General features: G+C 34.9%; 3 protein-coding genes, 3 long non-coding RNA genes and 1 pseudogene across 6 annotated transcripts; 1 reads left to right on the forward strand and 6 right to left on the reverse strand.

Annotated features, from left to right (window-relative positions):
• Positions 1-8,588: 8,588 nt before the first annotated feature.
• LOC115964036 (2-isopropylmalate synthase 1, chloroplastic-like) lies at positions 8,589-35,927 on the reverse strand. The gene is made up of 12 exons (XM_031083323.1): positions 35,187-35,927; positions 28,322-28,535; positions 28,160-28,240; positions 24,660-24,752; positions 24,490-24,576; positions 22,975-23,075; positions 22,352-22,385; positions 22,179-22,253; positions 10,561-10,644; positions 10,338-10,472; positions 9,477-9,622; positions 8,589-8,966 (listed from the first exon to the last, which is right to left on the reverse strand). The coding sequence occupies exons 1-12, from the start codon at positions 35,897-35,899 to the stop codon at positions 8,834-8,836; spliced, it is 1,896 nt and encodes a 631-aa protein (XP_030939183.1). The 5' UTR covers positions 35,900-35,927; the 3' UTR covers positions 8,589-8,833.
• Positions 35,928-42,842: 6,915 nt separating this feature from the next.
• LOC115964037 lies at positions 42,843-43,299 on the reverse strand. The gene is made up of 3 exons (XR_004085984.1): positions 43,211-43,299; positions 43,005-43,113; positions 42,843-42,885 (listed from the first exon to the last, which is right to left on the reverse strand). It is a non-coding gene; the product is annotated as an uncharacterized LOC115964037 (long non-coding RNA).
• A 14-nt stretch (positions 43,300-43,313) lies between these two features.
• On the reverse strand, positions 43,314-52,668 carry LOC115964831 (zinc finger BED domain-containing protein RICESLEEPER 1-like). The gene is made up of 3 exons (XM_031084072.1): positions 52,480-52,668; positions 45,549-45,620; positions 43,314-45,365 (listed from the first exon to the last, which is right to left on the reverse strand). The coding sequence occupies exons 1-3, from the start codon at positions 52,666-52,668 to the stop codon at positions 43,314-43,316; spliced, it is 2,313 nt and encodes a 770-aa protein (XP_030939932.1).
• A 2,065-nt stretch (positions 52,669-54,733) lies between these two features.
• On the reverse strand, positions 54,734-75,415 carry LOC115964035 (2-isopropylmalate synthase 2, chloroplastic-like). The gene is made up of 12 exons (XM_031083322.1): positions 74,561-75,415; positions 73,306-73,519; positions 73,147-73,227; positions 69,679-69,771; positions 69,509-69,595; positions 61,920-62,020; positions 61,313-61,346; positions 61,140-61,214; positions 56,711-56,794; positions 56,485-56,619; positions 55,684-55,829; positions 54,734-55,177 (listed from the first exon to the last, which is right to left on the reverse strand). Exons 1-12 carry the CDS (start codon positions 75,274-75,276, stop codon positions 55,045-55,047), a joined length of 1,899 nt encoding a protein of 632 aa, XP_030939182.1. The 5' UTR covers positions 75,277-75,415; the 3' UTR covers positions 54,734-55,044.
• A 20,801-nt stretch (positions 75,416-96,216) lies between these two features.
• Positions 96,217-97,244, forward strand: LOC115963034. Its single transcript, XR_004085672.1, has 3 exons — positions 96,217-96,452; positions 97,001-97,037; positions 97,130-97,244. It is a non-coding gene; the product is annotated as an uncharacterized LOC115963034 (long non-coding RNA).
• Positions 97,245-111,959: 14,715 nt separating this feature from the next.
• On the reverse strand, positions 111,960-136,661 carry LOC115962742 (annotated as a pseudogene).
• A 2,944-nt stretch (positions 136,662-139,605) lies between these two features.
• On the reverse strand, positions 139,606-140,578 carry LOC115962743. Its single transcript, XR_004085578.1, has 3 exons — positions 140,529-140,578; positions 139,801-139,913; positions 139,606-139,709 (listed from the first exon to the last, which is right to left on the reverse strand). It is a non-coding gene; the product is annotated as an uncharacterized LOC115962743 (long non-coding RNA).
• Positions 140,579-144,179: the final 3,601 nt, after the last annotated feature.

Here is a 144,179-nt window from a genome sequence, read left to right on the forward strand (position 1 = left end):
GAGGGAGTTCGAGGCAAAGACAAGAGAGATCAGAATATTAAGAATCCACGAGCAGAAACAAGATGTGGTTGTGAAGCACGTTTGGTTATTGTACTTAATCAAGATAGTAAAAAAATATGTGGTGACTGAATTTATTATTGAGCATAACCACTATCTCCACCTCCCATCAACTATGCACATGATGCCATCACAACGGAAAGTTGCCGCAACTCATGCTATTGAAATTGATTTGGCGCATGAATCGGGATTAAGATTAAAGCAATCTTATGAGCTTCTTAGTAAGCAAGTTGGTGGATATGATAATCTTGGTTTTACCAAGCAAGATCATAAAAACTATTTACGCACTAAGCGACAGAGAGACATGGAGCATGGGGAAGCTGCTAGCTTGGGAAGATATTTCAGTCGTCAACTTAAGGAAAATCCTTCATGTTATTTCGCTACTCAATTGGACTTTGAAGAGTTGATTACTAATATCTTTTGAGCTGATGCAAGAATGATCATTGACTATAGCCACTTCGGTGATGTAATAACGTTTTATACAACATATAGTACAAATAGAGATGCAAGGCCACTTGGAGTATTTTTGGGTCTCAATCACCATAGAGAAACTGTTGTATTTGGAGGTGCACTTTTATATGATGAAACGATTGAATCTTTTGTATGGTTATTTGAGACCTTCTTTAGAAGCAATGTCTGAAAAGAAGCCAATCACTATTTTCATAGATCAAGATGCAGCAATGGCAACTGCAATAAAAGTAGTCATGCCTAAGACATATCATGCATTGTGTAGTTGGCCTATGTGGCAGAATGCTGACAAACACTTGGGTCATTTACTGAAAAATGAGTCTCAATTAAACGACAATTTCTTAGCATGTTTCTATGAGTATGATGGTGAAGATGAGTTTCTTACAGTTTGGAATGAAATGCTGGATAAGTACGATGTTCGTGAAAATAAATGGCTAATTGATCTATTTAAATTGAAGGAAAAATGGGCCCAAGCATATGTTAAGAGAACTTTCACTACAGGAATGAAGACAACCTAGCTTAGTGAGAGTTTCAATGTTGACTTGAAGGATTGCTTGCGTACTGATCTCAATATAGTAGAGTTTTTCACTCATTTTGAAAGAGTTGTCAATCAAAAGCATGATAAGGAGTTAGAAGCAAAATACAACTCTAGACATAAATTTCCAAGATTGAAGCTTAAAAGCTCTCCTATGCTTAACCAAGTAGCAACAGTGTACCCACCTACGTTGTTTGATTTATTTTAGACAGAAGTTGAAGAGGTAATGGCACTTTCCATCCTAGAATGCAATGTGAGTCAAACACATAGTTATGTGGTTGGAATTTCAATCAATATGGAAAATATGAAGTCATGTGGAATCCATTAGATGAGACTCTATCTTATAGTTACAGAAAGTTTGAGTCATTTGGTATTTTATGTAGGCATGGTTTGAAAGTTCTTAATGTATTGGATATCAAGTTGATTCCTAATAGATATATCATGAAGAGGTGGAGAAGAGATGCAAAAGATGGAAGTGGAAAAAATTGCACAACACATAACATTAAGTCGAATACTCGACTGGAATATGTAGATCGATATCGAGATTTATGTCCAAAATATATTCAATTGGTGAATGAGGCATATGAAACTAAAGAAGTCCATAATATTCTAAGCTTAACAATTGCAGATTTGAAAAAAAAAAAAAAAAAAAAAAAAAAAACTTTGTGACCTTAGGAATTGCAAAGCTACTGTAGAAGAAGACATCATTAGGCCTCCCACCGATTTTGCAGACAAAGAAGATCAATTATGTGCTTTGATTACGATTGTACCAAAAGGGATAAAGAAAAGAGAGGTTTATTGTAATAAAAAGCGTAGGACGAAATCATGGATAGAAAAGATGAGGAAACCAAAGGAAAGCACATCAAAGAAGCAAACAAAGAAAAGAAAAGTGCAGGAGGTAATCTTCTAAATTATTCTTATTTTCACCATTCTATTTTATTTTTACACAATAATATAGTATACTATTATTGTTGCTAAACTAGTACAATTTTTACAGGAAATATATGCACATGACATCATGGCACAAAAGAAAACCGAGGATATCTCTTCTGGAAATATTATTAGTTTTACACAACTTTTAATGGTAAAGATATTAATAATAGTTTAGATGCATGATTTGATAATTTTAATGTTAAGCTTGTGATATGTGTAATGTGTAATTGGTTTTTTTGTAGTCGACTTTTACAAGTTCTGCATCACATCAGGGAGGCTCATCAGCAAGTGTTGCATTAGCATCACATTTAGAGAGTATATCAAGTGTTGTAGGCTCCAACGACAAAATTAATGGTGCAGGAGGTCTCTTGACTCAAGGAAGTGTTGCAAATGGAGGTCCCTTGACTCAAGAAAGTTTTACTAGTGGATGGAATGAGATGGTTCATAAAGTCAAGCCATTTTTCTAGTTTAGGATCATGTTTTATAATCTATGACACATGTTGAGATTAAGTGCTCTTGTTTTGTAATTTTCCTAGTTTAGAACTAAAGTTTTGATGGTCCAAAACTTAGTCACATTTGGTCACATTCAAATGTTCAAACTTAGTCACATTTGTGACTAAGTGTTCTAGTTTTGTAATTTTCTTACTTTAAAATTGAAGTTATGATGATCCATAAATTTCCTTTTGTTACCAACTGACAATGATCTGCATGTTCGATGTATCTCTGCATGGCGTTAATTTCTGCATAATTATTTGTTGCTACAGAAATTTTTATGTTTTTCTGCATAATTACTGTTTCTGCAGATTGTACATTCTGCATAATTACTGTTTCTGCATAATTACTGTTTGTGTTTTTGTTTCTGTTTCTGCATAATTACTGTTTTTTTTCTGCATAGTTGTTGTTTTTTGCACTGTTTGTGTTTCTGCATAGTTGTTTTCTGCATTGTTTGTGTTTCTACATGGTTGTTGTTTTCTGCACTGTTTGTGTTTCTGCATGTTTGTTGTATTCTGCACTATTTGTGTTTCTGCATAGTTGTTTTCTACATTGTTTGTGTTTTTGCATAGTTGTTTCTGCATTGTTTGTGTTTCTGCATAGTTGTTTTCTATGTACATTGCTCACAGTTAATCACTTTCTTTTAATCACTTTCTACATAGTTAATCACTTTATGCAGAAATTTTTATGTTTTTCTGCATAATTACTGTTTGTGTTTCTATTTATGTTTCTGCATAATTACTATTTTTGTTTCTGCATAGTTGTTGCTTTCTGCACTGTTTGTGTTTCAGCATAGTTGTTTTCTGCATTGTTTGTGTTTCTGCATGGTTGTTGTTTTATGCACTGTTTGTGTTTCTGCATGGTTGTTGTTTTATGCACTGTTTGTATTTCTACATTGTTTGTGTTTTTGCATAATTGTTTCTGCATTGTTTGTATTTTTGCATAGTTGTTTCTACATTGTTTGTGTTTTTGTATAGTTGTTTCTGCATAGTTGTTTTCTGTGTACATTGCTCACAGTTAATCACTTTCTTTTAATCACTTTCTGCATAGTTAATCACTTTTCTGCACAGTTAATCACTTTTTGCATAGTTGTTTTCTGTGTACATTGCTCACAGTTAATCACTTTCTTTTACATTGCTCACCTAATCTGTGTACTTGGGTTGCACCCCTATGAGTTACTTGGCATTAAAATCAAAATTCAATCCAATAGAGTAGACAATAAGAGAATTTAATTAAAAAAAATGAACAAATTTTATTAAAATGTACACTTTGATCACATAACAAGAATTCCATTGAAATAAAAACTTTGATTATAATAATGCATCATTAATCATACAATCTTATGATGAACAGACACTTTGAACTTTCCTTCTTCATCAAGTTTCCCTACCCCTCTTGTCTTGAAGTGTCCATTTTTTGGCTTACAATCAATTGTTACTCGAAGCCCTGCAGCATGATACACAAAATTATTGTTACTTGTTTTTCAATATTGTGTGTATATGGTATCATTAATCATATGCAAGAAAAAAGAACAATGCACCCATCACTTTGTCCATATTGTCCATAATTTTTACCCTAAACAGAATATGGGACCAAGATTAGCAAATAGTAGCATTTCAAGTCAAAGCATTCCAACATTGCACTTTTACAAGGCAAACTTGACATTGACGTTTAAAAGAACAATGCACCCATCACGAGTAGAATAAAAAAGAAACAATGCATCAACCATGAACAATTCAGTATTTATGACGGTTCCAAAAAAGAAAACCATACCTGTAAAGGAATGTTTAGTCTTAATGTTACTCTGCTCACAATCTACACATTCTCCCAGCCCAACTACCTCAACTGTCTTATGATCACCATAGCAGAAGCTTGCTGTAAAAAGCAAGGTGGCCCAGAAGCACAAAGGAAGAATCCGCATTGGGAAACCACTCCTTTGGCTCCCAATATGTTTGAGGGTAGAGTTCCTTGGTAAAAAATTAAGAGCATATAAGCATTTGAAAGCAACTCCAAATGAGGTCTAAAACACAGCAAATGCAACTCACTTGCAAGATTCAAAACTGTCTCTTAAGCAACTCAATCATAGCCCTTCCCTAGACAGTTAAGACAACGTTGTACCCTGTCATGAGAAACCATCGAAACAACACATAAGCATTGCATAATAGGGAAACTCAAAAAGTAAACTCTTCCTCAAAACACGGTTTATCAAATAAATTGAGCTTTCATGCTCAAATATCATGAAGAGTTTCAAAAGGCAGATTAGAACTTCTAATTGCTTCAAATTAGCATTCCAAAAAACAAACACAAAAATTCAGTAAATTCAACTCATGCATAATGTACTTCTTTCCATAACCCTTTGTTAGGATACTTCAAAAACGGTTAAGAATGCAACTAAAAACCAGTCAAAAAAACTACCCAAATCTGTTCAATGCATTTTTCCTACAGTTCAACTTATAAAAGAGCAGAAAGGAAATTGTTTTCTCAGCAACCAAACAAAGCACAAAAGAAAAATTGTAGACCAAGCACTTGAAATAGAGCTCCAACAAATAAATAAATAATAATATATAATCAAAGAGCAACTTGTTTCCTTCGCAAGTGGGGCAAAGGCAAGGATTGATAGCTACAAGGTCATACATAGGTGAACACTCTATGGTGGCATTTCCATTGCACAGTTTGCATTTATAAAACCCTTTTCCTCTGCAAACCCCACAAGGCAACGCCACCTTTATCTGCACAAAAACCCACCAAGAAAATCAAACTCAGAAGCAAAAAGACTAGCAAAAGAGAAAAAGAGAGAAAAAAAAAGTTTGGGAGCTAGAGATGGTTTGGCTTTTAAGTTTTATCCGTTTCGCTTCACTGGCAAAATGAATTGCTTTATAGTGGCGGTGGAAGCGAGGTTGAGAGTTATTAGTCCACCGGTGATGACAACGGCTACGGTGGCCAGCAGGCGAATTGGCTTTGGTATCATTTTTGTGTGTGAGAATTTTTTCAGAGGAAATTTTTCAAACAGTTGGAGTGCATGAAGGTGATTAGGCAGGAAACCCAATTTTTCAGTTGGGTTGGTGAGAGAAAAGAATAGCACGATGGCTAGTGGCACCGACTACGGTGAGGACCGTGGGATGGAGAGAGAAAATCCTTGGAGATGAGAGTTTGAACTTTGAAATTTTAGATGGGCTGGTGAGAGAGAGAGTTTGAACTTTGAAATTTGAGAGAGAAAAGGGGTCCGGCTATTAACCTTGGTTTAACCAGAGTTGAATTTGTTGAGTTAAGTGTGTGTTAACATTTTAAATGATATGACACGTTTTTGACCATTGATACTCTCCATTCCAAATCCTCACCGTGTACTGGAGCCTCTCTATTTCAAAGGGAAATGGAGAGGATCCGAATCCCTTTTTTCTGAACCTCTCAACTCTCTTCTCTCTGAAACTCTCCTCTCTCAACTCTCTACTTGCTCGATGCTTAAGCGTTTTGTGTGGATTTTCCTTTGATTTTTTTTTTTTTTTGGTGGATTTCTGTGCATATGGTGTTATCGTGGTGGTGGGGTGTTGCTGTGGTGGTGAGGTGGGTTGTTGCCATGGTTGTGGGGTGTTGCTGTGGTGGTGAGGTGGAGGGCGTGGGTTTGTGGATCAATGTGGTGGAAGTTTGGGTTTGTGGATCGACGTGGTGGAGGCCTAAGTTTATGGGTCGACGTGGTGGAAGGTGTGGGTGAATCGGTGGAGGGTGTGGGTCGGTGTGGTGGGGACTGAGGTTGTTGGGGTTTTTTTTTTTTGGTGGTTGCAGGGGGTGTGTGTGGTGGTGGGTGGGTGTTAGAGGTGGTGGTGGTATGTGTATCGATGGTGGGGACTGCTGGGTTGCTAGGTTTTTTTTTTGGTGGTTGCTGTAGGGTGTGTGTGGTGGTGGTGTGGTGTATTGGTGGGTGCCTGAGCACTGGTGGTTGCTGGAGAGAGGAATTTTATATTATTTTATTAAGTAGTTTATATTATTTTATTAAGTTGTATGTAAAATAAAAACTAGGATGTTGTGTGAGTTGTAAAATGGGTTGGTAAAATAGATAAAGTAAGTTTTTAGGGTGTAAAATAGAACTTTTTTGGCCACTTGGATGCTAATGCTCTAAAAATGTATAAGTTTACAAAATTACCCTTTAAATAAATTTATCAGTTTTTTTTTAACACTTGGATGCTAATGCTCTAAAAATGTATAAGTTTAAAAAATTACCCTTTAAATAAATTTATTAGTTTTTTTTAAAAGAGTTATTCTTAATGAGGCAACTAAAAAGGTGCCCCAATTAGATTGATTTTTTAAATATTTGTTAGTTTTCTTTTTAAATAGTTTTGAAAATAAGATAGGGGTATAATAGGAACATTAGTAAATTAATGACTTTTATTTTTAAAAACATGACGATATTTTGGGACGTCTCAAAATGGAATAGAGGACAAACAAATTAGGACAGATGGAGTACTAAGTAAGATGGTAGCCTTAGGTTACAACCAATTTTGTAGCAAAATTTTGTCCTTTAATAAAAATTACTCTCTCAATTTTTGTTTTTGTATATTGTGTTAAATTAAATAGATACTAGATACATTGATTTGTTAGCCAATTATCAATCACGCAAATGAAGATCCAATGGCAAAAGTTTTTGATAGAATGTCTTTATTTACTTCATCGGAAAATCCTAAGACAACAATTTCAGGAAATCTTAGCAAAACATGTCTATCCCTAAAAATAGCAATTATATTATTTAATGCTTGAAAAATAAGAACATTAAAAGCTAGTCTAGTTTTCATCTATTGCCTTATCTTGAATCCTCTTTCAATTCTCCTTCCTCAAAGACTTCAAGTAGTACTTTTGTTCCACCATTTGTGTCTCTTCTTTAGCCCACACTTTTTCGGTGATCCAAATCAGATATGAGTAGAAAGTGAAGTTTTCATCCATGGTCATACTAACAATTGATGGAGACACCCTCCAGTACAAATTGACTGAAACAATGGTCAGCATTAAAGAAAAAAGTCAACCTAAGTCCAGCTAGAGAAATGTGATCCCATCCAAGTGATTGACATGCAATTCTGAGCAATCTTCAACTTTTGTATTGCTTTGGTGCATAATTTTGATCCCATTCCATCTTCGCTACTCTTGGAAAAGAAAGTACGCCTATGTAAAATGGGCTAAAGTTAAATTTTATGACATAGTTCATACCTGATATCAATTTATGCAATTGAATTTGAAAAAATGAGGCATGAATGAAATTTCGTGTGTTTGTCACCTTGTAAATGTTTCATATAAACCAAGCCTATATATATTGAATTATAGCCAAGATTTTTTAATAACGTGATTAAAAAATCAGTTCTAGTCCGATGAAACCCTATTTAAGATCAGCTTGAAAAATCAATTTGTTAACTTAAGTATATGCAATACTGTCAGGCACTTGAAAACTGGGCTTGTGCCGTTCAGGAGAAACTGTTTCCCACTCGGCGCTTTCTTTTAAAAAGCCTTTCAAGCTTCAGGCCTATCATGACTTGTCCACATGAACTCTAACAATTCACCCATCATTCAAGCAAGATAAAGAGAATCCCGGTTCAAATATCCAACCAATATCCAGCAGTTTGCCAATCGTGCAAAACATCAATTGCTAATGTAAAAACATGATCGGTTTCTTCACCAATTTTATTCGCTTGTTTTCAAAATTCCCTAAACTAGGGATATCGGCCAGGATGTTTCAAACTATGCCCAAATTAGGGGCATTGGCTCAATGGTTCTCAAAGAATATGTCCATATTAGGGGCATTGTCCAAATGATAGTGTCTCCATTTACATGGATTAAAAAAAAAAAAAGTTTCACCTAACAAGCTAGGGGTATTCGCCCAAATGATCGTCTTTGATTTACATTGTTCCTAAAAATCACTTCCCTAACAAAGAAATTGCAATAAAAGAAAAAGATGTTATTGTTCCAGCCCACGGAAATGGGAAACGATTATTTTTATCGCCTCTACCATTTTGCTTCTTGATCAACCCAGATATCTCTGTATAATGTTTATCAACACCCCATCCCCGCCAAACATAGAAGAATAATTTCAGAAGGACTTCACAATCTTTGTAATCTACACGCATTTAGCTTTAAAACAACCAATCATCTCTATTCTCAAAATTAATCCTTCCACAGATACAAGCAAAATTTCTACAAATAACACATTTGTATTGAAGTACAACCAAAATCCAATGACAGGCTGCTTAGGCCTATCGCTGAAACTTGTTCATAACAATGAAACAGCCACAAGTTATAACAGAATACTTCATCCCACCTTTGATTGCTAGGCATCCGCATCATGCAAATATGATGACATCCCATAGCTCCTCAAACAGACACAGTGGTTGTTTTGGCTGGAGTCTTAACTGCGGGCTTTTCCTTGAAGCCTAACATCTTATTTAATGCCCCAATAAAGGCCTTGACACTACAAACAACGATATCCATTCCTGCACCAATTCCACTGGCACAAAAACAAGGCAGATTTTATGTTCAATGAATCTGGATTTTAAAGAATCAAATATGCCAAATAAAAAGAAAAACCTATATATATAGTTGGGTTCATGTTACATTTAATGTAATTTTAAGCAAATTATATCATTCAATATTTTTTTTGACATCTGTCGTTGGATTACGTTTTCTATTTATAATATCCATAATTGCAAAATTTCAAGATGGTCATAAATCAATAACTATCTCAACTATCAAACGTTTAAATTTTAAATGTTTGTATTTTCAAATTATGCATAAATATGAGTTTATGAATCGAATAGTAAACAACATTTGATTGAAACAAAATTTGGCATTGGTATTAAAAATATAAAGAACATGTAATCCAATGATGGGATTTTCAAAATATCAATTTAAAATTTTATTAGGTGATGTAATATTGCTTAAAGTTACACTAAGAGTAATATGTGTGTGTATACATACATACATATATATATATATATATATATATTATATGCCATACCTAAATGTGCGATATACTGTTTCTCCAGTATGGGCATGAGTAGATGCGTGGCTATTTTCCCCACGTATTAGAACACGGGTGGTAGCAATTGCATCAATGCCTTCTGTGACTGCAGTCATGGAGTACTCAAGAAGGGTTACAGGTTCCTGGGTACAAGGGATAAAGAAGAATCCTTAACAACACAACTCGTGCTAGATTATTGAGAACAACCTCAGCAAAGATAAATTTTACAATATGAAAATTGATCAAAATCATAAGATACTCAAGTTTGTCCTGTACAAACAGTTTTCTACGTAAGGAGAATTCCAATTTTAAGCTTTAGTGACTTGTATATCCCTTGACCATTTTTGGCTTATAAATTGCTAAAAACAAATCAGGATTCAAAATATATTCCTCAAATTGATCTCTCTTTTAGCTTACTTATCTTAACTAGCATCAATCCCATGTATACCACAAACTTGTCAAAGCAGGAACTTGGATCTAGATGAGAGTATAACGGTCGATTTTGATGAGCTTCTTTTAATTGGTTTATTCAATTTAAAAAAAATAATAATAATACAGCTGTACCTAGATAAAAGTGAGGCTTTGAAAAAATAGTACCTAGTCAAATAAACAAAATAAGCTGAAACAGACCCCAAGACAATCAACTATTTGAATACCATGAGTACCATAAATTTAGGTTCTTCAGGAGAAAGATCATCATTGGATTCTTAATTCTTAATCCTATTTTTCCCCCCTCCCCCATAATACTGGCTAGAGAGATGTAACCCCATGTAAGTGCTGTCTATAAGTCCTCACATAATTATAAATAATTAAAATAAACTTATAGATAATATAAATTTATTAACTTTCATCTCAAACCTTCACAATGAGATTTACAGCCCTGTAAGCTGAATCTACTGGCCCTGTTCCAACAGAACAAGCAACATGCTCTGTTCCATCAGCATCAATGAGTTTAACAGTTGCTGTAGAAAGACCCAGAGTTCCGCAAGTAACCTGTGTATAATGTTCATGTCAATTGGAGGGAATGCCATCAAGCCAAATTGGACAATGAACAGAAAATTTGAAAAGTAAATTTATTTACCTGCACATCATGAAGTTTCCAAACAACTTCTGGCTGAAAAACTTCATCAGATACCAATGCTCTTAGGTCAGCATCAGCAACTCTCTGGGACATTGGCAAAAAAATAAGAGTGCGGATAAATATGGAACCAGAAACAAGGATGCCAGGTACATGTAAACATGTCTAAACAGTTATCTACCAAGAACTCAAATCAAGTTTCAACAATAAAAAGACTTAGGCTTTGTTTATTTCAACAATGATATTTTTTAGAAAATGAGTCATTTTACAAAAAGCATTTTTTATAAAATTATCTCATTTTCCTATGTTTGGTAGCAAGAGTTGAAAAACAATCTCCTAACTTCCCTTATTTAGCTTGTGAGATAGAGTTTCTTCCAAAAAAATTTAGTAGAAAACGATCTCTAAAAATAAGTCATACTTTTTATATTGACCAATGATAGTTTTTCTTTAACTTTTTTTTTTTTTTTTTTTATGCTACTAGACACTAGAAAATACGGAAAACTACCTTTACATAAGGTTTTCCATTGAAATAAATGGAGCATTAATGTTTTTAAATTTATCAATTTCTAGAGAGAACAACCTGATAATTTGTCATCTAAAACCTGAGTCTATGACACACGCACACTAACAGGCACTCCAGACCTAAGCTAGTACACTAAAGAATTCATTACCTAAACATGATGCCAACTTCAAAAGGTTCAACGAAGGATCAATTTCTTCTTCTTTTTTCAAAGATAGGTAGATAGATGGGGAGGGCAGAGGTGGGGTTCAAATGACAAACATGACTCATGAGACACCACAGTCCATAGAGGATGCCATTACCACTATGCTATCAATTGAAACCCCCCAAAGAATCAGGTAATATGATCCAAATTCCAAGAGTCTATGTTATTTTTATTTATCAAAATATGTATGTATGCGTGTGTATAGCCTATAGCTAATTTACTTACTGTTAAGTCCAAGATCAATGTGAGGCACACTTGGTATTTAGCATAGTCTAATTTACTTACTGTTGAATCTTACGTTGGATCTTTTTACTTCAATATGCTGATGGTTTTGTTTAAATTTGACTCTTCCAAAATCTCTGGCCCAAAAGGAACTCCTTGAAAATTGAAGAATAAATGGATAGTTTTGGTTATTAATAAGTTATCTGGACATGGGTCTCGTGTCCTGGTTTGATGATTAGTTATCTTATTCCGCAGTTGGCACAGTTCCACAACAAATAAAATTATCCACAAGCCTATAGCTACACGCTGTAAATTAAAAGAGAGTAATTCAAAAAATTTTCCAAGCTGCCAAGGAATTGTGGCATGAAACCTCGCATTAGCTATTATACTTAAGCAAGTGGGTTTGAGGCCTATATCTTGTAATTCCTCTACGTTAAAGTTAATAAAGCCTTAGACAGAACTTCTAACCAATTTTTGAACTTAAAAACCAGTTTATCAATCTTTGCATTCAGTATGCCCTAAGCTTAATCTAACAACCAAAACCTTCAAAATTGTTGCAATCCAGAATTTCGCAACACACTGTACACTTCAGCAACTTTCTGCCTTGCAAATAAAACCATATCAGAATCTACTTCATTCACGAAGCCTTTTTTTTTTTAATAAGTAATAAGGATGTTATTGTTGGAAATAAAACAAAATACTGATGGGCCTTTTCTCACTTACTCTCACACACTACTTAGTGTATAGAAGAGACTTACACTCACAAATTAAATAAAGGGAGAGAGAGTGGAGAGGGAAGAGTTAGAACTCTTTAAAGCTTTGTATTTCTCTTCAACTCTTGCATAGAACTTGACGGATGAATGGGTTTATATAGTACACCATCCAACCTTTAACTCCTACTAAATTTATTTTTCTAACTCTTACATTCATAAATCCCACACATAACTTCAATACACTTCCCACTACATTAACTTATGAAACTCACACTTATTTACGAAAGATTAATTAAAAACAAGTTTAACTTCTAACATCCCCACTTAAACTTGTTTTCTTGATTACTCCAAGTAAGGCTCGCAGCTTGTTGAATGTGTCATACTTGAGTGGTTTAGTGAATATATCTGCAACTTGATCATGTGACTTCATGAACTCAAGATGAACTTCCTTTCTTGCAATACATTCTCGAATAAAATGACACCTTGTGTCGATGTGCTTGCTTTGGTCATGAAAGACTGGATTCTTTGCAAGAGTTAGTGTTGACTTATTGTCCACAAATATCTTTGTAACTTCTTCTTGAAACATCTATAACTCTTTCAATAAACTTCTAAGCCACATTGCATGACAAACACTAGAGGTAGCAACAACGTACTCAGCTTCACAAGTGGAAAGCATCACGATTGGCTGCTTTTTGGACATCCATGTAAATGCAGTATCACCCATATAGAATACAAAACCAGTAGTACTCTTTCTATCATCCAGGTCTCCGGCCCAATCACTATCACTATAGCCAACAGGTTTAAAATCTTTAGAGAGTGTATACAACAATCCATAATCCAATGTACCTTTTAAATAGCGAAGAATTCTCTTGGCAGTCTTTAAATGAGTCATCGTCGGTGATTCCATGTTAGATACCTCAGACTTCCGACCAAACTCTTGAAGAATGTTGGATTAACCTTCTCTTCATCGTCATACTTTGACAACTTCACTCCACATTCTACAGGGGTGCTAATTGGATTGGAATTTAACATCTCAAACTTCTCAAGAATATCCTTTGCATAACCTTCTTGGGAAATAAAAATCCCATCCTCCATTTGCTTCACTTCAATGCCCAGATAATAGGCCATAAGTCCAATATCTATCATTTCAAACTCCTTAATCATTGCTTTCTTGAAGCCTTCAAACAAACTTAGATTGTTGCTTGTAAAAATCAAATCATCTACATACAGACAAACAATTAAGATATCTCCATTTTTATGCATCTTACAATAAAGCGCATGTTCATGTGGGCATTTAGAAAACCCATTAACCTAGAAATATTTGTCAATTCAACTATTCCAAGCTCTTGGTGCCTGTTTCAGGCCATATAGAGCTTTGTTCAACTTCAAAACTTTATCTTCCTACCCCTCTATAGCATAACCTATAGGCTGCTCAACATAAAGTTCTTCCTCAAGGTAGCCATTCAAAAATGCGGATTTTACATCCATTTGGAAAATTCTCCTTTGATTCTAAGCTGCTAAAGAAATTAGCAATTGTATAGTTTCCAAACAAGCAACTAGGGAAAATACCTCATCATAATCAATACCTTGCTGTTGACGATAGCCTTTCACCACCAATCTTGCTTTGTATCTCTCTACCTCTTCTTTTGCATTCTTCTTCAACTTGTACACTCATTTTACACCAATTGTCTTCTTTCCAGTTGGAAGAGTTGCAAGCTCCCATGTATCATTCTTCTTTATTGCCTTGATCTCTTTGTCCACAACATTTCTCCATTTTTTGTCTCGCACCGCTTCTTCAAATCTTGTAGGTTCACAATCAGCAAACAGACAAAAAAGTGTTACATCATCTGTAATCTCTGTTGAATCATAAAGATCCTAAAGACTTCTCATTTTTCTTGATCTTTCACTAGAACTTCCTTCTAGTAAAGATGATTATGATGGACTTTCATGAATGGAAGATGATGCTACTGGTGATGGAGGTGGAGTGGTAGGCTCTTTGTGAACTTCATTCCCTTGATCTTCCTCTTCAAATAGAGGAAAGAAATCATACTTCTCTTCTTGGGTGCTTCAATCCCATGTGCCTTCTTCGTCGAATTCCACATCTCGACTAATAATGACTTTTCCAGTGCTCGGATTATAGAGCTTATAGCCCTTAGAGTTTAGATCATAGCCAATGAACACATACTTCTTGCTTTTATCATCTAGCTTGGATCTCTCTCGATCTGGTACATATGCATATGCAATGCTCCCAAACACATGAAGATGGGAAACTGTAGGCTTCTTCCTACTCCAAGCTTGTTGTGGGGTTTTTCCTTGTACACTTCTTGTGGGGCAACGATTGGACAAATAGATTGCACAATCTATAGCGTCAGCCCAAAATTCTTTAGGCATTTTCTTACTCTTCAACATGCTTCTGGCCATATTAAGAATTGAACGATTCTTTCTTTCTGCTACACCATTCTGTTGTGGTGACCTCGGAACTGTTAGAGGGCAACGAATCCCATTTGCTTCACAAAATTCTTTGAATTCATTTGATGTGAATTCGCCTCCTCTATCAGATCTTAAGGCCTTAATTTCATGGTCACTCTACTTTTCTACAAATGCCTTAAATTTCTTAAATGCACCAAATGCTTCAGATTTTTGCTTCAAAAAATAAGCCCAAGTTTTTCTACTAAAATCATCAATAAAGAGAAGAAAGTGGTTACTTTTACCAAATGATGATCGCTTTATAGGTCCACACACATCAGTATGAATAAGTTGTAATGGCTTGGTTGCTCTTGTACTAGCTTCTTTTGGAAAGCTCTTCCTTGATTGCTTACCAAGGAGACATCCTTCACAAAGCTGGTTAGGATGCTCAATTGAAGGCAATCCTCTCACCATCTTCATCTTTGTCAACAACTGTAGTCCTCCAAAGTTTAAATGCCCAAATCTTAGATGCCAAAGCCAAGAAGAATCTTTAAAACAAGCCTTAAGACATCTAATAACATCAGTTTGAATATTTAACAAGAACATTCTATTTCTTGTCATTGGCACATTAGCTATCACATTATTTCGATGATCCTTATTAAGCAACTACAATCTTTCAACTGGATATCATAGACTTTCTCAAGGAGTTGTCCCAAACTCAAAATATTAGTTTTCATGCTTGGCACATAATATTCATTAGAAATAAATTGATGATCTCCATTCTTTAAACGGATAAGAATTTTACCTATCCACTTCACTGAAACTTTGGATGAGTCACCAAAGGTAACACTCCCAACCACCGATTCATCAATCTCCATAAACATCCTTTTATTCCCACACATATGATTGCTAGCACCAGAGTCAAGATACCACGCAGCATTTTCTTCTTTGTCTTCTCCTTTGTATGCCAACAACAAAGTTGGCTCCACTTCTTCATTTTTATCTTCAACATAGTTAGCTTTCTCCTCAATAGTGTTAGCGGCATTTTTACATTCAGAAGCATAATGCCCATACTTTTGACAATTATAACATTTGATATTAGACTTATCATACCTTCTTCTATATGGTCTTGAGAAACTTCCTCTTCCATGATCTCGTGGATTGTGAACTTTGACCCCTCTCTTCATAATTGAGAGAGTTTTGACCATTCCTACCTCCAGATCCTCTCCCTCTACCACATCCATGTCCTCGGCCTCTTTGGCTACTTTCATGCCAGCCTTTCTCATTCAAGGTGAGCTTTGCTTGTAGGACTTGCTCCAAAGGCTCTTGCTTCTTCTTATTAAGCCTTTCTTCATGGGCTTGTAATGATCCCATGAGCTAGTCAATGGTGATTGACTCCAAGTCTTTTGATTCCTCAATTGCTACAACGATATGGTCAAACTTAGAAGTTAACAACCGTAGGATTTTTTCTACCACATGAACATCATCCAAGTTCTCGCCATATCTCTTCAATTGATTTACAATTGCTAACACCCTTGAAAAATAATCTGAAATAGATTCAGATTCTTTCATGTGCAAACCTTCAAACTCGCCTCTCAATGTTTGAAGGCGAACTTTCTTCACTTTATCAACTCCCGTTAGAGAGTTTTTAAGAATCTCCCATGCTTGCTTGGATGAAGTTGCATTTGCAACTTTCTCGAACATAGTTTCATCCAAACCTTGATAGATCAACGTAAGAGCTTGTTGATCTTTCTTTCGAGCTTTTTGCAAGGCTTCCTTTTGGTTTGGGGTCAAAGATTCTTCATCTTGTGACTCCACATAACCTTTCTCCACAACCTCCCATGCATCTTGGGATCCGAGCAATGCCTTCATTCGAATACTCCAATTTTCGAAGTTTTGTTTGGTAAGTCAAGGAAATTGGAACAACACCATCCCATTAGCAATAGCCATTATCACCACAAATCAATTGGCTCTAATACCACTTTGGAAATAAAACAAAATACTGATGGGCCTTTCCTCACTTACTCTCACACTACTTAGTGTATAGAAGAGACTCACACTCACAAATTAAATAAAGGGAGAGAGAGTGTGGAGAGGGAAGAGTTAGAACTCTTTAAAGCTTTGTATTTCTCTTCAACTCTTGCATAGAACTTGATGGATGAATGGGATATAGTACACCATCCAACCTTGTAACTCCCACTACATTTATTTTTCTAACTCTTACATTCATAAATCCCATACATAACTTCAATAAACTTCCCACTACATTAACTTATGAAACTCACTTATTTATGAAAGATTAATTAAAAACAAGTTTAACTTCTAACAGTTATATTCAAAAACACTACATAATGCAGAAAAACATAAGGCAGAGAAAAATTACAAAGAAAGAAGAGAAAAAAAAAAAAAAAAAGAAAGAAAGAAAAGCTACTAATTACAAAGGAGAGAGTTAAGGAACATAGGGAGAGAAGCACTAGTAGTGAGACCCCAAGCCCTAGACCAGTGTAAAAGTGAGCCACTAAAAGAAGCCAATAGCTGGTCGTCAAAACTTTCCATGTCCTCAAACATCCTCCAATTTCGGTCCCTCCATAGACGCCACATTAAGCACAACGGAGCTAAATTCCAAATACTAGACGAATGCTTTCCATGCCAATTCCACCAACCAAAGAGAGTATCCACAACCGATCTTGGCATGACCCATGAAATCCCAAAAGATCTAAAAACCAAACTCCATAACTAGTAAACCTTACCATAATGAAGTAGCAAATGATCCACTGTCTCCCCATTACAACAACACATAATGCACCAATCAACAAAATCCATCCCTCTACCCCTCAAATTGTCACCTGTAAGGATCTTATCCCATACAACAATCCATACAAAGAAAGAAACTCACCGAGGAGCCTTTACCTTCCAAACACCTTTCCAAGGAAAGATAATGAGCAAGAGGCTTCTTAACTTATTACAAAATGATTGGATGTCAAAATTCCCATTCTTTGTCAACTTCCATCGCATACGATCTCCATTCTCACTATGAAGTAAATTAGAACCCAAAGTACGGAGAAATTCATCCACACCACCCATTTCCCAATCATTTGGTTTCCGAATGAAACGAACACCCCAGCTTCTCCGTTCCTCTATCCCCAACCGTTCAAGAGAAGAAGCCACTGATGCCTCTTTGTTGGAAGCAATCCCATACACACCCGAAAAGCTTAATTGAAGTGGAGACTCCCCACACCATTGAGCTATCCAAAACTTCACTCTATCCCCCACCCCTACCTCAAACTGAATATTTTTGCTAAAAACCTCCCAACCCATTCAGATACTTTTCCACAAACCACACCCATGTACCCCTCTATCTAGCTTGGAGGTCCATCCCCCCCATTCTTCCCTAAATTTTAGAGTTATAACTCTTCTCCAAAGCCTCGTCTCCTCAACCCCAAACTATCATAACCATTTCCCTAGTAAGGCTTTATTAAGAGTAGTTAATTTCCTTACTCCTAACCCACCATTTTCCAGAGGTGTACACACCTTGTCCCATCCCACCAAATGTGCCTTGGACTCCCCCTACAAGAAATCCCTTTGCAACCTCTCAATTTTATTGGCCACATGCGTAGGGATAGTAAAAAGAGATAAAAAGTAAGTAGGAAGACTAGATAATATACTCTTCAGCAACGTCAATTTTCCACCTTTTAACAAATACATCTCCTTCCACCCAGTTAACCTTCACTTAATTTTCTTCAAGATAGGATTCCAAATAGTGGGGGACTTGTGGGACGTTCCCAATGGCATACCAAGATAAGTCATAGACAAAGATCTAATCCAGCAACCCAAAATCTCTACCAAGTCATGGACATTAGGAACCTCCCCAATGGGAACCATCTCGCTCTTCAAAGCATTAACCTTTAAACCTATCACAGCCTAGAAACAAAGAAGAAGCATCCGAACATGTAGAATCTGCTCCTCATTTGCATCGCAAAATAGAATCGTATCATCCACAAACAAAAGATGCAAGACACATACCCCTCCACCCTGTCTACCGTCAACCTTAAAACCTCAAAGTAAACCAACCCCTTCAACTCTTGTCATCATCTTAATGAAGACCTCCATCATAACCAAGAACAACATAGGAGATAGCGGGTCCCCTTGTCTCAACCCCCTCAAACTCCCAACAAAGTTAGCTGGAGACCCATTAAACAAGACAGAGAATTGGACTGTAGATATACATGTACGGATCCACCTACACCATCTCACCCAAAATCCCATTCTCTTCAACAAATCTAGAAAAGCCTCCCAATTCACATGATCATAGGCTTTCTTAGTGTCCAACTTACAAATAACCCCCGGAATCTTACTCTTCACCCTATTATCAACACACTCATTAACAATAAGAACTGAATCAAGTATCTGTCTACCACCCATAAAACTGTTCTGAGACTCGGATATCAGCTGATCCAAAAACTCTTTCAGGCGGTTTGCCAAAACCTTAGCCAAGATCTTGTATACACTCCCCACCAAACTAATAAGCCTAAAATCTCGAATATTGGAGGCATCGTTCTTCTTAGGGATTAAGGCTATGAAAGTTGCATTAAGAGATTTTTCAAACTTACTATGTTGATAAAACTCTTCAAATATAGCTAAGACATCTATTTCCACAACTCCCCAACAATGGTGATAGAAGGCCATTGTAAAACCATCAGGACCTAAACCTTTATCCCCTTCCAACTCTTTGACAACTAGAAGAATCTCCTCCTTTTCAAACCTCCATTCAAGACAATCCCTCTCTATTCCCTCTATCTAATCAAACTCCAAACCTTCCATAAAAGGCCTCCACTCCTCTGTCTCCTTGTACAAGTTTTTATAAAACTGTACAACTTGGTCCGCCATCTCTAATTCATCCTCATACATAACCCCATCCACCTCCAACATACTAATACGATTATACCTTCTCCGAGAATTAGCCACCTTATGGAAGAATTTGGTATTGTTGTCTCCTTTCTTAACGCATAGCATCCTCGATTTCTATCTCCACGAGACTTCTTCCAAAGAGAGAAAGTTCTATATTTGAGATCTCAACATAGCCCTCTCGCCCATCTCCACTTCAGAAAGGCCATACTCCCCTTCCTTAACATCCAATAATTTCAAGGCCTCCAACAATTCTTTCTTTTGACAACCTACATTTCCAAACTCACTGCGGTTCCACTAAATATCTTCTTTCAAAGCCTTCAGCTTCTTGGCAAGCACAAAACTAAGAGTACCTAAGAAGGAATATCGATTCCACCAAGAATGAACCCTATTTGTGAACCCACCCGTCTTTAACCACATGTTCTCAAACCTAAAAAGACTCTTCCCCCTCAATATCCCTCCTGCCTCCACTAATATAGGGAAGTGGTCTAAAATAGGATGAGGTAAAACCCGCTGGATCACAAATGAATAGTGATCCTCCCAATCATGAGAAACTAGAGCCCTATCTATCCTTGACATCGAAGGCTGATCCAAACCACTAGACCAAGTATAACTCCCTCATTTCAATGACAAATCTATCAAATTAAGCTCCTCAATGAACTCAAAAAAATTCTCCATAGCCGTAGTAAGGCACGATCCCCCCAACCATTCACTTGGGAAGCGAACGATATTGAAGTCTTCTGTGTAACACCATGGAACTTCCCAAAGTTGCTGAATTCCAATCAGCTCATCCCACATCTGCCCCCTCAAGTTATTATTATTCGGGCCATAAACCCCAAAGCATGCCTAAATAAAACCATCCCCCACACCCTGCCACCAAACTGACATGGAAAAGTGACCTACCATTACCTCCAACTTTTCTAAAGCCCTCCTATCCCACATCATCAAAACCCCACCAGCTGTTTGATCTGCATCCAAAACCACCCAATCTACATAAGGGCAACTCCACAAGCTACAAACCAACTGTCTATCCATGCCAGCAAGCTTAATTTCTTGAAGGCAGACTACATCACAATACCACTCACGTAGTAGATTTCTAACTACCAAACATTTCCGCGAATCATTCAATCCTCGAACATTCCATGACACCATTTTTAACTTCATAAAAACTGTAAACTCCTTGCTACAATCTTAGTATTGCAGTCAAAGAAAACTATCTACCATCATAATTAACCGAAGAAATCAAATTCCTCAACTCCCTCTTCCCTTTATCCTTGGAGACAACTTTTCAGTGGACTGCATCTCTCCTGTGCATCAAATTGGCAGCCTCAATCTCCCCCTCAAGCCTTTGTAAGAGCATAATACACATCTTCTCATGCCAACCCAAAGAAAGCCCCATCATCTTACTGAAACCAGAGATCCTATGTTTCACCCAATTAAAAATATTCAAAGTATTACCAAACCCCATCACCTCATTATTACTATTTAACTCATCCGACACAACCAACCCCAGAGGATTAATAGTCATCAAAGGGGAGAAGCAATCCCCATCACCCAAGCCCATGTTTGCACTAATTGCACAATCAACCCAACCACCTTCATCTCCATCCTGAATACCCAAATCCGCAGTCCCAACTCTCGATAGACTCAGAACATAATCGGATAACACAAGACCATTTGTTGCCCTATCACCCTCTGTTTCTCCCTTACCCAGTAGGATCGGAGGCTCATCGGCGTAAGACCCATCGAAAACAGGACCCTCAACCTCCACCAATGTCTTCGCCAAGCAACCCATGTTCTCAGTTTGAGGAACAGGCATCATCTTCGTCCTCGTAGAGTGGGTTAGAGCTGCATCGGCGCTATCCAGTGTCGCCGATGAGTCCTCGGCCTGAGACCCATCAGAAACAAGGCATTGGGTCACCGCCGATGACGTTGCGGGTCGACCTATCTTCTCGGTGTGACCAGCCGAGGTCTCACAAACAAATGAGCTCATCGCCTTCCTTGAGGAGTGGTTTCGCTCTGTATTGGCCTCAGCCATCGGCGCCAGTGACTCCTCAGCGTGAAGTCCACAACCACCTGTGATGTCGACCTCCCTCGTAGACTCAGCACGTCGACCCATTGCCTCATTCTAAGCAATAGAAGCTTCGTGAGATGCGTTGGGCTTCACAAAGCCTTGTAACCCATTTCAGCTTTACTTGGCCTCAACCCACAATTAAGAGTGGGTAGTATGGTCAATAAGAAGTGCAGTAAAATGACTAAAATCTAGTCCTTAAATGATAAATAGCAACAGTTTCATTTTCCTTTCATCACAAAACATGTATGCAAGTTTTTCTCACTATGCAGGAAACCAGAAATCAGACTATGTTCCTCTGTAAGAATCGGCCAATTAACCAATTAAAAGTTTGAGTATGTTGTACTTTTCTTATCCTTCTGCCAATGACCTCTAACTCAAATGGCACTTCACTCCCTCCTTCCAATGGGTGGACTGGGAATTACTATTATTTCTAAAATTGAATCAAATTCAGATTTCTTTTATTTTTGTCAGAGAAGTTATAAACAGAAATGCATAAAAGTCAGAGCTCAAACCATAACTCAAATATACTTTTAAAAATAAATAAATAAAGACCACCTTTCTCTTTCTCTTACTCACCTTTTTCTGATCAGCTACTGCTTTGAAACGCCAAAATATATTCTCAAGTTGTTCGTTGTCAAGCTCATAACCAAGCTGAAAAATGAGGAAGATTGAAGTGTAAATGCTTAACTGCAAAGAAAAGGAATATCATAAACCAAAAACAAGGCACAATGATGCAAACAGTAGAGTACCTCTTCAAGTCGCTTTCTCAAGGCATGGCGTCCACTGTGCCAGCAAAATGTATGAACCAAAAATTTATATTAAAATAGTGTCATTTCATATTAAAAATAAAAATTCTCAATAACTTTTGCTCACATACATGATACACCCATGGACATAACTAAAACAACCAACATAAATAAAAGTACTTTACTACATTATGAAAAAAAAAAAAAAAAAAAAAAAAAAAAAAAAAAAAAAAAAAAAACAGAAAATATTAAGAATTAATGTCTATTTCTGCTAATGGAGCAAGTAATTGATAGTTGAGGATCATTTATTTATTATTTAGACAGGGTCGATAAGCTAATCCAAAAGAACTACTAAATCAGAGGCAAATTTTTCAGATAAAAGATGAGCAGTTTGGAATATTTATTTAGTTCCCCCAATCTTCTTTATGCTATTATAGAACTTTTTTTTTGATAAGTTATGCTGTTACAAAACTTGAAAGGAAGAAATCCACCATAGTCTCAGAATGGTAACAAAATTTGGTGGGGATAACAAAATTATCTTTCTCTTAATGGGAACTAATGAAGTTGAAATACATGAACTATGGCTGATACAAATAAAAAATTTCCATAATGAAACACAGCAATACCTAAGTTTCCCAAGGACGATACCAGCTTCATTGGATCGCTCGTAACCAATATCTTCAGGAGCTATTATTTCATATGTGCCTTTGTGCTTAAGCACTCCATCCTACAAACAAATGGCTTTATTGTAATTAAAGTTTCAATTACAACAACCCCCCCCCCCCCCCCAAAAAAAGAAAAAAGAAAGAGGAAAAATAAATTACAAATGCAGACAAACAAATATAAAAGTTTTGAGATATTTGTTTATAATGCAAACCTGATACACACACACATTAGATTATAAAATATAAGTTCATAACCCTAGTCCATTCCTATTTTGTGCAGAACAAAACTATTAATTCTTTGATTCCAATAAAGAAATAGGGATCTTGAACGAAGGAAAAGATTCTAGATGCTAAAAAAGGCTGGTATAGCTTTTGTCAATGTTATACCCCGTAACTTTTTCTCTTTTTGTTGGATGTGCTTTTATCAAATCCACCGTTGGATTATATTGACTCCTTATATCTTTTGGCTTGCAAAATATCAAAATGATCATCATAGATCAATAACTATCTCATCTAAAATATATATATATTAGATTAAATTTTAATTTTATGTCATTAAAATCATACACAAAACATGAGTTTATGGATTGGCTAGTAAATTAGATCCAACAATAACAACAAAGCCTTAGTCCCAAAAATTTTGGGTTGCCTATGAATCCTCTACAAATTAGCTAGCATCAATAAGATGGTAAATAAGATCCAACTGACACAATATTTTGCATGCTTGTTAATCATAAACAGAACATTTAATCCAACAATTGAATTTTCAACACATAAATCCAATAAAAAGTTATTATAGCTTATTGTTAAATTTTTTAATAAATTACTCTTACTTATCAACAAAAAAAAAAAGGTTATTATAGGGTGGAGCATTGACAAAGAGTTACATCAAGATTAATCTAATATAACCCATTTATATATATATATATATATATAGACACACACACTTGACTGTAAGAGTTTGACCAGGCTAACCAATTTAATAACCTGTCTTGTAGGGCTGGCAATAAAAATTCAGAAGCCTCTAAAAAACCTGATATGAGTTTACTAACTTCACATACAGCCATAACCAGTATACAGTTGTAAAATTAATTTACCTACTTACTGGTTTCCATACAGGTTGAAGAGTTTCAAATCTCTTAATTATCCAACTAAATCCATCTGTATGACTACTAAACCCCCAAAAGCTAGTCCTTCTAAAACTATATCAACCTCTAACGCCCCTCTTAAAAATTAAGGAAAAAATAAATAAAAACACGGAGAGCCATAAAGAGGCCTCCTCATAAATTTTATTTCAGTTGTTCAATATAAAATGTAAAGTGCTTCAGATTTCTAGATCAATTTTGTTTTCCAATCATGAGCAAAACTTGATAGATAATAGATTGCTTTTCTAGCCACTTCCTACCAACTCTTCAAAATGAGCTATAACAGATAGGGTGCAGTACTGCAGTCACAGAGATAATAAGTGATAAGTACCTGATGGATACCACTTTCATGAGCAAAAGCATTACGACCAACAATAGCTTTGTGTGGCTGCACATGCAATCCAGTGTACTCCTCAACCTAAACAATTATGCCTTGAGTATCAAAAGTGCATTCAACCAACAATGAAAAAATAGGTGTAATTTGTACAGTGAAGAAATTACCATCTTGCTTGTGATATAAATGTGCCGTGTATTAATTCCAGTATAAAGACCTCCCAAGACATCCCCTTCATGGCATTTTAAGATCATTACAACCTGCATATTTCAAAAGTATGTTAGAGCACTTTAAACAACAAAAGGATAATCAATGGCAAAGAGAACAATGAAACAATATAGAAGAATATGAAGAAATTAGCTATGAAAAAATCTTTCATGAAGCCACAACCTTATAATTGAACCCTTTCTCAAATAAATAAAAAATAAAAAAATAAAAGGTGGGGGGGGATGGGGAGTTCCACTTCAGTTGTAGCTCATTGGCTTAAACAATTTATTTTAAAAGGATGAAAGATGCCAAAAACAAGACCTGGTTAGAAACCATAACAAGTCTGCATAATCTTATACAGCTTAGTTTAATTTGCTAATAAAGAATGCAAGATGGCATACAGGGAGACAGAAAACATATCAAGGTCCATTCTACACTAAGATCAGAAAAGTTATCAAATTTTGTGTTTGAACTGTTGGAATGTTGGGAGGTCAGTTTCAATGCCATAGAGGAGCCAAGGAGTGGCGAGCCTTGTGCATCATGTATGTGGTTTGAAAGAAAGAGACAGGTCTTTGATGGCGTCCTGCCTATGTCATCAATGAGTTCATTTTACGGACATTGTTTGATTGGATGTATGCTCTAGGCGGCACCCCCTCAATGTCTTTGGTTAATTTTATTGATTCTCTTTCCTTTTGAGTTCTATTCTTTGAATTGGGCTAGTCTATATCCTTTGTCTTCCCTTTTCCTTTTCTAATAAAATTTTTACTTAAAAAAAATTAAAATAAAAAATAAAAAAAAAAATTAAAAAAAAAAAAAAAAAGAGAAAAGACCTTCTATCATCATGAAGCCAAATCTTGTCTCCTTGATTATACTCTTCATGATAATCTTCATAAATTAGTGGAGAATCCCAATCTACGGCACAAACCCCTTCAAAAGTTTCATCCTTTAATTCAAGTGCACACATTAACTGATCCTCCCATATATGGTTCTCCCTCTTGCCTCCACTTTTAAAGCAACTATTATATGGAATGGCATGCTTGAGAAAATGGAGAGACGCCTGGCCAGTTGGAAAAGAATGTATGGCGGCTTCTCTTTAAAGGATAGCTTCCCAGAATTGTATAGCATTGCTTGTAACAAGGATGCTTCAGTGGCATAATTGTTGTCTCCCTCAAGAGATAATTATCACTAGAATGTCAGTTTTGTTTGTCCAGCACAAGATTGGGAGTTGGAATCAATTGCAACGTTCTTAGATTTGATATATTCTGGTTTGATGAGAAGTAATGCAGCGAATCAGCTCTATTTGAAACCTTCTTCCAAGCAGATTTTTTATGTTTGATCCTATTATAGGGTCCTACATTCTAATACCCAACTCTCTTTTCCTTGGAATACCATATGGAAGCCAAAAGTACCACCAAAGGTTAGTTTCTTCCTTTGGTCAGCTGCTCAGCTGCTTTGGGGGGGATTTTAACTGGGGTTGTGGATCTTTTAGCTAGCTGGCCTAGTAAGTTCAACAAGCATAGATCAGCAATTTGGGACATGATCCATCATTGTCTCGTGGGTTATCTGGCAGGAACGAAATGCTTGTACATTTGAAGGAAATGAGAGATCAATCTATAACTTGAAGCTACTTTTCCTCCAAACTTTATTTGGGTGGACAAATGCCTCAGGGCCTTTTACTTTTGTTTCTTAAGCTAATTTGCTTAATTGTTGTAATTTTCATGTTTTGTAGTTCTGTTTTTTGCCGATCCTTAGCACACTGCCTGTGTGCTTTTGTTCTTTGTGTTACTCTCTCTTTTCTTCAATTAAGTTTTATTTATTTATTTTAAATGTTATATGGTTCCAACATCATGAAAGGAGTTTTCATTTTCTATTAGCATACTCATCCTTGAGACTAACTTTCAGTCTGTGCAGTCGCCTTTTAAAATCTCTGTACTGGTTCCCACCGGTTCTCGTTGCTAAAGAACTTGTACAACTCACAACAAATTTTCAATCATACACCTTATCTCATCCATCTTCATCTGTTGGTCTTGATTTTTTCTAACCCCAAGACCTCTACCATGACCAACCATAGCTAAAAAGTTGCAACCTTAGACTCCAATCTAAATTATGTGGCTTAGATCTAGAATATTTCGCTTTGATACCATTTGATGATGGTAAGGAGAGCCTAGATCTAGTGCAGGAGAAGGCTTCAAGGAGAAATTCCAACAACAAACAAGATTAAGGCAAAGAAAAAGATAATAAGATTGAAATTGGAACAACCAAATATCAATTTCTAGGCTCAGAGAGCTCAACAAATATTCAAATCACAGATAAGAAGAGGTTGCCTACAATGACTCAAAAGAGGCTATTTATGATAGCCTTTAGTAACCCTAGTATCCTAACCCTTTATCTTACATATAACAAGTTAATCCTGACAATCCAACTTCATTAAAAGTCATACGACCTTTTAAAATACTAATGACATAATGATAAATAAAACATAAATTAGATAAATAAAAAACAATGAACTAATGGGCCTTCTTTTCTTTTTCGTTGATCTTAAAATCTCCTGCATCAAATTTCTAACTGACAACGGCATCCAAAATGCTTGTATACTTTAATTAGTGAGAATTTTTGGAAGAACAAGGGGGAGAGAGAGAGAGACATATAAACATGGACATACAGAAATTGGGATCAGAAACAAGATGCATTTGATTTTGAATTACTTTTTGAGGACATTGATCCAAGTGAATATGGATGCCCAGAAGCCTTGTAAGTCCCTAAAATATCTTCAGACATATGTGAGTAGCATATGTTCTATGGCACACCATAATAATATTGGAGGCATCTGAAGGATAGTAATTAAGGGTGCAATGGGAGACGCTAATGCTCATATGCAAGGCCTTTAATGAAAGTGACCTCATTTAATGACCAATTATAATTTGGTGTTAGGTTAGCGTACGACAGGAATCATGTTCTCATAAATTATTTGTAACAGCATTCACAAATAGGAAGCATAGAAACAAATTCAGGATATGGAAAGAGATTATACATATGTGGCAAGAGGACACACCAATAAATAAATACAAAGTTTCATATGCATGTCAATTTTTTGTTAAATTGTTTGATATTCTATAGTTCTATGGAATAATAATTTTATCATTCAAGTACCCCTAATTTAAAAGTTGGTCAAAGTTTAGATAATGAACTCTAACTCAAATGACACCCCCTTCCTTTGTAAGAGCAAGGTTGAGGGTGAGGTCATGGCTTCAACGCCCATCATTTGCAAGTGTAACTTACCAATAAAAACAAAGTATCTTGAACCCATTTTATATATTCAGTTAAATATGCACAATTCTAAAATATCATATATTTAGCTAGAAGTATTGGATAAGTTTATGTGTCTCCCTGTTACAAGTATCCATGCCACATAGAATTAGATATTCATTTTCTGCAGAACGTCACATGATTCAGTACTTACCTCCTCTAGTGAAGCATTCCCAGCTCTTTCACCAATGCCATTGATTGTCACTTCCAGCTGCCTCGCACCAGCACATGCCCCCTGAGCAGATGAAACAAAAAATGAGTGCAATTTTTTTTTTTTCCCGATGAATAAACAGAGCAAAAGAAAAGATGGACATACTGATACGGTGTTAGCAGTAGAAAGCCCAAGATCATTCTGGCAGTGAGTTGAAATAATAACATTTTCGATTCCAGGGTTATTGGCCTTTATATCAGAAATCAATTTCCCAAATTCAGTTGGCACAGTAATGCCCACAGTGTCAGGTATGTTTAGAGTTGTCGCACCAGCCTTTATAACTTCACCCAATATTTCATAAAGGAACTCCTTATCAGATCTGGTAGATTCAAAGAAACAAAAGATTGTTAGGTTTTCTAATCTAATGAAGAATAAAGGCCAAAATACATTCTTAGTTCCTAAAATTTAACCCATAAGCGATTTTAGCCTTTATGGAATGATGACGCATCTGTTATGTCACGTCATGTGAGGGACTAAAAGCAATCACTTTAAGTTTGTTAGAGACTAAATCACACATGGGCTAACCAATCTAAAATTCAAGTATCAACAGTGTATTTAGGCCAAAAAAAAAAAAAAACCAACTATAGAGAACAATCTTTTTTTTTTTTTTGATAGATAATAACAGTTTTATTGAGAAAAAAAAAGCACAATGAATTTACGATAGTAAACTCACTGCACTGAAAAGAATACAAACCAATCAAATAGAAAGGCTAACAGAATTAAGGAAATCAAACAAAGAGTGACAATGCGTAAACCCCCAAACCCGGGACCACTCAAACAAAGTCCTGAGTAGCAAAGACTTCACACAGTCTACAAATCTCTCAGTTTCCTCAAAAGTACGGGCATTGCGCTCCTTCCAAATTAACCACATAATACAAGCTGGAACCATATTCCACACTTTTGAAGTGTGACTCCCCAACCAATTCCACCATGCAGTAAGAAGAGAAACAACATTCTTCGGCATCACCCACTGAACCCCAAACAAACGAAGGACTTCACTCCACAAAGTATAAGCATACTTACAATGGATCAATAAATGATCCACAGTTTCCTCTTCACATCGACAAAGGCAGCACCAATTCACAAGAGGTAATGTCTTCTTAACGAGGTTGTCTATAGTAAGAAGCCCACCCCTAGCAGCTGTCCATAAGAAGAAAGCCACCCTTTTAGGTACCTTAACACACCAAATGCTCTTCCAAGGAAAAGACACCACTGGAGCTGCTAGCAATGAATTATAGAAAGAGCGCACATCAAAAACACCATTACGATTCAATTGCCATATCATGGTATCATCACCCCCCCTAGGTAACTTAGAAGAGATATATGTAAAGAAATCATAAAAGATCCCTGTCTCCCAGTCTTGAAATGCACGACAGAAACATAAATTCCAGCTTCTACCACCCCCATCCAAATCATAATCAACCATTTCTGAAATCATAGCTTCCTTGTTCACCGCAATAGCAAACAGTGCTGGATATAAATCTTTCAAGGCAGTAGGGCTACTCCAAGGGTCGTGCCAGAATCTGATACGAAAACCCTCTCCTGCCGCATACAACACATGACCAAAGAAACTCTCAGCCCCCTTCCTAATATTCTTCCACATACCACAACCATGAGTCCCTCTAACAACTCTAGTATACCATCCCCCACTGGCCTCCCCATATTTGGAAGCTATAACCTGCCTCCATAACCGTGTGACCTCATTTCCAAATCTCCAGAGCCACTTCCCAAGCAAAGCTTGGTTAAACAGCCCAATTTTCCGGATCCCCAAGCCACCAGACTCCACTGGCCACACAACTTTCTCCCAAGCAACAAGTGAGAATTTAAAGACCTCATTAGATCTCCCCCAAAGGAAATCCCTCTGAATTTTCTCCAATCTGTCCGCCACATGTTGTGGGATAGTGAACAAAGATAAATAATAAGTAGGGAGGCTTGATAAAGTACTCTTCAATAAAGTAAGTCTACCTCCTTTTGACAAATATAACTGCTTCCAACCTGCAAGCTTTTTTTCCATCCTTTCAATGATAGGGTTCCAAATTGAGGGATCCTTATAATGTGCCCCCAAAGGCATCCCCAAATAAGACATGGGTAAACAGCCTACCTTACAACATAAGATACGAGCTAAAGCATCCAAGTTCCCAACCTCACCAACCGGCACAATCTCACTCTTGCCAACATTTACTTTCAGTCCTGTGATAGCTTCAAAGAAAATTAGAACCATACGAATATGTAATAATTGTTCCTTTGATGCATCACAAAAGAGAATAGTATCATCAGCAAACAAAAGGTGGGAAATATGCAAACCTCCATGTGTATTGGGATTTGCTTGGAAACCACTGATAAAGCCTCCATCTTCTGTCCTTTTCAACAACCTGCTCAATACCTCCATTACCAATAAGAATAGGAGTGGAGATAAAGGATCCCCTTGGCGAAGACCACGAGAGCTGCCAAAGAAACCAACAGGAGACCCATTAATAAGGACAGAAAAACGAGCAGTAGAAATACACATCTTCATCCATCTCCCCCACTTCTCCCCAAAACACATCCTCTCCATAAGGTAAAATAGGGCACTCCAACTCACATGGTCATAAGCCTTCTCAATATCCAATTTAATAATCACACCCGGAATACCACTCTTCAATCTACTATCCAAGCATTCATTTGCAATAAGAACAGAGTCAAGTATCTGTCTTCCCCCAACAAAAGAATTTTGGGAGTTGGAAATAAGTTTATCCAACACACAACGCAGTCTATGTGCCAACACCTTTGAAAGTAGCTTGTACAAACTACCCACCAGGCTAATTGGGCGGAAATCTCTAATATTGACTGCATTAAGCTTCTTGGGTATCAAACACAGAAAGGTGGCATTGAGTGATTTTTCAAAGATACATTCTTTGTGGAAGTCTGCAAAAAAAGCCAAAATCTCCTTCTCAAGAACACACCAGCATTTTTGAAAGAAAGCCATAGTAAAGCCATCTGGACCGGGAGCCTTATCACCCTTAGACTCCTGTAGGGCTGCAAGGATCTCCTCCTTCTCAAACTCCCTTTCTAAAGCAATCCGATCGGTTTCATCCAAATTTGCAAACTCTAAACCATCAATAGTGGGCCTCCAAGATTCAGTCTCCTGATACAAGGCCTTATAAAAACCTACCACTTGATCCTGAATTGCAAACTCATCCTCATACAAAATGCCCTCAACCTCCACACCTCTCATAGTATTTGTACGTCTATGAGAATTAGCAAGTCTATGAAAAAATCTAGTATTATTATCCCCTTCTTTTAAGTACAAAGCCTTCGATTTCTGCCTCCAAGAAATCTCCTCCAAAGAAGCTAAATACTCAATATCAGCCTTTATCTCAACCCTTCTTGCATTATCTGCCGGTGACAAAGTTTGCATCCCTTCTCTCAAATCTAGTTCCAGAAGTTCAGACAGCAAGGATTTTTTCTTAAAAGCCACATCCCCAAAGACATGTTTATTCCAATGTTTCAAGTCTCCTTTAAGAGCTTTCAATTTGCAAGCTAGAACATAACTAGGAGGTCCCACAAAATGGTATCCATTCCACCAACCTCTCACAAGATCCACAAAACCCTCCACCTTAAGCCACATATTCTCAAATTTGAAAGAAGACTTACCCCTCGACATTCCACCTGCCTCCACAAGAAGAGGGCAGTGGTCCAAAATCACTCTAGGAAGAGGCCTTTGAATCACATCCAAGAAATGATCCTCCCAATCAGTGGATACCAGCACTCTATCAATTCTAGACATAGAAGGGTTCTCTGAATCACGGAACCAAGTGTACTCACCCCCCACCAAAGGTATATCAACCAATAAATTCCTTTCAATAAAGTCCGAGAATTTAAACATGGCTGGACTGAAAGAAGAACAACCAAGGCGCTCTGCTGGGTATCTGATGATATTAAAATCACCAAAAAGACACCAAGCAGTACTCCACCTCCCTCTCACACTATCAAGTTCAGTCCACAAAGCATCCCTAAGACCATTAGCATTCGGACCATACACCCCTGTACATATCCAAGCAAAGCCGTCTACCACAGCCTGTAACAAAACAGAAACAGAAAAGCATCCAACCATACAATCTATTTTTTTATACACCCTTGTATCCCAAGCTAGAAGAACCCCCCCTGCTGTATGAATAGCATCCAAAGCCTCCCAATCAACAAAAGGGCTACTCCAAAGACTTTTCACGACAGCAAGATTGACAGAATCCAACTTGGTTTCTTGGAAACACACTACATCACACTTCCACTCCTTGAGTAAATTCTTCACCGTATCCCTCTTATGAGGATTGTTTAATCCTCTCACATTCCAAGATAAGAGTTTCAAATTCATGGACAACTAACTGAGCCCACCCCGCAGAAATTCTCACTCTCTCTGGTTTGTCGACCAGATTGCCCCTCATAATTTATGGAAGAGATTAAGTTCCTCAATTCCCTCATTCCTTTTTTTGAAGAGGATGCATTACGACGCAAACTACCTACTGTGGCTTGTTTTTCCCACACTTTCTCAAGCTTCTGAAAAAAAGCAATGCACTGCTGCTCGAATGAGTCAATAGGAAAACCCACGAATTTACCAAAGCCTTTGATCTTCCTCTTCACCCACACTGAAGGTTCCAGATCCTCCCCCTCAAGAAAATCATCCAAAGCAGCCTCCTCTGATACTAATTCCATACCCCCTTGGGGATCCCACTTAGCCAGAGGCACACAATCCAATGCATTCCCAACATCCTCATCCTCACCTGACCTCATGGTGTTGACCCAGTCCAGTAGCAAGATTTCATCATTCTTAGAATCAAATCCCAGCTCAGAAAGGGGATAGACACAATTTTTACCCAGCATCTGATGGTGATGGAGCATATCGGAAAATCCAGAGTCCAGTAGAGACGGGGAAGCTGATGATTCAGCAATGACAGGTTGCCCATCGGAGTTAAGGACAGCCCCAGAGGTTGGAAAGTCCTCTCCTGAACCATCGGCGACTCTCGCACTAAAATCCATACAACCCACCTCAGCCCCGCTTGATATAGGGTCCACTGGAAGGCCACCAACAGCCCCAACCTTACCACCGCACCCATCGGACCTTGTAAGGGCATCGCCCATCTCGTCGGTACCCGGAGCCATCATCAAAGGCTTCTCGGCTGAGCCTTGGGGGTTCGATCCTTCACTTATCTGGGTAACCGTCGACGAAGCATGATTTACAAAACCATCCACACACCCATCGGTCCTTGGGAGACCCCCATCTAGCTCGCCGGTTCCTGGAGACAGCTTCAGACCCTTCTCGGCTGAAACAAGTGACCCCGATCCTTCTCCCACCTCCCATGTACTTCTTTCAGTCAAACGTAACATATTCATAATGAATTCATTGTGGGCTTTAGTGGGTTTAGCCCGCTGAGCTTGATCACAAGTCAGCCCGGGCTCTAACCAAACAGGGCCCATCTTAGCCCTTTCTGGTTTAACAAAATTACTCCAGTGGACTTTACGGTGAGAATTCCCATCTAAAACAACAGTAATTTTCAAGGAAAAATGGGCCTGGGTCCATTTGGCAGAAGGGCCACGTAAGGGTCTATTAATAGAATGTTTATTTAAAATTTGAAATCCCCCAAAACTCTCCTTCTGATTTAAGTTCTCAGGAATATTTGGAAACTGATTTGCCAGACATAAATTCCTTCCTGATTTCACGTCTCCATTAAGATTTTTCCAATCTTGATTCCTTGAATTACCGGTGGACTTTTCAGGCCCACCACCGCCAGCAGCCACCTCCTTCCCTAGTCTAGAAGCCGGTTTTCCCAAGAAGAACTCACGTAACTTCAATTCAAAGAACGCCCAACCGCCCTTATTCCTCCCTTCCGGGACACACAAACAGCCACGTCTTGCCCCATTATGATACTCAGAGATCTCCAAAAAAAGACCACTCTTGTTTGACCTACTAGAGAATTCCAAGATTTTGTACTGCTCGTGGAACCGCATGAAAAAGTGTTTCTTGCTCATTTTTTGGTTTGCTAGAAGTCTATAATCTTATTGAGATTAAAGCACAACAAATAGCAACACATCAATAACTCTATCATAGTTTGCAATAAAAAAATGACAAATGAGAAATCTGGAAACCTCTCATGTACAAAATGAAAACCATTCACAATGAACATTTTTTCTTAGCTACCCCATTCACAATTGTGTATCAATCACCTCTCCCAAACCATGCAAAAGTGGGAGCCTTACGCACTAGGTACAACCTTTCTTTTTATTCACAATAAACTAACATGTGGAGAAAGTGTAGAAAACAAAGTCGAGCTAAGCGATTGAACACTTAAACTGATAAGACTGTCCCGAGAAAAAACAAGTCATTTTTCAATTATTCTACTCTTTTTGCCCCAATACCAACCATTAATTAAAAATGGTTTCCCATTTCGGCATTTCCATTAAAATAAGTACAAAAGTTACCCATTTGCAAATTTTACAACAATGCAGAGCAAGTTACCCTTTAGTATCCGTTTGGATCCGCGTTTGCGGATCCATGTTTGCATTTCTTTCCTCTTTTTTCTTTTAGCAACATGTTTTGACTTTTCAGCACACCATTCACAGGTCTTATAAACTTCACTTTTTAACAGCTTTTTTATTAAAAATAGATCTTACGATACTATTCACACATTTAAAAATTATTTTATTACAATGTTTTCAATTTTAACAAAACTGAAAATATTGTAACAAAATAATATTTAAATATATAAATAATAACCGGAAAAGTGACTAGTAAAGTATGTGAACCCAAAAACAGTGCATAAATATACTGTTTACGGGAGAATGGTAAAAAGTTGCCGCTTTTTGAAAAAAACGATTAGCACGCAGTCTCGCAAATAAGTCGGATCACTTAGCTATAGTAGCGATTAGCATTTTAAAATCTCACTTTTTTTTCACAAACCCATTTCAGAAAACTGAAAAAGCAAGGTGAAAAGCAAACCTCCCAGCATCTTCGGGGCTAAACTCGACGTCATCACAGCCCAAGCTCCTTGCAAAACTCACCATACTCCTTGCAATCTCAATGACCTGTTCTTTGGTCTTCCTCAACTTGAATTCCATGTGAATAGCACTGGTGGCAATGAAGGTATGAATCCTGGGTCTTTTAGCGTACTTGACAGCTTCCCAGGCTCTCCGAATATCTTTCTCATTGCACCGAGAGAGGCCACAGATGACCGGAACGTATCCATCGGCATCGACAGCATTGCCAACCTCCTTGGCAATGGTCTTCACGGCCTCGAAATCGTCGTTGGAGGCGGCGGGGAAGCCGGACTCGATGATGTCGACGCCGAGCTTGGCGAGCTGCCTGGCAATGTCGAGTTTTTCCTTGGAGGTTAGAGAGGCACCGGGGGACTGCTCGCCGTCGCGGAGAGTGGTGTCGAAGATGCGGACGTAGTTGGGGTCAGAGATGCGGTTGGGGATGTAATTGGGGCGGCGGCGGGGGGAAGGTGTGGGTGTGGGAGTGGAGTCTGATGGGGATTGTTGGGGGTGGGAACAGGAGATGGCGGTTTTTTTTAAGGTGAAAGGGAATGAGTGTTTTGGGGAGAAATGAAGAGGAGAGTGGTGGTGGTGGTGGTGGGGAGTTATGGAGTTTAGTGGGGAAATGGAAGTTGTGGCTGTGGGGGAGAACTTGGGGGTTGAGAAAATGGCGGCCATGGGTTAGAGAGAGACACAGAGAGAGAGAGAGAGAGATTGTTAGTTGTTACTGTTAAGCCCTGAACGAGAGAGTGGGGTTTTAGGACATTGGGTTTGGGGGATGGGAGTGTATCAAATGAATATGAAAGTAAAATACCCTATCGGTTGCGTAGATAGTGACTAATACAATACACCTTTCACGTAGCTTCCCATTTTTTTTTTCCATTGCTCACACTTATCACAATCGATTGTTGTGAGTATTTGTTTTAAAATACTTAATATTCTCAACAAAAAAAAAAAAAATAATGGGCTAATTTTATATTAGAAAATGAGTGTGAATTATAAAAGTTTAAAGTTTGTGCTGTATATTTAAGAGTTAAGTTATTTTTGATATACACCACTATTAGTTTCTTTAAAATCTTCTTTCCTTTCTTTTTGTGTGTGTTAAAATACTTAATATTCTCAACAAAAAAAAAATGTTGTAAGGTTATAATCTTTTTTTTTTTATTCAATTACAAACATGCAAGTTATCTCAAAGTATGTGACAAAATATATGTTTTTGAGTAATTTTAGGATCCCAAATTTTTAACAATAGTGCATACTATGCTAGTTGTTTGTCACTATCAGGCAAAGAGTTATTTTAGTTTTAGAACCATAAATAAATCTACAACTTTCCTATGTGACATATTGTAATAAGTTGTCTCTCATTTTTATATTGACCGACTATTTTTTTTTACAATTTATAGAAAGAAAGGATTGTAGCAAAAGTTGTGAATATGTTTTTGTTATTAGATTTTTTTTTGTAACATAAATTCATCACTTACCAACTCAGAATTGTGGCAAAGTTGCATAAAAAAAAGGTCTAAATATTTTATATGTTTTTTTTATATATGAAAATTTTTCTATGTTAATAGAAGAACCTTATGGATGTGTCACTGACTAAAGCCTACATGTGCCAAGGAGACAGAGTTGTGGGCCTTGTGGCGGCATTGAATTAGTCTAGGGGTTGGTGAAAGTGTAATCTTCCATTTTTATTTTACTTGTGCGTACTGTTGGAGGATGAGACTTGAACCTGACTTTGCCCCCCTACAATGGAATCACTCTCGCACTAAGGTAATGATTGAATTCAACTTATTCTCCGTCTGCATTTAGTCATCTCACGTTTCCTTTCAACTTTTTCTTTTTCTTTTTTCTTTCTCTGCACACGTCTCATCTTTAGTGGACAAAATTATTGTTCATGTTGTTTAAAGAACCAACAACCACTTTATTCAAAAAAAATATTAAAAATAGATCACATTGTACTATTTATATATTTAAAAATTATTTTATTACAGTATTTTCAATTTTTAACAAAATAAGTTGTATCAAAATGAACCCTAAAGTGAGTGGCCATTTTTCATGTTTTATGTTTGTACTTTGTACAACGTTTTTATGTTTTATGTTTGTACTTTGTACAACGTTTTTATAATGACAATGACAATGTTCTTATCTTTTCATGTATTTATTTATATATGATGCTAAAATGTAGACGAGGCTTTTGCCATTTAACGAAGGCGCAGGGGCAAAGGGCCGAAGTCTCTAACCTGTTCTTTTTAATAAAAACTAGCAAGGGTTGCACGCGTTGCCCTTGAATGAAAAAATTTTAGATAGAATTTTTATTTATAGTAGTATCAAATCATGTATTTAAATTTAGAATAGTTATTTAATATATGACTCTCTATTTATTTAGTACTAGCATGTAATTCCAAAATATATGAATGCATTTAAAATTAAACAAAATTTTATTATAAAAATATAAATAATTAATCAAATTATTATTTTTTTTTAAAAACATATAACACATATTAATGCATACATATAAATACATTTAAAATTAAACACAATTTTTATCATAAAATATAGATAATTAGTCAAATTATTTTTTTAATTTTTTATTTTCTGGAGATAAGATGATAGAATTTTATTTTTTTGATAAACAGATGATAGAATTTTATTCAACTGAATAATGGACCGTATTACAAGTATAAATCAATCTGAACTAGCAAATTGACGTGGGGGAAGCACTAGCTACATGCAACAGTGCTCCCAAGAAAGCCAATTCCCATGCAAAATATCATGTGGGCCTATGCTGTCCCTACGTCACTTTAAAGGATTTAAAAACTCTTAAAGAATTTAATCACTGACTTCCCACTAAATGTTTGCTGACATTTACCTTTGGTACTCATCCAGGAATGCAATTGCTCCATCAAATATAATCTGGGGATGAACCTGAACGTGCTCAAAGTAAAATCTGTTTCTACCGTTCCATATTGCCCAAGCCGTTGTTGCTCACCTTTCCAGCTCTAGCTGGTCCAGTTTTCTCCTCATTTATTCAAATAGTAGGAAGAAGTCTATGGCTTCATTTCTGCGCTTTTGGGTTCTTCCGTTGGACAAACTCCACACATTCCTTGTTGGGGGTGGGAACAGGAGATGGCGGTTTTTTTTAAGGTGAAAGGGAATGAGTGTTTTGGGGAGAAATGAAGAGGAGAGTGGTGGTGGTGGTGGTGTTGGTGTGGAGTTATGGGGTTTAGTGGGGAAATGGAAGTTGTGGGTGTGGGGGAGAACTTGAGGGTTGAGAAAACAGCGGCCATGGGTTAGAGAGAGAGAGAGAGAGAGAGAGAGAGAGAGAGAGGGAAGAGATGTTAATTGTTAAGCCCTGAAGGAGAGAGTGGGGGTTTAGGACATTGGGTTTGGAGGATGGGCGTGTATCAAACGAATATAAAAGACCCTATTCTGTTGCGTAGATGGTGAGTAATGCAATACACCTTTCACGTAGCTTCACCATTTTTTCTCCGTTGCTCACACTTACCACAATCGAGTGTTGTGAGGTTATGATCCTTTTTTTTTTTTTATCCAATTGCAAATATGCAAGTTATCTCAAAGTATATGTGACAAAATGTATGTTTTTGAGTAATTTTAGGATCCCAAATTTTTCACAGTAGAAAATACTATACTAGTTGTTTGTCACTAGTAAGCAAAGAGTTATTTTAGTTTTAAAATCACAAGTAAATCTACAACTTTCTTACATGACATATTGTGATTAGTTATTTCTTATTTTTATATTGACCAATCATTTTTTTTTCTACTATTTATAATTAATTGCAAGGAAAAATTGTAGTAAAAGTTGTGAATTTTTTTTTGTTATTAAAATTTTTTTTTGTTGTTGTATAAATTTATCACTTTTTTTTCTCCACAACTTGCCAACTCAGAGGTGTGGCAAAGTTGCATAAAAAAAGGGTCTAAATTTTTTTTTTATATGAAATTTTTTCTACGTTACCTTATGGATATGTCACTGACTCAAGCCTTGGAATGCCAAGAAGACAGAGTTGTGGACCTTGTGGCGGCTTTGAATTAGTCTAGGGGTTGGTGGTGAAAGTGCAATCTTCAACTTTTTTTTTTTTTTTCTTTTCTTTTTTTTTTTTTTCTTCTTTTTTTTCTTGTGCAACTGTTGGAGGATAAGACTTGAACCTGCCGTTACCCTTTTACACCCTAAAAGCATTGTGCGCACGAATTAATAGCTCACGAAAAAGTTAAGATTAAAGTGAAAGACCGAAAGTTATACGAGGGGACCATATTTGGAAAATTTTGGACGTTTTCACTGTTTTATATTTGTACTTTGTATAACGTTTTTAGTATGACAATGACAAGGTTTCTATCTTTTCATGTATTTATTTATATATAATGCTAAATCGTAGATAAGGCTTTTGTCATTTAACGAAGGCGCAGGGGCCAAGGGCCAAAGTCTCTTTCTAACCTGTTTTTTTAATAAAAAAGAAGAAGCAGTAGCCAGAGTTTACATTTAGTTACAACTTAAAAAATCAACTTATTTTTTAATACTGCACACTCTTAGTATGGTAATCAGTTCATAGCACTCTTAGTATGGTAATCACTTCATAAGTATAAATATTTGTGGGGTATGGAGAGCAAAGATCGGAGTTCAAGTTTTCAGAAGGGAACTTCACACACATATACACTTAGATTAAGTTAGAATAGAAATTTTATCTTGTATCATAAAAAATTTAAAAAAAAAAAATTTATTTTTGTTACTATTTATGAGTCTCACTGCACTTTTTAATACTATTTATGGGTCTTACTATACTATTTCATCTAACTTTTACCTTTATATACAATAAATTCAGTAAAAAAATTTCAGTTTCAGCAAAATAATGGAATTCCAAACAGAACCTTGTCTTGATATTCCTTTAAAGCTCAAAACTATTCAAAATTTTATTTTAAAAAAATAAATAAATAAACTAAACAATTTTCTTCTACGTGTTGTTATTTGTTAATGCTTCTTTATATATATATATGCAATGTCTGTCTACTATTAATTGACATTTACATATGCGCTATGTAAGAGTTTTTTTTACGTGTAGTATCAATTATATATCTATTTATCTACTAGCATCATGAAACACACTTTGAGCGTGCAAGTAGACCTTTTTTTTTTTTTTTTTTGGTTTAGTGAAATAATATTTAAAAGTGAGATAGAGATAGTATCTTGATTTTTAGTATTTGTCTCTGCATGAGAGTTGATAAAAGTTTAAAATTATAAAACTTATAAATTTTTTTAAAAATAATAAATTACTCTTTTAACCAGTTTTTGTTTCAAAATTTAAAATTTAAAATTAGCTAACGAAAAGATATAGGTATTTTAAAGAGTTTAAGAATTTGTGTGAAAATATTTTAGTACGTAAAATGATGAAACTCAAATTAAGAATTCTTTTACTAATAGCATAGAATAGATAGATAATATATCATCACACATACATCTGCACTATGTAAGAGTCTTTTATGTGTAGTCGACATCTATCTATCAATTATCTATTTATCTATAATATATCATCACATATACATCTGCACTATGTAAAAGTGCGTAGTCCACATCTATCTATCAATTTATCTATAAATAATATATCATCATATGTGTGTGTATTATATCATACATCATATCATATCATCATATACTATATAATAAAAATTGGGCTTAGAAGTCGTGGTTACATCAAGTGATTTCACTAAAATGTATAAAGTTTTTTAGATTTTTTTTTTAAAAAATTAGATACAATTTTTTTTTGGTTCTTATCTTCTTCTCCTATAGTTTTTAAGTTGATAAAAAAAATTAATTTGATTACAATCCAAATTCGTCATCTAATTCTTTTATTATTAATTTATTTTTTACTATTTCTTTAACTTAAATTATATAACTACGTGATAAAATAACATTAATTTAACTACACGATAAAATAACAGCAATGTTATTTGTTCTTTTTTTTTTTTAGCATTAAAAAAATAGATATAATATTTTGTTCTTATCTTCTTCTCCTATAATTTATTAAATTTTACATATTATTGTATTTTTTTTTTTCTTATCAACTACTTTTAGTGTTTTGGCTACACCAAATTGCAAAACTTTTTAGATAAAAACAAAACTTAATTGTTCTTATCAACCATTCCTCTACAACTTTATAATTTCTTTAGATAGACACAGAACCTTAATTGTGGATATCAAGTTATCAACTTCTCTTTCTTTCTTATTTTTCTTCTTCAATTTATGAATTAACTACAATTTTTTAATACACAATTTTTATCAACAATTTTAAGTATTAATTTATCTGCTTTTAAAATCTTCAATAGATACACTTGACTAAGTTTTAAAAAATATGAAATTCTATTTCAACTAAAACCATGATTATTGTTTCCGTATATATTTGCTAAATATTTGCAGCATTAGTGTTAGCCAAATAAGCAAAAGAAATTGATACTAATGTAATTTCGAAAAGAGAAATGATATGTCTACAACATTTCTACAACAAATCCTAAGCGACAAGTTGTTACTAGTTGTTATTGTTGGTAGGCCTGTCCACGGGTCGGGTCAGTTCGGGTTTGGGCCTGAATCGAACTCGACCCGTTTGAATCGGGTGGACGAATTTTAGACCCGTATCCGACCGAACAGTCGGGTTGGATTCGGTGAATCAGGTCATCGGATGGGCGGGTCGGAGCTGTCGGTTAGGCAGGTTGGGCCATTAATATGGGCCCAGTTTTTGAACTTACATGAAATTTTTGTAGGTAAAAGTTTATCAGCCCTTTTAGCCCACTTTTAGCCCACTTTTAGCCCAAATTAAGAAGTTGGCAGTTTTAAAAATTATTTCGGTGTCATAATTTTTTAACTTTCCATATAAAACAGATTGGGCCTCTGTTTTCCCTAATTTTTTTTAAAAAAATGGGACTTTCAACTAAACTAAAATGAAGCAACTTTGCTTCCAAATATATTGGGCCATCAGAACAAAATCTTCCTGGAAAAATAACCTCACCAAAGGTCACAAAATAAGCCAATTTCTACCCCCTGTTAAGCATTAAATATCCTAAACAAAATACTCCACAACAACACAAAATAAACCTATTTTTACATCTGTTCAGCCTCCACACATGGACCACAAAAACTAAACAGCCACATTGACTACAAATTAAACAGCCACATTGACTACAAATTGACTAAACAGCCACATTGACACAAAATCCCATTTTCACCACCTGTGACTTGTTAAACAGCCACATTGACTACCCAAAAATCACCACAACAAATAACCTGGACAAAATAGCAAAACAATACACAAAACGTGTATTTCCATTCCAACAACCACACAACAAGTGATTAATTATAAGGCAGTAAAATCAATGTTTCCACAAGGCAGTAAGTCATAAGGCAGCAACCTTGCTGGCTATACAATGTTCCCAGTAATATAATTAATTACAAATTATAAAATATCATAGGTATTTCCAAAAAAAAAATAGCTTTTCCTAAACATTAAATGGCAAATTCTCAAGCTTATAACTAATAGAAAAGAAAACCTATATGATTCCTAGGATTTCTTTCCTATAAGCATTAAGACTAGTATTGTTAGAAGAGCAATTTACAAAAAAGCTTCCAAAAGGTTCTGCCTCCTTCACAAAATAAGTGATTCCGCCTACAAAAGACAAAAAAATATTTAACAAATAATACATTTACTACCAAATACAAGACCAAATATAAAGGGCAGCAAGCCAGCAAGCTAATAACAGTAAGAGGCCAAAGGCAGTAACATACCAACTCAGTTATCAATCTTCAACACTAATTATGGGTCGTTTGCCTAAGCTAGAACCCAATTTGGAGCTGGTACTTACTGATGCACTTGATGATGACTGTTGATTTAAAACTAGAAAAGAAAAGGAAATGCATACAACATATTAAATTTTGTTTGAACATGAGACATAGACTATAGGTTCTAGAATTTAAACATATTAGCATATTACCTAAATCATGAAATTCCTCCTCCAATGCCTCAACCTCATCCCTTGATTGGCGATGAGTAATTGGTATCGTGGCTTGAAGCCAATTTTGTGCACATACAAGGTTTTAAACCATGAGAGGAGAGAGAGAACTTCGAAATGGATCAACAATGCGGCCTCCGGTGCTGAATGCTGACTCAGATACAACAGTCGAAACTGGTACAGCCAGCACATCCTTAGCCACTTTGGACAACATTGGGTACCTATTAGAATTGTCCTTCCACCACCCCAACACCTCAAAATTCCCATCCCTTCTACCATCACAATTTTCAGCTAAATACTTGTCAACCTCATTACTACAACCTATAGATTGCTCAGCTTCTAAGAAAAGCTCATACCGAGAGTGAACCATCACATATGGATCACTTGCATCACCCACCACCATTGGTGTCCTCTCACCCCCACTTGGTTCTTCCACATTTGGGGAATTAACAGAACAGAAAAAATTATACAACTTCATCAAAAGAGCTTTCACCTTATCAACCATCACACTCCCCACTTCATTCCCATAAATTTCAGAAAAAGAGAACTTCAAAAACCTCAATTTTTTTCGTGGATCAAGAACAACAGCCACATACAAAAGAGGATTAATCTTATCACCTTCCCCCCAGTACTTCTCAAATTTAGTTTGCATGTTTGTGGCTGTATTTTTCAAGAGGGTGTTTTGGGATTTAACTAAATGAGAAATACTCTCCTGAATAACAAAGATTTCATCAAAAAAGGCATTTGAGGTCACATACAAAGAGCTAGAAAATTTCTTTGTTGCATTGTAAAAAAGCCTCAAAAAAGTCACAAATGTCCTACAATTTTGGAAATCACTCATACAAGGAGATCCCAAACCACCACTATCTTCCTTGCTCCTAAAATATGATGAATAACCATTATCTTCAAAGTCCATCCTAAGGAATACTTTCTCGAATTTTTCAGCTGTTTCTAACATAAGGTAAGTTGAGTTCCACCTAGTAGGTACATCTAAACAAAGAAGACTCTTGGACTCCATACCTAACCTCTCCATAAAATTCCTAAAGGTTTGATTTCTATTAGGCGAGGACTTCACATACCTCACAGCTTCACGCACCCTACCAACAGATGCATCAATTTCTTTCAAACCCTCCCCAACAATTAGATTTAGGATATGGGCACAACACCTCATGTGCATTAACTCATTTCCTAAAACTGTCCCATTCCAATCTTTTGTTACCCTTTGTAAAAATTTAACTGTGGTTAAATTGGAACTAGCATTATCCACTGTCAAAGTGAATATGCCATCAATACCCCACTCACGCAAAGACATCTCAATCTTCCTACCTATAGTCTCCCCCTTATGATCTTCAACTTGACAAAAATTTAAAATTCTTTTATGCAACTTCCAAGTATCATCAATAAAGTGACATGTGAGACACATATAATTCAAATTTTGTAGAGAAGTCCATGTGTCCGTAGTAAGACAGACCCTACAACCCTTCAAGGATTTCCTCAGCTTCTCTCTCTCACTATTATAAATTCCAATTACATCTCTAGCCACAGTTTGTCGAGATGGAATATCTTTTACACGAAGTTTAGGTTGTAACGTAGTTACATATTTCTTAAACCCATAACCCTCAACACACCTAAAAGGCAACTCATCAATTATTATCATTTCAGCTAGTGCCTTTCTAGAAGCCTCAACAGAAAAAGTTGTTGACACAAGTTTGAACCCTTCATCTCCATCATTTTTGGGTTCAAAAGCCAAGGTTTTCTGCCCTTTATCTTCTCTATTAGGGTTCTTAGGACAGATTGTCACATGAGCTAATAAATTACTAGTACCACAACTCTTACTATCAGCCAGATATGATTTTTTACAATAATTACATACAGCCATAGTGACACCATCATCTACCTTTACTTTTTCAAAATGATTCCAAGCTAAAGACTTTTTCCTACCACTACCAGTACCAGTCTTACTCACTACACTAGGTGGAACTAGGGGCAACTCACCATCAGTAGCTTCAGCTTGGGTTGCAGCAGCAGCCTCTTGGGTGGCAGTGGCAGTGGCACCATCTGCTTGGGTGGCAGCAGCACCATCCGCTTGGGTGGCAGCAGCACCATCCGCTTGTGTAGAAATGGAGGAATCCATGACCTAAAAAATCAAACATAGAAATTAGCTAACTAACAATTAATAATAATAATCAAACAAACCAAAAAGAAAAATCTTTGATACTTGAATCTAGATAACAGCATTCTACATAAAACTCTAACAAAAAAAAAAAAGAACAAAATCCCAACTTTTAACACAAAACACAAAGGGAAACAAAAATCATACCTTAAAGAAACTAGGGGGTGTTGGAGTTATGAATTTGAAGACTGAAAACCCCACTTGGACAACTTTCAATTCCTGAGTAAAATTAAAATAGGAACAGAATTAATCAAACAAATAAACAAAGAACAAAAAAACTTGGGAGTTTATTTGATTTTTAACAGTATAAATTTTACTAAATAATAAAAGCTGAAACATTGAACACATCCACAACAGCTTAAGTTACATGCATCAACTCTACGTCTCTAACAAAAAAAGAACAAAATCCCAACTTTGAACACAAAAAACAAAGGGAAACCTTAAAAAACCGTGGGTGTTAATTTCAAGTTTGAAGACATTGAAAACCCCACATGTACAACTTTCAATTCCTGAATAAAATTTAAATAGGAACAAAATTAATCAAACAACTTAAGTTACTGAACAAAGAACAAAAGTAAATGCTTAAGGTTTCAACTATTTCTAGTTAGGGTTTCAAACTTTCAAATTATAAAACTTAGGGTTTATTTGATTTTAACAGTAGATTTTCATAACATATATAATCAATGAGAGACTGAAAAAAAAGAGAGATGAAAAAAGGAGAACACATACCCTAGGTTCAACTCATATGATCGGCGGCAGGGAGAGGAGTGGCTGCTGGTGGTGGCGGCGGCGGCGGTGGCGGCTAGGTGTGAAGAACTTGCAGTGAGAAGCTAGGGTTTGGACCTTGGAGTAGAGAGAGGCAAAGTGAGAACTAAGAGTTTGAGAGTGTGGTCTGTTCATTGTTGAGAAGACCGAAGATGCAAGCTTTTAAAGGGTGAAGATTGATGACTGATGATGATGGAAGATTTGAGTCTTGAGATTTCGTATGAAATTGGTGAAGGGACTGTAGAGATTAGAGAGTGAGAGGCAGAGAGCATTCGTGTGACTGTATGAGACTAGAGGATTTGGTGAAGTGATTCCAGGTTTTGAGGATTTGAGATTGAGAATTTAAGATAGAGAAAGAGAGAGAGATGCAGAGAACGTTCTTTGAGAGTGAGAGACAGAGGTATGAGATTGCCATCAGAGAAAGAGTGTGATTGAGGTCTGAGGTCTGAAGCCGTGGATATGGGTGAGAGAGTGATTAGGTGAAGAATGAAGAGATTTAGGCCGTTGATCACTTGATCAGTAGATCTTGATTCGGTGAAGAGAGTGTTGGGATATGAGATTATATCAGGCCGTTCATCACTTCATCTTCAATTGTGACCGTTAGATTTTGATTGTAATTTAATTTCAACCGTTGATTTTGTTATTTTGAAATCAGACTCTCTGTGCTGTCACTGCTGTGCTAGGAGCTGTACAGTAGAGTAGATTAAGGCCTAATATAAATTATAACCGTTGATCAACAGCTCTTTCTTAATAAAAAAAAAAAAAAATTTGAATGGTTGGATTTAAAATTGGAAAGTTGTGCCCAGTCCAGCAGGTTACCCACTCCACTACCCGGAGTCCCAGACGACAAGACTTGGAGCTGACCGAAACTAAGTGGCAGCAGACTAACAGTAACAGTGATTTATTATTTTATGTTTTCAAATATTCGGTCGGGTCGGGTTATTCGGATTTTTTATTGTATAACCCGAAACCCGAACCGACTATTCGGTTCCTCTTAAAATAAAAACCGTATCCGACCCGTATATGCACTCGGATTCACCCGTGGGCCTTCGGGTCGGGCGGATGCGGTCGGGCGGGTCGGATTACACGGGTCACTGGACAGGCCTAATTGTTGGGGCAAAAAAGTAATCTTAATGTTAGTTTGAAATTTGAACCAATAACAACTAACCACCTGTGATTTGTTGTAAAAATGTTGTAGACGTAACATCTCTCTTTGGAAAAAGGAGACTACTACATTTGTTGAACAATTAATTCCACCAGTTTTATAATTTCACACAAATAAAATTTCTATTGTTTCACTTGAAAAAATCCTCCTTATATTCTTTCGGAAAATGCATTAGTTCTACCAGTTTTGCTGGCTTCTTTCACTTTTTATTTTTGAGAATATTTATCACATTAAATTTTTATCTGATATATGTTCTACGTCTTATTTTGATAAACAACTTATATGTTCTACCTCAATCTAATCACGTTATAATATTCATTTTAATTAAAATTATTGTTATATTATAGAGATTATCCTGAAGCTTTGAAGCCCAAGCTATGAAGTTTCATGATCTTGAAACTTACCCTTCAACTTGTTATCTTGAGTGCAAAGTCCACACAGATGCTATTATATCATTATATCTATTCCATTGAAGATTCAAGAGAGTGGATCACTTCAAGTTTGGATGCTACTCTTATATTTCTATATGTGGATCTCAAATTTATGCCACAAGTTTTCGGTTAATTTTTTTCACTTATTTAGTTCATCATTTGTTTTATTGAGATTTCTAAATATTTAATTTTTTAAAATTATTTATGAAAGGATTATACAAAACCAAACATGATATCGCATGTTTTTAATTTCCCCCCATTTTTATGGATTAAAAAATGTTGCTGAGACCCATTTGGCATGGCAACGATTTCTTAAAATAAAATGTTGGCAGGATTGTAGAGAGAGGAAGATAGAATTTAAGGTGAAGAATTATATAGATAACTTCTATATTAAAATTTTGTTAGAATGGCAAAAAAACAATTTAATTATTAGGACTCTAAATGATGTATTGATATTAATAGTATTTAAGGTCCATTTAGTTAAGTGTTTTGTGAGTTTAAAAGAGCATTTTTATTAAAACTCAAAACTTTCTTTTACAACCACAACTCCTCATAGCTTGTACAATAGCTTATATACACAAACCCTTAATATTTTATAGTAATTGTTGTAAAATGCAGGTGGAATGTTTTCACTAAGGCATGTGAAGATCTCATATTTAATCATCTCAAGCAACTTCATGTCACACATAAGGTTATCTCTTATTCCTTTTTTGCTTACATTATGGACCAAGAATGTTAAATAGTGCTCATAAGCCTCAAATCACATGTTTTATCTCCTAAAAATGCTCATTTATTTTTCAATTTTTTTGCTTCAAAATAAAGTATTTTGTTCTAGGAGTCATTGGTATAGTTCATTTTAAGTAATTATTCAATATTCCTAAAATACAATTATAATATTAGGTCATACTACTATATGCATAAAAATAGTTTAAACTCTCATTAATTATTAAAATAGTTACAATTAATAAATCAAACTCTTTTGCCAAGAATTTACTATAAATAAATATACATTTCCTAAATTATAAGAAATTTAAATTTCTACTTCATCTAAAATTAGATTAGCAAGAGTATCAAGTAATATAAAATAAATAAATAAAATATTTATTTTGATTGTTTTAATTATATGTCATTATTTTATGTTTTAATATTTAAAATTTATATGTTACATACCACGTTTATACAAAGTGTTAATACATAATTATTTTGATTGTTTTAATATATATATATATATATATATATATATATTATATGTCATGATAATAATATTAATAGTCTTCATCACGTGGCTTACTAATTATTAATATAATTTTGACTTTTTACATATATTTTTTTAATTAAGCTGTGCATCATACTAGTGTGTTTGTATATATATATAAAATAAAATTTGGACTTAGAAGTTGTGGTTACGTGACTACACTAAATTATAATAGTACTAATATTATATCCGTGCGATATACAGCTTAATCAAGAATCATGGGTAAACTAAAGAAAATAAGAAAATAGTTTTTAATTTAATTAAAATTAAATAATAAAATAGATAATTAAAATAAAGTAAAGGGAAGTAATCTTTTATTTTCAGGTATATAATGAATGCATGCGTATAAGATTAAGTTTTTTTTTTTTTTTTTTAAATCATATATAAGTCCAAAATTAACTATATAACTAATATAGAAAGAGATGGCTAAAAAAAATATAAAGGGAATTTGCAAAATAATATATTAAGCTTTAAAGCTCAAGTAATCACCACCGCATATTTAAATAAATAAAAAAATCTTGAATTCAATAATTAAAAATGATAAAAAAAAATATATTTGAAAGCTTATTTAAGTGGTAACCTCAATTTAATAGTTAAGAATTAAGAAAAATATAAATTATTAAACATTATGTATAAATTACTAAACATTAAAAAATAAAAATAGAGAAACTTACATGAGAATTGATTTTTTTTTTCTTTGAAAGCAAGGGAGGAGGCACCAAATTTCACCCTATCAAATATATGTGTATTATGAAATTAAAAAAAATAAAAATAAAAAGATCCTATCAAATATGTGTATAATGAAATAGAAAAACAAATGATAGAGTTAAATAACCTTGGGGAGGAAAAGAGAACTAAAGAGAACTTGTAGCTTTCAGTGTAGGCATCCTTAAAGTATTGTTTAGCTGCAAATATTTATATATATTTTTTCCGAAGGATTTTACTATTAAGAGATAGTGCAGTTTCAAGTTAAACTCTAATATAAAATCTCATCAAATTATTCCCTATGATCTAATCTCAAGTTGTAAATATACTTGAAGATAAATATGAAAATAAAAAATTGTTGATAACCTTATTTTTAGATAAAGGTAGGCATAACTGATATAGATTTTTGCATAAGCAAACATAATGAAATAGTGCAAACAATTAAAATCATTTTTTTTTTAAAGATAATGATTTAGTTTACAAAATTTATCTTTTAAAATTTCCATATGTTAGTAGGATTATAGGAATTTTCATTGAGTAAATAAATAAAGAAACAATTAAGAAAAGTAAAAAAAAAAAAAAAAAAAATGTCAAAAGTACTTGCAAAGAAAAATGATATGAAAAATACACGACTAAGTTTATTACCTTCATTTTTATTTCACAACAAATTTATTATGAAATAAATGTGCGCAATCGAAGTAGATGAGTTTGCAGTTTTTTTCACAACAAATTTATTATAAAATCAAACTTGCCTTCCATGAAGGAATTTGTTTATGGATACCCTCTTGTCAATATATATAGGGAAAGATCGACCACCCGTTCATAGGTTCAAGGATAAAAAATTGAGCGTAGGCTGAACTTAATCTTATTAATAGGGCTTGTTATGGAATTGATATAGGCTTGCGGAAAAAAAATTTAAAAAAAAAAAATCTTAAAAAAACCATTTAATGATGCAGCTTAGGCTCACTTATTTATAATGAAAGCATTACTTTCATATATTATGATCTTTAGATAAAATTTATTTTTGTTCCCCCCTCAAAACAAATTTTTCTTTTTTAACAAAGCTTGTTTGCTGAATTATGCTTGAGATTTGTGCTTGACAAATGAAACAAGCCAACCTCTGCATGGCTTGATTACCGCATCATATATTACTTGTAGAGATGTAAAAGATCAGCCTTTATGAGCTTGAGCTAAACTTTTTTTGATATAAGACAGAAATTTTACTCTAATTTAATTTAAGTATATATATATATATATATATATGTGTGTGTGTGTGTGTGTGTGTGAAGCTTACTCTTGGAGACTTGAACCCCGATCTTTGCCCTCCACACCTTACAAGAACTTTGTTCTTATAAAGTGATTATCACACCAAGAGTGCACAGTGATAGCTCAAGCTAAACTTCGAAAATCCTATTCATCTTGCGAAGCTAATTATAAACATTTAATACTGGGCTATGCTCTGCTTGAATACAGTCAGTTATATAACTTAGATTACCCACATAGATGTATACTCCTTTTGTTCTTTTTTTTTTCCCTTGATTTATGTGTTTTAGGAAATACACTGGTAAGACCGGACCTTGTGCAAAACCTGCTGTGCAAAATGCTTTCATGGCATATAAATCGACCTGGTCAGTTTTGGTATTTGCTATTATAGGCTCCAAGTAACCTACTCTTCAAAATAACTTACTCTCCTTACCTATTATCTCTATTATATTGCAGATCCAAAGCCTACCAGAAAGCAGGTCGGCAAACTTTTAGAGAAGATGAGGTCAAGATTATAGCTACTTATGTTAGATAATTTCTCGACATCTTGTCACTTTAGCTCATAATATATAGTTATTTAATTCCTATATAGGACTAAGGGTAAACGGAAAAATAAATCCAGTGAAGTCATTGAACAGAGTATTTCCACCGTTCATGTCAAATAATAATTGTCATAATGAGAAATGGGCTTGCAAAGAATTTCATGTTGTCCATCAAAGAGTGAGTGCACTCTTGAGGCGTACACTAGTATTCTTGTAAGAGTTGTTGTTAGGCTTTGGCCAATTAAAGATAGCCTTTGTAACAAACTCGTTAGCCAATCCGCAACTTGCTTACGTAACTATAAATGAATAAGGTGGCCCAAGTCTAATAAGCTTTTGTCAATGAAAAAATAGCCACGGTCTGAGAGGTATTGTTTCCAAGAGTATCTTTTGAAGAACTAGCCCAACCTTACTTTAAGCAACTTAGCCCTTCTAAATTGATCGCTATTCACCAAATATCACTCCGTTAGATTTTGTTATCAAAGCTTGAGATCCTTAGGAGATCAAGCCTTGCGTTCCACATATTCATTTATGTGCCTCACATTCTAATGGTCTCTGTCCATAAGATTTCTCTAGTGTCTCTGTCTTTGCCTCTCTACCTTATTGACACTCTCTCTCTCTTGATTTCTCGCAGTGTTTTATAAATCATGCGCAAAGCGATACATCTCATGTCTTTAGTAAATCATACATGAAACAGTGCTGATTGGGATTGTTTCTGGTGGTAGTATGATGGAAACAAGGCACAAACAGTTAATTGTGTTAAGCAGTGTTTTCGTGTAATAGAGCAATGGTTTTTTCTTTTTCTTTTTTTGGCTGACAGACACAATAGTATTTTTAGTCGGTGTCCTTGGGACTAACAAATTACTTTTTTTTTTTTTTTTTTTTTTTGGTAAACTGGAATTGCATTAAAAAAGAACTACACAGCAAAGGAAGGGGCAGGACACAGCCTATTTACATGCACACCAATGGCATCATCCTCCAAAATACTAAGTAAGTCCACAGGCGGACTATGAAAAACAATAAAATCACCCTCAATAGAGGTACCTACTTTAGCTAGGAAATCTGCACATCTATTAGCCTCTCTATAAACATGCCTACAACGAGTTTGGGGAATCCGGCTAATCATGTATTTGCAATCCTCCATAATAGAAGAGACAATAGATTTTGAGTCTGGGACTAACAAATTACGTTGGTTTGGAATTATACCAATACATCTCTTGGGAGATTTTTAACATGTTAGATATGCCACTTGTCATGATGGGAGAAAAATTAGGAAAAATTACTCTCTCAGTTTCTGCTTCTGTATATTGTATTAAATTAAATAGATACTGGATACATTGATTTGTTAACCAATTATCAATCACACAAATGAAGATCCAATGGGAAAAGTTTTTGATAGAATGTCATTTTTTACTTTCATCGGAAAATCCTAAGACAACAATTTCAGGAAATCTTAGCAAAACAATGTCTATCCCTAAAAATAGCAATTATATTATTTAATGCTTGAAAAATAAGAACATTAAAAGCTAGTCTAGTTTTTATTTATGGGTTGTGTTAATGGGCACCTTGTGTTAACGGGCACTATAAAATACCCGTTAACAGCAATTTTTTTGGCAACTTATGGCAATAATAACAGTTTTTTTAGCAGCTTTTGGCAATTTTTTTTTTTTTTTTTTTTATAAACTTTTTGGCAGTTTTTTTGACAACTTTTAAGGAAAATCTTAACAAGCACTACATCGGTGATTGTTAACGTTTCCCTTGTGATTGTTAACGTTTCCCTTCATCTACTGCCTTATCTTGAATCCTCTTTCAAGTCTCCTTCCTCAAAGACTTCAAGTAGTACTTTTGTTCCACAATTTGTGTCTCTTCTTTAGTCCACACTTTTTCAGTGATCCAAGTCAGATGAGTAAAAAGTAAGTTTTCATCCATTGCCGTACTAACAATTGATGGAGACACACCCTCCAGTACAAATTGTCTGAAACAATGGTCAGCATTATAGAAAAAAGTCAACCTAAGTCCGATTAGAGAAATATGATCCCATCCAAGTGATTGAATGATTGGGACGGCACAGCTCCACCGAGTACACCCCCAGCAAACTTACGTACTCTCTAATGTGCTTGCTCAAGTGTACTAGCCAATCCTTTTTAGATTAACATGCAATTCTGAGCAATCTTCAACTTTAGTATTGCTTTGGTGCATAATTTTGATCCCATTCGATCTTCACTACTCTTGGAAAAGAAATTACACCTATGTAAAAGGGGCTAAAATTAAATTTAAAACATAGTTCATACCTGATATCAATTTATGCAATTGAATTTGAAAAAATGAGGCATGAATGAAATCTTGTGTTTTGTCACTTCGTAAATGTTTCATATAAACCAAGCCTATATATATTGAATTATAGCCAAGATTTTTTAATGACATGATTAGTTGATCAACCAATAAAAATGAGTTCTAGTCCGATGAAATCTTATTTAAGATCAACTTGAAAAATCAATTTGTTAATTGAAGTATATGCAATACTGTTAGGCACTTTGAAACTGGGCTTAAGTGCCGTTCAGGAGAAATTGTTTCCCACTCGGCTCTTTCTTTTAAAAAGGCCTTCAAGCTTCAGGCCTATCATGACTTCACATGAGCTCTAACAATTCACCCATCATTTAAGCAAGATTAAAAGAATCCCGGTTCAAATATCCAACCAATTTCCAGCAGTTTGCCTATCGTGCAAACATCAATTGCTAATGAAAAAACATGATCGGTTTCTTCACCAATTTTAAACTAGGGGATTCGCTTGCTTTCCAAATTCCCTAAACTATGGATATTGGCCAGGATGTTTCAAACTATGCCCAAATTAGGGGCATTGGCTCAATGCTTGTCAAAGCAAATGTCCATATTAGGGGGCATTGTCCAAATGATAGTGTCTCCATTTACATTGATTATAAAAAATAAAAATAAAAATAAAATAAATCACCTAACAAGCTAGGGGTATTTGCCCAAATGATCGTCTTTGATTTACATTGCTCCGAAAAATCACTTCCCTAACAAAGAAATTGCAATAAAAGAAAAGGATGTAATTGTTCCTGCCCACAGAAATGGGAAACAATTATTTTTATCTCCTCTACCATTTTGCTTCTTGATCAACCCAGATATCTCTGTATAATGTTTATCAACACCCCATCCCTCCAAACATAAAAGAATAATTTCAGAATGACTTCACAATCTTTGTAATCTACACACATTTAGCTTTAAAACAACCAATCATCTCTATTCTCAAAATTAATCCTTCCACAGATTCAAGCAAAATTTCTACAAATAACACATTTGAATTGAAGTACAACCAAAATCCAATGACAGGCTGCTTAGGCCTATCGCTGAAACTTGTTCATAACAATGAAACAGCCATAAGTTAAAACAGAATACTTCATCCCACCTTTGTACAATCAACAAGAAATCACAGACCCATGATCCTGGCAATTTGATTGCTAGGCTTCATGCAAATATGATGACTTCCCCCCATAGCTCCTCAAACAGACACACTGGTTGTTTTGGCTGGAGTCTTAACTGGGGGCTCTTCCTTGAAGCCTAACATCTTATTTAATGCCCCAATATAGGCCTTGACACTAGAAACAACGATATCCATTCCAGCACCAATTCCACTGGCACAAAAACAAGGCAGAATTTATGTTCTATGAATCTGGACTTAAAGAATCAAATATGCCAACTAAAAAGAAAAACAATATGTATGGTTGGGTTCATGTTCCACGTAATTTTAAGCAATGTTATATTATTCAAATGCTTTTTTTTTTACATCTGCCGTTGGATTACGTTTTCTATTTATAACATCCATAATTGCAAAATTTCAAGATGATCATAAATCAATAACTATCTCAACTATGAAATGTTTAAATGTTTAAATTTTTTGTATTTTAAAATTATGCATAAATATGAGTTTATGGGTTGAATAGTTAACAACATTTTATTGAAACAAAATTTGGCATTGGTATTAAAAATATAAAGAACATGTAATCCAATGATGGGATTTTCAAAATATCAATCTAAAATTTTATTAGATGGTGCAACATTGCTTAAAGTTACACTAAGAGTAACTTGATCCACATGCGCGCGCGCGTGCGCACACACACATATATATAATATGCCATACCTAAATGTCCGATGTACTGTTTCTCCAGTATAGGCATGAGTAGATGTGTGACTGTTTTCCCCACGTATTAGAACACGGGTGGTAGCAATTGCATCAATGCCTTCTGTGACTGCAATCATCGAGTACTCAAGAAGGGTTACAGGTTCCTGAGTACAAGGGATAAAGTAGAATCCTTAAGAACACAACTCATGCTAGATTATTGAGAACAACCTCAGCAAAGATAAAATTTACAATATGAAAATTGATCAGCATCTAAGATACTAAAGTTTCTTCAATACAAACAGTTTTGTCACTTGTATATCCCTTGACCATTTTTGGTTTATAAATTGCTAACAAATCAAGATTCAAAATATATTCCTCAAAATTATTTCTCTTTTAGCTTACTTATCTTAACTAGCATCAATCCCATGTATACCACAAGCTTGTCAAAGCAGGAACTTGGATCTAGATGAGAGTATAAGGGTCGATTTTGATGAGCCTCTTTTAATTCGTTTATTCAATTTAAAAAAAAAAAAAAAATACAGCTGTATCTAGACAAAAGTGAGGCTTTGAAAAAATAGTACCAAGTCAAATAAACAAAATAAGCTGAAACAGACCCCAAGACAATCAACTATTTGAATACCATAAATTTAGGTTCTTCATTGGATTCTTAATTCTTAATCCTATTGTTTCCCCCTGCCCCCATACTACAGGCTAGAGAGATGTAACCCCATGTAAGTGCTGTCTATGAGTCCTCACATAATTATAAATAATTAAAATAAACTTATGGATAATATGAATTTATTAACTTTCATCTCAAACCTTCACAATGAGATCAACAGCCTTGTAAGCTGAATCTACTGGCCCTGTTCCAACAGAACAAGCAACATGCTCTGTTCCATCAGCATCAATGAGTTTAACGGTTGCTGTAGAAAGACCCAGAGTTCCGCAAGTAACCTGTGTATAATGTTCATGTCAATTGAAGGGAATGCCGTCAAGCCAAATTAGACAATGAACAGAAAATTTGAAAAGTAAATTCTGGATTTACCTGCAGATCATGAAGTTTCCAAACAACTTCTGGCTGAAAAACTTCATCAGATACCAATGCTCTTAGGTCAGCATCAGTAACTCTCTGAGACATTGGCAAAAAAAATAAGAGTACAGATAAATAAGGAACCAGAAACAAGGATGCCAGGTACATGTAAACATGTCTAAACAGTTATCTACAAAAAACTCAAATTATATTTCAAGTTTCAACAATAAAAAGACTTACCCTCTCTTTATTTCAGCAATGATATTTTCTAAAAAATTAGTCATTTTACAAAAACATTTTTTATAAAACTATCTCATTTCCCTATGTTTGGTAGTAAGAGTTGAAAAACAATCTCCTAACCTCCCTTATTTAGCTTGTGAGATAGAGTTGTTTTCCAAAAAAATTTAGTAAAAAACAATATCTAAAAATAAGTCATACTTTGTATATTGATCAATGATAGTTTTTCTTTGACTCATTTTTTTTTTTATGCTACCAAATACTAGAAAACACGGAAAACTATATTTTCACGAGGTTTTCCATCAAAACAAACAGAGCGTTAATGTTTTTAAATTTGTCCATTTCCAGAGAGAACGACCTGATAATTTTTCATCATCTAATACTTGATTCTATGACATACCCACACTAACAGGCACTCCAGACCTAAGCTAGTACACTAAAGAATTTTTTTTTGATAAGCAATAAGGATTTATTGATAATGAGAAGAGAGAGACACCCAAGTACACAGGAAGTATACAGGGGTGTACATATCAAATATAGAAATTACATAAATCAAGAAAATCCAAAAAAGAAGAAAAATGATGGTTTCTCCATACAAAGAACCAGTCCAATAAGGTTCTGAAAAAAAGAAGCTTGAGATCAAGCATAGAATGCTCATTGTCTTCAAAACACCTACTATTTCTTTCCTTCCAAATACACCACATCAAACAATGAGGAACAACCATCCATATATCTCCATTGCGATGGCGACCAAATCGACCGTGCTAGCAAGCAAAAAGCTCAACAACAAACATTGGCATAACCCAACAAACTCCAAATAAACCAAAAACCATATCCCACAACTCCAAAGCAACCGGTCAATGAAGGAATAGATGGTCAATGGTTTCACTGTTACACTTGCACATATAACACCAATCCAAAATGCAAACATTTCTGTTCCTTAAATTGTCAATAATTAGACATTTTCCCAAGGCAGCGATCCAAACAAAGAAAGCCACTCTAGAGAGAATCTTCTGCTTCCAAATGCTTTTCCAAGGGAAAAACTGATCACTGTGGCCAACTAGAAGATGGTAGTACACACTAACCGAAAACCCCTTACTCTTACAAGGAAGCCAACATCCCTTGTCCTCCCCAGTCCCCCTTATAGGAGTGCTATAAATGGTAATAATGAAGCTCCAAAAGGCTTCCAATTCCCGATTATGAACATCCCTACAAAAATGCATCTCCCAATAAAGGACTCCATTGGAGTACCTCAGATCAGCCACACTTGATTCTTTGTTTCGACAAATCCTATATAAATCAGGATAGCAGCCAGCAAGAGGAGATGATCCACACCATCTATCTAGCCAAAACCACACTTTTGATCCATCTCCAATTTCATACAGAAAAAACCGAGATAAAGAGGGCCACCCCCTTCTAATATTTTTCCACAAACTAACTCCATGAGGACCAGAGAAAGGGCTAGAACACCAACCACCCCAATCACAACCATACTTCACCTCTATCACTTGACGCCATTGAGCATCACTTTCTTCCCCAAATCTCCATAACCACTTCCCTAATAAAGCTACATTAAAGGTTCTCAGGTTCCTAATCCCCAAACCACTTGAGGAGAGAGGAGTACAAATCATAGACCAATTAACAAGATGAAATTTGGGCTCATCCCCTAGGCCTCCCCATAGAAAGTCCCTCTGAAGTCTTGCAATTCGATTGGCCACTGAAGCAGGAATAGGGAATAAACAAAGAAAAGAAGTAGGAAGGTTAGAGAGAGTTCTTTTAATTAAAGTAACTCTACCTCCCTTGGATAAATATAACTTTTTCCAACTTGCTAATTTTCTTTCCATCTTCTCAAGAATTGGATTCCAAATTGTCTTGTCCTTGTATTTTGCCCCCAAAGGAAGACCCAAATATTTCATAGGAAGAGACCCTTGCTTACAGCCTAAGACAACCACCAAAAGATCAAAGTTTTGAACTGCCCCTATAGCCACCAATTCAGACTTACCCAAATTTACCTTCAAACCGGACACAACCTCAAACCAAATGAGCACCATACGGAGAATCAGCAGTTGATCAATATTAGCATCACAAAAAATTAGAGTATCATCAGCGAAAAGGTAAAAGTGAAATCACCAAAGATCTTCCTGTAGAATCACCTACATGAAAACCTGACAAACGACCTTCATAGACAGTCTTATCCAACATTCTACCAATGGCTTCAATAACCAACACAAATAACAAAGGGGACAAAGGATCACCTTGCTGCAACCCCCCTGAACTCCCAAAAAACCCATGGGGAGAACCATTAATAAGGATAGAATAACGAACCGTTGATAAACAAAATGAAATCCATCGCCTCCACTTATTAGAAAAGCCACAACGCTCAAGCAAGTGGGAAAGAAATCCCCGGTTCACATGATCAAAGGCTTTCTCTATGTCCAATTTACATAACAACCCTGGTTGACCAGATTTCAATCTACTGTCAAGTCATTCATTAGCAATAAGGATGGAATCAAGAATCTGCCTATTTAGAACAAAGGCATTCTGAGGAGCTGAAATGATATCTCCTAAAACCATACAAAGTTGAATAGCAAAACTTTAGCAAGAATTTTACAAACCCCCCCAACAAGGCTGATAGGCCGAAAGTCCTTTACTTCCACTGTAGCGGCTTTTTTAGGGATGAGAGAAATGAAAGTTGCATTCAAGCTTTTTTCAAACTGACCAGTAACATGGAAATGGTGGAACATAGCCATGATATCTGATTTGAGAATCCCCCAGCAAGCTTGAAAGAAAGCCATCGGGAAACCATCTGGACCAGGAGATTTATCCTCATTAAACTCCTTGATGACTTCATAAATCTCAGCTTCCTCAAAAGAGTTCGTTACACTAAAGAATTCATTACCTAAACATGATGCCAACTTCAATTGGTTCAACAAAGGATCAATTTCTTCTTATTTTTTCAAAGATAGGTAGATACAGGGGGAGGGGGGAGGTGGGGTTCAAACCACAAACATGACTCATGAGAGACCACAGTCCATAGAGGATGCCATTACCACTACGCTATCAATTGAAACTCCAAAAGGTACTCCTTGAAAATTGAAGAATAAATGGATAGTTTTGGTTATTAATAAGTTATCTAGACATGGGTCTTGTGTCCTGGTTTGGTGATTAGTTATCTTATTCGGCATTTGGCACAGTTCCACTACAAATAAAATTATCCACAAGCCTATACCTACACACTGTAAGTTAAAAGAGAGTAATTCAAAGAATTTTCCAAGCTGCCAAGGAATTGTGGCATGAAACCTCACATTAGCCATGATACTTAAGCAAGTAGGTTTGAGGCCTATGAATCTTGTAATTCCTCTACAGTAAATTTAATAAAGCCTTAGACAGTACTTCTAACCAATTTTTGAACTTAAAACCTGTTTATCAATCCTTGCATTCCGTATGCCTTAAGCTTAATCTAACAACCAAAACCTTCAAAATTGTTGCAATCCAGAATTTTGCAACACACTATACACTTCAGCAACTTTCTGCCTTGCAAATAAAACAATATCAGAATCTACTTCATTCACAAAGCCTTGTCACCCATTTCCACATGTTTGACCCATTTCAGCTTTACTTAGCCTCAGCCCACAATTAAGAGCAGGTAGTATGGTCAATAAGAAGTGCACTAATGACTAAAATCTAGTCCTTAAATGATAAATAGCAACAGTTTCATTTCCCTTTCATCACAAAACATGTATGCAAGTTTGTCTTACTATGCAGGAAACCAGAAATCAGACTATGTTCCTCTGTTAGAATCAGCCAATTAACTGATTAAAAGTTTAAGTATGTTTTACTTTTCTTATTCTTCTGCTAATGAGCTCAAACTCAAACGGCACTTCACTCCCTCCTTCCAATGGATGGACTGGGAAGGTGAGGTCATGAATTCAATATTCATTGGGTGCATGTCTAACTCATCAATAGCATAAAATAAAAAGTTTTTTCTCCTTTTTCTTTTATTGCTTAATTGCATGCAGGAAACCGCACCATGCAGTGCTGATTTTTCTTATCAATTACTATTATTTCTAAAATTGACTCAAATTCAGATTTCTTCTATTTTCATCAGAGAAGTTATAAACTGAAATGCGTAAAAGTCAGAGCTCAAACCATAACCCAAATATACTTTTAAAAAATAAATAAATAAAGACCACCTTCTCTTACTCACCTTTTTCTGATCAGCTACTGCTTTGAAACGCCAAAATATATTCTCAAGTTGTTCATTGTCAAGCTCATAACCAAGCTGAAACAAGAGGAAGATTGAAGTGTAAATGCTTAACCGCAAAGAAAAAGAATATTATAAACCAAAAACCAAGCACAATGGTGCAAACAGCAGAGTACCTCTTCAAGTCGCTTTCTCAAGGCATGGCGTCCACTGTGCCAGCAAAATGTATTAACGAAAAAAATTTATATTAAAATAGTGTCATTTCATATTAAAAATAAAATTCTCAATAACATTTGCTCACATACATGATACACCCATGGACATAACTATAACAACCAACATAAATAAAAGTACTTTACTACATTATGAAAAAAAAAAAAAAAAAAAAAAAGCAGAAAATATTAAGAATTAATGTCTATTTCTGTTAATGGAGCAAGTGATTGATAGTTGAGGATCATTTATTTATTATTTAGACAGGTTCGATGATAAGCTAATCCAAAAGCAGATACTAGATCAGAGGCAAATTTGTCAGATAAAAGATGAGCAGTTTGGAATATTTGTTTAGTTCCCCCAATCTAATTTATGCTGTTATAAAACTTTTTTTTTGATAAGTTATGCTGCTACGAAACTTGAAAGGAAGAAATCCACCATAGTCTCAGAATGGTAACAAAATTTGGTGGGCATAACAAAATTATCTTTCTCTTAGTGGGAACTAATGAAGTTGAAATACATGAACTATGGCTGATACAAATAAAAAATTTCCATAATGAAACACGGCAATACCTAAGTTTCCCGAGGACAATACCAGCTTCATTGGATCGCTCGTAACCAATATCTTCAGGAGCTATTATTTCATATGTGCCTTTGTGCTTAAGCATTCCATCCTACAAACAAAAGGCAATATTGTAATTAAAGTTTCAATTACAACAACCCCCTCCCCCACCCCCCACCCCCCCAAAAAAAAAAAAGAGGAAAAATAAATTACGAATGACATTTGTTTATAATGCAAACCTGATACACACACACACATCAGATTATAATATATAAGTTCCTAACCCTAGTCCATTCCTATTTTGGGTAGAACAAAACTATTAATTCTTTGATACCAATAAAGTAATAAGGATCTTGAACTAAGGAAAAGATTCTAGATGCTAAAAAAGGCTGGTATAGCTTTTGTCCATGTTATACCCCGTAACTTTTTCTTTTTTTAATTATCAAAAAAAAAAATCTTTCGGCTTGCAAAATATCAAAATGATCATCATAGATCAAAAACTATCTCATCTAAAATATATATATTAGATTAAATTTTAATTTTTTGTCATTAAAATCATACACAAAACATGAGTTTATGGATTGGATAGTAAATTAGATCCAACAATAACAACAAAGCTGTTATGAGTAATAGGGGCAAAATAGTAATATCATGTACTTTATATATAAATAATATTTTATGTGTTAGGGTTGACTCATCAAACCCTAAAACACTTTCACAGTAAACAACATGGTATCAGAGCCACCAAGCCGCCGCTACCGTTAACCCTCCGACCACCACCCACTGATATTGTTGTCACCGGCAACCATATCCTTACTCCCTAGCTCCGACGACCCTAATAGAGACTCCGACGATCTTGACTTAGTGGCTAAAGGAGTTGTCCAGCGCTGGTGACCCTCTCTCCGGTCTCGCGACACCAGATTGACATCGCCTAATCACGAGAGAGGCAAGGTTTTACTCGCCCTCCTCCGGCAACCATCCTAGCTTACTCGCCGGTCCTCGCGCTGCCACTCCTACACCCTAGCGCTGCCGCCAGAGTTTTTCAATGAAAGGGTTTCAACCATGGTCTAATTTTCTTCTCTTCTTCAATACGTTCTCTATGTATCTGTTCAGGCAGCCTTAGGTTGATGTATATTGGTGGATTGGGCAATTTTTTTTTTTTTTTTTGTTTTTTTTGGGTGTTGGTATGGATTTGTGGCTGCCTTGTTTTTTGGAATAGTTTGGTGCTGATTCATTGATAGATGAGTTATTGCTGACGTGGTTGATTGGTTGAAGTACATTGGTTACTGGTTGGAGTTGGTTTTAATTCAATCCAGCTTATTTCTTTAGTGTTAGTTTGTTCTTCAGATTGCTATTATGAAGTCCAAAGACAATGCTCAGCCCCTTAATTATTTCTTATCTCCTGATATGTTATCAATTACCTCCATTCATCTAAATGGTAGTAATTATGGTAGTAATTATGCTCAGTGGGCACAGGCAGTTGAAGTCTTTCTTCTTGGTAGAAAGAAGTTTGATTACGTGATGAAGGAACCTCCTGTACCTACAGACCCTAAATTTGCTGATTGGGGAGCCAAAGATGCACAAATTAGGAGTTGTTTGTGGAATAGCATGGAGTCTAAGATCAGTTGTAGTTTGGTTTTCTTACCAACTGCTAAACTTGTTTGGGAATAAGCCAAGGAACTTTACTCTGATGTTAACAATTTGAAGCGGATTTATGATTTTCATCAAAATTATTTCTCCTTGAGTTTGAGTGATATGTCTTTAGAAGACTATTATAACAAGTTTAAGGGTGTATGTGAAGAACTCAATATTTATCAACCTATCTCCTTTGATGTTAAAATTATGAAGAAACAACGAGATTCTATGCATGTTGCTCGCTTCCTCTCTAGATTGCCTAAAAGTTTGAATCCAATAAAATCACAAATCTTAGCTAGTCCAGACCTCCCTTCATTGAGTGAAGTTTTTGGTAGACTTCGACATGCCACATTATCTGATTCAAGTATTGACCCTTTCTCTTCCTCCCATACTGATGCATTACCTTCTAGTGATAAATCTGCCTTTACCACTTCTATGGGGAGTAATAGAGGTGGTCATGGAGGTCGAGGTTGTGGGGGCCGAGGCCGTGGAGGTCGTGACCAAGGGGGTCGTGGGAGCGAACAAGGGGGTCGTGGTAAAGGACGTAGTCTTCGTAAGTGCACTTATTGTCATGGTGAGAATCATACAGTAGACTTTTGTTGGGAGTTTTATGGTAAACCCTCGACTAACCAAGCTAGTTTTCAAGTTCAAGAACCACCTTCACAGTCACTTCCACCGACATCCAGAGTAGTCTCTCTTCCTGAGGAAGAGTACAATCGCCTCTTGTCTCTGCATTCCAACTTTGTTGGGTCTGATTCTACTGCTACTTTGGCTCAACAAGGTACTTCCACTGCTTGTCTTGCCACTCAGGACCCTTGGGTCATTGACTCAGGTGCTACTGATCATATGACAGGTACCTCAGGTTTACTCTCTGACCTTGAGCAATCTAGTAGTCTTCCCAATGTTACATTGGCAAATGGCTCAGCCACTACAGTTTCTGGTTTGGGCACTACCAATCTTAGTCCTAATCTTTCTCTCTCTTCTATCTTATATATTCTTGATTTTCCTTTTAACCTTTTGTCAATTAGTAAGCTTACTAAAATTTTGAATTGTGCTGCCATTTTTTTATCCACTCATTGTATCTTTCAGGATCTCAAGACGAGGAAGATTATTGGTGGAGGGCATGAAGCCGATGGACTTTATTACTTGGATCGATGTGGTTCTTCCTGTTTAGTGGCTTCTCATTTGTCTATCTCGCCTCTTCAACATCATTGTCGGCTTGGTCATCCATCTCTCAAGAATTTGAAGTCATTAGTTCCATCATGTCGTCAAATTGAGTCTTTACAATGTGAAGCATGTCAGTTGGGTAAACACCATAGGATGCCTTTTGCCTCTAGGCGTGAGAGTCATGTTAGTAGTCCTTTTCATTTAGTTCATTCTAATATTTGGGGTCCAATAAACACTCCCTCATTGTTGGGATTTAGATATTTTGTCATTTTTGTTGATGATTATTCTAGAGTCACCTATCTTTATCTAATGAAAGAACGGTCTGAATTGTACTCAATTTTCAAATCATTTTATATGGAAATAAAGACTTAGTTTAATACTTCACTTCGTATTTTTCGGTCTGATAATGCTCATGAATATTTTCATACATCTTTGTCTCAATTTTTTGATGATCATGGTATAATTCACCAATCTTCATGCCCCCATACTCCACAATAAAATGGTGTTGCTGAATGCAAAATGCGTCATTTGTTAGAGGTCACTCATGCCTTAAAGTTTCATATGCATGTTCCCAAATCATATTGGAGTGATGCTATTCTCACTGCCTGTCACCTAATTAATCGTATGCCTTCCACTGTTCTAGGTAGTCAGATCCCTTATATTGTGCTCTCTCCTGATGCACCTTTGTTTCATCTACCTCCTAAGATCTTTGGTTGTGTGTGCTATGTTCATATCTTAGTACCAGGGAGTGACAAACTTGATCTTAGGGAAATGGCTTTGGAGGTATGGCCATGAAATCACTCATCTATGGCAGAGGGTCATAGCCATGAAATATGGGGAGGGGAAAGGGGGTTGGTGCTCTAGAGTTTGAAGAAGGGCGCATGGTTGTGGTTTATGGCGGAGTATTAGTGAAGGGTGGGAAAGTTTTGCTAAGCATTTGTCTTTTGTAGTGGGGGATGGTTCCCGTATTCTTTTTTGGCATGACAAATGGACTGGAGATGTCCCTTTTAAAATTCTTTATCCCCAGTTATTTTTGTGTTATGCTAATAAAGAATTAGTGGGTGATAACGACAGAGTGTGGAGTTTAAGCTTTTTTAGGGATTTCAATGATTGGGAGTTAGCAGCTTCTTATTCCCTACTTCATTTCATCCAAACCTGGATCCCTAGGGGTGATGGGGTTGACAGGCTTCGTTGGGGTCTTAATGGAAATGAGAAGTTTGACACTCGGTTTTTCTATCATAAGATTCGAAATGCAACTCCTTCCACTTTCCCTTGGAAGGACATTTGGAAAGTCAAGGTTCCTAAAAGGGTGGCATTTTTTATGTGGACAGCAACTCATGGTCAGATTCTTACCTTGGATAACCTTATGCTTCGTGGTCGCCTTTTGGTGAATCGTTGTTGTATATGCTGTTGTAATAAGGAATCTGTGGACCACCTGTTACTTTTTTGTCCGATAGCTCATTCTTTGTGGACTCATATGCTTCGGTTGTTTGGGATCGAGTGGGTCATGCCAGGTTCAGTAACGGACTTATTATTTTGTTGGTACCATTGGCTTGGGAAGCATAGCTCCGATATTTGGAATCTGGTTCCAGGCTGTTTAATGTGGAATATTTGGACTGAACGGAATCGGCGTTCTTTTGAGGATAAGGGGAAAACTGTGGTTCAGTTAGTAAATTTGTGTCAACGGACCCTCTTTGATTGGTCTCGGTGTTGGGGTTTTTCGGATTGTTTTACCCTTATGGAATTCCTTTCGTCTATTAGCTTTTCTTAGTTTTTCTTAGTGGCTGTTTGTGTCTTTTTGTTCACTACCGTGAACCCTTTGTATTTTCATGCTTTTCCCTTTTTAATAATATTTTCTTCTTACTTATAAAAAAAAAAAAAAAAAAAAAAGCAAATCCATTAAATGTGTTTTTATTGGGTATTCTCGTACTCAAAAAGGATACCGTTGTTACTCACCTACTCTTCGGCATCGTTTCATTAGTATTGATGTTACGTTTGATGAATCTTAGTCCAATTTCTCTCCTTTGGTTGCTAGTGATAGTTCTCCTCCTTGTCTTTCTCTCCTGCCACCTGTGTCTCCTATTGAATCTCCTCAAAAACCACCCCAGGTATATTGTCGCCGGCAGAAACCTCCAACAGAGACCTCTACCCCGCCTAGTGATCCGACTCCTGATCCTGCCTCTCTTCTAATTGCTTTGCGCAAAGGTAAGCATTCTTGTACCTCTCACCCTATCTCTCAATTTGTCTCTTATGGTCACTTGTCTCCATCTCTTTATGCCTTTACCACATCCTTGAATTCTACTGTTGTTCCTAAGTCTGTCCAGGAGGCTATGTCCATCTCGGGTTGGAAATCTGCTATGGAGGCAGAAATGTCTACCCTGTCTGAAAATGCTACTTAGTCTTTAGTTACTCGTCCTCCAGGGAAAACTATTGTTGGTTGTCGTTGGGAGTATACTGTGAAGTATTTGCCTAATGGTTCTATTGAGCATTTGAAGGCTCGCTTCACCTGTTGCTAAAATTTCTTCTGTCCGGATTTTGATCTCCTTGGCTGCTAATTTGGGTTGGCCATTATTTCAGTTAGATGTTAAAAATGCCTTCTTGAATGGCGATTTGAAGGAAGAGGTGTACATGGAGCAACTACCTGGGTTTGTTGCTCAAGGGGAGTCTAGAAAAGTGTGTAGGTTGCATAAGGCCATCTATGGTCTTAAACAATCTCCCAGAGCTTGGTTTAGTAAATTCAGTGAAGTAGTATTAAAGTTTGGATTGCGATGTTGCCATTCTGATCACTCTGTGTTTTCTCATACCTCTGATAGAGGAAAGATTTTGTTGATAGTATATGTTGATAATATTATAATAATTGGAGATGACAAGCAAGGTATTGATGATTTGAAAAGATACCTTCAAAACTCCTTTCAAAATAAGGATCTAGGTAAACTTCATTATTTCTTGGGTATTGAGGTAGCACAATCCAAAGAAGGCATCAGTTTATCACAGAGGAAATATGTGTTGGATATTTTGGAAGAAACTGGCTTGTTAGGATCTAAACCAGTGGAGACTCCTATGGATCCTAATGTCAAATTGTATGAAGATCAGGGGGAGCTGTTATCTAATCCTGAGAGACATCATCGTTCGGTTGGTAAACTAAATTATCTCACAATTACTCGCCCAGATATATCATTTGCAGTTAGTGTTTTGAGCCATTTTATGAAAGATTCTCACCTTCCACATTGGGAGGCAGTTATTCGAATTGTGAGGTATCTTAAAGCACATCCAGGCCGTGGTCTTTTGTATAAAGCTAAGGGTCACCTACGGGTAGAAGCCTACACTGATGCTGATTGGGCTGGATCACCATCAGATAGAAAATCCACTACTGGGTATTGCACTTTTCTGGGAGGAAATTTGATTACTTGGAGAAGTTAGAAACAAACTGTTGTTGCCAGGTCTAGTGCAGAGGTTGAGTATAGAGCCATGGCACACACATCATGTGAGCTTATGTGGATTAAGCATTTACTTGAGGAATTAAGATTTGTTGTGAAGCTGCCTATGACTGCATTGTGATAATCAAGCAGCAATTTACATTGCCTCCAATCCTGTGTTCCATGAGCGAACCAAGCATATTAAAGTAGATTGTCATATTACTTGGGAGAAAGTAGAAGATGGTGTAATTGCTACTCCATATGTTTCTACAAGAGTCCAAATTGCTGATATGTTTACTAAAACTTTATGTAAGACTCGTTTGGGTTTATTATGTAACAAGCTAGGATTTTATGATATATACTCTCCAGCTTGAGGGGAAGTGTTATGAGTAATAGGGGCAAAATAGTAATATCATGTACATTATATATAAATAATATTTTACGTGTTAGGGTTGACTCATCAAACCCTAAAACACTTTCACAGTAAACAACAAAAGCCTTAGTCCCAAAAATTTTGGGTTGGCTATGAATCCTCAGCAAATTAGCTAGCGTCAATTGGATGGTAAATAAGATCCAATTGACAAAATATTTTGCATGCTTGTTAATCATAAACAGATCATTTAATCCAACAATTGAATTTTCAACATATAAATCCAATAAAAAGTTATTATAGCTTATTGTTAAATTTTTTAATAAATTACTCTTACTTATCAACCAAAAAAAAAAGGTTATTATAGGGTGGAGCATTGACAAAGAGTTACATCAAGATTAATTTAATATTACCCATTTATATATATATATATAGACACACACACTTGACTGAGTAAGAGTTTGACCAGGCTTACCAATTTGATAACCTGTCTTGTAGGGTTGGCAATAAAAATTCATAAGCCTCTAAAAACCTAATATGAGTTCACTAACTTCACATACAGCCGTACCCAGTATGCAGTTGTAAAATTAATTTACCTACTTACTGGTTTCCATACAGGTAGCAGAGTTTCAAATCCCTTAATTATCCAACTAAATCCATCTGTATGATTACTAACCCCCCCAAAAGCTAGTCCTCCTATAACTATATCAACCTCTAACGCCCCTCCTTTTAAAAATTTATAAAAAAATAAATTAAAATAAATAAATAAATAAATAAAAATAAATAAATAAATAAAACACAGAGAGCCATAAAGAGGCCTCCTCCTAAATTCTATTTCAGTTGTTCAATATAAAAAGTAAAGTGCTTCAGATTTCTAAATCAATTTTTTTTTTCCCAATCATGTGCAAACTTTGATAGATAATAGATTGCTTTTCTAGCCACTTCCTACCAACTCTTCAAAATGAGCTATAACAGATAGGGTGCAGTCACAGAGATAATAAGTGATAAGTACCTGATGGATACCACTTTCATGAGCAAAAGCATTAGGACCAACAATAGCTTTGTGTGGCTGCACATGCAACCCAGTGTACTCCTCAACCTAAACAATTATGCCTTGAGTATCAAAAGTGCATTCAACCAACAATGAAAAAATAGGTGTAATTTGTACAGTGAAGAAATTACCATCTTGCTTGTGATATAAATGTGCCGTGTATTAATTCCAGTATAAAGACCTCCCAAGACATCCCCTTCATGGCATTTTAAGATCATTACAACCTGCATATTTCAAAAGTATGTTAGAGCACTTTAAACAACAAAAGGGTAATCAATGGCAAAGAGAACAATTGAACAATATAGAAGAATATGAAGAAATTAGCTATGAAAAAATCTTTCATGAAGCCACAACCTTATAATTGAAATCTTTCTTAATTAAATAAAAAATAAATAAAATAAAATAAAAGGTGGGGGGGATGGGAGTTCCACTTCAGTTATAGCTCATTGGCTTAAACTACTTATTTTAAAAGGATGAAAGATGCCAAAAACAAGACCTGGTTAGAAACCATAACAGGTCTGCATAATCTTATACAGCTTAGTTTCATTTGCTAATAAAGAATGCAAAATGGCATACAGGGAGACAGAAAGCATATCAAGGTCCATTCTACACTAAGATCAGAAAAGTTATCAAATTTTGTGTTTGGACTGTTGGAATGTTGGGAGGTCAGTTTCAATGCCATAGAGGAGCCAAGGAGTGGCGAGCCTTGTGCATCATGTATGTGGTTTGAAAGAAAGAGACAGGTCTTTGATGGCATCAAATGTCCTGCCTATCTCGCCAATGAGCTCATTTCGCGGACATTGTTTGATTGGTTGTATGCTCTAGGCGGCACCCCCTCAATGTCTTTGGTTAATTTTATTGATTCTCTTTCCTTTTGAGTTCTATTCTTTGAATTGGGCTAGTCTATATCCTTTGTCTTTCTTTTTCCTTTTCTAATAAAATTTTTACTTAAAAAAAGAAAAAAAAAGACCTTCTATCTTCATGAAGCCAAATCTTGTCTCCTTGATTATACTCTTCATGATAATCTTCACAAATTAGTGGAGAATCCCAATCTATGACACAAACTCCTTCAAAAGTTGTATCCTTTAATTCAAGTGCACACATTAACTGATCCTCCCATATATGGTTCTCCCTCTCGGCTCCACTTTTAAAGCAACTATTATATGGAATGGCGTGCTTGAGAAAATGGAGAGATGCTTGGCCAGTTGGAAAAGAATGTATGGGGGCTTCTCTTTAAAGGATAACTTCCCAGAATTGTATAGCATTGCTTGTAACAAGGATGCTTCGGTGGCATAATTGTTCTCCCTCAAGGGATAGTTATCACTAGAATGTCAGTTTTGTTCATCCAGCACAAGATTGGGAGTTGGAATTGATTGCAACTTTCTAAGATTTGATATATTCTGGTTTGATGAGAAGTAATGCAGCAAATCAGCTCTAATTGAAACCTTCTTCCAAGCAGATTTTTTATGTTTGACCCTATTATAGGGTCCTACATTCTAATACCCAACTCTCTTTTCCTTGGAATACCATATGGAAGCCAAAAGTACCAATAAAGGTTAGTTTCTTCCTTTGGTCAGCTGCTTTGGGGAGGATTTTAACTGTGGATAATTTGAGGATTTTAACTGGGGTTGGGAATCTTTTAGCTAGCTGGCCTAGTAAATTCAACAAGCATAGATCTGCAGCGATTTGGGCCATGATCCCTCATTGTCTCGTGGGTTATCCGGCAAGAACAGAATGCTTGTACGTTTGAAGGAAATGAAAGATCAATCTATAACTTGAAGCTACTTTTCCTCCAAACTTTATTTGAGTGGACAAATGCCTCAGGGCCTTTTACTTTTGTTTCTTTAGCTAATTTGCTTAATCAGTGTGCTTTGGTTCTTTGTGTTACTCTCTCTTTTCTTCAATGAAGTTTTATTTATTTATTTTAAATGTTCTATGGTTCCAACATCATGAAAGGAGCTTTCATTTTTATTATCGTTCTCATCCTTGACACTAACTTCTGGTCTGTGCAGTCCCCTTTTGGAATCTCTGTACTGGTTCCCACCGGTTCTCATTGCTAAAGAACTAGTACAACTCACAACAAATTTTCAATCATATGCCTTATCTCATCCACCTTCGTTTGTTGGTCTTGATTTTGTCTACCCCCAAGACCCCTCTACCATGACCAACCATAGCTAAAAAGTTGCAACCTTAGACTCTAATCTAAATTATGTGGCTTAGATCTAGAATATTTCGCTCTAATACCACTTGATGATGGTGAGGAGAACCAAGATCTAGTGTAGGAGACGGCTTCAAACAACAAACAAGATTAAGGCAAAGAAAAAAATAATAAGATTGAAGTTGGAACAATCAAATATCAATTTCTAGGCTCAAAGAGCTCAACAAATATTCAAATCACAGATAAGAAGAGGTTTCCTACAATGACTCAAAAGAGGCTATTTATGATAGCCTTTAGTAACCCTAGTATCCTAACCCTTCATCTTACACATAACAAGTTAATCCTGACAATCCAACTTCATTAAAAGTCATATGACCTTTTAAAATACTAATGACATAATGATAAATAAAACATAAATTAGATAAATAAAAAACAATGAACTAATGGGCCTTCTTTTCTTTTTCGTTGATCTTAAAATCTCCTACATCAAATTTCTAATTGACAACGGCATCCAAAATGCTTGTATACTTTAATTAGTGAGAATTTTTTTTGAAGAACAAGGGGGGGGAGAGAGAGAGAGAGAGAGACTTATAAACATGGACATACAGAAATTAGGATCAGAAACAAGATGCATTTGATTTTGAATTACTTTTTGATGACATTGATCTAAGTGAATATGGATGCCCGGAAGCCTTGTAAGTCCCTATAATATCTTCAGACATATGTGAGTAGCATATGTTCTATGGCACACCATAATAATATTGGAGGCATCTGAAGGATAGTAATTACTTAAGGCCGCAATGGGAGACACTAATGCTCATATGCAAGGCCTTTTTAATGGGAATGAAAGTGACCTCATTTAATGACTAATTATAATTTGGTGTTAGGTTAGCATACAACAAGAATCATGTTCTCATAAATTATTTGTAATAGCATTCACACATAGGAAGCATAGAAACAAATTCAGGATATGGAAAGAGATTATACATATGTGGCAAGAGGACACACCAATAAATAAATACAATGTTTCATATGCACGTCAGTTTTTTGTTAAATTTTTTGATATTATACAGTTCTTTGGAATAATAATTTTATCATTCAAGAACCCCTAATTTAAAACTTAGTCAAAATTTAGCTAATGAACTCTAACTCAAATGACACCTCCTTCCTTTGTAAGAGCAAGGTTGAGGGTGAGGTCATGGCTTCAATGCCCACCATTTGCAAGTGTAACTTACCAATAAAAACAAAGTATCTTGAACCCATTTTATATATTCAGTTACAGATATAATCTTAATCTCTAGTTAAATATGCACAATTCTAAAATATCATATATTTAGCTAGGAGTATTGGAAAAGTTTATGTGTCTCCCTGTTACAAGTATCCATGCCACATAGAATTAGATATTCATTTTCTGCAGAACCTCACATGATTCAGTACTCACCTCCTCTAGTGAAGCATTCCCAGCTCTTTCACCAATGCCATTGATTGTCACTTCCAACTGCCTCGCACCAGCACATGCCCCCTGAACAGATGAAACAAAAAATGAGTGCAATTTTTTTTTCCCGATGAATAAACAGAGCAAAAGAAAAGATGGACATACCGATACAGTGTTAGCAGTAGAAAGCCCAAGATCATTTTGGCAGTGAGTTGAAATAATAACATTTTCAATTCCAGGGGTATTGGCCTTTATATCAGAAATCAATTTCCCAAATTCAGTTGGCACAGTAATGCCCACAGTGTCAGGTATGTTTAGAGTTGTTGCACCAGCCTTTATAACTTCACCCAATATTTCATAAAGGAACTCCTTATCAGATCTGGTAGATTCAAAGAAACAAAAGATTGTTAGGTTTTCTAATCTAATGAAGAATAAAGGCCAAAATACATTGCTAGTTCCTAAAATTTAGCCCATGAGCGATTTTAGTCCTTGAAGTTTAAAGTAATCTCTTTTAGTCCCTAACATATTTAAAGTTATCATTTTTAGTCCCTAAAAAACTTAAAGTGATTGGATTTAGTCCTTGCAAACTTAAAGTGATCACTTTTAGTCCTTATGGAATGATGAAGCATCAGTTATGCCACATCGTGTGAGGGACTAAAATCACTCATGGGCTAAACAGCCTAAAATTTAAGGACCAACAGTGTATTTAGGCAATAAAAAAAAAGAGCCAATGACCAACTATAGAGAACAATCACCATCGAGAATAGGCTTTTCCTTTTTCTCTCTTTTTGGCTTGCTAGAAGTCTATAATCTTATTGAGAATAAAGCACAACAAATAGCAACACGTCAATAACTCTATCAGAGTTCTAAATAAAACAATAAAAAATGAGAATTCAGGAAACCTCTCATGTACAAAATGAAAACCATTCACAATAAACAATTTTTCTTAGATAGGCTACTCACAATTGTCTACCAATCACCTCTCCCAGACCATGCAAAAGTGGGAGTTTTGTGCACTAAGTACAACCTTTCTTTTTATTCACAATAAACTAACACGTGGAGTAAGTGTAGAAAACAAAGTCGAGCTAAGCGATTGAACACTTAAACTTAACAGGACTGTCCCAAGAAAAAACAGCATAGTCATTTTTCAATTATACTGTTCTACTCTTTTTGCCCCAATACCAACCATTAATTGAAAATGGTTTCCCATTTCCATCAAAATAAGCACAAAAGTTACCCATTTGCAAATTTTGCAACAGTGCAGAACAAGTCCCTTCTTTATCACATGTAACCAGAGTACCAAATGGTCAATATCTTATAGAATTCGTCATAAACACAAATCTCAGCATTTTAAAATTTCACTCTTTTTTTTTTCACAAACCCATTTCAGAAAACTGAAAAAGCAAGGTGAGAAGCAAACCTCCCAGCATCTTCGGGGCTAAACTCGACGTCATCACAGCCCAAGCTCCTTGCAAAACTCACCATACTCCTTGCAATCTCAATGACCTGTTCTTTGGTCTTCCTCAACTTGAATTCCATGTGAATAGCACTGGTGGCAATGAAGGTATGAATCCTGGGTCTTTTAGCGTACTTGACAGCTTCCCAGGCTCTCCGAATGTCTTTCTCATTGCACCGAGAGAGGCCACAGATGACCGGAACGTACCCATCGGCATCGACAGCATTGCCAACCTCCTTGGCAATGGTCTTCACGGCCTCGAAATCGTCGTTGGAGGCGGCGGGGAAGCCGGCCTCGATGATGTCGACGCCGAGCTTGGCGAGCTGCCTGGCAATGTCGAGTTTTTCCTTGGAGGTTAGAGAGGCGCCGGGGGATTGCTCGCCGTCGCGGAGAGTGGTGTCGAAGATGCGGACGTAGTTGGGGTCCGAGATGCGGTTGGGGATGTAATTGGGGCGGCGGCGGGGGGAAGGCGTGGGTGTGGGAGTGGAGTTTGATGGGGTTTGTTGGGGGTGGGAACAGGAGATGGCGGTCTTTTTTAAGGTGAAAGGGAATGAGTGTTTTGGAGAGAAATGAAGAGGAGAGTGGTGGTGGTGGTGCTGCTGTGGAGTTATGGGGTTTAGTGGGGAAATGGAAGTTGTGGGTGTGGGGGAGAACTTGGGGGTTGAGAAAACGGCGGCCATGGGTTAGAGAGAGAGAGAGAGAGAGATTGTTAGCTGTTAAGCCCTGGAGGAGGGAGTGGGGGTTTATGACATTTGGAGATGGGGGTGTATCATATGAATATACCTTGTATGAATCTTCGTCACTTTTTTTCCATCACCCACACTTACCACAACGGAGTGTTGCGAGGTTATAATCTTATATTTTGTTGATTTTATCCGATTACAAACGTGCAAGTTATATGTTTTTGAGTAATTGTAAGGCCCAAAATTTTCACAATTGAGCATATTATGTTGGTTGTTTGTCACTGTTAGGCAAAGAGTTATTTTAGTTTTAGAATCACTAGTAAATCCACAACTTTTTCCTGTGACATATTGTGATTAGCTGTTTCTCATTTTTACATTGATCAACCATTTTTTTTTTGCTATTTATAATTAATTGCGCAAAAAAAAAATTGTAGCAAAAATTGTGAATTTGTTTTTGTTATTAGATTTTTTTTGTTGCATAAATTCACCACTTTTTTTCTCCACGACTTGCCAACTCAGAGTTGTGGCAAAGTTGCATAAAAAAAGATCTAAATTTTTTCTATGTTTTATATACAAATATATATATGAAATTTTTTCTATGTTACCTTATGTATATGTCATTGACTCAAGCCTACGAGTGCCAAGAAAACAGTGTTGTGGGCCTTGTGGCGGCTTTGAATTAGTCTAGGGTTGGTGGTGAAAGTGTAATCTTCAATTTTTATTTTACTTGTGTATATTGATCCTACCCTAAACTCTTATATCGAAAAATTATTAGGTATTTTCGGAGTATCATAAATAAGTAGTCTCTTCTCTCACATGAATGGTAAGTCTCATCGTGAATTTAATTAGTGGGACCTACTATTCATGTGAGAGGAGAATATGTATTTATAGTATTCTGAAAGTACACAATAATTTCCCTCTTATACCCTACAAGCATTTATAATTGTGAAGTAATAATCGCACTAAAAATATGCGAATGAATTAATAGCTCATGAAAGCAAAAGTTAAGATCAAAGTGGAAGACCGAAAGTTATATGAGGGGACCATATTTAGAAAATTTTGGACATTTTCACTGTTTTATATTTGTACTGTTTTATAATTAGGGATGGCAATGGGGCGGGACGGGGCCGAAGGATGAGATCTTCGCCCCCGCCCCGCATGGATTTTTCTTGCCCCATCCCCACCCCGCCCCGCATGACGGGGAAAATTTCTTGCCCCATTCCCGCCTCTTAAGGCCCCGCGAAGACCCGCGAAACCCCGCCCTACACCGTAAAACTTTATTTCTTGTTAATTTTCCCTACAACTATTACCATTTTTTCAAATAAAATGACATGTTTCAATAATAAAAATATACTTGAAATTATAAATAAATTTATCCTATCAAATCAAACTAATTTTTAGCAAAAACTAAATAATATTATCTAAATGTTTAACAAGACAATATCACAACAAAAATCTCATAACATGATAAAATAAAATTTTAACAAGCTTAAAGAAACAGTGTTGTTAAGCAGCCAAATGCCCATACAAAATTACAAAAACAATGACACAGACACATATTTAGAGCCACAGAGCCGTAACTCATTAAAAAAAATTATATTATGTTCATGATAAAAAGTAAGTTGAGAAAGACCGTATGAATCATGAATGAAATCATCAATTCAATAGTATATAAATTTGTTTCCAATAAAGACAAAAAAGAAGAAGTTAAAATTGATACCTTATTTCCAACTTTGCTAGAGAGAAAAAAGAGGTAGAGCCACGTTAGGTAGAATAAAATAAGCTGATGATATTTTTGTTTAAATAGTAGGGTTTTAGGGTTCAATAAAATTACAATTTAACCCTTATTAATGCGGGGCGGGGCGGGGATGGGGCGGGGTGGGTTTAAAAAGTGTAAACCCATCCCCGCCCCGCCCCGTGGTGTGGGTCTAAAATTTCACCCCATCCCCGCCCCACCACCTTTGCGGGGCGGGGAAAACCCGCACGGGGCGAAGCGGGGAGGGGCGGGTCAAGCGGGGCGGGGAAAAATTGTCATCCCTATTTATAATGACAATGACAATGACAATGACAACGTTCCTATCTTATTCAGCCCAAAAAAAGACTGTTCCTATCTTTTCATGTATTTATTTATATATAATGCTAAAACGTAGATGAGGCTTTTGCCATTTAACAAAGGCGCAGGGGCCAAGGGCCAAGTCTCTTTCTAACCTGTTCTTTTTAATTTAAAAAAAAATTAAAAATTAAAAAAAAAAAAAAAAGAAAGAAAAAAGAAGAAGCAGCAGCAGCCAAAGTCTCTATATTTTTTTTAAAGCTCAAATCTATTCAAAATCTTATTTAAAAATAAAAAAACTAAACTAAACAATTTTCTTATACGTGTTGTTAATGCTTATTTATATAAGAGTGTGTATATATATATATATATATATATATGCAATATTTGTGTATTATTAATAGAGCCAGCTGAACAATAGATGCAATCGCCTAAGGCCCCCATATAAAAAAAGGCCCCCACTTGTAAAAAAAAAAAAATATATATATATATATATATATAAAATATTTATCTATATATTTTAATTACAAAAAAAAATTAAATAGATTTATTGGTCAATAAAATGCATTAAAAATGTCACATTATATCCCAAAATGCAAAATACTACACAACAACAATGCACACAACTTGATAGGACAAGACTGCACAGTGCACACTGTGCAGTCTTGTCCACAAGCCCCAACACATCACAATGCCTAAGCTAAGCTGGCCCTCACACGACCGCACACTAATTAATAAGTTATCACTTTTTTTTAATGCAAACTCTTACTTTATCAATTATTATAAATTATTACACCAATTAATAATTTGATGTATATTATATTAACTCATTTGTATTATAGTGATACTAATTTATTGAACCATGTAATAAATTAATTTTTATTTGTGCAAATTTAGACTCTAAAGTTTAAAAAAGAATCCATTTAAAATTTTCGACTAAGGCCCCCAAAATTGTTGAGCTAGCCTTGATTATTAATTGACATTTACATATGCATGTAAGAGTTTTTTTTACGTGTAGTCAACATCTATCTATCAATTATTTATCTATTTATCTACTAGCATCATGAAACACGCTTTGCACGTACGATGAGGTTTTTATTTATTTATTTTGTGTTTAAAACACGTGTGATGAGATTTTTTTTTTTTTTTTTTTTTTGGTTTAGTGAAATAATATTTAAAAGTGAGATAGAGATAGTATCTTGATTTTTAGGATTTTTCTCTACATGAGAGTTGATAAAAAGTTTGAAATTCTAAAACTTATAAATTTTTTTAAAAATAATAAATTACTCTTTTAAATAGTTTTTGTTCTAAAATTTAAAATTATCTAACTAAAAGATATGGGTATTTTAGAAAGTTTAAGAATTTATGTAAAGATATTTTAGTACGCAAAATGATGAAACCCAAACAGAAAATTCTTTTACTAATAGTATAGGATAGATAGATGTAAGGACCAGATTTGAGTCCCTAGCCTAGACGATGGATGGACCTAGGCCCAAAAAGCCCAAAACAATGAATTTGTAGAGAGTGGGTTGGAAAAACTGGGTTAAAATGAGTTAAATAACAAATAAAGTGAGCTCCATTGACAAGAATAGGAAAGTAGATTGAATTAATCCAAAGAAAGTCGTCCTCGGCACAGTCCAAGGAAGTCAGTTCATATATATTTCTCACAAGTTTGATAACAAAGTTGGTTCCTGATTGCTACAGTGTTTCTTTCTTGATTTCTCGATCCCCTCTCCATGGAGGGTCTCTTCTATTATATAGTTCTCCTTAGGCAATCTTGGCCCTTCACTTATTGATCATCCAAGCCACCACTTGAGTGCTTATCCCATCAGACACCCTCTCAGTCCCTCTATGCGTTGGGGTAGCCAATGCAACATTGTTCAAGGGTCTTCTCTACATTAATGCAGCCAGAAAGTTAGCTGCAAAGCATTTAATGTGATGGTAGCAGTTTTTTTCTTAGTTATTTTAGGACTCCTCCTTGTCCTGTGTTCCCGTAGTGCTTATTTGTATCAACAGAATGTTCTTGGGACGTTCCCCCGGACAACAGACCACCCCTACGGACCTCGGCCTTAGTTAGCCAAGGAGGCATTCATCCTCGGCACAACCCCCTGAGCCATTATGATCAAAACCGACTTCTTTATTTGCTAACATGGGCTCTCTTGACAATGTTTACCATCCTCGGACACCTTCCAGTCCTTAGCTTGGGCCTTAGGCCCATTATATACATAAATAATGAGCTCTTGGGCACCATACCCCTACAATAGCCCCTCGAGATTCTTCTTTTTGGCTCCTTGGGAAGAAAGGAGGATTTCGACGTCACTGTAGTTGCCTTGTGCTCTCTGCATCCCACCTCTGCTAGTGAAGACGCCTTTTTAACTGCCCAAGGCACGCTTCTGGTGCTTTGGCATTCAAGACGTACCTTCATTAAATTCTTACGGCTTCCTGTTCCCCACGTTCTACGGAGTGATGCAAATCCAACAACTGATGTTTTTGTTGGGTACCGAGCGGGAATTTTCCCGCTTCTAACTCCCTCCTTAATATAAATACCTCTCAAATCAACTTCTCATCTCACTTTAGCATTCATTCCGTCTTAGCGCACATAAATTTGAACCTACACACTTTTCCAACTCATTTGAGCCCTTACAAATACCAAAGGCCTGTCCAAGGACACTTTTATTCTTTCAGTAGTCTTCCTGAACTTTTACTCTTTATTTTTCTATACACTCTTCTTTTCTCTGTGTCTTTTCCACCTCGACTCCATTTTCTTTTCTCAATCGTCTTAGTCCCTCCCCACCTTTCCAAAAATGGGTAGATTCAAAAGTTTGGTAGACTCTGAGAAGGGGATAGAAAACTTTATAGCTCAATATAGGATCCCTTCAGGAGTAGGTATTAGATATTGTAAGGAAGGGCAATGGTTTGAAGAAAGGCGAGAGGGGGAGGTAGTGATCCCAATGATCGCTTTCATAGAGGGTGGGATGAGGATTCCCATGGGCACTGTGACCAGAGATTACCTTAGGGCTCATAGGTTAGCCTCCAACCAGTGTGTCCCAAACGTATTTAGGATTTTAGGAAGCATAGATGCCTTTAATGAAAAAATGGGTTTAGGGCTTACCCACCATGATGTCAACTAGGTTTACAACCTCCACCATCTGAAGGGGCAGGGGTATTACTTAAAGTCTAGGTATCTAGAGGTTAGGCTCATTCAATGCTTTCCTGAATCCAACAAAGGCCTAAATAAGGATTTCCTTATCATGTTAGGGGAATGGCATGATGGCCTCCCCTACCCGACGAGAAAGTGGCAGCTAGGTGGGGTTTCTAGGTCTAGGGCATTCATTTTAAAGTTCTCTTTTCTTTTTCTTTTATTTGTTCCATTTTTACTTCTGACAAGAAAATTTTTTTGTCTTCCTGATGGTTTTGCAGATAGACACGCAGCTAAGCTGAACTTCAATTTGGTCAACAAAGAGAGCCTAGATAAAATACTTCAAGCTGAGGTTTTTGTAAAAAGGACGGTCAATTACGAGCGACTCACTTGATCTTAGGATACACGCCGATCTCGTCCAGTTTTTAGGCGCCCAAGTGTATCATAAAAGCCAAAGACCCCCGTTTGCACCGGATAAGCGTCGTCGTCCCTGGTTTTCTCCTTCCTGAAGGCAATCTTGTTCCAGAAGGTACCCTCACCACTCAACCCATCCCAAAAGGCGTGCCCAAAGTAGCCTTTCCACTTCAATACACATCTGGTAAAGCTACTTCTTCCCAACCCATCCCCAAAGGAAAAGAAGAGAAATAAGAAGAAAAAGGAAAAGAGGTAGTAGACATTTCAAACTCAAAAGATGTCTATGAAGTTTTTAATCAGCCCTCATCCCCTGAGACCTCAACTGGTGACCTCGGCTAACTTACTTCAACCCAATCCAGCGATCTTGAAGAAGCTATTTCATCACCGACCGAGATAGGGATACAACGCAAACCTAGGGGCAGCCTAATGGAAATGATGGAGTCCCAGGTTGGGAATAAGGCGCCCGAGGCTACCAACCAAGCTAAACTCTCTCCTCTCCCTACTCCCTAGGACACCCAACAGGAAGCAACAGATAAGAAAAGGAAGAGGGAGCAAAGAGGGAAGGGTGTGCTAGAGGAAGGCAGGGATGTTTCCTCCAAGGAAACTGAGCCTCAAAGAGGAGCTAAGGTAGCTAAGACTACCTAATCTAGGCTACAGACCGATGTGGCTCCTAGAGACAGAGGACGTGACCTTCGCGCTAGGGTTCCCAATTGGAATCCCGCTTTGGTGTTGGATGGGTCCCCTCTTCCAACAAACTCTTCCATCAGGGACCCTCAGCAAGGGAAAGCTGGTACGTAGTAGATGCTGTAGAGCAGACTTTGCTACTACCCAACGATATGACCGAGCTGAAGACCCTAAGGACACATAAGGTCTTCTTAGGTCTGAAGAGAGACCTCGCCAAGGTAAGTCAAGTCTGACACTCACCATCTTTTCTTCTTTTCATTATCTCCCTTTCTATTTATTATTTATTTTATTTTATTTTATTTTTTAATGCCTTTACCTATTTATTGTGCTCCCTGCGTAGGTTGTACAAGCTGCCTTTAAGGCTGAGAAGCTGGTGGACTACTCTCACCGGCAAAACAAAAGTGAGGAAGAGAGAAGGATCGCTACTATGGAGGCCTTCACTGTAGTCGAGAAGAGCATAAAGGAGCTTAAAACCCAACTCTCCTAGTCCGAGGACGATAGAAAAAGTGCAACGGCTGCACTAGAGGGGGCAGAAAGGCAAGTCGAGGCACAACGCAAATAGCTCCTCCAAGCCGAGCTCGACCTTGCCTTTACTAGGGAGCAAAATAAGATCCTGATGAAAAAGCTGGAGGAGGCTAAGAAAGCTAAAGACCAGGCTGAGTAGGATGGCTACAACGTTGGGGTAGCTGAAACTGAAGAAGCCTTCAGATCCGAGGTCAGTGGGGTGTGTAGAGTTTACTGCTCCCAAGTGTGGGACGAGGCTCTTAACCAAGCAGAGGTTGAGGCCTCCTCAACACTCAGGAGTCCAGAAAACATATACTACCTTCCTACAATTCGGACTTCAAGCCCTTCATCTTCCTAGGATGATATAGCTCCCAATGTTGCTAGCCCCATTGAAAAGGCCCCGTCCAAGGACCCTCCCCCTCCCAACAACCTACAAAGAAAGGAAGAGCAAGCCAAGGAGCAAAAATTTTGATCAAGGCACTTATGGGTGACTTAGTTCGTCCTTTCACCTATAGGTAAGAAGACTTAGAATTTTGATCAAGGCACTTGTGGGTGACTTGGTTCGTCCTTCCACCCATAGGTAGGAAGACTTAAAATTTTGTCCAAGGCACTCGTGAGTGACTTGGTTCGTCCGTCCACCCGTAGGCAAGAAGACTTAGGATTTTGTCCAAGACACTTGTGGGTGATTTGGTTTGTTCGTCCACTTGTCGATAGGAAGACTTAGAATTTTGACCGAGGCACTTCTGGGTGACTTGGTTTGTCCTTCCACCCTTAGGTTGGAAGACTTAGAATTTTGACCAAGGCACTTGTGGGTGACTTGATTCGTCCGTCCACCCGTAGGTCGAAAGACTTAGAATTTTGACCAAGGCACTTGTGGGTGACTTGTTTCGTTCGTCCACCCATAGGTAGGAAGACTTAAAATTTTTTCCAAGGCACTCGTGAGTGACTTGGTTCGGTCGTCCATCCGTAGGTAAGAAGACTTAGGATTTTGTCTAAGGCACTTGTAAGTGGCTTGGTTCGTCCTTCCACCCGTAGGTAGGACTTAAATTTTGTACCAAGGCACTTGTGGGTGACTTGGTTCATCCGTCCACCCGTAGGTAGGAAGACTTAGAATTTTGACCAAGGCACTTGTGGGTGACTTAGTTTGTCAGTCCACCCGTATGTAGGAATACTTGGAATTTTGTCCAAGGCACTCGCGAATGGCTTGGTTTGTCCTTCCACCAGTAGGTAGGACTTAAATTTTGTACTAAGGCACTTATGGGTGACTTGGTTTGTCCGTCCACCTGTAGGTAGGAAGGCTTAGAATTCTGACCAAGACACTTGTAGGTGACTTGGTTTGTCCTTCCACCTGTAGGTCAAAAGATTTAGAATTTTGACTAAGGAACTTGTGGGTGACTTGGTTCGTCCTTCCACTCGTAGGTCGGAAGACTTAGAATTTTGACCAAAGCACTTGTGGGTGACTTGGTTCGTCTGTCCACCCACCCGTAGGTAGGAAGACTTAAAATTCTGACTAAGGCACTTGTGAGTGACTTGGTTCATCCTTCTACCCGTAGGTCGGAAGACTTAGAATTTTGACCAAGGCACTCGTGGGTGACTTGGTTCGTCCATCCACCCCACTCGTAGGTAGGACTTAATTTTGGATAAGAATCAGGTGCCGTTGGCATCCTTGATCATCAGTACCCTTGGTTGTCAATCCATCCCATTAGGATGAGGAATAGGTACCAGTCGGCTTCCTTTTGTAGTGTTTAGTCATGAGGTCATGTTGAAGCGTTGGCATTTGTCGTATGCTTTTACGTAGGATTGGGCATCCTTTTGCATGGTAGGCCATTGGTACACTGCCCTCTGGACGTGTGATGCCTAAACTTTCAACCTTTGGGACACGTTGTAATCCTTTGGAAGTGTCCCATTCTTAAGGTAGAAGGTGATTGGAATCGTGCAACCAATACCTGCTGGTATCACTTGTATTTCCAGTTCCTTAGTGACGACCAATAGCCATGTGTTCAGTAGATGCAGCCTTGGCCAATCAATCAACACGTTCTTTTCTTCCCTTGGGACTTGTACAAATTCTACTGCAAAATTTTGCTCTATCCGTCTCTTAAAAACGCTAAGGTACTTCTTTTGCTCTCCTTTGGTTTCGTAGTCTTCGTAGATAGTCCCGTTAGTACAGCTTCGTACTTAGCTTCATTATTGGCCGTTGGGAACCAGAGTCGGATGTTGCACTCTATGATGTCCTCTTCAAAAGATTGTTGGACTACGCCGATCCCTCTAGTATGTCTGTCAGATGATTTGTCTGTTCAAACCATCCATGGGGCTGCTACCCCCTCTACCTTCCGCCTTGTTCGTCATAAATTTTGTGACGAAGTCAGCTAATACTTAATCTAAGGCTAACTTCTCCATAGAGGGATATCTTTCTTCTGCTTCCCTAAGCGCTCAACTGGTGTAGCATACGGGTGATTGCACATGATTCTCCTTTTGGATGAGAGCTGAACTAACAACCGTGAGGGATACAACCAAGTAGAGGGAAAGCTCTTCATTGGGTTTGGATGGATTAAGGAGTGGTGGAGATGCAAGGTATGCCTTCAGTTCCTTAAATGCTCTTTAGTATTCATCAGTCCACTTAAATGCTTTCATCTTGGTCATCCCTTTCTTGGTGATTGTCCATCGAGGGACGGCCATTGTTGCATTTGCTGCTGCCCTATTCGTCATTTTGATGGTTCAAATACTATTCGTTCCACTGGCCCAACTTTTGCTCCAACAACTCTTCAAGGTGTTGGGGGGTTTTCGGTCTCTTGGTTGATGGTAGCCATTGATCGTCTGGACTATACAACTCTTTGTCTTAGGAGCGGTGATATGGCTGATCACTCGTTTTCCCACAGATTTTTAAAGGAAACTATTTTCTTTTTAGGATGAATGATCTCTTGCACAAATATTTGATTCTTGAATAGTATTTTTTTTTGCCTTTTGGAGTTTGAATTTTTAGCTCTTTGCATCATTCATTCATAATGGATTTTAACCTTAATCTTGCACCTCTTGCTATTTCATCGTTGTTCAACTATTTTAAGAAAAATTAAAAGTTTATGCCAAAGAATATTAATTATTGAACTGAAAACAAATTTATTATTAGATAAATGTACACAATTCAAGCATATGAGTTTGTAATTTGCTACCAATTCATTATGTAAAATATATGTATGACCATATTGGTACCTTCAAATGTTCATTGCTTATATGGTCTATTTGAAAGAATAGTTGATTCTTGAATAATGATTCTTTGCCTTTTTCTTGGTTGAATCTACCGATCTTGATTATTGTAAATTGATAATTGATCTTTGTTTTAATCTTGCAACTCTTGTTATTTCGGCATTGTTCAACTATTTAACCCAAAAATAAAAAAATAAAGGCAAACGACTATAGTATAGACAACCAAACTAACAATATGTATATTTGAAAGACAAATCAAGTGCATATAAAAAATGTGAGTTCTAGTTAGCTCAACTGATAAAGTTTTTAATGGTTGTATAAGAGATCGAGGGTTCAATCCCTGCCTATACCAAAAACTGATTGGTGTCTTGATCTGATGATAAAGAGCTATCATCAGGAACAGACGCCATAGGTTAAAACTCTCTCAAAAAAAAAAAAAGTGCATGTAAAAAATACTTGCTTGGAGGTCAATGGTGGTGGTTGTGATGTCTCCCATGTCTTGTATATCTCTTAAATAATCAACAAATGATATTCTAAATTCTAATACTTGCATGAATAAGGTTATTTTGAAAAAATAAGAGAAAAATTAATTAAAATAAAATATAATTGTATTTGAAGACATAAAAATAATTTTATTATTTTACTTCAAAACTTACACCAAATCAAGTCTCATAAGTTCATTATTTTCTTTAATATTAAGTACCTCCCACATTCTTGTGACTCTTACTCTACATTCCAATCGTTTTTTTCAATGTCAATTTCATCAAAGATGCTATATCCTTGATTTTGTCTACCATTTTGATAAAAAATTATAAACAAAAAAAAAAAAAACATCAAAATGTTATCAACACTATATCATCATATTAATATCAAGATAAAAAATTATGATATTTATATAAAGTACTTTAATTAAAATAACTAATAAAATAGAGATGCATTCCCCTTTTCTTTATATCATGGTAATGTTAAAAGTGCTCACTTTGATGGCGTTTGTCCACAAATTGATTTTCTAAGCCATTAAAAAAAAAAAATATTCAGTTTGTGCATTTACGTCACTGTATACCAACTCTTTAAGATAAGTTGTTGTTTTTATTATTGTGTTTTCTTCTACCAGAATATCGTTAGAGTGGATTCTTCTAATCTAAAGAGTCATGAATAACCAAAAAATAAGATTGTCCTCTAAATCAAAATTGAGAGTAATATAAACAAAATAAATAAATTGTTATCAACAATTTACCATCAAATTAAAGTTAAAAAGAAGATTGTCCTCGAAATCAAAATTAAGGGACGGAAACAACATAGTAACAATAGAACCTATGTCATAAACATGTAATTTATATACGATATACAAAATTGGAACCCACTTTATCTTTGTAGTTAACTAAAAACTTTAATATTAATAAAATAAGGGAGATCGTGAGAGAAGAATTATAAAAAGAAAAATCTTACATGTAAGTTCATAACGAAATTTTTTAAATAATATACAAAATAATATAAAATTACCTCTAAGCATATTTAATGATTGATTCCCAAATTATAAACATATAAATTGGATAAAACTTAAGGAAATACGGTTAACAAAATACAAAAAATCTATTCAATTTGATAAAAAAAAAATAAAAATACATAGCTCTACAAGGTTATGTAGGTAGGAGAAGAATAGAGTAAAAACTTGTACGGTAGGTAGTAAAAAATCATAATTTTATCACATATATTTATACTCCATGTTGAAGAAGTTGATATGAACAAAAAATTGTGCCGTGTGATGAGAGAAAATAGCAAAATATTCTAAACTAACGTCTAACATAAAATTTGTAGATAAAAAATAAAAAAAAAAATTGTATTTCAGGCACCTAATTTGAAAAGTTAGATAAAAAGGATATATATATATATATATATATATATATCAAATTATCAATTAACGTAGGCCTCATGTATATCAATTAATTAGAACTCTTTTGTAGATGAAAAAGAAAATTGCATTTCAGGCACCTAGTTCGAAATATTTTAGATTAAAAGGTCTCATGTATATCAATTAATGTAGGCCTCATGTATTTAGAACTCTATATCTATATTAATGTTAATAATAACTCTATATTAAATTCTAGAGTTTATCCAAAGAATAAAAAAGTGAAGGAAAAAAATAAGTAGTTTTTTTAAAAACTGAGTCCAAGAGATGTTAAATTACAAATTATATGGATGGACAATTTTAGTATATCAATTAACGTAGGCCTCATGTATTTAGAACTCTATATCTATATTAACGTTAATCATATACAACTATATACTAAATTTTGGAGTTTATGCAAAGAATAAAAAAGTGAAGGAAAAAAATAGTTAAAAAAAAAAAAAGAGTCCATGAGACGTTAAATTAGAAAAGATATAGAAGAACAATTTTAGTTTTTGCTATTCAAACTGATTTGGTCTCCACATTGAAGAATTTTATATGAACAAAAAGTCTAAATCTAATATTAATTGAATAGAATTTTATAAACTAAAATTCTAAGCAATTTTATAAACTACGTTGCTGTATTTTTATCCACTTAGAAATAAAGCAAGTGTAATTCAACTTTAATCAAATTAAGATTTATATCCACTTAGAAATTATAGTTGAAGAAAACTTATATATATTTTTTCTTAAAATCTAAAAATCTAAGAAACTTTTTGCAATTTGGTGCCATCGCATGGCACAACCACGGCGTTTAAACCCAATTTTTATTATATAATATATAATATGATATATATATATATATGTGCAATGTCTGTGTACTATTAATTGACATTTACATATGCACTATGTAAGAGTTTTTTTTACGTGTAGTCAACATCTATCTATCAATTATATATCTATTTATCTACTAGCATCATGAAACACACTTTGTGCGTGCGATTAGACTTTTTTTTTTTTTTTAAATGTTTAAAACACGTGTGATGAGACTTTTTTTTGGGGGGGGGGGGTTTAGTGAAATAATATTTAAAAGTGAGATAGAGATAGTATCCTGATTTTTAGGATTTGTCTCTGCATGAGAGTTGTAAAGGTTTAAAATTCTAAAACTTATAAATTTTTTAAAAAATAGTAAATTACTCTTTTAACCAGTTTTTGTTTTAAAATTTAAAATTAGCTAACTAAAAGATATGGGTATTCTAGAGAGTTTAAGAATTTGTGTGAGGATATTTTAGTATGTAAAATGATGAAATCCAAATAGAGAATTTTTTTACTAATAGCATAGAATAGATAGATAATATATCATCACACATACATCTGCACTATGTAAGAGTCTTTTATGTGTAGTCGACATCTATCTCTCAATTATCTATTTATCTAAAATATATCATCACATATACATCCGCACCATGTAAAAGTGTGTAGTCCACATCTATCTATCAATTTATCTATAAATAATATATCATCATATGTTTGTGTGTGTGTATTATATCATATATCATATCATATTGTACCATATCATCATATACTATATAATAAAAATTGGGCTTAGAAGTCGTGGTTACACTAAGGATCCATTTGGATACTGCTTATTTTGCTGAAAACTGAAAACACTGTAGCAAAATAATTTCAAATGTGTGAATAGTGCTGTGGGACCCATTTTTAATGAAAAAGTTGCTGAAAAAAGAGGTTTATGGATCTTGTGAACAATGCATGGGATCCACTGGACAGCCACAGAACTCGTTTCTCAACACAAAAAAAAAAAAAAAAAAAAAAGGCCAGACGCAAGACGCTGTCATTATAAGCTGTATCCAAACACTGCTCAAGTGGTTTAACTAAAATGTAGAAAGTTTTTTAGATTTTTTTTTTTTTGGTTCTTATCTTCTTCTCCTATAGTTTTTAAGTTGATAAAATTTTTTAATTTGATTACAATCAAATTCTTCATCAAATTCTTTTATTATTAATTTTGTCAGTTTTCAGACCCCTTAAAACACAATTGATTTAACCTAGGTAATTAGCCAAGTTGTTACTTAGTCCAATTTAACAAATCTAGGTTATCACAATCACAAAGATCATATCATGCAAAGCAGCGAAAAAATAAATAACACAACAATATGATAACCCAAGAAAACCAAACCGGTAAAAAAAACTGGGGAGGATTTGACCTAATTATCCTCAAGGTAAAAAGCAAATCCACTAGAAAGAATCGAAGTTCATACAATAAGACTTACAAGCCCCCACGCTCGACTTCTTATTGCTACCAACCAGTAGAACTTACTGACATGACCATGTGCAAGCTCCGAATCCATGGACTCCTTCTTTCTTTGGTCTTTACAAAACACAAACACCCCCGTTTGTGACTTTGAGATCCCACTCAAAGGTTTAGCAACACAAACTCTCCTGTTTGTGACTCCAAGACCACCCTTGAAGGTTTAGATCATCAGCACCTTTGATGACAAGAGAAGGCAGCAACTTCTACAATACCGGATCTTGAGATTCTTCAAGGAATAGCACCGGTAAAAGACATAAGAGAGCTTTTTAGGAACAAAACCCTAAATACAAAAGAGGCACACTCTTTTCTCTCTGAAAAACCACATAAAATCGTGCTTAGGGTTTCGTTTATATACTGGGAGAAGTAGATTAGAAACCCTAATCCTTAATGGGCTTGAACTGCTGTTTGGGCTTAATTAAAATTCTGCAGATACGACTTTCAATCGGTCGAGCCTGTCTTTCGATCGATCGAACCAGACATATTATGAAATCTTCTTCCTGCAGCTTGTATGTTCTTGAATCTTGACTTGAATCACATTGAGCATTGTCTAATAAAACCTATAGACTCTAAGATCTATATCTAGACAAGTTTGTGTTCACGATTTGTCAATTGTTCTAAACATTTAGAACCTAACAAATTTATTTTTTACTATTTTTTTACTTAAATTATATAACTAATCAATAAAATAACATTAATTTAACTACACGATAAAATAAAAGCAATGTTATTTGTTCTTATCTTCTTCTCCTATAAAATAGATATAATATTATGTTCTTATCTTCTTCTCATATAATTTATTAAATTTTAAATATGATTGTATTTTTTTTTTCTTATCAACTACTTTTAGTGTTTTGGCTACACCAAATTGCAAAACTTTTTAGATAGAAAAAAAACTTAATTGTTTTTATCAACTTCCTCTACAACTTTATAATTTCTTTAGATAGATATAGAACCTTAATTGTGGATATTAAGTTATCAACTTCTCTTTCTTTCTTATTTTTCCTCTTCACTTTATGAATTATCTACGATTTTTTAATACACAATTTTTATCAACATTTTTAAGTATTAATTTATCTACTTTTAAAATCTTCAATAGATACACTTGACTAAGTTTTAAAAAATATGAAATTCTATTTCAACTAAAACCATGATTATTGTTTCCGTATATATTTACTAAATATTTGCAGCATTAGAGTTAGCCAAATAAGCAAAAGATATTGATACCAATGTAATTTGGATAAAGGAGACTTCTACATTTGTTGAACAATTAATTCCTCCAGTTTTATAATTCCACACAAATAAAATTTCTATTGTTTCACTTGAAAAAATCCTACTTATATTCTTTCGAAAAATGCATTAGTTCCACCAGTTTTGGTGGCTTCTTCCCTTTCCCGGGAGTCGATGACTATTCATAGCTATTACCTTGACACCAAAGAAGTGTTTGACCCAATGCTTTATTTCTATCCTAGTTGATCCCGATTCGACATTAGAAGTATATTGATTTTTACCCAATAACCAAATATTTTTGTCTGTAAATACTACATATTTGATTCCATTCATAAATCTATTTTCTTCCCCATGAGTTTTAGTCTCAATAAGAATGATAGTTCTTACTGTTCATATGTTATGATATGAATATACCACACTAATTCATTATGTATAGATGATGAGATTTCATTGATACAGAGCCAATTCCAATAGACTTATTGGAGGGTCCCATTGGCGTGCATCCAATAGGAATTGAACCTACAAATTTGCCAATTATGAGTTGGGCGCCATTCAGGCTCAACCATGGATGCTTAGCGGGGATCCTCGTACATGGTGAATAACCAAATTCCAATTGAAATGAAATCCTTAGGATAAATCAATGCAATTTAGGAGGACTCAATGAAAGGACATTAATTCAAATCCTGGATTTTCGAATTTAGAGAGATATTGAGAGTAATCAAGAATTCTCACTATTTCTTAGATTCATGGACCCAATTCAATTTAGTGGGATCTTTCATTCACATTTTTTTCCATCAAGAACGTTTTATAAAACTCTTGGACTCCCGAATTTGGAGTATCTTACTTTCACGCAATTCATAGGGTTCAACAAGCAATCGATATTTCATGATCAAGGGTGTAGTACTATTCGTAGTAGTGGTCCTTATATATTGTATTAACAATTGAAAGATGGTTGAAGCCCCTCTGGGATGTAAAATATATCCTTTCTCACCATCCCCATAGTGTATGAGACAAATGTATGCATTTCGATTAGGGTCGTATTCTATGGTTACGATTCTACCATATATGTCTTTTTCATTCCGTTGAAAATCTATTTTACGATATAGACGCTTATGACCTCCCCCTCTATGCCCTGCGATAATGATTCCTCTAGCATTACAACCTTTACTACAATAATGCTGTCCATAGATCAAATTATTTCGTAGATTGGATTTCACTTGACTATCTACGGCTCCATTGCGTGTGCTTGGGGTAGAAGTTTTGTATAAATGTATCGCCATGCTAAGCTTGTACAGTTTGGGAAGAGGTTTTGATTGATCAAAAAGAAGAATCTACTTCAACCGATATGCCCTTAGGCACGGCCATACATAACATAGAAATCACACTTGGAAAGGGTGGACAATTAGCTAGAGCAGCAGGTGCTGTAACGAAACTGATTGCAAAAGAGGAGAAATTAGCCACATTAAAATTACCTTCTGGGGAGGTCCGTTTGATATCCAAAAATTGCTCAGCAATAGTCGAACAAGTGGATTATGTTAGGGTGAACTAGAAAAGTTTGGGTAGAGCCGGATCTAATCACGTTATAATATTCACATTAATTAAAATTATTGTCATATTATAGAGATTATCTTGAAGCTTTGAAGCCCAAGCTATGAAGTTTCATGATCATGAAACTTACCCTTCAACTTGTTATCTTGAGTGCAAAGTCCACACAGATGCTACTATATCATCTATATATATATACTAGTTATAGGCCTGTGCGTTGCACGGTTTTATGAAAAAGCTTATAAAATAAATGTATAAATAATTATATATTTTAATAGATTCAATATATATAAAAGAAAAAATTATCAAGTGTAAATAATTATCTCACTAAAATAAGGGGTAAGATTTCTTCCTAAAACTAAATTAAATTGATAATTCCAAATTGAATTTTAAATTGATAATTATTTTAAAAAAAAGTACTAAACAATTGATAAATCTAAAATTAATATAATCTTGATAATATTATAAATTAAAATTTAAGTTGATAATTCAAGAATACATGTGTATAACATCTTGATAATTTGATGTAACATTAAAATCAAATAAGAAAATTGTTAAAATTAATCTATTAATTCTAACCATATTTATTCATTAATTCTAAGACCCTAACCCTAAGCATATAAATTAGATCAAAGCTAAGAAAATTAATTTAAACAAAAGGCAACCAATACACAAAACCTAATCAATTTAATAAAAACAAAATACAAAAATGAAGAAGGAGCCTTTAGAAACTTGACAATGTTTTCGAATGTTTTGAATTCATTAATTAAAATCACATGAAGACAAAAAACCAATAATAACACTAAAGAAAATAAACAAAATGAAAATAATAATAATAAAAGAAGAAAGAATGCATACCTGCATTGTCATAGGATTTATGCATTCACATATTGAAATAAGTTTCACTCCAAAAAGGATATATAGGGTTATATATATTGGTGGAGTTCCATTTGAAATATAATTCATTTAAATCTAATTGAAATTAAAGATATCTAATCAATGTGTTTGTTTTTATCCCATAAAAATTGGAATTAAAAAAAGGTCATATGAATAGAATAAAAAAAAAAAAAAAAAAAGCTGATTCAACATAACGTAACATATAAAAAAAAAAAAAAAAGAGAGAGAGAAAGAGAACGTGGTTGATAATTATAAGGAATTTTGATATTTATATATATATATATATATATTAAATGTTATTAATGTAGAAATTATCAAATTAATGGAGATATATACTGTTTTTTAGAATAGATAGAGATTATCAAATTATTGGAGATATATACTATTTCTTGGGATAGATTTATATTAATTACCTCTTGAAGAATTTGGATTGTGCTTATCCCTTAATAATCAAGTTTTGTAGCTTGATATTCTGATAAAATAATGTTAATTTAATAATATTAAAATTTAAAAAATTTAGATGATAAATATTATCTAAATTAAAATTTTGAATGTTAAATATTATCCCCTAATTTAATAAATATATCCTAACAGATAAAACAATGTTAATTAGATGATAAATATTATCTAAATTAAATTTTTGTATGTTCAATATTATCCCTTAATTTAAGAAATATATCCTAACAAATAAAAAAAATAACGTTAATTTAATTTAATTTAATGATAAAAATGAATTAGAGTCCTGATAGTATACTATTCCTTTTTAGTTCTTTAAAAATCTAAAAATTTAATAAAATTTTTGCAATTTGGTGAAGCCACATGGTATTTTGATAATATAATTAAATTGAATAACAATTAAAATGAATATTATGTAAGTTCAAGTTGGGCTTTTTTTTTTAAAAAAAAATATTATAAAAACTATGGCAAATTGTAAAAATAGTATAACAATTATTAATGAAATATCTCTCTCTCTCTGTATATAAGATAAAAAAATATATATCTATTTTTTTTAAATCTAAAAAATAATTGAATTTTGTATAATTAAAAAATAAGAGAGTTGCATGATCCTTTACCTCTTGAAACCTTGCTTCCAATTAAGAAATCTCAGCAAGAAGTCTTGTGTAATATTCATCAAAATCCTTCCTTCTTTTTAGCACATTTTTTTATGAAATAAAATTAGCACATTAACACATTTGTTAAAAAAAGAGTGCAACACCGAAAACATGTACAATAAACTAAGTCAACCTATCTGAAATAAAATCTATTAACTGAATTAGCGTATATACAATAGCTTAAAAGTAAATTTTTCCAAACTCAAATCATTCTAAAATGAAAACAATCTAAAACTCTAAATATGAAATTAGTCTTTCATTTAAATATTTTATATGTTCTCTAATCGTCTAACACTTCTATTTGGTCCTCCACTTTCTCTTTTTTTATTTCTTTGCAAAACAGAAAAAATACAAAAGTTATTTTCTTCTTAAGGAAAATAAAAATAGTGTGAAGTTTTAAAAAAGAACCAAATAATATTTATTTGTGCAATTGTACTTACTTCTTCACAATCTTTCTTTTCTTTACTTCGGCACAGATTTTTTCTTCAATTGCTTCATTTCCATTGTTAGCCCCTCTTTTTGTTGTTTCCTATAATCAATTTGATGCAATATGTCATTATGTACTAATATATTTTTTCTTCAATATATTTTTTTGTTCTTATCTTCTAAAAAAAAAAATCATGCAATTTAAGAAGATAAGAACAAAAAATATATATATATCTATAAAAATTTATGAAAGTGTGAAGCTTAAGAATATATATTTTTTTTCTTAATGGATGAGAAGAGGTTAAGTTGATATTAAATTATCAAGTTTTTGTGTCTATCAAACTTTATCTAAAGAAGTGATTTCAAATTAAAATTTTTATCAACTTAGAAATTATAGGAAAAAAAGATAAGAACAAAAAAAAATTATATTTATTTTTCAAAAATCTATTAAAATTTCTACAATTTGGTGAAGACACATGGCGCAACCACGGCGTCTAAGCCCAAATTTTATTATATATAATATGATAAAACCGAAACTTTTCAAGTTCCCATAATTTTCCACGTTAGCACAGTATTAAAAAAAAAAAAACTTTTTAAGACTAAAAAAAAAACTGGCATTATCAAAAAGGAAAAAAAAAAAAACACCCAAAAATTTCAAACCGGCATTATCAAAAAGGAAAAAAAAAAAAAAAAACACCCAAAAATTTTCAAACCGGCATTATCAAAAAGGAAAAAAAAACACCCAAAATTTTCAAACCGGCATTATCAAAAAGGAAAAAAAAAAAAAATTTCAAACCGGCATTAAAAAACACCCAAAAATTTCAAACCGGCATTATCAAAAAGGAAAAAAAAAACACCCAAAAATTCAGCCCTTAAAAAACAAAGCTCAAAGCCTAAAAAGAGGCTAAAACCAAAAATTTCATCAGCAAAATATTAAAAAAAAAAAAAAAACTTTTTAAGACTAAAAAAAAACCGCATTATCAAAAAGGAAAAAAAAAAAAACCCAAAAATTTCAGCCTTAAAAAACAAAAGCTCAAAGTGTAAAAAGAGGCTAAAACCAAAAATTTAGTTCTCCCCAAAAAAAAACTGGCATTATCAAAAAGGAAAAAAAAAAAACACCCAAAAATTTTCAAACCGGCATTATCAAAAAGGAAAAAAAAAAAAAAAAAACTTTTTAAGACTAAAAAAAATACCGGCATTATCAAAAAGGAAAAAAAAAAACACCCAAAATTTTCAAACCGGCATTATCAAAAAGGAAAAAAAAAAAAAAAACAAGAAAAAAAAAAAACTGGCAAAACAAAAAGTCAGCACAATATTAAAAAAAAAAAAAAACTTTTTAAGACTAAAAAAAAACCGGCATTATCAAAAAGGAAAAAAAAAAACCCAAAAATTTCAGCCCTTAAAAAACAAAGCTCAAAGCGTAAAAAGAGGCTAAAACCAAAAATTTCGTTCTCCCCAAAACCAAAACCCGATGAAAAAAAAAAACTCTCTCCCCCTTAAACGCAAACACAGTAACGCAAACTCATCAAACTCCCTCTCTTCATCTTCACACAGTCCCATCTCCATCTTCAAACGCACAATTTCCTCCATGCCTCTCTCTACATACACGTTCCCCTGCCTCCAATCTTTGTCCCTTCTCTACCTTCAAACCCCTAAACTATAGTCCGCAGGCGCCAACCACCCACTCCTTTAGTGGCAGAAAGTTTTTGATTTTGAGACTTTACCATCTGACCAGATTCTCTCCGCAAACATTACCGGTAAGTTTTTATTTTGTTCTATAATTTGGGATGTTAAATATGATTTAGGGTTTCGTTTTTGGTTGTTAAATATGATTTAGGGTTTCGTTCTTGGTTGTTAAATATGATTTGAGAGAATTTAGTTGAATTCAAGGCGACAACCCTCCTAAACATTATTAGACAAGAAGAGAATAGTTTTTTATGGAATCATATTTGCTGCCTCTTATTGCTTGAGCCATAGCTTAAATACAATTATGACAAATTCATTTAAAGCTATTAAAGATGTGTGTTTGAGACTTATTAAGTTTTGTTACAAGGTGAATATTTTACATCAATATCTATTTGTTAGCATGTGTTTGAAAATTTTAGGATAAATGAGTTAGACTATAATTTGTTATTTTTTGCTTTCCAAATTACAAGTAGTGATATATCCTGTTAAATTGGCACTGCATTCTTCTTTTTTATAATAAATAAAAAAATTGAAAAAATTTGTTCTTCCATTGGACCTTTAAAGCTTTCAATTTGAAACTTCTGTTGTGAAAAATAACTGGTAGTGATGTTTGTGGCAGATTCGAATTTAGGATTGAGGTCAATCTCGATGCCATGGTTAGTTTTCTATATCGTATGTACTTTGCGTATAGTTTATTGTTTATGATGCTTTGTTTACTCACCTATTTAGAGTAATGTTCATGTTACAGACACATCTAAGAATTTGGAAGCCCATTTTGAAGAATGCTAGCACTCTAGCAAAGAAGTTCTCCATGGAAGTCACACAAGATCTATGTTTATTTGTACTCCCTCAAATAGCAGCATAATTAGGTAGGATTTCTTACGATTTGTGTTATCATTGTTGCTAGGTTGAAAGTATTTGTGATATATGCAGATAGCTAATTACTGATTAATAAGCCTACAAGTTGCGTGAGAACTTATTTGGAAATACATGGTAATGGTGGAAGCATTTTTTAGATAGAAATTATGGCAAAATTTTGCTAATAATAATAGATAATTTTTCTGGGCGGTGATTGTTTAATGCAAATTGTTGGGATGGGTTTTAGGGCCAAGAAAGTTGAGAGTTATGGACACAAACTTAAGTTATGCAAGGTTACATGTATTGGTAGAATTGGTTGCGTGTTTAAGTTTGGAATAGGTGTGTATCATAGTGTTTACTAATTGAATTTGAGACATTAACATTAACTTGGCATTTGTTTAGAGAAATTAAACAACTACATGAAAGATTATGTGTTTTGTATGTTTGCTTTTGTTTACTGTGTGTTTTAATATGGATGCAGGTGGGATAATAAATTTGTGTTGTCCTACTAGGCAAGAAGCAAAGGCAACCATGAGATTTCAAAGGGTGATTGGAGATGATAATTTAAATGGAAGTTTTAGCTAGATGACATGACTAACAATTCCTATTAAGAAGAGTATTTAGTAAACCGTATATCAATGATATGTTATAAATGACTAAGTTTGGTTATATATATAGCAAAAAATTGTAAAAGAGTCATGAAGGTAAAATTAAAAAGCTACATACTGATGCTTTTGTAATTACTTATTTGAAATTCAAACCGGTTTCAAAAATATAGTTTGTGGTTTAGAGCATTTTCTGTTTTCACTAATTGTGTTTTGCTTCCATGTACCTGTTTTTAAAATACATGTAAATTTGGTCAAATATTAATTTTTATGCCATACAGGGAGGAGTACATAAATTTGATTTTGGAAGATGTTGGAAAAGTCAATATCAAGAGGGAGAGCAAAAAACTTTAGGTGGGTTCATTTTCTTATTTTCCTTTACTTTTAATCTCAGAAATGTGCATACTCTAAATGTGGTACATCTATTTTGTTATTTGTCGATTACATATAAAAAAAAAATGTATAGGGTAGATTCTTCTTAAGAGATGCAACACAACAGTCACCTTTCTCTCTCTCTCTCTCTCAATAGTGGAAATAATGATTTCAGAAATTGTGTAAATTGGCATTATGTTGCCTTTTTAATCCCATTGAGGTCTAGCATCTTTGTTTACTGGCAATGTTAGAATTTAGATACATCTTGGACATCAAGAACGATTAATGTAATTTATGAAAGATATTTGATTGAATGAGTATGGAATTAACTATATTCGTGTAATTAATTGTATTGGAGTGTACTTATATCAGTTATATATTTTCTAAATATGATCTCATGATATCTCATTGTATGTGATAGATTTTATTACTTTGTAAATGATAGATTTTATTGGTTTGGTATATAATTTATACCATGATATAAATATATATAAATATATATATATATATTTTTTTCATATTAAGTTATTAATAGCTTTCCCGTGCATCGCACGGGTTAGCGACTGGTTATATCTATTCCATTGAAGCTTCAAGAGAGTGGATTACTTCAAGTTTGGATGCTACTCTTATATTTTTATATGTGGATCTCAAATTTATGCCACTATTTTTCAGTTATTTTTTTTCGACTTATTTAGTTCATCATTTGTTTTATTGAGATTTCTAAATATTTAATTTTTTAAAATTATTTATGAAAGGATTATACAAAACCAAGCATGATATCACATGTTTTTCCCCCATTTTTATGGAGTAAAAAATGTTGCCAAGACCCATTCGGCATGGCAACGATTTCTTAGAATTATAAAATGTTGGTAGGATTGTAGAGAGAGGAAGATAGAATTTAAGGTGAAGAATTATATAGATAACTTCTATATGAACATTAAAATTTTGTTAGAATGGCAAAAAAACAATTTAATTATTAGGACTCTAAATGATGTATTGGTATTAATAGTATTTAAGGTTCATTTGGTTAAGTGTTTTGTGAGTTTAAAAGAGCATTTTTATTAAAACTCAAAACTTTCTTTTGCAACTCCTCATAGCTTGTACAATAGCTTATACACACACACCCTTAATATTTTATAGTAATTGTTGGAAAATGCAGGTGGATTTTTTTTTTACTAAGGCATGTGAAGATTTCATATTTAATCATCTCAAGCAACTTCATGTCACACATAAGGTTATCTCTTATTCCTTTTTTGCTTACATAATGGGCCAAGAATGTTAAATAGTGCTCATAAGCCTCAAATAACATGTTTTATCTCCTAAAAATGCTCATTTATTTTTCAATTTTTTCGCTTCAAAATAAAGTCCTTTGTTCTAGGAGTCATTGGTATAGTTCATTTTAAGTAATTATTCAATATTCCCAGAATACAATTATAATATTAGGTCATACTACTATATGCATAAAAATAGTTTAAACTCTCATTAATTATTAAAATAGTTACAATAAATCAAACTCTTTTGCCAAAAATTTACTATAAATAAATATAAATTTCCTAAATTATAAGAAATTTAAATTTATACTTCATCTAAAATTAGATTAGCCAGAGTTTCAAGTAATATAAAATAAATAAATAAAATATTTATTTTGATTGTTTTAATTATATATCATTATTTTATGTTTTAATATTTAAAATTTATATATTACAAACCATGTTTATACAAAGTGTTAATTTTGGTAATCAATCTCTCTCTCTCTCTCTCTCTCTCTCTCTCTCTCTCTCTCTCTCTCTCTCTCTCTCTCTCTCTCTCTCTCTCTCTCTCTCTCTCTCTCTCTCTCTCTCTCTCTCTCTCTCTCTCTCTCTCTCTCTCTCAATGTAAATATGCATAAACAATATATCTAGTGTAATCAATACTGTCGACACCCTTTCGCTGATACAGGGAAATATTGACCACCCATCATAGGCTCAAGGATAAAAAGTTGAGCCTAGGCTCAACTTAGTCTTGTTAATAGAGCTTGATAAGGAATTGATATAGATGCTGCCTAGCTCGGCTTATTTACAACCCTATATGAAAAATATTCCTCCCTCCCCTAAAACACCCAAAAAAAAAAACTTTAACAAAGCATGTTTGACAGATTAAGCTTGAGATTTGTGGTTAGCTTCATGATTTAACTAGTGAAACAAGTCAAATCAAGCAGAGCTCAAGCTCTTTGAATTTTAACAAGCCTAAACTTGAACTTAGCTTAAGTAGAGCTTTGAATGCCCTATAAATGTTTCCAAGCTAAGTTCAAACATTCAAGACTTTGCTTTGCATGGCTTTATTACAACATATATATTACTTCTAAAAATGTAAAAGATTACCCTATATGAGCTCGAGCTGAACTTTGAATATCCTATTAATTTAAACATTCATTATCGGTCTATGCTCAGCTTGGTTATAGTTTGTTATAGTTTGTTACAAGGTTGGCCCAAGATTGTTTAAGGCTTAAGACAATAATTTTATAGGGACCTTTTTACATCTAAATATCACTTAAATAATATTTATTTAATTTGAAATACATTATTAATTCTTACTTATTTATATGACTAATTCACCCAAAGTGAGCTAATGATAATTACTATATAGGTTTTACAAATTGGCATATCACCAATAAAAGAAAAGTTATTCAAACATTCATTTTATTTTATTATTTAAGTAACACCAATCATATTCTTGTCACATCAATTTGTAAATTTTTTTCCTAAAATTTGTATTAGCTTTAGCATTTTTCATACACTCAATGGTGACTATGATGTATTATTATTATTATTATTATTATTATTATTATTATTATTATTATTTTTGGTGGAGAACATGCTAAATTTACTACAAAAATCTTACAAACTGATGTGGCAATAAGGTAACACTGCAACAAAAAAATAAATAAGTATTGAATTACTTCATTGGTGACATATCAATTTGTAGAACCTATATAATAAAACTATTAATAAACTAACATAAATCTAATATTTTAGGTCTTCTTAAGATTGGAATAAAATATACACCTAACTTATGTACACTTTTTCTTTAATTAAAAAAAAAAAATTACTGCCACATATTTGGGGGACTTTTTATGTTAGGGGAACTTAGGCCATGGCTTAAATGGCCTAGGCCTAGGCCTAGGGCAAGCCCTAGTTTTTTATATTAGCCACATAGATGTAGACTCCTTTTGTTACTTGATTTATGTGTTTGTGGAAATACTCTTTTAAGACCAAACCTTCTGCGAAAGCTGCTGTGCAAACTGCTTTCATGGCATTAGCATTGGCATATACATCGACTTGTTCTGTTTTGGACTTTTTGGTATTTTCCATAATAGGCCTAAAGTAATCTACTCTTTAGAATAACTTGTTGGAAAATATGGCTAAATAAACAAGTTTTGATTCAGTAATACAAACCTTAAAAAAATTAGTAATGACAAAAATAAATAGATAGAGTTAGAAAGATCTCACAAACTATAGAATCACACAAAATGCGTTGTCTTTAAAGGTTGATTCATGCCACCTGGAGTAGAACTCGGTGTGAATGACTCTCTTGGCCGAACAACCCCCCAAGATTAGACTATAGTGATTTCTTCAAGTTGGTCACACACTCAAACAAGAAGAACTAGGAACAACCTTAATTCCCTTTCCTTAAAACTAAAAACTTAGAAGCTGAAATTTTGTGGAGATGAGAAGAAAATTTAGAGCTGAATAGAGGAGGGAGAGTGGCGGTAGCAAGGCAGAAGAAAACTGAAGAGAAAGAAGTGAAAACCGGGTTTAATATATATCAACTCAGGAAGACAAGTGGGCTACCTAAATGGACTAGGCCTCTAACGGTTACTGTGTAGATTTGATGCCCAACGGGTTGCTCAGATACTCACCAATGGCTCCATCAAAACCAAATTTGGGCTAAAAGAAAGAAAGGGTAAAGGTGAGGCCGAAGAATGATATAACAAACCTAAGTCCAAGCCCAAGCCAACACCACGCCCATAGTGTTCCAACTTATCACTTAAGATGTGCAAAGCCTTATAAACTTATAACAATGTTTATTCCTAACCAATGTAGGACACAAAGCAAAGGTTAAGTGTTTGAAACACACCTACTCCAACATAACTTACTATCCTTTAATTGCAATACTGCTAGAGAAGTTTGGCATATTGTAGATCCAAAGCCTACAAAGGAGTTTGGCATACTGCTAGAGAAGGTGAGACCAAGATTATAGCATCTTATGTTAGATAATAGTCCTTTTGCTCTTTTTTTTTCCCCCCCTTGATTTGTATTTGTGGAAATACACTGTAAAGACCGGACCTTGTGCAAAACCTGCTGTGCAAAAAATGCTCTCATGGTAATCGACCTGGTCTGTTTTGGTATTTGCTATTATAGGCCTAAAGTATCCTACTCTTCAAAATAACTTACTCTCCTTAGAGCATCCACAGCAGTGGAGCTAAATTTTTAGCAATTTAGCTCCACCAAAAGTTACTTTATCTATTTTACCTAAACACATGCTGCAGCAATGGATCTATTTTAGCTTTCAACATAATAAAATAATATATTCATCATAATAAAATAATATTTCTACTACAATAAAATAATATATCACCACCACCACCACGCAGCACAAGCATCCTCCACCACCACCACCACCACCAGTCCACAGTAGAGAAAAAAAAAAAAAAAAAAAAACCCAAATCCTCAATCTAGACCAAACAAAATCACCAACCGGAGACAAACCTAGCGCAAATCGGAGACAAACCCACATGTCGATGTTGCCCACGCTGTCAACATCCTCGCCAACGCTTTGGTTTCCGATTAAGCTACATCGAAAAGTGACGGTGAGAGAGGAGAGTGGGACGGCAACGGCATGGGCTGGGACGGCTGGGAAGGTGACAGCGTGGGTTGGGCTGGGATGGCGACGGCGTGAGCTGGGAGATGAGAGAGATGAGAGCTTGAGAGAGATGAGAGCCTGAGAGAACTGAGAGTGCATGGTGAGATAGAATAAAAGAATGAAAAAAAATAAAGTGAGTTATATTATTTTAATCGGAGTTGGAATAAAAAATTAATTTTTTTTTTTAGATGTGTGCTACAGTGCACATCTAGGTTTACCTCCACTGTTACAAGCCTTTTTTGGTATATTGGTGGAGCTAAAATAGCATTATAGCTTTTTAGCTCCACTGCTGCAAATGCTCTTACCTATCATCTCTATTATATTGCAGATCCAAAGCCTACAAGAAAGCAGGTCGGCAAACTTTTAGAGAAGATGAGGTCAAGATTAAAGCTACTTATGTTAGATAATTTCTCGACATCTTGTCACTTTAGCTCATTATATATAGTTATTTAATTCCTATATAGGACTAAGGGTAAACGGAAGAATAAATCCAGTGAAGTCATTGAACAGAGTATTTCCACCATTCCTGTCAACTAATAATTGTCATATTGAGAAATGGACTCGCAAAGAATTTCATGTTGTCCATCAAAGAGTGAGTGCACACTTGAGGCGTACACTAGTATTCTTGTAAGAGTCGTTTGTTAGGCTTTGGCCAATTAAAGGTAGCCTTTGTAACTAACTCATTAGCATTATAGAAAAAAGTCAACCCAAGTCAGAGAATATGATCCCATCCAAGTGATTGAATGATTGGGATGGCAAAGCTCCACCAAGAACACACCCGGCAAACGTACTCTCTAACATGCATCCTTTTTAGATTAACATGCAATTCTGAGCAATCTTCAACTTTAGTATTGCTTTGGTGCATAATTTTGATCCCATTCGATCTTCACTACTCTTGGAAAAGAAAGTACACCCATGTTGTAACACCCCATAATTTTATTACTTATTTAATTCTTATACGTAAATTAAAAAGGAGGTTCACAATTAAATGAATTTAATTGATTTGGGCCTACGATATTAAAAATAAGATAAATGCTATGTAATATGGAGCCCAAGTGGGGTGGTATAAATAAATATGTGGGCCTTGATAAGTTAAAAAAAAGAAGAAAAAAAAAAAAAAAAAAGGAAAACTCTAGCCTTTTATCTGAGTTATACGTGTATATAAGTATATATATAAAAATAGGAGACCTCCTCTTTTTAAGCGACACCAAGCAATCTTTTTGTTTTACTCTTCTCTGCGGCTGTGTAGGAGAATCAGGTCAACTCTCCTCTTTATTTGGGTTCTTGTATTTATGGGATACATAGCAAGTGTCTATCTAGCTTAAGGGCTATTGATATATCACACACCTAGGATGGAGAATTTCTATGTATATCAGTCTTTGTGTCGCACAAAACATAGGGGTTAGGTGTGGACTAGGGAAATCAACATTGTCATCGTGTTAATAAAATAAAAAAATAAAAAAAACTGATTATGGCTAGAAAATCGTCCTACGTTTTCAGGAAGGAGTTGTGCTTGAAATTACTTTAGTAGCTAATAGGACAATAGGCATGACTTCATAAAATCTAACCTATCAATATATTAAAGGCAAAAGGACTTACTTCTAGGCATCTATTCCGATCTCAACAACCCCCACTTATCCTTATATTATGGGAAAGGATATCCTATGGTTATTATTATATTAGACTAGAGTGATGGATATAGCTACATGACAAGAAAGGATGTGAATTTTGGATTAATGAGATTTCCCTTATTCGGCCATTTTGAAGTTCTTGAATATCCATGATTATGGGTCCGTTTGGATACAGTTTATTTTACTGAAAACTGAAAACATTGTAACAAAATAATTTTTAAATGTGTGAATAGTGCTGTTGGACCTATTTTTAATATATATATTTTTTTCTGAATAAAGTGGTTATGGGTCCCGTGAACAGTGCATGAATAGTGAATGAACAGTAAAATTTGTCTCCTAAAAGCTGAGACACGTGGAAAAAAAAGAAAAAGAAAAAAGAGAACCAAATGCAAAATGCCAGATGCAGGATAATTCCTATCCAAACGCTCACTATATCAATGGAAAAATTAGATTAGGCAGCAATATTTTTTTAAGTTAAAAAAAAAATGATCAAAGACTGAAAGTGAATTGGATAGTTAAGTGAATAAATGAAAAATTTTGGATATATCAGTATTGTCTAGAATAAAATTGTTTAAGCGTGAAAACAGATTTTTAAGTAGGAAATTGTGTATTGATGGACCTACGTTTGGTGTTGCTAGGTTTTAATTCTACTGATCTGTTGTGATTCAAGGGAGGTTGATTTTTTTTTTTTTTTTTTTTTGCAAATAAGAGGTAAGTGGTGTTTACTAATTTTGGGGGTTTTCCCAAAACAGTATTGATTATTAAACTATTTTATATAAAAGAAATATGTTGATATTCTATATATAAATTGATATTTTATGAATATTTGATGTGCATGTTGACTATTCATTTTATGAAAAACTTGTGGGACAACTTAAATTTATTTAAACTTGTATGTGTGAATATATCTTTATATTTTTTAGAATTATGAATGGATTATTTTTGTGAGCATATTGAATATGTTTTGAAAACCTATGGCAAGTCGTGATTAAAAGCTCAGTATTGTATTTAGTCTTTAGCAAGGGACAATCATATTGCAGCTAGTCCTTAGTAAGGGACGGTCCCAGAAAAGGGAACAGTGCACATTTGATAGCTCATTAGCAAGAGAATATACTATTGAGGATCCAAAAAGGAAGCTCCTTAGCAAGGGAGTGCACCTTTAAGTTCCAAAGGAGCCATCCTTAAGAAAATGGATGAAAATGAGGTCCTAGTCCTAAAAGGAGACAACAAAATCCTGTCAACGGGGCATAAACGTTGACCACGAGAAAATTGAAGCCTAAGAAATTGTTTATATGATGGTATTGATATATGTATTATGATGGCTCACAATATAAAGATATTTTTTTTATGTGAAATATTTGATGACAAAATATTGATGAGTTACAAGTTATGAATTTGTTGAAAGAATTATTTATTTGAAAGGTTTGTTCCCACACCTCAATGTTAGTGAATTCTACTTATTGAGTTATCTCACCCTCCTTTATTTCCCTTTACAGATACATTAGAGGGATTATTAGAGTAGAGATTCTTGGAAGACAATAGTTATGAACTATTTTGTGAAACTGAGGATTTTATTATTATTTTTATGGCATTAAACATTGTACTGGAGAATTATTTTGAGGATGTTTTATCTTTTGTGAATTAGAGCTCTGACATTTGTGATGAGATTTTAGATTGCTGGATGCTTTTATTTAATATTTTTTATGGATTATTTAGATTGAATAGACTTTTATTATTTATGATTTTGGGCGTTACATATGTAAAAGGGGATAAAATTAAATTTCAAGACACAGTTCATATCTTATATCAATTTATGCAATTGAATTTGAAATAACGAGGCATGAATGATTTCTCGTGTTTTGTCACCTTGTAAATGTTTCATATAAACCAAGCCTATATATATTGAATTATAGCCAAGATTTATTAGTTGATTAACAAATAAAAATGAGTTCTAGTCCGATGAAACCTTATTTAAGATCAGCTTGAAAAATCAAATTTGTTAATTGAAGTATATGCAATACTGTTAGGCACTTCAAAACGGATTTGGATCCTCTCCATTTCTCTTTGAAATGGAGAGTATCCAATTCATGGATAGAATGTATTTGAAATAAATCAATGGTGTAAGATGTGCCACATCAATTAAAATCTAAAACACCTAACTCTGGAAAACTTAACTGTGGTTAATTCTTAATTGTTCAGTTAAACCTCAGCAAACCCATCTGATCTGAATATTTCAAAATCTCAATTTCTCTCACTTCTCCATTACCCCCCCCTCTCTCTCTCTCTCTCTCAACTTTGCCGTCGCCGCTGCCACAATAACCAACATGCCAAGCCACTGTTATTGCACTGGCCATGTCTCACACCAGCCCAACATTGCCAAACCCACTGCCCAATTAGTTTTCTCTCTCTATCTCTTATTTCTTATTGATAAGCTCTGTTTGGTTCCTTGGAAAAAGAAGGAAAATAAATTATTATATGGCTATTTTTTATTGATTTCTTCATGCTAATTTTGATCTCTTTTCCGTGTTTTTTTTTTTTTGGTTTTGAGCTTGGGGATTGATTGAAATTTATAAGAAATTGTCTAATTGAAAGTGAAGAGCTAGGAGAAATGAAGTGGCATACAAATGAGAAGAAAGTGGCTGATTGAATCTTGGTGAGAAGTTGTATTTGCGAGTTAATTCAGAACATAGTAAAATACATTTTAAACCATTTTTTATTCTTTATCAGGAAAACTAATTTAACTAAAGGATATGATTATGTTAGAGAATTTATTAAAGTGGACAACAGGCCTAAGAATCTCCATAATATATATGTTGCTTTTTTTTTTATTTGTTGGTTTTGCACCTTGGCGTGCTTGAATCATACATTTACATTGTATCATATCCCCTAGCTAACTAGTGCTTGAATTTTAAATGGCCTTTGGGTTGATATGTCAAAATGCTTGTGTGAAGGGGTTTAAAGCATTGAACATTTGGCTTACTGCATATAAAAGCATAAATATTTATCCTCAAAATATCTATTATTAAATGGCTTTTGAATGCATTTGGAGTCTAATGAGTGGATGAACATTATTCTATTCTCTCTTTGAATTCATGTTCTTTTAAAACAGAAGTGTTTGGAATTTTGTTTCGCTTCTTACCTAGTTTCCTTTCCGCTAGAAGGTATATTTAAAAGGAGATAGCACTTTTGTTCTTATTTTGGTCCATTTTCATGGCTGAGTATGTGGACCGCTTTCAATTTGTCATGGTGTATTTGCAATATGCGTAGAACTTTTAATTTGATGGTATGGATTATTAAGGAATTTTATTGTTTTTTTCTTTTTCTGATGTACATAATGCATATGATTTTTATTTTTATAGAAAATGAGTTGAAGACTTCAAGCAGCCTAGCAGCCCAATTGTAAAAAGGTTTGAAGAGAAGGGTATAAGTGTTATTCATGAAGTCAAGTGCAAGCTTTGTTATGCAAAGTTTCATGTACCAAATTTTGCTCGTTATCAAGAAAAGGTTTTGAAGTATTCCATGCCTTGTTGAAGACAATGAATCTTGAACTGAGCAACTTTAAAATTCAATTTTAGTAAAGATTCACATTTGATATATTCTAGCTTGTAGGACAACTTGGAGTCTTGGACTATTATTTGCACATTTTGTATCAATTTTTTGGATAGTTTTTGTAGTTGGCTTTTGAAGATACTCAAATATGTTGGTTTTCATATGAACATATTTTTAGCAATACTTACTTGTGTATAACAGTGCTGATGCACTTTTACATTAACATTCAAAGCTATTAAATCACCCTTTTACATTAATATTCAAAACTCTTAAATCATTGCAACTAGTGCGTACTTGTGTATAACATATTTTCCTATTTTTGTGTTGTTTTAAAGAAACCATAAACCAAAGGAATATGTATCGTTCGCATCACTATGAATTAATAAGGCATCATCAACAATAAAGTAAATTGCTTCAAGTTGAATACTTGATGGTATGTTACAATCAAAATTTGATCCAAAAAGGAACAAATTTTATTAAAATGTACATTTTGATTACAAAGGCCATAATAACAAGAGTTCTATTGAAATAAACACTTTGAAAACAATGTTAGCCACTTCCACATTTGGTGTGTCTCTTGCTTCTTGACCATACATTCCCTCCACCGTCTGCAATTTTCAGTCTTAGCTTGATCGCTTTAACTTGTCTTGTGTTATACAACTTGCCCTGGTATGAAGTCTCTTCATTATTAAGGTTTTTGTACCAAAGCTCTAGAATCCCAGGTTTCTCGACATATGAAATGCAATCGCCTAGAGCACCTTGCACTTTGAGAGTCTTTCCCCTCAAGTTACTGATGATTCAAAATAATGCAGGAAAGTATACCAAGCAGGGAATGATGATACCTACAAGCAATATCCAACAAATGCCAATCATTAATATTGTAAACTTCTCTATTTTTCAACAGGTTTAACTATTATGATTTAAGTAAAACACTAAGCTTGTATTTTGATGAATACTCACAACCAATATTATGTTTTTTGTGGGATTGGGGAGAGGGGAAAGAAGAATAAAAATAATTAACAACTAATTAAAAGCCAAAAATTGAACATTCACAGTATCATACATTTAGTCTACGCATCCTCAAGCCAATGTGATTGGCCTTACAATAACAGACAAGGCTATAAGCTTTTTATAAGGTGAATTAGTGCACTCATGCATGCTTACCAAATAAAATTGTCAAAAATTTTCCCCTAAGTCCTCCCTAAAAGAATAGTAAAAAAATCAGATTGAAAGTTTGCAAACAACTAACCAAAAATTTAAGATAATTTAATAAATTAGAAGATGAGGCACAACAAAGGGAAGAGAGTTTACCCTAGCTTACAAAAAATAACTCATCTTTTCTTATATGTTATCATTTACATGTCTTTTTTCTTCAACTTTTGCAAATTATAAAGATTTTTTTCATTTTCCAATGATTAATTCTATTTCTTCTCACGCCCTTCCAGTACTAGCTTTGCTTATTGTTTTCCTTTTTCAGATTTTTCATCTTAGTCTCAAGAAACTTGGTTGTGGTATCAAAACAACCCAAAATTCTCATAACTTTTGGAACAGATTCAGATCAAAACAACCCATAAACCCCATAAAGCTGAAACACCCACCAGCAGTTTTGTTTTATCCCAAAGCTTAACCCACACAAAATAAAAACCAAACTCAGCATGACAAAATCAATAATAATAAAAAGCAATATACTAATTTATTTTCCTTTGTTTTCGAAGCAACCAAACAGAGCTTATAAATAAGAAATCAGAGAGAGAAAACTTATTAGGCAATGGGTTCGGCGATTTTGGGCTAGTGTGAGACGTGGTTGACGAAACAACCGTGGCTTGGCACATTGGTGATTGTGGCAGCGGCGACGGCAAGGTTGAGAGTGAGCAAAGCATGGCAACGGAGGAGAGAGATTGAGATTTTGAAATATTCAGACAAGATAGGTTTGCTTAGTTAACTCAATGTTTAACAACAGTTGAGTTTCTCCATAGTCAAGTGCTTTAGATTTTAATTGATGTGGCACTTTTTACACCCTTGATTTATTTTAGATGCATCCTGTCTATGAAATGGACACTCTCCATTTCACTTTGAAATGGAGAGGATCTGGATCCCTTTAAAACTGGGCTTAAGTGCCGTTCGGGAGAAATTGTTTCCCACTGGACACTTTCTTTTAAAAAGGCTTTCAAGCTTCAGGCCTATCATGACTTGTCCAAATGAGCTCTAACAATTCACCCATTATTCAAGCAAGATAAAAGAATCCCAATTCAAATATCCAACCAATATTCCAGCAGTTTGCCTATCGTGCAAAACATCAATTGCTAATGAAAGAACATGATCAGTTTCTTCACCAATTTTAAGCTAGGGGATTCGCTTGTTTTCCAAATTCCCTAAACTAGGGATAGTGGCCAGGATGTTTCAAACTATGCCCAAATTAGGGCCACTGGCTCAATGGTTCTCAAAGCATATGTCCATATTAGGGGCATTGTCCAAATGATAGTGTCTCCATTTACATTGATTATAAAAAAAATTCACCTAACAAGCTAGGGTTATTCGCCAAATGATCGTCTTTGATTTACATTGTTCCTAAAAAACACTCCCCTAACAAAGAAATTGCAATAAAAGAAAAAGATGTTATTGTTCCTGCCCACTGAAATGGGAAACGATTATTTTCATCTCCCCTACCATTTTGCTTCTTGATCAACCCAAATATCTCTGTATAATGATTATCAACACCCTATCCTTGCCAAACATAAAAGAATAATTTCATAATGACTTCTCAATCTTGTAATCTACACACATTTAGCTTTAAAACAACCACTCATCTCTATTCTCAAAATCAATCCTTCCACAAATTCAAGCAGAATTTCTGCAAATAACATATTTGTATTGAAGTATGACCAAATTCCAATGACAGGCTGCTTAGGCCTATCGTTGAAACTGTTGGAAAAATAACATGGAGTGAATAAGAAATTGATGTTTTCTATGTTCACTTAGATGTTATTAAAAGTGGTAAAAATCTTGAGTTTCACATAGGAAAGGAAATAGATAATATATGAGTTTATATGCACATGAGTTGGACATTAGGTTGGGCTTTTGGCATATGTAGACCGGGCCTACTTGTCCAAATAATAATTTTTTATTATTTTAATTTTGAGCCAGTTAGTTTGTGCATAGTAGTTATTACTTAACAGAGTGTCTGTTTAGTAACGTAAATTAATTCATTGTCCTTCATTCATAAAAACTACTTTTTCAAAAAACTCTCCCAATGAGAATATTTTTGTGCATTCATTTTGTGTCAGAGAGAGAAAGAGGCATTGAGTAGTTCGCAGAACACGACCTTATGTGCTTCGTTTTCGTGCTGTAGATCATTTTATCCTAGGAGGCAGACGTTCGTGAGTCTTAAAGTACCACAGTGATTGTGTGAGAGGTGAAATCTGCTTTAAAGAGATTGTGTCAAATACAAGACTTGATCTGAATCATTCTTCCTTCACGCATTTGATCTGTGAGTTTTTAATTTATTTGCAGATTTCTTCTTATATATATATTCAGTATTTGTTTATTGCTTTTGCCTATTACATCTATTTGTGTTATTGCTTATTCTTAGATTTGTGTATTTTTCCTTTTGCTTTATCACAAAAGTAAATTGTTGAAATATATCCAACAGAAACTTGTTCATAACAATGAAACAGCCATAAGTTAAAACAGAATACATAATCCCACCTTTGTACAATCAACAAGAAATCACAGACCCATGATCCGGGCAATTTGATTGCTAGGCATCATGCAAATATGATGACTTCCCATAGCTCCTCAAATAGACACGGTGGTTGTTTAGGCTGGAGTCTTAACTGGGGGCTTTTCCTTGAAGCCTAACATCTTATTTAATGCCCCAATATAGGCCTTGACACTAGAAACAACGATATCCATTTCTGCACCGTTTCCACTGGCACAAAAACAAGGCAGATTTTATGTTCTATGAATCTGGACTTTAAAGAATCAAATATGCCAACTAAAAAGAAAAACAATATATATGGTTGGGATCATGTTACACATAATTTTAAGCAATGTATATCATTCAAATATTTTTTTTGACATCTGCCGTTGGATTATGTTTTCTATTTATAACATCCATAATTGCAAATTTTCAAGATGATCATAAATCAATAACTATCTCAACTATAAAAATATGCATAAATATGAGTTTATGGATTGAATAGTAAACAACATTTGATTGAAACAAAATTTGACATTGGAATTAAAAATATAAAGAACATGTAATCCAATGATAGGATTTTCAAACTATCAATTTAAAATTTTATTAGGAGATGCAACATTGCTTAAAGTTACGCCAAGAGTAACTTGATCCACACACACATGCGCGCGCGCACACACACACATATATATATATATATAATAAGCCATACCTAAATGTCCGATGTACTGTTTCTCCAGTATAGGCATGAATAGATGTCTGACTGTTTCCCCACGTATTAGAACAGGGGTGGCAGCAATTGCATCAATGCCTTCTGTGACTAACCTCGTGAAGTACTCAAGAAGGGTTACAGGTTCCTGAGTACAAGGGATAAAGTAGAATCCTTAACAACACAACTCATGCTAGATTATTGAGAACAACCTCAGCAAAGATAAAATTTAAAATATGAAAATTGATCAGCATCATAAGATACTCAAGTTTATTCTATACAAACAGTTTTCTACATAAGGAGAGAAGTCCAATTTTAAGCTTTTGTCACTTGTATATCCCTTGACCATTTTTGGTTTATAAATTGCTAACAATTCAAGATTCAAAATACATTCCTCAAAATGATTTCTCTTTTAGCTTACTTATCTTAACTAGCATCAATCCCATGTATACCACAAACTTGTCAAAGCAAGAACTTGGATCTATATGAGAGTATAAGGGTCGATTTTGATGAGCCTCTTTTAATTGGTTTATTCAATTTTTATAAACAAAAATACAGCTGTACCTAGATAAAAGTGAGACTTTGAAAAAATAGTACATAGTCAAATAAACAAAATAAGCTGAAACTGACCCCAAGACAATCAACTATTTGAATACCATAAATTTAGGTTCTTCAGGAGAAAGATCATCATTGGATTCTTAATTCTTAATCCTATTGTTTCCCCCTGCACCCATACTACAGGCTAGAGAGATGTAACCGCATTTAAGTGCTGTCTATGAGTCCTCACATAATTATAAATAATTAAAATAAACTTATGGATAATATGAATTTTTTAACTTTCATCTCAAACCTTCACAATGAGATCAACAGCCTTGTAAGCTGAATCTACTGGCCCTGTTCCAACAGAACAAGCAACATGCTCTGTTCCATCAGCATCAATGAGTTTAGCGGTTGCTGTAGAAAGACCCAGAGTTCCGCAAGTAACCTGTGTATAATGTTCATGTCAATTGAAGGGAATGCCATCAAGCCAAATTAGACAATGAACAGAAAATTTGAAAAGTAAATTCTGGATTTACCCTCAGATCAAGAAGTTTCCAAACAACTTTTGGCTGCCAAACTTCATCAGATACCAATGCTCTCAGGTCAGCATCAGTAACTCTCTGGGACATTGGCAAAAAATTAAGAGTGCGGATAAATAAGGAACCAGAAACAAGGATGCCAGGTACATGTAAACATGTCTAAACAGTTATCTACAAAGAACTCAAATTATATTTCAAGTTTCAACAATAAAAAGACTTAAGGGCCCGTTTGGTATATGTGTTTAAAAACTGAAAATTGTTATTCGAAAACATTTGTGGAAATATGTGTGGGTGAAAAAGTGTGTGGAAATATGTGTAATGTTGTTTAAAAACTGAAAATAGTTGTTTGAAAACATAAACCAAACACTCCCTTACCTCTTTTTATTTCAGCAATGATATTTTCTAGAAAATGAGTCATTTTACAAAAAGTATTTTCTATAAAATTATCTCATTTTCCTATGTTTGGTAGTTAGAGTTGAAAAACAATCTCCTAACTTCCCTTATTTAGCTTGTGAGATAGAGTTATTTTCCAAAAAAATTTAGTGGAAAACAATCTCTAAAAATAAGCCATACTTTTTACGTTCACCAATGATAGTTTTTCTTTGACTCATTTTTTTTATGCTACCAAACACTAGAAAACACGGAAAACTATCTTTTCACGAGATTTTCAATCAAAACAAATAAAGCGTTAATGTTTTTAAATTTTTCCATTTCCAGAGAGAACAACTTGGTAATTTGTCATCTAATACTTGAGTCTATGACAGACCCACACTAACAGGCACACACCAGACCTAAGCTAGTACACTAAAGATTTCATTACCTAAACATGATGCCAACTTCAATGGGTTCAACAAAGGATCAATTTATTTTTTATTTTTTCAAAGATAGGTAGATAGAAGGGGAGGGGGGGAGGTGGGGTTCAAATGACAAACATGACTCATGAGACACCACAGCCCATGGAGGATGCCATTACCACTACGCTATCAATTGAAACCCAAAGAATCAGGTAATATGATCCAAATTCCAAGAGTCTATGTTATTTTTATTTATCAAAATATGTATGTATGTGTGTCTATATATACACACACACACATACATCCAAGATCAATGTGAGGCACACTTGGTATCTAGCATGGTCTAATTTACTTACTTTTGAATCTTACGTTGGATCTTTGTACTTCAATATGCAGATGGTTTTGTTTAAATTTGACTCTTCTAAAATCTCTGGCCCGAAGGAACTCCTTGAAAATTGAAGAATAAATGGATAGTTTTGGTAATTAATAAGTTATCTAGACATGGGTCTCGTGTCCTGGTTTGGTGATTAGTTATCTTATTCAGCATTTGGCACAGTTCCACTACAAATAAAATTATCCACAAGCCTATAGCTACACGCAGTAAATTAAAAGAGAGTAATTCAAAGAATTTTCCAAGCTGCCAAGTAGTTGTGGCATGACACCTCGCATTAGCTATGATACTTAAGCAAGTAGGTTTGAGGCCTATATATCTTGTAATTCCTCTACATTAAAGTTAATAAAACCTTAGACAGAACTTCTAACCAATTTTTGAACTTAAAAACCTGTTTATCAATCCTTGCATTCAGTCTGCCCTAAGCTTAATCTAACAACCAAAACCTTCAAAATTGTTGCAATCCAGAATTTTGCAACACACTGTACACTTCAGCAACTTTCTGCCTTGCAAATAAAGCCATATCAGAATCTACTTCATTCACAAAGCCTTGTAACCCATTTCCACATGTTTGACCCATTTCAGCTTTGCTTGGCCTCAACCCACAATTAAGAGTGGGTAGTATGGTCAATAAGAAGTGCAGTAAAATGACTAAAATCTAGTCCTTAAATGATAAATAGCAACAGTTTCATTTTCCTTTCATCACAAAACATGTATGCAAGTTTGTCTTACTATGCAGGAAACTAGAAATCAAACTATGTTCCTCTGTTAGAATCTGCCAATTAACTGATTATAAGTTTGAGTATGTTGTACTTTTCTTATCCTTCTGCCAATGAGCTCTAACTCAAATGGCACTTCACTCCCTCCTTCCAATTGGTGGACTGGGAAGGTGAGGTCATGAATTTAAAATTCATTGGGTGCATGTCTAACTCGTCAATAACATAAAATATAAGTTTTTTTCCTTTTTCTTTTATTGCTTAATTGCATGTAGGAAACTGCACCATGCAGTGCTGATTTTTCTTATCAATTACTATTATTTCTAAAATTGACTCAAATTCAGATTTCTTCTATTTGAGTCAGAGAAGTTATAAACAGAAATGCGTAAAAGACAGAGCTCAAACCATAACTCAAATATACTTTTAAAAAATAAAAATAAAGACCCCTTTCTCCTACTCACCTTTTTCTGACCAGCTACTGCTTTGAAATGCCAAAATATATTCTCAAGTCGTTCATTGTCAAGCTTATAACCAAGCTGAAACAAGAGGAAGATTGAAGTGTAAATGCTTAACCACAAAGAAAAAGAATATTATAAACCAAAAACCAAGCACGATGGTGCAAACAGCAGAGTACCTCTTCAAGTCGCTTTCTCAAGGCATGGCGTCCACTGTGCCAGCAAAATTTATGAACCAAAAAAATTTATATTAAAATAGTCATTTCATATTAAAAATAAAAATTCTCAATAACATTTGCCCACATACATGATACACTCATGGACATAACTATAACAACCAACATAAATAAAAGTACTTTACTACATTATGAAAAAAGAAAAGAAAAAAAAAGCAGAAAATATTAAGAATTAATGTCTATTTCTGCTAATGGAGCAAGTGATTGATAGTTGAGGATCATTTATTTATTATTTAGACAGGGTCGACGCTAAGCTAATCCAAAAGCAGATACTAGATCAGAGGCAAATTTGTCAGATAAAAGATGAGCAGTTGGAATATTTGTTTAGTTCCCCCAATCTAATTTATGCTGTTATAAAACTTTTTTTTGACAAGTTATGCTGTTACAAAACTTGAAAGGAAGAAATCCACCATAGTCTCAGAATGGTAACAAAATTTGGTGGGCATGACAAAATTATCTCTCTTAGTGGGATCCAGTGAAGTTGAAATACATGAACTATGGCTGATACAAATAAAAAATTTCCATAATGAAACACAGCAATACCTAAGTTTCCCGAGGACAATACCAGCTTCATTGGATCGCTCGTAACCAATATCTTTAGGAGCTATTATTTCATATGTGCCTTTGTGCTTAAGCATTCCATCCTACAAACAAAAGGCTTTATTGTCAAAATGATCGTCATAGATCAATAACTATCTCATCTAAAAGATATATATTAGATTAAATTTTAATTTTTTGTCATTAAAATCATACACAAAACATGAGTTTATGGATTGAATAGTAAATCATATCCAACAATAACAACAAAGCTTTAGTCCCAAAAATTTTGGGTTGGCTATGAATCCTCAACAAATTAGCTATCGTCAATTGGATGGTAAATAAGATTCAATTAACACAATATTTTGCATGCTTGTTAATCATAAACAGAACATTTAATCAAACAATTGAATTTTCAACATATAAATCCAGTAAAAAGTTATTATAGGTTATTGTTAAATTTTTTAATAAATTACTCTTACTTATCAACAAAAAAAAAAAGTTATTATAGGGTGGAGCATTGACAAAGAGTTACATCAAGATAGACACACACTTGACTGAGTAAGAGTTTGACCAGGCGTTTAATAACCTGTCTTGTAGGGTTGGCAATAAAAATTCAGAAGCCTCTAAAAAACCTAATATGAGTTTACTAATTTCACATACAGCCGTACCCAGTATGCAGTTGTAAAATTAATTGACCTACTTACTGGTTTCCATACAGGTAGCAGAGTTTCAAATCCCTTAATTATCCACCTAAATCCATCTGTATGACTACTAACCCCCCAAAAGCTAGTCCTACTATAACTATATCAACCTCTAATGCCCCTCCTTTTAAAAATAAAAAAAAAAAAAAAAAAAAAACACATAGAGCCATAAAGAGGCCTCCTCATAAATTCTATTTCAGTTGTTCAATATAAAAAGTAAAGTGCTTCAGATTTCTAAATCAATTTTGTTTTCCAATCATGTGCAAACCTTGATAGATAATAGATTGCTTTTCTAGCCACTTCCTACCAACTCTTCAAAATGAGCTATAACAGATAGGGTGCAGTCACAGAGATAACAAGTGATAAGTACCTGATGGATACCACTTTCATGAACAAAAGCATTAGGACCAACAATAGCTTTGTGTGGCTGCACATGCAACCCAGTGTACTCCTCAACCTAAACAATTATGCCTTGAGTATCAAAAGTGCATTCAACCAACAATGAAAAAATAGGTGTAATTTGTACAGTGAAGAAATTACCATCTTGCTTGTCATATAAATGTACCGTGTATTAATTCCAGTATAAAGACCTCCCAAGACATCCCCTTCATGGCATTTTAAGATCATTACAACCTGCATATTTCAGAAGTATGTTTAAGCACTTTTAACAACAAAAGGGTAATCAATGGCAAAGAGAACAATGAAACAATATAGAAGAATATGAAGAAATTAGCTGTGAAAAAATCTTTCATGAAGCCACAACCTTATAATTGAACCCTTTCTTAAATAAATAAAAAAATAAAAAAATAGAAGGTGGGGGGGATGGGGAGTTCCACTTCAGTTATAGCTCATTGGCTTAAACTATTTATTTTAAAAGGATGAAAGATGCCAAAAACAAGACCTGGTTAGAAACCATAACAAGTTTGCATAATCTTATACAGCTTAGTTTCATTGGCTAATAAAGAATGCAAGATGGCATACAGGGCGACAGAAAACATATCAAGGTCCATTCTACACTAAGATCAGAAAAGTTATCAAATTTTGTGTTTGAACTGTTGGAATGTTGGGAGGTCAGTTTCAATGCCATAGAGGAGCCAAGGAGTGGCGAGCCTTGTGCGTCATGTATGTGGTTTGAAAGAAAGAGACAGGTCTTTGATGGCATCAAATGTCCTGCCTATGTCATCAATGAGCTCATTTTTGCAGACATTGTTTGATTGGATGTATGCTCTAGGCAGCACCCCCTCAATGTCTTTGGTTAATTTTATTCTCTTTCCTTTTGAGTTCTATTCTTTGAATTGGGCTAGTCTATATCCTTTGTCTTTCCTTTTCCTTTTCTAATAAAATTTTTACTTAAAAAAGAAAAAGAAAAAAGACCTTCTATCTTCATGAAGCCAAATCTTGTCTCCTTGATTTATACTCTTCATGATAATCTTCATAAATTAGTGGAGAATCCCAATCTACGGCACAACTCCTTCAAAAGTTTCATCCTTTAATTCAAGTGCACACATTAACTGATCCTCCCATATATGGTTCTCCCTTTCGGCTCCACTTTTAAAGCAACTATTATATGGAATGTCGTGCTTGAGAAAATGGATAGATGCTTGGCCAGTTGGAAAAGAATGTATGGGGGCTTCTCTTTAAAGGATAACTTCCAAGAATTGTATAGCATTGCTTGTAACAAGGATGCTTCAGTGGCAAAATTGTTGTCTCCCTCAAGGGATAGTTATTACTAGAATCTCAGTTTTGTTCGTCCAGCACAAGATTGGGAGTTGGAATTGATTGCAACCTTCTTAGATTTGATATATTCTGGTTTGATGAGAAGTAATACAGCAAATCAGCTCTATTTGAAACCTTCTTCCAAGCAGATTTTTTATGTTTGATCCTATTATAGGGTCCTACATTCTAATACCCAACTCTCTTTTCCTTGGAATACCATATGGAAGCCAAAAGTACCAATAAAGGTTAGTTTCTTCCTTTGGTCAGCTGCTTTGGGGAGGATTTTAACTGTGGATAATTTGAGAATTTTAACTGGGGTTGTGGATCTTTTAGCTAGCTGGCCTAGTAAGTTCAACAAGCATAGATCTGCAGCGATTTGGGCCATGATCCCTCATTGTCTCATGGGTTATCTGGCAGGAACAGAATGCTTGTACGTTTGAAGGAAGTGAGAGATCAATCTATAACTTGAAGCTACTTTTCCTCCAAACTTTATTTGAGTGGACAAATGCCTCAGGGCCTTTTACTTTTGTTTCTTTAGCTAATTTGCTTGATTGTTGTAATTTTCATGCTTTGTAGTTTGTTTTTTGCTGATCCTTAGCACACTGCCTGTGTGCTTTGGTTCTTTGTGTTTCTCTTTTCTTCAATGAAGTTTTATTTATTTATTTTAAATGTTCTATGGTTCGAACATCATGAAAGGAGCTTTCATTTTTTATTATCGTTCCCATCCTTGAGACTAACTTCTGGCCTGTGCAGTCGCCTTTTGGAATCTCTGTACTGGTTCCCACCGGTCTCATTGCTTAAGGACTTGTACAACTCACAACAAATTTTCAATCATACGCCTTATCTCATCCATCTTCATCTGTTGGTCTTGATTTTTTCCACCCCCAAGACCTCTAACATGACCAACCATAGCTAAAAAGTTGCAACCTTAGACTCTAATCTAAATTATGTGGCTTAGATCTAGAATATTTCGCTCTGATACCACTTGATGATGGTGAGGAGAACCTAGATCTAGTGTAGGAGAAGGCTTCAAGGAGAAATTCCAACAACAAACAAGATTAAGGCAAAGAAAAAGATAATAAGATTGAAGTTGGAGCAATCAAATATCAATTGCAAGGCTCAGAGAACTCAACAAACATTCAAATCACAAATAAGAGGAGGTTGCCTACAATGACTCAAAAGAGGCTATTTATGATAGCCTTTAGTAACCCTAGTATCCTAACCCTTTATCTTACATATAACAAGTTAATCCTGACAAACCAACTTCATTAAAAGTCATATGGCCTTTTAAAATACTAATGACATAATGATAAGTAAAACATAAATAAGATAAATAAAAAACAATGAACTAATGGGCCTTCTTTTCTTTTTCGTTGATCTTAAAATCTCCTGCATCAAATTTCTAACTGACAACAGCATCCAAAATGCTTGTATACTTTAATTAGTGAGAATTTTTTGAAGAACAAGGGAGAGAGAGAGAGAGAGACTTATAAAGATGGACATACAGAAATCAGGATCAGAAACAAGATGCATTTGATTTTGAATTACTTTTTGATGACATTGATCTAAGTGAATATGGATGCCCGGAAGCCTTGTAAGTCCCTATAATATCTTCAGACATATGTGAGTAGCATATGTTCTATGGCACACAATAATAATATTGGAGGCATCTGAAGGATAGTAATTACTTAAGGTCACAATGGGAGACGCTAATGGTCATATGCAAGGCCTTTTTAATGGGAATGAAAGTAACCTCATTTAATGACCAATTATAATTTGGTGTTAGGTTAGCATATGACAAGAATCATGTTCTCATAAATTATTTGTAATAGCATTCACACATAGGAAGCATAGAAACAAATTCAGGATACGGAAAGAGATTATACATATGTGGCAAGAGGACACACCAATAAATAAATACAATGTTTCATATCGATGTCAATTTTTTGTTAAATTTTTTGATATTCTATAGTTCTTTGGAATAATAATTCTATCATTCAAGAACCCCTAATTTAAAAGTTAGTCAAAATTTAGCTAATGAACTCTAACTCAAATGACACCTCCTTCCTTTGTAAGAGCAAGGTTGAGGGTGAGATCATGGCTTCATCGCCAACCATTTATTTGCAAGTGTAACTTACCAATAAAAACAAAGTATCTTGAACCCATTTTATATATTCAGTGACAAATCTAATCTTAATCTCTAGTTAAATATGCACAATTCTAAAATATCATATATTTAGCTAGGAGTATTGGATAAGTTTATGTGTCTCCCTGTTACAAGTATCCTTGCCACATAGAATTAGATATTCATTTTCTGCAGAACCTCACATGATTCAGTACTCACCTCCTCTAGTGAAGCATTCCCAGCTCTTTCACCAATGCCATTGATTGTCACTTCCAGCTGCCTCGCACCAGCACATGCCCCCTGAACAGATAAAACAAAAAAATGAGTGCAATTTTTTATTTTTTATTTTTCCTGATGAATAAACAGAGCAAAAGAAAAGATGGACATACCGATACAGTGTTAGCAGTAGAAAGCCCGAGATCATCGTGGCAGTGAGTTGAAACAATAACATTTTCGATTCCAGGGGTATTGGCCGTTATATCAGAAATCAATTTCCCAAATTCAGTTGGCACAGTAATGCCCACAGTGTCAGGTATGTTTAGAGTTGTCGCACCAGCCTTTATAACTTCACTCAATATTTCATAAAGGAACTCCTTATCAGATCTGGTAGATTCAAAGAAACAAAAGATTGTTAGGTTTTCTAATCTAATCTATATCTATATTTTTTTTTGGTGAAAGACGATAACATTAAAGAACAAAAAACTAAGCAACAAAAGAAGAGCCAGGACATATCCTAACGGAATACATCCCATTCCATTGAGGTCACCCTCAAAAACATCTAAAATGTCCACAGAAGGACTATCATAAATAAGAAAATCAGTAGTCATCCTTAAGCTTTTCTCCGCTAAACCATTAGCACACTGATTTGCTTGCCGGAAGCTGTGCTTAATACGAACCTGTTGGAATCTATTTATCAACTGTCTGCAATCATCCAAGATAGGGGAGATAATGTTATTAACATAATCTGGATTCCCTACAACATCAACGATGGACTTGGCATCCATCTCAACTTCAAGACAACTAATATTTAAGTTGCAACAAAGCTAAAGGCCTTCACGCAGTCCCCACAACTCAGCCGCAAAATTGGAAGTGACCCCAATCCGCTTACTGAACCCAGCAACCCACTGCCCATCTGCACTCCTTACCAAACCCCACAACCAGCCAGCCTGTGAAGCCCCATGCAAGCCCCATCCGTGTTTAATTTCTTCCAACCTTGCTCAGGTCTCTCCCACCGAATATATCTAGTGATTCTACGATTTCCCAGTCTTGGAGTTGCCACACAGTGAAGATACTCTTTAGCTTGGTACACAATATCCACAACCAGCTTTGGACTCCTAGCTTTCCCATTAAAAATGAAAGCATTCCTACTCTTCCAAATGTTCCAAATAGCAAAAGGAAAAACCACTTTCCATGGAAGACTTGTATCATGCAGCTTATCATTGGATCTAGCAATAAGTGACAACCAATCTATCAAGTTATAGTGCCAAAAGTCAAAATTAGAAGCATTTACCCCTAGCTGATTCCACACTTGCTTCAGGTGGATGCAATCTCTCAAGGCATGAAGAATGGTTTCAACACCATTGCAGCAAAAAGGACAAACCTCATCTTGGACCACTCCTCTTTTCCCTAAACAATATTTGACACCAATACTATTATGGGCACACAACCAAAGAAACATTTTAATTTTTGGAAGCAAATCTGCCTTCCAAATCCAACTAGCTGAAAAGGTATTAGTATTGGTAGACTCCATAACAATCCCATAAGCACTTTTGACATCAAAAACCCCCTTAAGAGATCCGGCCCAAGTCAATTTGTCCAAGCCACCACCCAAGGTCGAAATAGGAATTGCACTAATCATCCCCTTGATTTCATCAGTTAATTCAAAAGTAAGTTTCTTCCAATCCCAGCCCACATCAAGCATAATGTCTTTAACTTCCAAACCATTGGCTTCTTGGGAAATAGGACCTTGAATCAGCTTCCTAAGGGGCCCCCCATTCGTCCAATTGTTGTGCCAAATCTTTAGGTTACTGTTTTTTGTCACCAACCATCTACTTCCCTTATTAAAGGTGTCCACCCCTTTCTTCATAGCTGCCCAAGTTGAAGAGCAAAGGAGTGTATCCGCATTTGTAGCTTCTCTTCTTCTTTGGCTGCAATATTTCATCTTCAAAACTCTCACCCACGGAGCCTCCCCTTCCGTATGAAACCTCCAATTAAGTTTGTTTAGAAGAGCCACGTTCCTCCCTTTGGCTGTTTGCAACCCCACACCCCCTTCCTCCTTAGGCTTTGTCACCTTCTCCCAACCAACCCAATGGATTTTCTTGGCTGATTCTGTACTCCCCCAAAGGAAATTCCTATTTACTCTATCTAGCCCATCCAAAACCCTTCCCGAAAGGTAAGAGCACTACATGATGTACGAAGGGATAGCAGCTAATCAATATATATATATATATATATATATATATAAAAGCAGAGACCTCATGTAGGAGAGCATGAGGTCCTGCCACATGGCGCCTTCTATAGTTAGCTCTTTTTTTTAAGCTATCCTGCCTCTTCTTCTTATTCTTTTTTTTCTTTTTTTCCTTTTTTTTTTTTTTTGGTTGGAATTTATTACACCTTATCTGTTATTACTCCCCACTCCTCTCTCTCAATTGACAATAAAAGATCAAAATCACGTTTAAAGTTTCTCAATTGATTATAAAATAACGTTTAAACTTTCAAGTATGTCTCTTACGAAACCCAAACGGCTCCTTAATTACACAAGCTGAATTATTTTTACCTCTTGCAATTCTAAGTTCTGACCCTTCTCATTTCCATCTCAATCTTCTCTGTTTCCTATACATTTGGTCAGACAACTAAAAAACCAATCTTTCCTGAACTATGTGGTTGAATCTCAATCTTAAAGGATTTCGCGAATGACTTCAAAGGGCCTCAATTCCACTACGGAGATGTTCTCCATGCTTGGCATGCCATCAATTTCAACAGGTCCCTAAATCTCTCACTCTGTTTCTCTACAACTAAATTGTTATGCTCTTTCTCTTTCTCATCTCCTTTTTTAGAGACAAAAAAAGAAAAAGAAAAAAGATTATTACCTGTATCATCTCAAAGATTTTTGCTGCAAATTTTCAAAATTAAATGAATTTGAATTTTGGGTTTCTATGTGGTCTTTTAATATTTGGAATGATTCCAGGAATATAGGTCCGACCTAGAAGATCAGCCTCAAGCCAAACGGTCGACCTTTCATTCTATCAAGGTAATAAGAGAACCTGCATTCGGGGTTTTTTATTTTATAAATTTTTTATGGTGTAGGTAAATTCTTTAAAAACGAAATTAGAAAGAAACATTTTTTTTTTTGAAACAAAGAAACACAATTTCTGTTAATCTGTTAATCCATATCCAGATTTTTGTAAATACAAATGGATCCCACAGATCGAGGATTGAAGCCTAACACATAATCTACTCATGACATATAAAATTTGAGGAACAAATACTTCAGTGTCAAGATGAAAGTAAAGGCTCAAGTTATTTTTTTAATTTTTTATTTATTTTTGTGCAGGTAGAGTTGTCCAAGGCTCTAGGTAGTTGGCAGAGATCTTGGGTCCCTGACATTAGTCATGTAAGATAAGTGTAGGTACATAACTAGAAGTCTAAGGTAGTGTATTTAATACAACATATGCAGAAGCGTATGTGTTCATGACTTTTGTTGGATGTTGAAGAAGCCACAAGATTTTCTGATGGTAGGTTATTCAAGGTAAATTTATATCTGGTGGTTCAGCCAAATCCCACAAATCAAATGAATGAGTTATGATACTTCTGAGCTTCTGAAAGTGGCTTTCCCTAATAGAATACCTTTATGGACCTAAAATAAATAGTAATCTCCAAACCAAGAAGAACCAATTCGCAGAGTTAGAGGACTCTATAATCACTATGAATAGCAATGGAGTAAGAACCAATACTGCAAAATCATATATAACTACACACCATAACTGCCAAAAAACCCCAAGCTAAGTGTCAAGCTTCTATTATGTATGGCTATTGTAGGTGAGGTTAAGTAGTGTATTAACAGTTGGTCATTATTTTGCAAGAAGTAGAACCCAACATAAATAATGTTATAGTTGGTCTTAAGTAAAAAGATTTCATCTCTTAGCCAAATTTTTGGAGCCCTTCGCCATAAGGAAAAAAAATTCCTTTTGTTTTATGCCTTTTATCTATTTTTTACTGCCTACTCTCTTCCCTACTCAAAATTTTCATGTGTTTTACGGTTGCCTAAGAAATTTTCATAATTTTTTGTTCTAGGTATGTTAGAGCTTGCCAAATGCATATTATCAATTTTGTTATTAATACTTATGCTCTTTAAGGCCCTGTTTGGTAATGGTGTTTAAACAACGAAAACTGTTGTTTAAATACCACAATACGTATTTCCACGCACTTTTTCACCTACACATATTTTCACAAAACTTAAACAACATTACTAAAAATCTCTTACCAAAAGGATCCTAAATATTTTATAAACTAAAATGATTAATCTTAGTTCTTATCCTTTCAATCTTTGAACTTTTTTATTTATTATTTATTTTACCCTGGTTGGATCATGGTCCCTAAAGACTCAAACAAATTCCCAAAGATTGCATTGCTTGCACCTATCTCATTTCAATTAGTTGTGCATCAAGTGTTGCTCAAGATGGAGGGTTGGCATGCCTATCCACAGAAGGTTATAAAATTAATTTTTTATCCTCTTGGCATGCCTATCTCACTTCATTTAGTTTTTTATCCTCTTAAGTTTTGTCAAGCAACCTAAAAAATTAGTGTAACTACTGATTCTTTAATTTTTTATATTATTATTATAGTTATAGACTATGAACCAATTCCAATAATTAACTTAGCATATGACATTCTTTGAGTATTTTTGAAAATATTACTATCAAATTTTGTCACAACTGTTGCTTTTCTTGACTATGTGAAATTATTTATGAATCTATTAGTTCTCCAACTTGGATCATGATTGCAACCAAGTTGATCTATGAATGAAAATTCACAATCTCCTTTTTTAAATTTTCTTTTAGGGCTTAACTACGGTGTTTGATTACTACATAGGCAATGCTTTTATAACTGATGACATATTTGCAACACTTGGATTGAAAATTCATGGTGGCAAAAATGTCCCTTATGTATGGGACATTTTTAGGGTATTAGTTCCTGGTATGTATTCTATAAATTCTGGAGAAATACACAGTGAGAGTTCCAAGTAGAAGACTTGGGCTTGGTGCCAAAGGACAATTTCTTAGAGCATTTGGCCATAGATTATGACATTATGTTATGCTTAGTAATTTATGTTTCTTTTTTATTTTCCTCTTTTTTAATAAATAAGATAATTGAAGCTACTTATGTAAATATTATACCACAAGATTAGATATTTTATATGGGTCATAAAAATTAGTTATAAATTATTTGAAAATGAAATTATAAAGTATCCGCGCATTGCGCGGGACATCATCTGGTGATGATTAAATGAGCACCCTTCGGCCAGCCAAGGATAAAAAATTTGCCTTCCACCCAGCTAATTTCTGCTTCACTCCATCCAAAATAAAGTCATAATCATGCGAGGAAAAACCCGACTGTTTTAGCAGAAAACCCAACTACTTCCCAAGAAACGGCGTTGAAGCAAAACCCAATATATCACAAAGTGACTCTCTAGTATCCCTATCCACATTTGGAGAAAAGTACACCCTCGACTTAGCTTCACTCACCGTTTGTCCAGAAACGCTACAAAAGGTATCCAAAACATCTCTAATGGCTACACTATTCACCCCATCTACTTTGGCAAAGAGAATCAAATCATTTGCAAAGAACAAATGCGAGAACGCAGGGCCACTCTGAGATGCTTTCATTGGCTGCCAAAGATTCCCACTACACTTCTCTTCAATAAGCTGCCCAAGATAGTCCATACAAAGGATGAACAAGTACGGAGAGATCAGGTCTCCCTGCCTTATACCTTTAGAGGGGAAAATCGGATCAAGGGCTTCTCCATTGAATAAAATAGATGTAGACACTGTTGACACACAACTCATTATGAGGTCAATAATATCCATTGGGAGATTTACCCGAATAAGCATATCTCTAATGAAACTCCATTCTAGCTTATCATAAGCTTTCTCCAAATCTATCTTAAGAGCCATATAGCCAGTCCTTCTCTTCTTCTTCCCAAGGCCATGAATGATCTCCTGAGCAATAATAATATTATCAATCCCTTTCCTTCTCGGAACAAAAGTCGTTTGCATTGGTGAAATGAGTTTATCCAAGTAAGGCCACAACCTTGCCACAATAATTTTAGTAATCACTTTATACATCGTGTTACACAAACTAATAGGTCTATAATTACCCAAAGTTTCAGGACCCTGAATTTTTGGAATCATGGCAATGTGAGTACAATTTAAAACCTTCGGCACTCTCCTACCTGCAAAAATCTTTTGAACCTCTTCAATAACGGAATTCCCCACAGTGTACCAAAACTTTTGGAAGAAACCCGCATGAAGCCCATCCGGCCCCGGGGTTTTAAAAGGTTTCAAAGACCAAAGGGCTGCCTTAATCTCTACTTCAAAAGCCCCCCCACTGATACTCTCCTTCTTCGAATCCGAGAGCCTAAACTGCCACTGAGAGATAGTGGGATCCATTCTAGGCACACAAGAAAAAGATGACAGGAAGACCCGTTCAAAACCACACCTAATAAAGTCCTTTATCTCCCCCTCCTCATGAATCCAATCCCCAACTGCATTTTTGATAGCCATAATATGGTTCCTCTTCCTTCTAATCAAAGTCAAAACATGGTAAAAATTTGTATTATGGTCACCCTGAATCATCCAATTCACCCTTGACTTCAAAGCCCACAACTTCTCCTGATTCAACACAATGTCCAGCTCCCTAAGAAGCTCATTTTCCAACTTCACAAGAAAATCTGAAGGCCTAAAAGTAAGAGCTCTTTGAATACCATTTAGCCTTGACATCAATTTCTTTTTTCCAGTGAAAAAATTCCCAAAATGATTTTTATTCCACTCCTTAGCTTCCTGAGTAAAAAAATTAATAGCATCAACCAGCCTACTATTCCTCTCCCATGCTTGGTGCACAATAGGAAAAAAAGAAGGATTCAACAACCAACCAGTCTGAAACCGAAAAGGTCTAATCCTCCCATATTGGGCTCTCAGCTGCATCTCCAGAAGCACTGGACAATGGTTCGAATGACACCGAGTCAAATGAATTACTCTAGCATCAGGGTATATCACACAACAACTCGGATTCACAAAATATCTATCAATTCTCTCCTGAATCAACGCTTGAACCTCCCTTCTATTAGTCTAAGTGAAACGGGGTCCCGCAAACCCAATATCCATCGTATTACACCTATCCAAACACTCTTTAAAAAGTAAGGACCTATTGACACTCACCGACTTGCCCCCAAATTTATCCTCACTAAGGAGGGGTTCATTAAAATCTCCTACTATCACCCAGGGCAAATTATGCAATCCAGCAACTCTCATCAGATTCTTCCACAAAACTTGCCTTTCGGCACACCTAGGACTAGCATACACAGCAGATAATAACCAGCTATCGTTTGTAAAATGTACCTTTACCTCCGCATGAATTTCCTGTTCAGTACTTGAGAGCAAGGCCATTTCAACTCTGGCAGCATTCTACAAAACCCACAGACCCCTTGCATAACCAATGGTTTCGGTATGGAAAGCTCCATCAAAAGGCAACGAATCTGTGATCTCTCTAGCTTTATCTCCCCCAACACGAGTTTCCATAACAACCAGTATAGTTGGATTGTGACTTTGCACCAGCTCACCTACACGAATCTTAAAGGAGGGCTTCAAAGCACCTCTGCAATTCCAAATAATAACATTCATCAGAGATTATTGAGTAATAGAGGTACAATTAACACTGAGAATCCTCAAGTGCACCTATTGCTTCAAGCTCCATCTCCTCTGTCTCACAACCTTCCTTAGCTTCACACTGCATAGCATAGAAGTTTGAGATATCTGAGGTAGAAGCCCCCCCAGCCACTTGCATGTCTCCAATGATGACAGAATCATCGCCAAGAAAAACCCCCTGTGATTAACGCCTTTTCCCACACTGGCCTGCTCACTCTCCAAAATTTCTTGAGTAGAAGGTTGAAAAACTCCAATATTTGATTCTGCCTTACTCGCACCTTGGCCATGATAAAAACCCAGCTCTCTCGATTCACTCCTCATTGACCCCGTGCCGACAGTGAACTGAATGCCATCAATACCGTCGGATCGGCACTACCCAACATAGCTGATGCATTGCCCATCATTCCTAACCAGATCGGCACTCACCTGAGAATGATTAGGGCCAATGCGATTTAAGCTTAGCACCCCAACGGTGCTACCTTAATCTCCATTGATGACTCTACTATGAGCTGCCCCTTTCTTCCCTTTAACTGATGAAAGCCTTAGAGAATTTTGAGCTGATATGGGCCGATCTATAGTGTGGCTTGTATCATTACTTTTCAACATCAGAGTGGGGCAATTTGGGCCTTATCTAAAAACTTTTGCGGAGCCAACTTTCTCTTTGTCTCTCTAGTTACCCCATCCAACACAGCAGCCCGATCCGAGCTCCCCTTATCCACATATTCAGTATTTTTTATGCTAACCCCACTTCTTTGACAAGGCGATGTCCCACCACTCCTCAATGGTTTTGTACTATTCTTCCTTCGAGCTACCACAATCCAAGGCCCGTACATACTCTCACGCACATCCACTTGCTCTGTACTTTGCTCAGAATCATGTAGTACGCCACTAGTCCCCTCCCCGCTCCTTGCTTCGTCAGGGACATGCGCAAAGCGTGAACTAGAGAACATCTCACCACCCTCCTTTGATCCAGCCTCTGAGGCTGACGATCCTTGCCGAACAATATGAGGGCAATGCTCCTTTCTATGTCCTAAACAACCACACTCGAAACACATTTTTTGAATTCCTTCATAGCAAATCTGCTGATCAAGCCTCCCTATCATAATTGCAGTAGCCAGAGGCTTCTCCACATCCATTTGCACACACAACCTTGCAAACCTCCCTCTAGTTTCCGATGCCGTAAAAGTGTCAACTCGAAGGACATTCCCAATGGCTTTCCTAATAAGTTGCAGCGCCTCTACATTATAGTATTCGATGGGGAGCTCGTTTAGTCTAATCCAAACAGCAATGGATGATACACTTGCTAAAGCGGGCTTAAAATCCGATTCCCATGGTCTAATAGAAAGAAAATGGTCTTTGATAAACCATGGACCTTTCCTCAAAACATTTTCATAGTCTTTGCCTAAAGACAACCTTGTGAGGAAGAAGCCATGACCCAAGTCAACACAATCTAACCTCCTTGCCGGTTTCCATAGAGCCAGGAGCCTAGCTTGAATGAAGTTAAGCCCCACAGTCGGACCATAAACTTTCATGATAAAAGCGCTTGCCCAAGGCTTACGAATTCTCTATTTGAGTTCACTAGGGATTTTTACAGCTAACAGCCCTTGCCGAAGCGTTTCCACCTCCTCATCCGACTCAGCATCATCATCCATTCCATCCTCGAAGTTAAAGGCTTGTGAGAATGCCCCTGGAATCTCCCCCAATAGTTTATCTCTAAACGACACATTTGGATTCCACGATCCTCCATCACGTCTCGGTGACGCAGGGCCAGAGCTATGGCCTTCACCAAAGCTAGCATGGCTCACATTTTTAACCTTTTTTGTGCTACGACCAAGTTCCTCCTTTTCCTTGCAAGAGAGAGAGCATTCCATGCTCTGGCCTCTGTAGAATCAAAACGTTTATACATACATATTTTTACATACTTTTTCACACACACATTTCTTATATCTATATATTATTAAAAGCTAGAGCGTGGTATTTATTACTGTTGAGCTCCTATTGCGACACCTCATCGCCACGTCATTTGCCACAATTATTATTTATTCCTATTTTTTACCAAAAATATATATATAAAAATAAATTATTGACTTTACATATTCATCTTTGTCGGTTTTAACATCTATATATATTTCTTTTTTATTTACAATTTTCCTATAGTTTTTTTTACATTCACTTATTTTTTAAATATTTACACTTTCTTCAACTTTTCTTCTTCTCTTACCTTTTCATCTCCTTCCTACCCTTTACTTTAATATTACAATTCATTTTCCTTTCATCTTCCTTTATTTGTCTCTTCTTATCCCTTCCCTCTTACTATAAATTTGTTACTCTTTTCGATTCTTTGCATAGTTCTCTCTCTCTCTCTCTCTCAATGTTTTGGTGGATTTTTATTTTTTATTGCATCTCCACTTTAGGTTGATATATTTTTGTGTTTTTAAGAACTCTAATTTAGGTGATACAATTTAGTTTTGTGTTTTAAGTTATTATTATTATTATTTCGCTCTTTGACTGTTAAATTTTATCCGATTACATTATAAAAAATTTAAGATAGTAGATAAAAATAAAATAGTATTAAATTACGTAGCGTAATTTGGATAATTTATTGTTATATCTTTTAATTTTTCTTATTTTTTTCTTCTCTTCTATTTTACTCAATATTGAAATTCAATCACATCCTCCTTATCATTAAATTATTTATATTTTCTCTCTCTTGTTGTTTTAAAAAATAAAAAATGTAATATTTTACTTAAATTCAAATAAAAGAAAATTGTGCTCATCAAATTGTACTCATTTTTTTTAACATTTACACTTTCTCCAACCTTTCTCCTTCTCTTTACCTTTTCATCTCCCCAAACATTCTACCTTGATATCACTCTTCCTCTTTCCTTTTATCTTCCTTTATTTTGTTTCTTTTTATTATCATCCTCTTAATATAAATTTGTCATTCACTCTTCCATTCTTTACATAATTTTCTATCACAAAAAATTGGTTATTTCCCATTCTTTCTCCCTTAATTTTTTGGTAGATTTTTATTTTTATTTTTCTTACATCTCTATTTTAGCTTGATAAAGTTTTGTATTCTTTGGAACTCTATTTTGGTTGATGGGATTTAGTTTTGTGTTTTAAGATTTTTTTTTTTTTTTTTATGACTTTAATTGTTAAATATTATCATATTGCATTATAAATAATTAAAAATAGTATATAAGAATGTACTATTATTATATTACATAGAATTATTTGGATAAGTTATTGTTTATTGTTATGTATTTTATTTTTATTTTTTTCCTCATATTATTTTATTTATCATTTAAATTCAGCCATATCCCCCATCTATATCATTAAATTATTTATATTTCCACTCCTTTTTTATTTTATAAAATTTAAAATATAATATTTTGCCTAAATTAAATAAATAAAATTGTCCACATTAAATGGAGTAATGCTAGGAAAACACTCATTCTCACACCCAATGCATCAAGGGAAGAATGAAATACAAAACAAATCAAGTTAGAAACAATAAATTAAAAAAAAAAAAAAACTAATAATGCATATTTAATGTCATAGAATCATCATAAAATTTTGGAAAATGATAGGTTGCCAATGGAGAGAGAGAGAGAGAGAGAGAGAGATGGTATAGAAAAAAAACCAATACAAAATAATAAAGAATTGATATAGAAAAAAAAAAACAAACGTCAATTAGTAATTGTTGATTGAAAAACAAAGAAGTTGTAAGGAGAAGTAAAAAATAAAATAGAGATTACTGTGTGGAGAACATTAAAAACTTTATAGTGTAGTAACATAAATCGTTAAAATCACTTAAAAAATTAAATCAACAATCAACAATAAAATACAATCATTGTACTAATTTTAAATTTAAAACTAATCAAACTCTAACTATGGAAACCATATTAATCATAAGTAAAAAAGAGATGTTCTCTGATAGTAGTAGAAATTATATAAGAAATAAAGTTAGAAATTTTAAAAATCCATTTTTTGACGTTTCATTTAACCTTATTTATAATATATATATATATATATATATATATATAATTTTCATATACTATTACTTTTGAAAATCTAATAAACAATGCTACCTCTCATTTATCGTCTTTGTTATGCAAATCATCAATTAGTAAATATATGATAATGGTGAGAAGCGTTACAAATGAGATCACTAAAAAAAATATAAAATTAATTAACCACTATCATTATCGAGTAGTAGTAAAAAAGGTATATTTAAGGTTTTTGTTAACTTAAAAACTAATGGTTAATAACTAAAATTATAGTATTAATAAAATATTTAATGAAACCATCCTAAAAAAATTATCACGCGCAACGCATAGGTATGCAACTAGTAAAGAATAAATGCCAAAATACATTGTTAGTTCCTAAAATTTAGCCCATCAGCAATGTTAGTCCTTGAAGTTTAAAGTAATCTCTTTTAGTCCCTAACAAATTTAAAGTTATCATTTTTAGTCCCTAAGAAACTTAAAGTGATTGGATTTAGTCCTAGCAAACTTAAAGTGATTACTTTTAGTCCTTATGGAATGATGACACATTAGTTATGACAGGTCATGTGAGGGACTAAAAGCAATCACTTTAAGTTTGCTAGGGACTAAAATACTCATGGGTTAAACAACCTAAAATTTAAGGACCAACGGTGTATTTAGGCACCCAAAACAAAAAAAAAAAAAAAAAAAAAAAAAAAAAAAAACGTAAATGCATTTTTGGTCCCTACATTTTGCACTTTTTCCATTTTAGTCCCTATATTTTATTTTTACCACTTTTAGTCCCTAAACCAATTAACGCATGACATTTAAGTCCTTATCGTCAACCAACTAGCAGGAAAAACTGAGGTGGCAGACAGAACACCCTATTAGCTGGCGTGGCGCTGATGTGGCAATTAAAATATTATTAAAAAATATTATTTGACATTTTTATATGCCAAGTCAGCATTTTAATTTTTTTATAAAAAGCCATGTCAAATAATTTAAACCAATAAAGAAAATAAATTAAAAAACAAAACTTGACACCAAAAAAACACTCAAAATCAAACACACAAAAAACCCAGAATTTTTCTTCAGAAACAAACACACAAAAAAAACTCAGAATCTCTACCTCACCTCCACAAAAAGCCCAAGACCCTACTACCTCCTCATCTTCTTTGACGCCACCCAGCTCCATGACAAGTCGGAGCTCCAACTCAAAACCCTCTACTGCAAATTCTCTCTCCTCGCCCAATCCGCCTCGTCACTTCGCACCAGTCCTCGAAGCAATCATAGTAGATGGACCAGGGCGATTTCTTGCGACTCGCCGAGTCGATGGTCGATTTCGTCCAGGCCAAGACTAAGCTCAACGTTGGTCTAATTCACTGGCCTCCGTTCCTCTCCACCAAGCAATTGGGCTTCATCATGGTTGCGACCTTGGTTTGGATCCCTTTCGCGATCAAGAAGATCGTGAAAGGCGAGACCTTGCTTCACGATCCCAAGCTTTGGCTCGCCGGCTCGGTTTTTGTTTACTTCTTCGGCTTTCTCTTTGGATCTGGGTTTAGAGAAAGAGATGGTGGGTTCTGGGTTCGACTGGGTTTGCTTGGATCTGGGCTTTCTCTTCGACTTTAATTGGTGATCGTTGGTGGGTTTGACTGGGTTTAATCAGATCTGGGTTTAGAGAAAGAGATGTTGGTGGTGCTGGGTTCGACTGGGTTGGTTGGTTGGTTGGGATTGCAGGGTTTGTTGTTGTTGTTGGTCTGATCGGTGATCGTTTCTAGACATTTGAGGTTTAGGGTTTGCTGGAGATTTGGTTTTGGCGTTTGTTGGGAATTTCGCATTTTGAAATTTCTTTTTATTTTTTAAGTTATTAACTTGTTATGGTATTCAAAATTTCTTTGATTATGGTTTGGTTTGGGAGTGGATGAGTTGGGTGTTTTACTGGGTTTCTATTCTTTGGATGGTTTGGTTGGTGTGGTTTCATGTGGGTTTTCCTGTGTTTGCTCTTGTGCTCTTTGATTTGTTGATGTTCATGTTCTTTGATGCTCATGTTCTTTAATTCTGGGTTTGCTCTTTGATTCTAGGTTTGATGTCGTTGCTAAGTTTATTTCTTAATTTAAGAAGAACATTGAAGAACAAGTTCTTATGTTCTTAGATCTCAATTCATTTTGTTTTTAATTTTTTTTATTTAATTAAAAGTAATTTAGATGCTGATGTGGCATTTTTTAATGTCAAAATAAAATTTTTAATTATTATTTTAATGTGCCGTCAGCCACGTCAGCTTTTTCTGTTAGTTAGGTGACGATAAAGACTTAAATATTACGTGTTAATTGGTTTAAGGACTAAATATGATAAAATGAAAATGTATGGACCAAAATAGAAAAAAACCAAAATATAAGTGCTAAAATTGCATTTACCCAAAAAAAAAGAAAAAAAAAAAGCCAATGACCAACTATAGAATTAGTCATAAACACAAATCTTAGCATTTTAAAATTTTACTTTTTTTTCACAAACCCATTTCAGAAAACTGAAAAAGCAAGCTGAAAAGCAAACCTCCCAGCATCTTCGGGGCCAAACTGGACGTCATCACAGCCCAAGCTCCTTGCAAAAGTCACCATACTCCTTGCAATCTCAATGACCTGTTCTTTAGTCTTTCCCAACTTGAATTCCATGTGAATAGCACTTGTGGCAATGAAGGTTTGAATCCTGGGTCTTTTAGCGTACTTGACAGCTTCCCAGGCTCTCCGAATATCTTTCTCATTGCACCGAGAGAGGCCACAGATGACCGGAACGTACCCATCGGCATCGACAGCATTGCCAACCTCCTTGGCAATGGTCTTCACGGCCTCGAAATCGCCGTTGGAGGCGGCCGGGAAGCCAGCCTCGATGATATCGACACCGAGCTTGGCTAGCTGCCGGGCTATGTGGAGTTTTTCCTTGGAGGTTAGAGAGACGCCGGGAGATTGCTCGCCGTCGCGGAGAGTGGTGTCGAAGATGCGGACGTAGTTGGGGTCCGAGATGCGGTTGGGGATGTAATTGGGTCGGCGGCGGGGGGAAGGTGTGGGTGTCGGAGTGAAGTTTGATGGGGTTTGTTGGGGGTGGGAACAGGAGATGGCGGTTTTTTTTAAGGTGAAAGGGAATGAGTGTTTTGGAGAGAAATGAAGAGGAGAGTGGTGGTGGTGTGGAGTTATGGGATTTAGTGGGGAAATGAAAGTTGTGGGTGTGGGGGAGAACTTGAGGGTTGAGAAAACGGCGGCCATGTGTTAGAGAGAGAGATTGCTAGCTGTTAAGCCCTGAAAGAGGAGAGTGGGGTTTTATGACATGGGGGACTGGGGTGTGTCATATGAATATTCCTTTCACTGAACCTGACCGCTGCTAGCTGTTAAGCCCTGAAAGAGGAGAGCGGGATTTTATGACACGGGGGGACGGGGGTGTGTCATATGAATATTGCTTTCACGGACCCGACCGCTTTTTCTCTGTCACGCACACGAGTGCTTTGAGGTTATAATTTTGGAGAAATTATATGCATATAATATTTTTATAACAAATTTTAAACGTCATATTATTATCGGTTTTTATTATTAGTGCAAAAAAGAATTTTTAGTGTTACATTTAAATTTGAATTTAAACAACTAATCACATATGATTTGTTGTAAAAATATTATAGACATAGCACCTCTTGTGATTAAATATATGTTTTTGAGTAATTTTAGGACCCAAAATTTTTCACAATAGAGCATACTATGCTGGTTGTTTGTCACTAGTGAAAAGGTATGTACATAATATTTTTACAACAAATTATAGGTAATTAGTTGTTACTCGTTCACATTTAAATCTACTACTGAGATTACTTTTTGTTCCCAACAATAACAACCAGTAATAACCCGTCATTTAGAGTTTGTTGTAAAAATGTTGTGGATAATAGCATTGCTCTTGTGACAAGTAAATCCACAACTTTCTTATGTGACATATTGTGGTTAGTTGTTTCTCACTTTTTTATTGACCGACATTTTTTTTTTACTATTTATAATTCATCGCAAGGAAGAATTATAGTAAAAATTGTGAATTTGTTTTTGTTATTAGATTTTTTTTTTATTGCATAAATTCACCAATTTTTTTTTCTCCAAGACTCGTCAACTCAGTGTTGTGGCAAGGTTGCATAAAAGAAGGGTCTAAATTTTTTCTATGTTAATAGAAGAACCTTATGGATATGTCACTGACTCGAGCCTTCGAGTGCCAAGAAGATAGAGTTGTGGGCCTTGTGGCGGCTTTGAAATTTTGACCAGCTATAGAGAACAATCATCATTAAGAATAGGGTTTTTTCCTTTTTCTCTCTTTCCTGGTTTGCTAGAAGTCTATAATCTTATTGAGAAAAAAGCACAACAAATAGCAACACATCAATAACTCCATTGGAGTTATCGATAAAACAATAACAAATAAGAAATCAGGAAACCTCTCATGTAAGAAATGAAAATCATTCACAATAAACATTTTTTCTTAGCTACACCATTCACAATTGCCTACCAATCGCCTCTCCCAAACCATGCAAAAGTGGGAGTTTTGTGCACTAAGTACAACCTTTCTTTTTATTCACAATAAACTAACATGTGGATAAAGCGATTGAACACTTAAACTTGATAGGACTGTCCCAAGAAAAAACAACAGTCATTTTTCAATTATACTGTTCTACTCTCTTTGCCCCAATACCAACCATTAATTGAAAATGTTTTCCCATTTCCATCAAATAAGTACAAAAGTTACCCATTTGCAAATTTTGCAACAATGCAGAACAAGTCCCATTACAACAAATCTGACTTTTTTCAAGGGTCAAAACCCTTGAAAAATGTATTAAAAAACCTTGAGAAAAATTATTTTAAGAGTCCAATTGACCCTTGGTAACCGTCGAAACCGTCGAAAATGAATTTCGAAGGCCTTCATGGCCCTCAAAACAAGTGCTCTATCTTATTTTGAGGGTCAAGAGACCCTTAAATAACCTTTTACCAAGGTTTAAAAAATTTACATTTACAACCCTCGATAAATAAAGTTATTTAAGGGGTCTCTTAACCCTCAAAATAAGATTTTATTTTATTTTAAAAAAAAACCATAATCATGCACAAAAAAAAAATATATATATATATATATATATATATTTTGAAGAAACTAAATATTTATGATAATTGAGTATAACTAATAGCACAATTATGAGTTAACCAAGGAACAAAACAGCAATAAATTATAGTCATTTAAGAAGATATAAGCTGACTCATACAATGGAACTCAATAACATAACTAAGTAGCCAACAAGAGAAATTACTCATACAGTAATGGTACCTGGTAGCATCAATATTCATGTGATCAAATGATCCATTAAATATAACTTGGGAAAGTGATAATTGTATTATAAAATAAAATAGAAATATTCCAAAATCCAAAAACAGTGCAACTAAAAAGGAAAACAGATGGAAGAACTAAGGAAGGAAAAATGAAGAAACATACTTGAGCCATTATTTCATATGTAAGAACAAACTTTACAGGGCCACTAGTTTAATCAAACTCGCTATCGAGGCTTAAACCCGGCCTAGGAACAACCACCCGAAAAAGCAGAATCTTGAGAGACAGAAGAGTAAGTTCATGAACCGTTCATCAAGCGAGAGCCTGCAGACAGGAATTGAAATATTGTTAATCACTGTGTAACATAATAAATACTAATAGAAGAGGTACGACAGTCATGCTTTATGAAATCCTAGGTGTTTTGTCATTCCAAGTCCCGTTATAGAGTTCTTACACAGCCTTCACTCACCTTCAACTTCAAGTCTTTCCAAGTGCTACAGGTTTTAAAGTATTCTTAGTTATTAGTTACTAGTCTAATGAAATAACCCTACATGGAAGCGTAAAAATGGTTGCACATGCGAGTACTGACCAATGATTACTGAAGGTGAACTCAAGTGTAGCATAAAATAGACCAGTTCAAAATGACTTCAAATAATAAAATCCTACTCAGTTTTTCATAACAATGACAAATTGGAACATAACTAAAATACTTTATTTGTCACCATCCCATAACTAAAATAGACCATAGTTTTCTTGAACCATACTCAAATAAAGTTCAACAGCACTAGTTTATAATCTACTAGCCAACCATAACAAAGATAAATCTCAATGCAGCAAAAGATGTATAATTCACAACAACCTTATATAACAGCACTAATAGTGAAAAGACAAAAAAGAAATTATTACCCCAAATTGATGTCAACATAGTCACAAAAAGGTTCCACTCTCTTTGCAGCCTCTAACAAAATGTCTGGATCATTTGCACAAAATGGGACAAACAATGGCCGATCCTCCTGCAATTAATAGCAAAGTAAAAAAAAGAAAAAGAAAAAAAAAGAGTATAAATTTACAGAGGTAAATGGATAAAATATTAGTTTTAAATACCTTGCAAGTGGTAAATTCCTGGTCACGGTACTTTTCAGTCTCGGTAAAAATGTGAGAGTGCAACATGGGCGTATAAGTTGCCTCGGTAATGGCCAAGGACACCACTATCTTGCCTAATACCACAACTGAAAACATAACTGATATTAGGACTATTATGTGTTCCATTCAAGTGGAACACCACCAAAACTTATCTTACACTGTTTGGCAAGCTTGAACCAAGACGCAGAAAATTCTGAAGCATGATTCGTAATACAATTGACATCAAGAGGCAGAAAATTCAAACATTGTATTAAACTTCTTGAACTCATTCTCTAGTAGAGAAGGTGTGACATTCAAAGGGGGGTCTTTTTTGTAGATGGAATAACCTTTGGCTGGCCATAAAATGCAAAGTATACATATTAACTAGATTAATACACCCATACAGAGTAAACAATAACAACCATGATGCAGATCATAATTGACAACCGATACAGAGTAAATTTTAGATTTACGTTGATAAAAAGGGAAAAGGACAATTTTCCAAAATTTATGACACGACATGCCTCCAATAGTTTTTGTTGCTTGTGCCCAAAAGGTTTGAAGGAATTGTTATTTCATCACTATGATAATACATTCTCATAATCTAATCTAGACACTCTAGAACTCCCTCAAAACTAATTTTGGTGGTGCAATCTTCCATTCCAGAAAAATATGATATAGTACATACTTAAACTCAACCAGTAAATTACCTTATCTTTAGGAGTTTTTCCAATTGCATTGCGTAGGATCTGTAGTGCAGCCTTGAAATTCAACTGCCGGATCTCAAATGAGTAGCTAAAAGCCATATTTTTGTGAAAGAGAATTTCTGATGATGAATGAGCTTCAGACTCTCCCTAGAAAAATTAACAGTAAATGATAGATAAAGGAACTCCCCAGATTAATGAAAAAGCTTATTCATTTCTATTGCAAAATTATAATTTAATATCATAAGTACAATCAAATAACTTAAGAAAACATGCACAATAACTTATAAAGAGAAACAGAATGCATATAAATCTACTTGCAGTGAAATAGCTTACGTAACTGTATTATCCGGTTTGAATTGTCTCCTTAATGAGAAATCAATGTATCCATTGGGGAAACCTATATTACAGCTGATCCTTAATGAGAAATAGATTTGGTTCCAACTAAGTAGTACCTCCTCCATGTGCTTGAGGCAAGACGGTTTGTACAAGCTTGGATGCTCCCATCTGGAAACCAATGGATTGACTCAAATGAATTAAATAGGACTTCATTCAGCTAGCGCAAATCACCAGTGCAATATGGTAGAGTGAAAAACCTGAGTTGCACATTATATATTACAATAGACATGATATCTATTGTATTTTTTTAATTCCTAGTGCAATATGAATTCTTACTACTATAACACAAGCAGTAAGTTATTGTTCCTCTCCCAATGCCTCTTAGTCCTTTATGATCAATCAAGTGAATGGCCTTTAAGCCCCGCAGGTTCTTTTTGCATAAATGGTTTGAACCTCCACATGAAAAAGGCACTGCAAACACAATCAAAGACATTACTAATAGCACATTGGCAATACAAAGCCCACGAATTCTCACATCAAGTCACTGATGTATAAATAACATCAATCTAATCTGAAGAAATTGGATATAAAGAACAGTACCGAAAGATTTTTTTATCATCCTTAAAAGATTCAAAATTCACAATCTAAAGCCCTGAATACTTCCATTCTGAACTATCTATCATTAAAACCCAAAATCATCATCAAGTGAGTAGATCTGAATAATGCAATAAATCCTTAGCTATAGAAATTCAAGATCTAGATCAAATTCCAGGACTTAATCTTTCCACATAGAACCTAAAAATTCAAGTTTACTTACTATTTTTCATCCAAAATCCAAATAGCAAAATCAACCAATAATTTAAGCTCAAATCAAACCAGAATGTACAAGACAACCGAGTTCAAAATCCAGCACAAATTAACAATTTAAGCTAGAAATTTAAGCAATTGAATATATACACACACAAAGCCAATTCAATCCCAAAATCCTCTCCAATACATCATTCTTTTCCTACAATTTTTAGACAACCAAACAGATTCTTGAATGAATCAAAGAAATTTAATAGAACTCAAATTTCGGCACAAGTTAATGGTTAGGGATTCGAGCTAGAAAATTTACCAATTGAAAACACCAACAATAAAATTATAAAAATGAAAAAAACTAAAAATTTTCAACAAAAAAAAATCTCAACAAAACCTATACAATATAAACTCATTTATTTTCCTACGATTTCTCAACAACCAAACAGATTCTGAACGAGTCCAAAGAAATTTAAGCGAGCTCAAATTCCACCACAAAGCTAACGAATTGAGCTAGAATTTCAAAGCAATTGAAATAAATATAACTTTTAAAATAAATAAAAACTCAAACAAAGCCTATTCATTGCAAACAATTTCTCCGAGTAAATCCATAGAAATGCAATGAAATGAAAAGCCGTAGAAAATATACCTAGTAGAATCGGATATTAGTCTCTGAGTGATTGAGAGAGAAAAGCTTGTTGTCAGGGGCGGAGCTAGAAAATTTGGTTTGGGGGGGCCGAGGTTAAACTATCTCGTAGTGAGTTACAATTCAAGAAAAACTCAAAATGCTACATATATGTTTTTGTGCATTGGTTTAATCAATGTAATTCTTATTAGCACTTAAAAAACTAAATGACCAATTAAGTATCTTAAGTTCATTTTCCCTTCTAAGTTTCTCTTAGTCATTTTCACAACCATAAGTTCAAACCATTCAAGAAATTAAATATAAATATAACAATTACATCTACAAGAAAATATACAATTTTTAGAATTAAAAATAACAAAATCCTTATAAGCCAATATGAAATTATATGTAAAAATACAAGATGACTTTGGTATTTTGAATAAAGCTTATCAATTGGTTTAATAAAAATAAATAAAATAAAATAAAAAAAGAGGAGAAGAATATTCTAGTACTTCTCAAGATCTTAAAGTCATTTTTCCTAGTTTCAAATAAGCTCAGCACACTTTTTTGAGACAAAATTATAAATTTTATGCAAAGAAAAAAAAGAATACAAAGCCAAAAGAATGGCCACAGAACAATAGAGCAGAAAAAAAAACAGAGCAGGAAAAACAGCAACATGTATATTCAGTAACAAAGAGCAACATTTACTAGCAAGTGGCAACAGATGCAGACAACAATCTCAGCTTACAACATAGAGCAATATAATAACAATAAAGAGCAATATCAGCTCACACCAGATCAGAAAAATATATTGAAGCTTGGGAATTGAAAAAGTAAAACTTCTAATCAAGTCAATAGTCTGACATGCGAAGGAGTTTCAACAATAAAGACTAATAATAAATGATGGAAAATATTAAAAGATGAAAAGCAAGTTTGGAAGGAATACTAAACGTGGACATATGGGGGGGCCAAATAATTTTTCATATGGGAGCCAGTTCTTAGAAAAATTGTTCAAGCATGCAATTTTACCTACTCTAATTTTTTTTTTTTTAACTTTTTTGGGGGGGGGGGGGGGGGGGGGGGCATGGCCCCCCCAATCACCAATGTAGCTTCGCCCCTGCTTGTTGTGGAAGCTGATTCAGAGTCTGATATTCAAAGTATAAAAGCAGTGGAAGTTTGTGAGAGAGTGAATTTTCTGATATTTGGGCCCGTTTGGTAGAAGAGTTTGAGTAATGTTGTTTGGGTATTTTTGATATACATGTGAGTGAAAAAGTGTGTAGAAATATGTGTAATATTGTTTAAAATGTGAAAAGAGAAGTTAAAATTAACTAAAATGTGTGTTTATACCTCTCTATCCCTTTTTTTTTTTTAATAGGAATATACCTCTCTATCTATCTCAAGGGATGAAAATATTTTAGATATCTACTTTAAGGGTTGGGTTAGGGTTGCGTTGAAAAAAGGTAATATTTGAAGCCATCTCACGCGGGAGAGCAAAAACTACCCGCTTTTATTTAAAATATCGGTTGTATGGAGTAGTTTATTTCAAGGATTCTTCTAAAAATTTTGTGACCCATGAAATAAGGTTGCTTTAAATCAGGCCTGGCACATTAATTAGCATTTATTTCCACGGTGTTTTGTGAACCCTTGAAAAATGTGGGTCGAAACAAATCAAGTTTCTTGTAGTCCCTACTTTATCACATTTAGCTAGAGTACCGATTAGTCAATATCTTATAGAATTAGTTATAAACACAAATCTTAGCGTTTTAAAATCTCACTATTTTTTTCACAAACCCATTTCAGAAAGCTGAAAAAGCAAGATGAAAAGCAAACCTCCCAGCATCTTCGGGGCTAAACTCGACGTCATCACAGCCCAAGCTCCTTGCAAAACTCACCAT

Source organism: Quercus lobata, chromosome 10 (assembly GCF_001633185.2).
Source record: "Quercus lobata isolate SW786 chromosome 10, ValleyOak3.0 Primary Assembly, whole genome shotgun sequence".
In the NCBI taxonomy this organism is placed as follows: domain Eukaryota; kingdom Viridiplantae; phylum Streptophyta; class Magnoliopsida; order Fagales; family Fagaceae; genus Quercus; species Quercus lobata.

What these genes read in the sequence shown, in the direction of transcription:
- LOC115964036 (XM_031083323.1), bottom strand. Translation starts at nt 35,899, where the DNA reads ATGGCCGCCATTTTCTCAACCCCCAAGTTCTCCCCCACAGCCACAACT. An exon ending in GGAATGCTTCACTAGAGGAG is followed by an intron (nt 24,753 to 28,159) that starts GTAAGTACTGAA and finishes TGAAATATGCAG; the next exon opens with GTTGTAATGATCTTAAAATG. An exon ending in CTGTAAATCTCATTGTGAAG is followed by an intron (nt 9,623 to 10,337) that starts GTTTGAGATGAA and finishes CCTTGTACCCAG; the next exon opens with GAACCTGTAACCCTTCTTGA.
- LOC115964831 (XM_031084072.1), bottom strand. Translation starts at nt 52,668, where the DNA reads ATGGAGGATTGCAAATACATGATTAGCCGGATTCCCCAAACTCGTTGT. An exon ending in ATGATGCCATTGGTGTGCAT is followed by an intron (nt 45,621 to 52,479) that starts GTAAATAGGCTG and finishes AATTTTACTCAG; the next exon opens with GAATTGAAAGTTGTCCAAGT. An exon ending in CACCCCCTAGTTTCTTTAAG is followed by an intron (nt 45,366 to 45,548) that starts GTATGATTTTTG and finishes TTGATTTTTTAG; the next exon opens with GTCATGGATTCCTCCATTTC.
- LOC115964035 (XM_031083322.1), bottom strand. Translation starts at nt 75,276, where the DNA reads ATGGCCGCCGTTTTCTCAACCCCCAAGTTCTCCCCCACACCCACAACT. An exon ending in AGCCCCGAAGATGCTGGGAG is followed by an intron (nt 73,520 to 74,560) that starts GTTTGCTTCTCA and finishes TGAATCTACCAG; the next exon opens with ATCTGATAAGGAGTTCCTTT. An exon ending in CTGTTGATCTCATTGTGAAG is followed by an intron (nt 55,830 to 56,484) that starts GTTTGAGATGAA and finishes CCTTGTACTCAG; the next exon opens with GAACCTGTAACCCTTCTTGA.